The sequence below is a fragment of the Zingiber officinale genome, chromosome 4A, assembly GCF_018446385.1.
Source record: "Zingiber officinale cultivar Zhangliang chromosome 4A, Zo_v1.1, whole genome shotgun sequence".
Lineage (NCBI taxonomy): Eukaryota > Viridiplantae > Streptophyta > Magnoliopsida > Zingiberales > Zingiberaceae > Zingiber > Zingiber officinale.
The window spans coordinates 150,427,303-150,540,286 of record NC_055992.1 but is presented as its reverse complement, the minus strand read 5'-3'; the positions used below and the strand labels follow the sequence as shown (position 1 = coordinate 150,540,286).

General features: G+C 38.9%; 1 protein-coding gene and 2 non-coding genes across 12 annotated transcripts; 1 reads left to right on the top strand and 2 right to left on the bottom strand.

Moving 5' to 3' along the window:
• Window positions 1–33,363: 33,363 nt before the first annotated feature.
• Window positions 33,364–33,444, bottom strand: TRNAL-AAG. The gene has a single exon. It is a non-coding gene; the product is annotated as a tRNA-Leu (tRNA).
• Window positions 33,445–33,522: 78 nt separating this feature from the next.
• TRNAL-AAG lies at window positions 33,523–33,603 on the bottom strand. The gene has a single exon. It is a non-coding gene; the product is annotated as a tRNA-Leu (tRNA).
• An 809-nt stretch (window positions 33,604–34,412) lies between these two features.
• LOC121971669 (WASH complex subunit 5-like) lies at window positions 34,413–103,754 on the top strand. 10 transcript variants are annotated; one of them, XM_042523041.1, is made up of 30 exons: window positions 34,413–34,638; window positions 34,976–35,150; window positions 36,429–37,097; window positions 37,966–38,109; window positions 38,345–38,443; window positions 38,528–38,653; window positions 39,606–39,668; window positions 40,120–40,236; window positions 40,662–40,772; window positions 49,811–49,974; window positions 51,553–51,631; window positions 51,711–51,809; window positions 55,540–55,596; window positions 57,664–57,708; window positions 58,147–58,237; window positions 60,411–60,493; window positions 61,634–61,708; window positions 61,797–61,893; window positions 62,066–62,138; window positions 66,523–66,582; window positions 75,181–75,274; window positions 77,209–77,307; window positions 77,679–77,789; window positions 94,001–94,078; window positions 94,159–94,344; window positions 95,299–95,379; window positions 95,528–95,590; window positions 95,656–95,742; window positions 96,087–96,234; window positions 103,096–103,754. In XM_042523041.1, exons 1-29 carry the CDS (start codon window positions 34,439–34,441, stop codon window positions 96,195–96,197), a joined length of 3,537 nt encoding a protein of 1,178 aa, XP_042378975.1. In that variant the 5' UTR covers window positions 34,413–34,438; the 3' UTR covers window positions 96,198–96,234; window positions 103,096–103,754. The 10 variants fall into 10 exon arrangements, 8 of the variants coding, with proteins under 8 accessions (XP_042378975.1, XP_042378976.1, XP_042378980.1 ...); XM_042523042.1 differs by lacking the exon at window positions 103,096–103,754 and adding an exon at window positions 96,584–96,634; XM_042523046.1 differs by lacking the exon at window positions 103,096–103,754 and having other exon boundaries at window positions 40,120–40,212; window positions 96,087–96,477.
• Window positions 103,755–112,984: the final 9,230 nt, after the last annotated feature.

Below are 112,984 nucleotides of genomic sequence, written 5' to 3'. Positions count from 1 at the left end.
TCATTAGCTCTCTCTCCCCGCCCTCCTGCGAATCTAGGTTTTCCGATTCTCTTTCACTTTGGCCTCCCTCGATGCGATGAAGCTCCCTACAACGAAGCACCCCCGTGACCCCAACCCTTGTCATGCCCTCCCTCGAGCCTCCCTCACTTGCCGCAACGAAGCTAGTGTTTCCCCACGCCTCCTAGCTTCCTCCCTCGCCACGACGAAGCTCCATTAGCTCCCTCCCTCGCCACGACGAAGTTCCATTATCAGGTAAACATAAATTCAAATAGCAAAAATGTTTAAAGGACAAAACTAGCTAAATTTTGATATGCAAGTTTTATTTCCAAATTTAAACTTGCATATCAAAAAGTTGCTCCACCTGTTGATTTTCTTCACTGTGCCTTGCCCTCCCTTGCTGTGATGAAGCACCCTTGTCGATAAACACTTATGTTTTTCATTTTCTTATTAAGCATGTTTTGTTTCTATCATTCTATGTTATAATTCCTAACCGTTTGCTTTCAGTTTCTATCATTTTGTTTCCCCGCTGTGCCCTATCCTCTCCACTTTTTGCTATTTATCATTTTTAGAAATTGCATGATTACTAATCGTTTGCTTTTAGTTATATCAACTCAAGGAACCCTTAAATCTTAAGGAGAAGGAAAACACATCCACTTTTTTATCACTAATCATTATTGTTTTCATTTGATCACTATTGTTTTCAGGTGTATTCATATTTTGATTTCTTTAATAAAGTTGATGTCATAGGATGGAAAGAGTGTGATAGAGGGGGGTGAATATTATTTTTTTAAAAACACTCATATTCTTTTTAAAACAAAGTAACGCAACGAAAAATAGAGACTCGTTACGATTACTTGGTTCGAAACCTAGATTGACTCCTACTCCAAGGTCTGTGATCCTTGATCGCACCGTTGGACAATCCACTAAAACTCTTCTTTCCGAAAACCTCGGAGAGAAGCATATCGTATAATGAAATGTGTAAGATAGTAACAGCCTACTATCTTACTTGAAATAAAGTACAAAACAAGCTAATTAAAAGTATACCGACACTAGATGTATGATGAAACTTGATCGGTACATCTTGAGTTGAGCAACAACTTGTTTGATGATGAGTAGCAGACTTGTTGTACGAATAGGAGCTTTGCACAGCAATGAACACAGAACATATATACAACCTCAGACCTCGAGTTTCACTTTTATAAGAATTGTCAATGTTTGGTTGACCGATCCTTGGGTTTGGTCAACCGAACTCGCTCCCTTCCTTCTTCGCTGAGATCTGATGCTGATTCGATCTTCAGACATTAATTACATTTAATGGTTCAGTCGACCGATCCCTTTGCTCGGTCGACTGAACAGTGAATTTTCCTGTTCACCTTTAATGTGATGAACTTCCCTATGTTCGGTCGACTGATCAGGTTGGCTTCCCATGTCTGCTTCTGATCGAACTGATCTTTGCCACATCGTTAGTGTTCGATCGACTGATCCTTTTATTCAGTCGACCGATCAGGCCTTGATCGGATGTTGTTCTGCTTTGGTCTGAACTTGTCTCTGATCTGAATTAGCCTTGTTTGGTCGACCGATCCTTCTGTTCAGTCAACCAATCATGCCAGCCTTGCAAAATAGAGTTATACAGAATATTCCTGCAAAATAGAGAATAACACAATAATATACGATACATGAGAAGTATTAGACTGTAGAACTGTTTAGACTAAATATAAATCTATCCTCTAACCATATAATCCAATTCATACTTAATTCATTACCAATTGATCACTCGTCTACAATTAACCGAACCACTACATAATAACACATTCTAAAACTAATATCAATATATTTATTGATTGGATCAATGTTTACCAAGAAAACTAACCTTAATAACCCCCTTCATTTGATCCTCAGCTGAAGAAAGATCGCCATAGCAAATCAAGAACCCCAAATCCAAATTGGATTACTCCTCCATTGACTCACAGCTGAAGAGGTTCACTGCTAGAACAAGATGGTTGGAATTGTGGATTTCCAACTAATAATGCTGGCTAAATTCTACAAAACTAGCCAATCATCACATCTCCGCATCCCAAATAGAATATGAAATCAAAACCATACTATTCCAACACTTAGCATGACTTACCTTTGAACTAGATCCGTGATCTCTCTCGAAGGAAATCAGGATGATGTTGTGGTAGTGAGCAAAAAACAAAGGATAGTGATAATGTGGCGTCAACACAGTCAGCATGCGATGCCAAGTAAAGATTTGGCGCAATCAAGCAGCGATGAGGAGTGGAGGAGGAAGAGGTCGCCCAGAGCAGTACAACCTGAAGATCGGAGATGTGATAACCAGAGTCATAGAAAGGAAAGATCGATGTTAGGGCCCACCCTTACCCTCTCTTGGCTGAAGATCTGCTTGCACGGGCGATAACTCGGGAAAAAGAAAACCGGACGAACCTGGGGCGATCGGTGGAGGAAAAAGAAAGGCTCGATTGGCGATAGGCGACTAGCTGTAATGGCCGACGAAGAGGATCTAGGGCACGGCCTGGCGGTTCCTTGCTCCTGGCCATAGTCAACGTGGGTGGCTCGAGCGGAGGAGTTGGTCGGCGCTAGGGCACAAGGACGACGGCGCCGCGGTGCTCATGCGAGGAGGAGAGCAAGCGACTGTGGATCGACATCATCGGGTATCGATGAGAAAAGGAGATGGAGCAAGGGGTCGACGTGAGGTGGAGAGGAATCGGGTGGAGAAGGGAGAGGGCAAGGGGAATCGACGTGTAGGTGCAAAGAGGGGAAGAGGAGAAGGCTTCGGCGTAGAGAGCTTAGGGGAGAAGATCGGGTAAGGGGAAAGGAATAGGGAAAGATATTTATATTTAGAACTTAGGTTTCGGTAAATCAAAACCTAAGTTTATTTCTCAATCAACTTCCATATTTGGGTATTCCAAATAGGCTTTTTCCCAAGCCTACAAATTCAACCCCTTAAACTCATCATATGAGCTCCGATTAAATCTAAAAAAATTTCTAAAAATTTCAATAAGATTATTTCTCAATAATCCTATTATTTAGCGCTTATTTGAGTACCGTATTTCACCCCCAGGGAGGGAGTGGGTGAATATCACTTTTTTTAAAAAAAAACTCATTTTCTTTTTAAAACAAAGTAACGCAACAAAAAATAGAAACTCGTTACAGTTACTTGGTTTGAAGCGTAGATCAACTCCTACTTCAAGGCCCGTGATCCTTAATCGCACCATTGGGAAATCTACTAAAACTCTTCTTTCCGAAAACCTCAGAGAGAAGCAGATCGTATAATGAAATGTGTAAGATAGTGATCTCTTTAATGTGATGATCGTTCGATCAACCGATCCCTACATTCGGTCACCGATTAGGTTGGCTTCCCATGTCTGCTTCTGATCGAACTGATCTTTGCCACATCATCAGTGTTCGGTCGACCGATCCTTTGGTTCAGTCGACTAATCAGGCCTTGATCGGATGTTGCTCTGCTTTGGTCTGAACTTGTCTCTGATCTGAGTTAGCCTTGTTCGGTTGATCAATCATTCTATTCGATCAACCGATCAGACCAAACTTGTAAAATAGAGTTATACAGAATATTCCTGCAAAACAGAGATTAACACAGTAAGATATGATGCATGAGAAGTATTAGACAGTAAAACTATCTTGATCTCAACTTGGAAATTGTTCCCTGTTTCTTCGGTAGGATCAGCGACCTTAGATTGTTCCTATCAGGACTTTCTCTCGATCTTCGATCCTCCAGACCTCTCGATCTCACTGCCAAATATAGGATCCTCTCGACTCACTTGGACTTTACACATGTGTTCCACGATCTGCTAAGTCTTCCCTGCCTAGCCTCCAATGAGACTTTCCCGTTTGAGTAAATAGCCTGTATACTTGGTCAATTTGTTAGATCACAACAAAATTTAACTTGAACCTTTGACAACATCAAAACTTATGTTTGATTCTGAAGCAACATGCACCAACAATCTCCCCCTTTTTGATGTTTGGCAACTAAGGTTCAAAGTTAAGTTTAAAATATGCAAAAAATAAGTAAACATATAACTTTCCCCCTGAGTTAAATATCTCCCCATGAATTCACTATCTCTCCTTTTTTGACATACATAAAAAATAGGGGAAACAATCAAATTGTAGGAAAATTTGATTTTAAAAATTTTATGTCCTAAGGCAATAGCCTTACGGTTTTTTCTACTTATTTGATAAGTATAAATTCACTATTTGAGTGCATATTATATGTTTAATTGTCTTAAGCTCATTTACTGAATGCCCGTAATATAATTCATAGCATGAGAGAATTTGTGATTAGATCATAACTAGTGATTATCTCTACATGTGCAATTATGAATATATTGAAATTTTCCTAGTCATCGAATTGATGCATTCAGAAATCATCAATTATGTAAGACTAGCACGGGTTATACTCATTGATTTGGCCAAGCAGCTATTTTCTCTCATTCTGGAAACATTGGGATGTCGAGAGTTAAACGTAGATGTTGGTTATGGTAACTAGCTCATTGGAGTAATTCGCTATAAGACTTCATATGATTCTCTACATATATATAGATATGTTTGTGATACGATTCATAGCATGAGAGAACTTGTGATTGAATCACAACTTCTGAGTATCTCTACATGTGTAATTATAAATGTATTGGAATATTCCCTAGTCGAAGAATTGATGAGTTCAAACATCATCAATTATGATAGACTAGCACGGGTTATATTCCTTAGTCTAACCAAGCAATTGTTTTCTCATAGGCTAGAAATATTGGGATGTCGAGAGTTAAATGTGGATGTTAGTTATGATAACTAGTTCATTGAAGTGACCTACTGTAAGACTTTATATGGTTTTCTACATATATAGATATATCAATGAAGTTCTTATTGCAGCTTGAGTGCAAGTTTCCTTCGATTTGAGGTATACAAGTCACCTTGGTCATGAAGACTTATACTTTGACATCTTAAGCAAGCATCTCATTGAGGTGTGGACCCGAGATGATTGGATATAAGTCGAAGTGCCTAAAGGTGTTTGGATAACCCACAGAGGATTCACCACTCCTTGCGAGGAGACGTATATCTTATGGTCACTCGTAGAATTATTACTCAAAGTCTTTAGCCAAAACATCACATGTTAAGAGTGCAAGACTCTTATATATATGTACGAGTAATTTTAATCTATAGAATGAGGAAGTATTACTTGAGCTAGATGTGATGTAGTCAGCCTAATGGGGACAAGACACATAGACCATATCCTGAACCAAGTGGGTATAAGACGAGTGAGAGGAACGAGACACAACTCACTGTAGCTGCTGAAGGGTTTAGAATTAATTCTATGATCAACTATGATTTTCTGACTAATTGAGGGTCATGATGTACTACTAGATGTCACTCATGATTGTTTTATAATTAAGTAATTAATTATGAACGACCAAGATAAACCGAGAACCTATCGGGTCACACGTACTAATGAGTTTCTAAAAGACGTAAAACAAGTTAAAGAATATAATTCTTAGATCAAGAGATAAATATTTGGTTGGACCATACATAAGACAAATATGAAAATATTTATCACAATGGAAGCACGGATGAGTCACATCTCTTATGGAAGAGTTGGACCATATTTGGTTTAATCATAAATTAGTTATGAACCAACTTGGTTTAGTTGTGAACCAAAATCAAGGGGTTAATGAACTAATTTTGGATTAAGGGATAATGGGTTGGATCTGGGTTTTCTAATCCAACTCATTAATAAGGGTTATATATTGATATGATTGAGAGAAAATTATATACATGAGATCATTAATTGTCTTGTAAGATTTTTGGAAAACATTAACTCAATTTCTCTTCTTCTCTCCCTCTCCCTTTTCTCTCTGTTGTCGCTAACAAAGGGAAGTCCTTCCCCTTGTTGTCGTGACCACCACAAGGAAGAAATCTCTCCCTTGCATGTTTCTCTTTCTCTTCCTCTTGATCACTCTTCTTTGCTCATGGCTAGTAACCTCCGAAGGATAAGCTTGTACTCAAGGAGTTGTCTTGAGGAGCTCGGCGTGGATACGAATAGAGGCGAGATTCGACAACGTCACTACGGTTGATGCTCTTCTCGTTATAGGTCATCTGTAAGATACACCTAACATTTACTTTCTGTAAAACTTTAATTATGCGATCATGTTTGGCATGTTGTATCCTTGTATACATGTGGTGCATGTGATTTAATAATTTAAGAATTATTATTATTTTATTTTCCGTTGCGCATGTTTATGAAATGTGTTTTAGGACACACCTCATTAGGCATATCCCAACAATTCCAACCGAGCTAGAAAGTCGCACGCTCGGTAACTCGAGATTCACACAGTAAGTTGCAGCAAAGAGAGGACCGAGGGACCCGAAATCAGCTTCGGCCAGAAAGACTTAGAGGGAGTGGAGATCCCTCACGATGATGCACTGATCATCCGAGAGGTAATTGCTAATTATACTATTCACCGAGCCTTTGTTGATACAGGAAGCTCGATGAACATCATATTCAATAAGGCGTTTAATCAACTGTAAATGGATCGGAGTGAGTTGTTGCCCATGATGACCCCGCTCTACGATTTCACGGGTAATGAAGTGTTGCCGCTCGGCCAAGCTAGGTTGACTCTCTTGCTTGGGGAGGAGCCATTGAAGAGAATAAGGATCGCAAACTTTATTGTGGTAGATGCACCATCGGTCTACGACGTCATATTGGATTGGTCGACCCTCAACGAGTTTTGAGTGGTGGTGTCCACCTACTGCTAGAAGATCAAATTCCTTGTGGACGACAAGATGGGCAAGGTCAATGGAGACCAGTTGGCCGCTCGACGATGTTATGTCGAGATGGTCAAATTAGAAGCAAGAGCCGCTCGAAAAAATCCACGCTTGGAGGTGAATGTTATCACGGAGAAACCTCCAACGTTGGTTTACAAAGAAAAGGAGGAGGTTCAGATCCACTCGTGTCAATTGGAAGCAACCACTTTTATTGTCGCCGATTTGGAGAGCGCGAAGAAGGCAGAAATGGTCGACTACCTTCGATAAAATTACGATGTGTTCGCCTGGTCGACACACAAACTTCCCGTTATCTCACCGAGCGTGACTCAGCACAAGCTTCATGTCCGACCGGATGCTCGGCCGGTGAAGTAAAAGAAAAGGGACTTCAGTGCGGAGCAAAATGTGATCATTCGGGCGAAGATAGAGAAATTGCTAGAGGCTGGTTATATACGGGAAGTCCAATTCCTGAGCTAACTTGCTAACATCATGCTAGTCTCCAAGGCGGCCAACAAATGATGGGTCTGCATCAACTTCTGTGACTCGAATAAGGTGTGCCCGAAGGACTTCTATCCTCTACCATGTATAGAACAGATGGTGGACTCCACGGCGGGTTGCGAGCTGATCTGCAAACTCGACATGTACCAGGGAGGGCTACCACCAAGTGTTGCTCGCCCGAGAGGATCAATAAAACATCATCTTTATCACGGCTACGGAATGCACTGCTACAATGTCATGCCGTTCAGACTAAAGGGAGACAGTTTGTTGGTTCGACATCCCCCGTTGGCTCATCTCGGACAACGAGATGCAGTTTGTTGGTTGGAGACTCAGAGAGTGGTGCAAAAGCTATGACATCCAGTAGGCCTTCACCTTTGTGGCCTACCCCCATAGCAACGGTCGGGCAGAAATCGCCAATCGGGAGATCTTCAGAGGCCTACGAGCTCGGCTCGACCACGCAGGAGGCAGTTGGGTTGACGAGTTCCCCAGTGTTCTATGGGCCCTCCGCACGACTCCAAAGGAGGCGACCGACGTAACACCATTTCATCTGGTGTACGATGGTAAAGCGGTGGTCCCCGTGGAAGTCAGAGTAGAATCCGACCGGATGCAGCTCTACGACGAGGGGAACGCTGAGAGGAGACTCATGGAGCTTGATTTAGTGGACGAGGGGCAAGATAAGGCTACCATTCGGCTGATGGCGTATCAGCAGTGAATGAAGCAGAACTACAATCGAAGGGTGATCCCGAGGTCCTTCCAAGTCGGTGAGCTGGTGTGGAAGAGAATAAAACCAGTCGACGACATTACCAAACTCGAGGCGCCATGGGTGGAACCTTACAAGGTCACGCAGAAACTCCGCTCGGGATCCTACTACCTAGAGGATGAAGACAGAGGATGACTCGAGCGGCCATGGAGCGCGAATTTTCTCTAACCCTACAGGCCTACTGAGAGGTGCACGAGTGAATATCGATGTATCTGTATAAGTGTGTGTGTCTTCTGGACGTAGGAAAAATATAAAAAAAGCACAAGTATTCCAGACTCTTGAGCCGATTGATCAAATTAAAAGTTGAGTGGCAATGTTAAACCCTAGTCTTCATCGACTGTCGAGCGGTGACGTTAAATCCTAGTTTTCACTGACCGTCGAGCATCGACGTTAAACCTTGATCTTCACTGACCGTCGAGCGGCGACGTTAAACCTTAGTCTTCACCGACCGTCCAGTGGTGATGTTAAACCCTAGTTTTCACCGACCGTCGAGCGATAACGTTAAACACTAATCTTCACCAATCATCGAGCGGCGACGTTAAACCCTAGTCTTCGCCGACCATCGAGCGGCGGCGTTAAACCCTTGTCGTCATCAATGGTTGAGCGGCGACCTTAAACCCTTATCGTCACTGACAGTCGAGCAGCGACCTTAAACCCTTATTATCATCAACGGTCGAGCGGCGACCTTAAACCCTTGTCGTCATCAACGTTCGAGTGGCAGCCTTAAACCCTTGTCATTATCAATGCTCGAGCGACGACCTTAAATCCTCGTCTACTCATGTCAACGGTCGAGCAATGACCTTAAATTCAAGTCTGCGTCTTTAACAGCCGACTAGCAACTATAAACCCAAGACATGAAAAATGACTTATCCAAGCGAGTAGTATGACGCCGATCTATGGGCTACGGAGCCACACATTTTCTTTTATAAAATGGTAAGCAGTTCGTAATGCTAATCGATCCTGAGTGGCAACGCAGGGACAAACAAGTCGGGAAATAAAACAAGGAAGGGTCGAACGATGCAGCACGAAGGAGCGACATCAATTAAAAAGGTGCACCGAACGGGTGACCATTCATTAACGCATCTAGTTTTTACAAGGCCGGAAGGGGCAATACAAAAAAAAGATAAGATACATAGTAGGTTCACTCGAGGTAGTCGAGTACGTTGTCGGACAGTGACTTAATCATCTTGTCTCGGCTGATAACCTTGATCGTCAGGCTGGTCGGGATATGGCCACCGCTCTTCAGTTGGTCGAGCCTCCCGTCAATGGCAAGGTTGAAAAGACGGAGCGGTCGATCGATAACTTGGTCATTAAAGGCGTCCGAGTGGAGGTAAGCCTTTTTCTGCACCTCAAACCAGCTGGACTCCGTGCTCTGGTAAACTTCTAGTGCCGACCGAGATGCCTCCAACTCCGCCTTCAACTTGGCCAACTCCTCATCCTTGGCATCGAGCTGGGCTTTCGCTGCAGACTGATCGGTCAACCTGCCTTCTCGATCGGCATTCAGTGAGGCCTCCACCTCTTTTAGGTTCTGTACCAATACCCGAAACTCTTTGTTTTTGATTTCTAAGTCTTCGATGACCCGGAGCTTCCTGGTGTTGGCTGAGTGGATCTTGGACTCGAAGGTGCTAGCCTGTTTATTAAGCCGAGCCAGGTGCGTAGCCTGCTCGACGCCCTTGCCCCTTTCCACCTCCAGCAGCTCGGAGCTCTTATTCAGATCGGCCTTTGGTTGAGCCATCTCGGTGTTGATCTGCTCCAAGTGCTCCTGCGAAGCTGTTGCTTGGTCGCTCAGGGCACCAACTGCTGGACTTCGTGTTCTAAAAACGTGAGCCTTTGGCATATGGTCAGACTCTCTATTCAATACTACTGATCCTGTCCGAACCAGGGGTCAACGAACATTGGGGACGTGGCGCTCCCTATTAGATCCTCAGGTGCTCCGGCGAACCTGCAACAAAACCGAGCCGGGAGGGGTGTCCCGGCGACGACCCTCCGACGCTCAAGTCAGGCGAGGAAATATCAAAGAAGTGGCTTTTAAGTAGAAGACTCGTGTACCTCCGGTGAAGAAATGGAGACCTTATATAGACCTCTCAAAGAAGCCTGGGCGCGCCAATTAAAGCAACCACCTGCTTTTGACCATGCCCAGGTATGGGTCTGTCAGAAGGGCCATGCCCAGATATGGATCTGTCAGGAAGACGTCCATGAGGCCATACTGCTACTGTATCAACCTTTCCATGATGTGACGGCAAGATCCTCCATCGTGCGATCTTGTGTACGGCCTAATCATCAGACATGCTTCTGCTGATATCCCATATCCCGAGCCGATCGCATAGGCCGCTCGGCCACCTTCGTACCCTCGCCCTTATCTGGACCGAACGGACAACCCGCTCGGCCCTTTGGTCTCAGCCGAGCGGATTTTCGCTCGGCCCTTCGATCTTCCTGCCTTGGCGTCGGAAACCCAAGCCCATGGATGGGTTATTTCTAGCTCCGCTCGGACCATTACCCGCTTGACCAGCCTTCCATCCGTCCTTAGGCTGGGACCCTTCAGAGGGTGGGCCCCCGATCATTACAGCCGGATCACTTGCCTTCCCTTCAAGTCTAGTCGAAGGAGGCAGCGAGTCCGACTGACTGGACTATATGTCCGAGCGGGCGGTCGTCGCCTTCCAGTCGCTGATAATATCCCTGGGGTCGTTCGGCCCTTCTGCCAAATTCAGCCGCTCGGCTCTTAGTTATGGTTGTCTTGTCGCTCAACGCAGATGTTTGCTTGTCTAAATCTTCTCGAAAATCACGCAAATCCTCTTCATTAAGGCAAAGCGTGCGCGGTATGGGCGCATTAATTGCGCTTGGTGACAGAGCGCCACGTGGCTCCTCTTACGTGGCGGTGATGATCCGTACGATGGGACGCCGATTGCTTTGAAATGGACGGTTAGATGAGGACCTTGTCTTCCGTGACCTGCATCCGACGGCGGAGGCCGACCGACCTCAGCCGTATAAAGCCTCCGTCTTCTTCCTTCGCCGCATATTCGCTCGTGCGTTGCCTTCTGCCTCTTCCTCTGCCGTGACCTCCGACGATCCAGTTCTTGTTTTTCGGCGGCTACCATCTCACCGGTGATCCTTTCCGTCCGTTTCCTTCTCAATGAGTCTTCTCCCTTCGTTTACAAGGTCTTCCAACTTGTTTTGCCTCTTTTGCTCCCATTCCTTCGATTCCTCGCTATCTTTTCGCTTCTTCGAGATGGCAAGCTCCTCCGAACACGCTGTTGGTGTTCATGGCCCTTGGTACCTGACCATGGAGAGTCGGTTTGATGAGGAGGGTGCTCGGCGCCTTGTTCGGACATATGGGATTCCCGATAACTATGAAATAGTTGTAGCCAACCCGACTGACCGGCCCCATGACCCCCCGATCGGCACCATTTATTTTTTTCTAGACCAATTCCAGGGCGGCCTTAGATTTCCCACCCATCCCTTTATTTTAGAGGTTTGTAACTATTTTCGCATCCCGCTCGGCCAACTTGTGCCGAATTCCTTTAGGCTGCTGAGCGGGGTGGTCGTCCTCTTTAAGCTGCACAGTATCCCTCTTGACCCCAAAATATTCCACTTCTTTTTCTACCCTAAACAATCCGAGCTGGGCACTTTTATCTTCCAAAGTAGAATAGGCTTTAGATTTTTTGATAATATGCCGACCTCCAACAAACACTGGAAGGAGTTTTTCTTCTACATGCGACTTCCCGAGCGGCCAGCATTCCGAACCAAATGGCAGACCGCTGTGCCGACTCAGCCGGAGCTCGGCAAGTTCAGAAGCAACCCAGCCTATCTTCATGCGGCGAACTGGTTATCCGGTCAGCGGTACAAGATCGACCAGTTGCTTCTCAAGGGGGTGTTGTATATTTTTGGGTTATCTCCCGTTCGGGCCAATCTTCCCTACCGCATGGGTAAGAGATTCTTTACTCCCTTCACCTTTTTTATCTAACTGATTTTAATTTCTTCCATTGCAGCTGAAATCATGTGGCGCTCCAAGGCTACCGCTCATTTGAAATTGACGTCGAGCGGGGTCTCATCCCCAGCCGCCCGGCAGATGCAGGAGAGGGGGGGGGCGCAGTCCGCCCTTGAAACAGAAGCTGCCCCATCCGCTTCAACGGAGATTGAGGCGGATCCTGTTTCCTCAGCCCCCGCCGAGCTGGGCGTCCCCCAGGTCGGAGATCCACCATTGGAGGTTCGGCGGAAACGTCGAAGAGACTCCAGCCTTCCGCCGACCCAAGAGGGGGCACCACAGGCGCTGATCGGCGTAACTTCGCCTGCTCGCACGCCATCACAGATCGGGACTCCAGCGGCCTCGCCTACCGCACAACCTTCCGGCTCTCCTTCCCGGACTCGTCGCCGCTTACGTCGGTTGGGCGAGACGTCCACCATAGGGGAGTCCTCACATCAGGCGGCCGCGACTGAAGAAGCGTCGGCCGGCCACCCTTCCATCAAGACTACCCTCCGATTCTCATCGGAGGAATATTTACTGTCCGTCGATCGGCTTTCGAGCCCCGTTCACGAAATAACCCTGACTGGTTCGCTCGCCAAGCTCTTCGAGGACGCCCAGATTCAGGTGGCCCTCATGACACCCAAGCAGCTCGGCGATAACAACATGCAGCAAGCCACACAGGTAAATTCATCTTTCTTCATGTGCCATGCTATTGTTTGATTCCTGATTTTATTATTTCCTTACAGCGTTGGGCTGAGCAAATCGCCACCAGCCACCGGCTGGCCGAGTTGGAGGATCTCCTGGAAAAACTCCAAGTATCAGGGGGTCCATCGGCCGAGCGGGAGAAACAGACCCTCGAGGCCGAACAGAAGAAGGCTGCTGATCTGGCTGCAGAGGTGGCCCGACTCGAAGACTTGGTGAAGAAGCGGGACGGGGAGGTGAAGCGCGCCAGTGGCCGGAAGAGGCGGGCGATTGCTGATCTGGATAAAATGAAAGTTGAAGTCAGGGCCTTAGATCAGCAATCTAAAAAGCTAGAGGCCGAGCGGGAGGTCCGTTCGGCCGAACGCACCAAAGCAGAGATGGACTTGAAGGCAGTCCAAGATACCTTGACCGCCTCCCGAGCGGTACTTAAAAAATATAAGGAGGGAGAGCCGAGTCGCTTAGCCGCCGCGCGCCAAGAATATCTTCATTCGGAGCGGTTCGGCGCAAAATTCGGCGACAATGTCTCTTCTACTTTCGCCGAAGCGGTCAGGGTAACCATGGCGTACCTGAAGAAGGGTGGCCACCTTCCCGAGGGAATGCATATTCCCGCCTCCGACCTGGCGGCCATGATTGATGACATCCCGGACGTCTTTTTTAATTTTGAAGACCCGGAGTGAGGCGAGTTCTTTCAAGTGCTTTTTGTATTTCATCCGCTCGGCGGATGCAAAAAACTTTATTGTACGTGCCGTTCGGCCCCCTTATGTTCCTTGTATTTTTTGTTTGCCTTTCATTGCCCCTTTTTAATGCGTTGCTGCTTATTCGTATAATCTGTTGGGCTCCCCGGGTTTCCTACGAAACGACCGATCGGGTTAATCAATTGACTCGTTTCCTCAAAATCACTTAGCGCTTAACCATACTGTTTGCATTCAGTGCACGCGAAGTATTGGCAAACCGTCGGTCGACCGGCATTAATCAATCTGGTACTTGTGAACGATCATGAGCTCGTCGGCGCGGATGTTTATAGCCGATCGGTGCGGCTCTCGATCTTTAACGACGGTGCTCGTCGGCGCGGATGTTTATAGCCGATCGGCGCGGCTCTCGATCTTTAACGACGGTGCTCGTCGGCGCGGATGTTTATAGCCGATCGGCGTGGCTCTCGATCTTTAACGACGATGCTCGTCGGCGCGGATGTTTATAGCCGATCGGCGCGGCTCTTGATCTTTAACGACGGTGCTCGTCGGCGCGGATGTTTATAGTCGATCGGCCCGGCTCTCGATCTTTAACGACGGTGCTCGTCGGCCTTCGAGGCTAACTCCTTACCAGGTCGAGCGACCTTGGCCTTCATATCCCGCGCTTGAACAATATTTATGCCCGGCCGAACAGCACGGGTCATTCGCTTGCGAATCTGATCGGCTGGGAGGCTTTCACTATTCGGGTGCTTGGCTCGGATAATCCATATGCCCCTTTTACCCAGCTTGGAGAACGTACTCCTGGCCGAACGGCTCAGGGTCTGCTTCGAGCATTTTGGCTCGGATAATTTATCTCCGTCCGGAAGGTACTGGGTCTTCGATCCTCGAGCGCTTGGCTCGACCCATTTACCTCCGGCTAAACGGCGCGGGGCCTTCGTTTCTTGCCAATGCCTTATATTTGTTCTCTTGATTCTTCATTTCTGCATTTCCAATATTAGTCGAAAAAAGTACACAGGATGATTTACAGTGATACACCTTTCATCCCGCCCGGTAAGGCTGGAGGTGGTTCGCGCTCCACGGCCTATCTAGCTGCCGACCGTCCTCATCCTCCAAATAATACGCACCCGAGCGGAGCTTTTCGATGATTTTAAAGGGACCTGCCCACGGAGCTTCAAGCTTGCCGACGTCGCCGACCGGCTTGACTTTCTTCCAGACAAGGTCGCCGACCTGGAATGATCGGGGATGATGCGCCGGTTGTAGTTTTGCTTCATCCGTTGACGGTACGCCATCAGCCGAACGGATGCCTTGGCACGCTCTTCATCGACCAAATCCACTCCATATTCCTCCGCTCGGCGTTGCCTTCATCATAACATTGGACCCGGATGGATTCAACGCCGACCTCAACCGGAATGACCGCTTCACCGCCGTACACCGATGAAAAGGTGTAACGCCTGTTCCTTCCTTAGGAGTTGTTCGGATGGCCCATAAAATGCTCGGCACTTCATCCGGCCAATTTCCTCCCAAATGGTCGAGCCGAGCGCGCAGAATACGGAGAATTTCCCGGTTGGCCACTTCAGCTTGACCGTTGCTCTGAGGATAGACCACGGATGTGAAATGCTGCTCAATGCCGTAGCTCTTGCACCAATCCTCTAACATCTTCCCTGTGAACTGCCGCCCGTTGTCGGACACTAGTCGGCGAGGGATGCCGAACCGACAAATGATGTGTTGCCAGATGAATTTTTTAACCATTTGTTCAGTGATCTTTGCCAGCGGCTCGGCCTCCACCCATTTGGAGAAATAGTCGACCGCCACTAGTAAAAATTTCCTCTGTCCGGACGCCATCGGAAACGGACCGACAATATCCATTCCCCATTGGTCGAACGGGCATGAAACGCTTGACGCCTTCATTTCTTCGGCCGGTCGGTGGGAGAAGTTGTGATACTTCTGGCATGAAAGGCAGGTAGATACTGTCCGAGCGGCGTCTGTTTGTAAAGTTGGCCAAAAGTATCCGGCCAAGAGGATCTTCTTGGCCAATGAGCGCCCGCCCGGATGACCCCCGCATGATCCTTGATGTACTTCTTGGAGGATGTAAGCTGAGTCCTCCAAGCTTACACATTTCAGCAACGGGCGCGAGAATGCTTTCTTGTAAAGCTGATCTCCGATGAGTGTAAACCGACCGGCCCTTCTTCTGAGGAGCCGGGCTGCATATTCATCGGAGGGTGTGGTGCCCGAACGGAGAAATTCTATAAGAGGTGTCCTCCAGTCGCTTGGAAACGTGAGGCCTTGCATCCGATCGACGTGCGCCACCAGCAGTACTTTTTCAATTGGTTGCTGAATGGCAACTGGTGTTATTGAACTCGCGAGTTTGGCTAACTCGTCTGCTGCCTGGTTCTCCGTTCGGGGGATCTTCTGTATAAGAACCTCTCGGAAAGTAGCTTTGAGTTTTTCAAAGGCCTCAACGTAGAGTTTAAGCCGAACACTGTTGATTTCAAAGGTGCCAGAAAGTTGTTGAGCGGCCAACTGTGAATCCGAATAGGACACCCACATGCCGGGCCGCCTGCAATCCGGCTATGAGGGCCTCATACTCTGCTTCGTTGTTGGTAGCTTTATAATCCAGCCGGACGGATAGGTGCATCTTCTCTTCTTGAGGTGAGAACAGCAATATTCCAATCCCACTTCCGAGCCGAGTGGAGGACTCATCCACATATATTCTCCATATAGCTTCCGGTTCTGGCCTTTGCACTTCGGTCACAAAATCAGCCAAGGATTGGGCTTTGATCGCCGAGCGGGGTTGATATTGGATGTCAAATTCACTCAATTCTGTCGTCCACTTGATGAGCCATCCGGACGCTTCTGGATTCAACAGTACTCTTCCGAGTGGACTGTTCGTCCGGACAATGATGGTGTGAGCCAAGAAATACGGTCGAAGGCGCCGAGCAGCTAGAACCAAAGCAAAGGCCAACTTCTCGAGCCCGGTGTAACGAGATTCAGCATCTTTTAAAATGTGGCTTAGAAAATACACCGGTTGCTCTTCGCCGCTCGCCCTCACAAGTGCTGAGCCTACAACATGTTCAGTTAACGACAAATACATATAAAGTGACTCACCCCCGATCGGCTTGGTAAGTACAGGCAGAGAATTTAGATATGTTTCCAATTCTTCAAATGCTCGGTCACATTCTTCATCCCACTGAAACTTCGTAGCCCTGTGCAGGATCTTGAAGAATGGAAGGCTCCGGTCGGCGGTTTTGGAGATGAATATGGACAAAGCAGTTATCCGACCGGTCAACCGCTGCACTTCCCTTGTATCTCTTGGAGGCGGCATGTCTTGCAGAGCTTTCACTTTGTTGGGATTGGCTTCGATTCCCCGCTCGGTCACTATGTACCCCAAGAAACGCCCTCCTTTTGCTCCGAAGAGGCACTTTTGGGGATTTAGCTTGACTCTATATTTGCGAAGCGTTCGGAAGGTTTCTTCCATGTCCTTGAAGAGATCGGCCGCTCGGACGGATTTGATAAGAATGTCGTCCACATAGACTTTCAGATTACGCCCGATCTGCTCCTTGAACACCTTGTTCATCAAGCGTTGATAGGTGACCCCAGCATTCTTCAATCCGAACGGCATTACATTGTAGCAATATGTGTCGAAGCTTACTTTTCTTGATCTTCCTTGGCGGCACTTGATGATATCCTTGATAGGCGTCAAGCATGCAAATTAATTCACAGCCGGCCGTAGAGTCCATCTATCCGGGCAGAGGATAGAAGTCCTTGGGGCATGCTTTGTTTAAGTCACGAAAGTCGATGCAGACCACTTGTGCCCGGCTTGGAGACTAATACTACGTTAGCCACCAGCTACTTCTCGTATGTGGCCGGCCTCGAAGTTTCTCTACTTCACATACGATGATGGCATTACGCTCGCACCGAAATCCCTTTTCTCCGCTTCATCGGAGGCGTCCGGTCGGACATGCAATTCATGTTGTGCTATGCTCAACGAGATTGTGTCGACCAGACGAATACATCATGGTTTCGTCGGAGGCATTGGATCAGCTCCTCCTTCTGCTTCTCCTCCAGATCAGAGGCAACAAAAGTCGTGGCCTCCGATCGGGTCGGATGAATCTGCACCTCTTCTTTTTCCTCATAAATTAAGGCGGGTGGCTTTTCAGTGATAGTATTTACCTCGATTCGAGGCACCTTCCGAGCGGAGTTGGATTCTGCTCGGACCATCTCGATGTAGCATCGCCGAGCTGCTAACTGGTCTCCCCGTACTTCTCCCACCTTGTCTTCGACGGGGAACTTCATCTTCTGGTGGAAGGTTGAGACGACCGCTCGGAATTCGCCGAGCGCCGGTCGTCCCAAAATGACGTTGTAGGACGAGGGAGAGTCAACCACCACGAAATTTATTGTCCTGGTCCTCCTGAGCGGCTCCTCTCCCAGCGAGGTAGCCAACCGGATCTGTCCGACCGGCTGAACTTCATTGCCCGTAAATCCGTAGAGGGGGGTCGTCATGGGCTGCAGCTCGGCTCGATCAATTTGCAGCTGATCGAAAGCCTTCTTGAATATGATGTTGACCGAGCTCCCTGTGTCAACAAATATGCGGTGAATAGTGTAATTTGCTATTACCGCTTTAATGAGCAGCGCGTCGTCGTGGGGCACTTCAACTCCTTCTAAGTCTCCGGGCCCGAAAGTGATTTCCGGTCCACTTGCCCGCTCTTGGCTACAGCCGACTGCGTGGATCTGCAGCTGCCGGACGCCCGCCTTTCTGGCTCGGTTGGAGTCTCCTCCGGTCGGCCCGCCTGCAATAACGTTGATCTCGCCCCGGGAAGTATTGCTTCTGTTTTCTTCTTCTCGAGTGGACGGTCGGGACCGTTCTCTGGACGCCCGTCGATTCTCCTGTCTTGGAGATCGGTGCCGATCGGGCGTCTGTTGATGACGCCTCTCGGTGCGTGTCCGATCGGCTTCATAGGTCCTTTGTCTCCTATCGATGGGAGGTGACCGTCGTTCGGCTTTCCTGGGAACGGGATTGGCCACGAAGGGAAGACTTCGACAATCCTTCGTGTTGTGCGTATTCGTCTGGTGGAAGGAGCAGAACATAGGGGTCCACCTCTTCTTTGGCTTTGGCCGAGCGGCAGCCACTTCTTGTACGTGTGACCTGGCGTGGGGGGATCGGACTGCTTCGGCTCTTGGTCCTCTAGGTGGCTGCTGAGCGGCGTGCTGTTTCCGCTCGGCATGAATAGGTGCCCGCTCGGTAGGAGTTTCCTTTTTCCGGGCTGCTTGTGCTTCTTCCACGTTTATGTATTCGTTAGCCCGATGTAGCATATGATCATAATCTCGGGGCGGCTTTCGGATGAGCGACCGGAAGAAGTCCCCATCCACAAGGCCCTGCGTGAAGGCATTCATCATCGTCTCCGATGTGGCCGTCGGGATATCCATCGCCACTTGGTTGAATCGCTGGATGTAAGCTCGAAGCGATTCTCTTGGCTCTTGCTTGATGGCAAACAAGCTGACACTTGTCTTCTGATAACGCCGACTGCTGGCGAAGTGGTGGAGGAAGGCCGTTCGGAAGTCCTTGAAGCTAGTGATGGATCCGTCCGGCAGCCTCCGAAATCACCGTTGAGCCGATCCCGAGAGAGTTGTAAGGAAGACGCGGCACTTTACTCCATCTGTATATTGATGGAGTGTAGCTGTGTTATCAAACTTACCCAGATGATCATCTGGGTCCGTTGTTCCGTTGTACTCGCCGATTGTCGGAGGCACGTAGTGCTTGGGTAAAGGGTCTCGTAGAATAGCCTCCGAGAATTGGCGATTGATCCGCTCGGGAGATGAGTCCGCCCGGGGAGCTTTCCCTTTTCTGTCATCCCGCCTTGGCATTTCGTCTGAAGAAGAGCCTCTATCTCTTCGAGCTGGTGCGGCTTCAGGGGTGCGAAATAAGGCCCGATGGAATGCGACGGTGGCTTGAGGTGCTTCCGCTCGGCCACCAGACGCAGATGTTGCTTGTTGCTCCGGCCGTTCGGCTGATGCTTTTTGTTTTTGCTCCACAAGTTTGGCGGCCCTCATCTCGACCAGAGCGTCCAACTCTTCTTGTGAGAGTGCCACATTGTGTATTCTTCCAGCCTCGTCCATTGTCTCTGTTCAGATGCAGGAGCGTTCCCACAGACGGCGCCAAATTGATCCTGTCCGAACCAGGGGTCAACGAACGCTGGGGACGTGGCGCTCCCTACTAGATCCTCAGGTGCTCCGGTGAACCTGCAACAAAACCGAGCCGGGAGGGGTGTCCCGGCGACGGCCCTCCGACGCTCAAGTCAGGCGAGGAAATAGCAAAGAAGTGGCTTTTAAGTAGAAGACTCGTGTACCTCCGGTGAAGAAATGGAGACCTTATATAGACCTCTCAAAGAAGCCTGGGCGCGCCAATCAAAGCAACCACCTGCTTTTGACCATGCCCAGGTATGGGTCTGTCAGAAGGGCCATGCCCAGATATGGATCTGTCAGGAAGACGTCCATGAGGCCATACTGCTACTGTATCAACCTTTCCATGATGTGACGGCAAGATCCTCCATCGTGCAATCTTGTGTACGGCCTAATCATCAGACATGCTTCTGCTGATATCCCATATCCCGAGCCGATCGCATAGGCCGCTCGGCCACCTTCGTACCCTCGCCCTTATCTGGGCCGAACGGACAACCCGCTCGGCCCTTTGGTCTCAGCCGAGCGGATTCCCGCTCGGCCCTTCGATCTTCCTGCCTTGGAGTCGGAAACCCAAGCCCATGGATGGGTTATTTCTAGCTCCGCTCGGACCATTACCCGCTTGACCAGCCTTCCATCCGTCCTTAGGCTGGGACCCTTCAGAGGGTGGGCCCCCGATCCTTACAGCCGGATCAACTGCAATGAATATGGAAATTATAAAGGTCGAGTGAAAAGAAATAGATACACAGAAAATACTTACCCCAATGGACATATGTGTTGGTGCAATATCCCTCAGGTCAAGGGTGACCTGGTTAACCAAGCTGAGTCTTGGTTAGGGTTTAGATGTTTGACAATAAGATATTGATTGAAGAAGAGTCAAGTAGGTCAAGGGAGTGACTGGATACTTGACTGGAAAGTCCTAGTGAGTGAAGCTAGGCAGAAGGAAATCCTGGTGAGTGAAGCCAGGCGAAAGTCCTAGTGAGTGAAGCTAGGCAGAAGGAAATCCTGGTGAGTGAAGCCAGGTGAAAATCCTGGTGAGTGAAGCCAGGTGAAAGTCCTAGTGAGTGAAGCTAGGCAGATGGAAAGTCCTAGTGAGTGAAGCTAGGCAGATGGAAAACCCTAGTGAGTGAAGCTAGGTGAAAGTCACGGTGAGTGAAGCCAGGCGAGGAAGGAAATCCAGATGGATCAAGGATGATCGGACATCCGGTGTTGGGAAGTCAAGTAGGTCAAAGGATTGTTGGATTACTAGGAAGGAAAACCAGATGGATCGAGGATGATCGGACATTTGGTGTTGGGAAGTCCAAGTAGGTCAAAGGATTGTTGGATATTTGGCAAGGAAGGAAGTCCGGATGGGTCGAGGTTGACCGACATCAGTGGAAGTCAAGTAGGTCAATGGGTGGATGCTTGCACGACGAGTAAAAGTCAAGTGGGTCAAAGGGATTGACCGGACACTTGGTGGGGAGTCTGGCGGTCAAGGGTGACCGGATGCGAGGCATGATGTACCAGCAGTCAAGGTTGACCGGATGTTGGTTAGGGAGGTTTGGGACTTGGTTTTGGGCAAAACCAAGTCTTTGGATCGATCCGTGGATCGATCCGATCGTGGATCGATCGGTGGATCGATCCGAGATTTCAATCGAGCCACGGATCGATCCGTGGATCGATCGAGGTCCCGATCGATCGGCCGATCGATCGGAGCGATTGTCGCGATAAGCGCCGGATCGATCCGTGGATCGATCCAGCGCTTCTTGAACGCGCTCAGATCGATCCGTGGATCGATTCAAACCCCCATCGATTCGGAACATTCGAATCGATCGGGATCCGACCGTTGCGTCGGGTTTAAAGCCGCAGGCGAGCGTGGTCTTCGGCATCTCTTCACGAGCTCTTCTCAGATTCATTCCAGCTCCTCCACAGCTCTCTACAAGCACGTGATCGCCAGTTCTTGAAGGTTCTTGGAGGCTTTCCAAGTCAAGAGGCGGATCTATTGCAAGAGGAAGAAGTTAGGGTTAGGGTTTTTACGGCATATCTTGTAAGCTTTTGCTTAACTTGTATTTCCCTTTCTTCTTCTTGTATTGAGAGTGTTGTAGGGCTTCTCCGCCTTTGGTAGTTACCATAAAGGAGTGTTATTCATAGTGGAGGGTGTGTGCGTTGGTGTGGATCCTTGGATTAGTCACCTCTTGTGAGGTGGATACCAAGTAAAATCCTAGTGTTAGCGTGTTTGTGTTTGTTTCTGTATTTTCCGCTGCACATCCAACAAGAAACAACCAACACCGAGCAACGAGCACGCGACGAGCTATTCACCCCCCCCCTCTAGCTACTTTTGGTCCTAACAAGTGGTATCAGAGCAAGGTTGCTCTTCACCGGAATCATCGCCGGAAGGGTCAAGCATATCAAGAAAAGCTAGAGGGTGAAGAAGTTGGAGCAAATTCATCAAAGTCAAAGAATTCAAGAAGCTCAACTTCAAGATGCAATTCCAAGATGGACTTGGATTTGATACAAGGGTGGCTCCACCATACACTTCTACAAGTTTCGATTCTTGGAAATCAAGAATCGAAAATTTTCTTATGATGGAAATAGAGCAATGGTTTGCTCTAATGGAAGGCTTCAAAGCTCCAACAAACTCCAAGGGCAAGTTTCTAAAGAAAAGCAGATGGAGCTCAGAGCAAATTCAAAGGGGCGAGGCAAATGACAAAGTGACCAAGCTTCTGGTCAACTTATTGCCTAGCCACATCTTGGCTCGAGTTGGAGAGTTCGAAGATGCCAAGGAGCTTTGGAGCAAATTGGCCAAGCTTCATGAAGAGATCCCCTCCACTGTACAAGATCATGAAGAATCCAAAGAGGGTGACTCTTTGGAGCAAGACCAAGAGGAGGACCCCGAGGTTGAGAGATACTCAACCTCCGAAGAAGAGGAAATCCAAGAAGCTTCATCCTCAAGGGAATGCACCGAAGGGAACAAGGAGGGAGCATACTCCTTGTTTCACATTCAAGATGATTAAGCCTCCACCTCTAGGATTGAGGGGGAGCAATCCTTGGTGACACCGGATCAAGATGAAGAAGAAGTTTCTACATCCGGGTCAAGAGATCAAGAGGAGGAAGAAGCTTCTACCTCCACAAGTCAAGAAAAATCAAAGGGAGGAGAATCAAGGTCCGATCAAGAGGAAGCTTCTACCTCCGGATCCAAAGAAAAAGATGCCACCCCTACAAGCAAAGGTATAAATATTTCAATTAATAATAAAAATCATATAATATGTTTTGAGTGTAGGGAACATGGGCACTATAAGAGCAAGTGTCCAAACTTGGCCAAGAAGAAGGGCCAAGTGGCACAAAAGGGCAAGGAGAAGCCCAAGGTGACCACCCCCGGGACAAAGAAGAGCAAGGAGCACATTGTGTGCTTCTTGTGTCAACAAAAAGGGCATTATCGAAGTCAATGCCCCAAGGGGAAGAAAGTGGTCAAGGCTCAAGGAGGCACTAGTCAAGGGGGAGCCTCCAAGGTAAAAAGGAAGGTAACTTTCGTTGAGCCTATTTCCTTGCAAAATGGTAAAAAGCATGCTAGGTCAAATTTTTATCATTTTAATGCGATTTACCATAAGAATAGGAAGCATGAGGGTTTTAAGGAAAAGCATGTGGCCCTACATGCCAAAACTACTATCCCTAAGGCTAGGAATGTAGGTAAAAACCTAGGCGATAACTCTAAGGATGTAAGATACAAGCCTAGAAACCAAAATGCTCATGAACTTAATGGAAAACCAAAAACTAAGGACTTAGTGATGGAAAATCAAGTCTTGAGGTCAAGACTTGATAAAATTGAAAAGACCCTAAAAAGGATGGAAAATATCCTATTAGGGCAAAATGAGCATAACCTAGGTTTAGGGGTACAAAAGCCATCCAATGGCCATAGAGGTTTGGGATACAAACCAAAGGCTAAGAAGGATGTGCCCTCTTACCATAGAGTTCCATATAGTTATGGAACAAACCCTAGGTCTAGTGGTCAAGCCAAGAATACTAGGGAAGTCATCCCTAAGAGTATTTTTGCAATAAATGTGACTAAGACTTCTAAGAAGTCTAAGAAAGTCACAAACAAGGTCACAAGGGAGGTTATCCCTAGAGTTGACCTAGAAAATGTGACCAAGGCTTCTAAGAGGCCCAACAAGGTCACTAGGAAGGTATCTAGGGAAGTTATCCCTAGTAAGTACCTAGAGCATCCAAGGAGCACCAATAGGTGTTGGGTTCCTAGGAGCATCTTCTCTACCCCATAGATGGGTTAGAGAGTGTCAACTCCGATTAGAAGGGTGGTTAACCCAACTTTGAGGAAATTGACACTCAAGGAGCATTTTCAAGGTTTTTGTTAACCTTTGAAAATGAAATGAAATTATTACTTACTCCTTGAAAGAGTAAAATGTGCCTAATGATGGAAGAATTGATTTTAATCTTAAATGGCACATATTGGGAAATTCATAAGAACTATCAAGTTGGGATTTTGGTATGTTCTTAGGCAATTTAAGGCAATCCGGGCCTTAAATTTAAAAGTGCTACTCTTGAGGAAAAATGGAATATGCCAACATTTGAGGACATGTTTATTTTAATTGGCATAAATTAATCAAGGGAATAAGAAATGCAAACTTAGGTTTTGGCACTTTCTTGAAGCGTTTTGGGCAATCTAGGGTTTAAGTTTTAGGATTAGCTAAGATTAATGATACTTAGATAAGTAATCTAGGTATATTCTATTTATGCTAAACCATGCCATGATTGTTTGCTCATAATATGCCATGACATCATATTTTATCTTATTTGTATTTTGCATTCATGACTTACCATGAAAAATACAAAAATACCATGTCATGCCATACATACATCATGTAGTTATAGGAATCTTTCTTTTGAAAGCTATTTTATTTTGATGTATGCCACAACATTATCATGCATTATGTTTATTTCCTTAAAAATTAAGGATATATGGCATTAGTTAAACAAGTGGCATCTGTTTACAACAAGTGGAATAAACAAGTGACATTTGTTTAACAAGTAAATCAACAAGTAACATCCTCTGTGGATGTCTACCTCTCAAAATGCCTAGATAGATATGCATGATCCCTAGAATAGGGCAAAACCAAAATCCTACATCTCACAAAGACTATAAGGTGACTTGTATGTGTTTTAGTGCACATTAGATACAAGTGAGATGTTAGGATGATGAACAAAACTCAAGATGTTGATTTAGTGCATTAGTTTTAGATTCATCAAAACACATAGTTATGTGTGTTCCCATCATTGGGAAAGCTAATGTACAAGTCATGTGCATTAAGCCCAAGGAACATGATGGGATATTGGTTTTGAAAATATTTTTAAAATGTTTTTGGAAAACCTTGGTGAAGACTATCTTTTGATAGTAATCACCATTGAATAGTTAGACACAAACTTGAAGAAAAACACTAAAGTTTTTGCAAGTTTTCAAGTTTATGTCAATCTTTGAAAATATGATGTATTTTCATAGAAAGCTATTTTTCCATGATTAAGTATGCCCTAAATAATGTCTACACAAAATTTCATAATTTTTGAATTTTTGTAGAATTTTCTAGGGGTTTCTGAAGTTGACTGAAAAGGAATTTCAGCAACTATCAGAGCTCCGATCGATCCATGGATCGATTGGAGTTCCATGAATCGATCCATGGATCGATTCAAACGGCAATTCCCGCGAGCAGAAGCTCGCTGGATCGATCGGCCGATTGATCCAGGGAGTCTGGATCGATCAGTGGATCGATTCAGAAAGGTTCAATCGATTGGAACCCAACTTCAATCGATCCAAGTTGCTGATTTTGGCTGGGAAGGCCTGACTTCAGCATCTTTGAACCATGGTTAGTCTATGTAACCATTCCAAACCCTTAAAATACATTTGTATACATAAAAAGGGTGTTTTCGTGTTGAAAACAAGGATGGAATGGTTAAGGAAGACTTCATTGAAGTTTAGGTCGAGGTTTGTGTCAAATTTTAAACATTTGAACCTCAAAACTTCTAAATCTGGGTTTCCTAAAGGTTTAGGGATTCCAAGTCATTGTTGGTGCAATGACAGAAGTTACCACCATGTCTTTAGGGGGAGGGACTCTTTAAAGGCATGAAAATTATTTTTCATGAACCTTGGAAGGTGGTTAACCTTCTTTAAAGAAAATGCTCATGGTTGAGCATTTAAACTTGAAATGGGGATAAATGGGGAGTGGATATCCTCATCATTTCAAGTGGCAACTCAAGTGGTTGAAAATGCTCAAGGTTGGGTATTTATCAACATTGAGGGAGAAGTTTAAGGATAATGAAGGGTATGGGACCTTCAATATTGAGTTGATCACAATGAGTGAAATTGTGATCACGATGAGCAACTCTTCAGGGGGAGAGTCTTCAACAAATGGATTTGTTGAAGTGTGCCCAAAATTGGAGCATAGGTTGATGTGTGTCCAAAGACGGGTTGATGTGTTTTATTAGTAGGGGGTTGATGTGTGCCAATAGGGGGAGAATGAAAGGAAGTAAGTTAGGTTTTCATTACCTAGAGGGAGTTTGCCCTCTTAGGGGGAGAATGAAAAGCTTAATTTATGGGTTCATTACCTAGTGGCATGAAGAAGAAGGCTATAGGATTAGCCTAACTTACATGTGGGATTGTAAGTGTTATTGTGGTATTGTCAAACATCAAAAAGGGGGAGATTGTTGGTGCAATATCCCTCAGGTCAAGGTTGACCTGGGTAACCAAGCTGAGTCTTGGTTAGGGTTTAGATGTTTGACAATAAGATATTGATTGAAGAAGAGTCAAGTAGGTCAAGGGAGTGACTGGATACTTGACTGGAAAGTCCTAGTGAGTGAAGCTAGGCAGAAGGAAATCCTGGTGAGTGAAGCCAGGCGAAAGTCCTAGTGAGTGAAGCTAGGCAGAAGGAAATCCTGGTGAGTGAAGCCAGGTGAAAATCCTGGTGAGTGAAGCCAGGTGAAAGTCCTAGTGAGTGAAGCTAGGCAGATGGAAAGTCCTAGTGAGTGAAGCTAGGCAGATGGAAAACCCTAGTGAGTGAAGCTAGGTGAAAAGTCCTGGTGAGTGAAGCCAGGCAAGGAAGGAAATCCAGATGGATCAAGGATGATCGGACATCTGGTGTTGGGAAGTCCAAGTAGGTCAAAGGATTGACTGGATACTTGGCAAGGAAGGAAAACCAGATGGATCAAGGATGATCGGACATTTGGTGTTGGGAAGTCCAAGTAGGTCAAAGGATTGACTGGATATTTGGCAAGGAAGGAAGTCCAGATGGGTCAAGGTTGACCAGACATCTGGTGGAAGTCCAAGTAGGTCAATGGAGTGACCGGATACTTGGCACGACGAGTAAAAGTCCAAGTGGGTCAAAGGGATTGACCGGACACTTGGTGGGGAGTCTCGGTCAAGGGAGTGACCAGATGCGAGGCATGATGTACCAACAGTCAAGGTTGACCGGATGTTGGTTAGGGAGGTTTGGGACTTGGTTTGGGCAAAAACCAAGTCGGATCGATCCGTGGATCGATCCGATCGTGGATCGATCGGTGGATCGATCCGCATCTTCAATCAGAAACTCGGATCGATCCGTGGATCGATCGGAGGTCCGATCGATCACCGATCGATCGGACGATCGTCCCGCGTGATAAGCGCCGGATCGATCCGTGGATCGATCCAGCGCTTCTCGTGCGCCAGATCGATCCGTGGATCGATTCAGCCTCCGATCGATTCGAACATTGATCGGGATCCGACCGTTGCGTCGGGTTTAGAGCCGCAGGCGGGCGTGGTCTTCGGCATCTCTTCACGAGCTCTTCTCAGATTCATTCCAGCTCCTCCACAGCTCTCTACAAGCACGTGATCGCCAGTTCTTGAAGGTTCTTGGAGGCTTTCCAAGTCAAGAGGCGGATCTATTGCAAGAGGAAGAAGTTAGGGTTAGGGTTTTTACGGCATATCTTGTAAGCTTTTGCTTAACTTGTATTTCCCTTTCTTCTTCTTGTATTGAGAGTGTTGTAGGGCTTCTCCGCCTTTGGTAGTTACCATAAAGGAGTGTTATTCATAGTGGAGGGTGTGTGCGTTGGTGTGGATCCTTGGATTAGTCACCTCTTGTGAGGTGGATACCAAGTAAAATCCTAGTGTTAGCGTGTTTGTGTTTGTTTCTGTATTTTCCGCTGCACATCCAACAAGAAACAACCAACACCGAGCAACGAGCACGCGACGAGCTATTCACCCCCCCTCTAGCTACTTTTGGTCCTAACAATATGGGTATAATTGTCGGTGAGTGCTCCTGGAGGCATGACCGTCGCAGGGGCCCGGGCGTCAGCCCATATCCGTGCGAGCGACCCTTGAATAATTATTTAGTGCTCAGGGGTCTGTGATGTAGTGTTGTTCGGGTTGCGTCATTCGTCTGTCGGCAAATGGATAATTGTTGTTACCTGGCATTGGTCACTCGGAGTAGATGGGGCGGAGGTTGCTCTGCCGGTCAACTGGGTTGCTGATGTCAGTCGGACGCGAGATTTTCTGGCAGTCGGCAGAGATGTAGGTGGCAGAAAGGTGATCGGTGGTGCACAGAGGGTTCCTTAGGGTAGCCCGGACAACGACGACATTTGGTCAGAGGAAAGGGACATATGGGGGTGGTCGTCGCTTGTTCAGGAGGAGCGAGTGTCGAAGTTTCGCCCCGTTCGGATGGAAGGTGTGAGCCGGCTCGATTAGGGGTCTGCATAGTGGAGGTGGTGGATTGGGAGGTAACTTATGTGTGGTGTCTCTTTCAGCTTATCAGAGGCTCCCCATAAGAGGCCGACTTGGAGGCCACCACAATCGGAAGTACCGGGGGTCGCTCTGGTGGAAGGTCGGTTGCACCAGCTGCTCCACTGCCAGCCATCCGGTTAGGTCTTGCTTCTCTCCCTTGCGCTGGCACTTCCTCACTTTCGCTGAGTGGATCCTAGTGGGAACCGACCGGCTACAAGCCATGACCCTCTAGTTTGGCCACGACGTTGATCTCTATGTCCGCGATCTTGCACTTGTCGGTCAGACGTGTCGCAACATGATTTGAGCTACACAAAAGGAGGAAAAATTAGTTAGATTCAAAGACTAGGACAAGAAAGAGCATACCTAGGCTGGACGAAAGATTCGTGCGGATCATACTCAAGCCGAACACAAAGAGGATGCCCTCCAGCAGCAACTTATGGATATGGTACTTCTGACCGACCAAGTTGGAGGCTGCATGGAGATAGTCCGATCAACTTTGTACTTCTTGAGCTCCGGAGGGTTCGACACTTCTAGCTGCCAGCTGGTCGGGAAATTTGGCAGCTCGGGAAAGTGAACGAAGAAGTAGTAGTCTATTCAATGTTTGTTGGAGAATGACATCTTATTAAAGGAGACTAAGCCCACTCGGGCTTGGAAGAGAAAAGTCTCTGGCTCGGATAATTTCGAATAATAGAAATAATGGAAGAGTTGATGAGTTAGAGGAATGTCGTGCAGGCGGAATAAGACGACGACCCCGCACAGTAGCCGAAAAGAGTTCGACACTAATTGGTTAAGGGAAATACGAAAATATTTATAGACCATGAAGAAAAAAGGGTGGACAGGGAACCGCAGACCGACAGTGATGTGGTCCCTAAAGAAATAGGAAAAACCTGGTAGTGGTTTATGCAGCCGGTCGAAAGCAGAAGGAAGAACAATTTGATAGTCAGATGAAAATTCGTAAGCAGATTTCAAACTCTCAGCATCATTCTCATCGGACCTGGACTCGATGGAAGTGTACTAGAGCCCAGTGACGGAGGCAGGGGGTTGTGAGGAGCTTGCAATAAAAAACAAGGAGGATGACGAAGAATAATGAAAAGATTTGACTGAAAAAATGAAGAGGCTTATAGGAAGGATCGTCGAAGAAGTAGAAGAAGCGAAACGTCGCCGAGAAGATCGAAGACAAAGGCATGCGAAGTGAAGAAGACGACGACGCATGCGAGGTTTTTAAACATCGCGACCGTTCGACCTAAGTCATCCGATCCAAGGTTGCGAAAAACTAGGAGAAGATCTAGTCATTGAATTTGAAAAGACGTCTATCACATCGCCAGCGGATATCTATCTATCACGTCAAACGTGCGGCGGTAGAAAGAATAACACATGACACTCAACCACCGGACGACATTAATGAGGTTTAATTAAAAGGTATAGTCGCGTGCTCAATCATAATGATTAGATATTTACATCGTCTTTGAGAAATATAGCTGACGTTAGGGCGCTCGGCCGAGGAGTGCAAGAATAGGAAAAGAAAGTTTTTCGCCAACTGTTGCCACCCATTTTCCAAGTGGCACGTATAAGTGATTATCACACAGTTAAACGGTCGAGACACATTTTACTTCGAAAGGCTTGGGTCGAGCGACAGTTATATACCAAGTTTAACAATGCGAAGCCGAACGGTAAAGGCGTGGGAGTCATCGAAGACTCTACTAGTACAGTCAGTTTGTCTTGCAGCCTCCTTCGACTAGACTTAAGGGGAAGACTTGTGATGCGGCGATAGGGGGAGGCCTCACGGGGCCAATTGCTAAAATGGAGGTCAAAGTTAAGGTGGTCAACATCCGGGTGCCAGAGGTCCGAATGGAGGACCATGGCAATGGTCGGTCAGGCAGTCAGGGCCCGACCTGCGTGTGACATGTTCAAGCAAACCAACTGTCCAACTCGAGATGAGACGTAAGATAGTTGGCACTCAATACGGAGTAGCAGGACGTCGAGGGAGACTGAATAGCTAGTCCGTATGGGAGAAGACATGTTACTACACAGTCACCGCATGGAAGAGCCACCCGAGATTGTCAGAGTGGAGAGGTCCCGGCCGAGCGGCTACCCCCCTCGGCCAAGCAGCGGGACTTGGCCGCAGATGGAGCGGAGTCCCGGCTAAGCTGTTACCTCGCTCGGCCCAGCAACGAGACCACTGTAGTATCTCTCGATATTCTTTTGGGAGGTAGTGTCATAGACACGAGGCATGGTCGACAGACAGATTGTACGACGGAAGCTTCTACTGTCTTGTTAGGGATATGCATCCCTATTAAGATATGGTGTTAGAGGTACTTTCCTGACAGGTCCTTTCATAGGACATATTAGAGAGTGTGTCCATGCTTTGGGAAGCATGTACATCGCCCACTAGAGCTCTATATAAAAGGGAGGTCCATCATCAGCGGAGGTACGCATTATTCTTGAGTTCTACTGTTGCTACTGTTGCTCCATTTTTCTCCACATTCTGGTGTCTAACTTGAGTGTTGGAGGGCTAATGCCGAGAATCCCTTCCCTAGTCCGGCACTGACATATTTGTTTTTGCAGAGCGGAGCGAAGTCCACGTTCGGTCAGCGAAGCCACCACCTCCCAGCTTTCCAGCTTCACGCTTTCGGGCAAGATCACATAATAAAAAGATTCATTATCATTATCTTAGTCATAAAATTTAAAACGAGCTAATATCTATTCTAGCCTCCAAAGTTAATAATGCAATAATTAAAAGAAGTAAAAGACGCAAAATATTTTTCAGTAATTCTTGATTGTACACTGGATGCAAGTCACAAAGAACAAAAGACTCTCATATTAAGATGTGTAGATATTTCAGAGATTTCAATTAAAATATAAGAGTACTTTTTAAAATTTGTAAATGTAGAAAATACAACTAATTTAGGTTTTTTCAATGAATTGCAAGTTGTTTTATAATCTTTAAAACTTGATATTGATAATGAGAGAGGGCAAAGTTATGATAATAGATCTAATATGAAAGGTAAAAATCAAGGTGTACAAAGAAGATTGCTTGATATTAATCCTAGAACATTTTATATGTCATGTGGTTCTCATTCTCTTAACTTAGTTGTTTGTGACATGACAAATTTTTGTGCTAAAATGAAATTATTTTTTGAGCATTTCAATGTATGTATACTGTGTTTTATAATTCAATAAAAAGATGGAATATTTTGCATGAATATATTAATAGATTGACTTTAAAATCATTGTCAACTACAAGATGGGAAAGTCATATTGAAACAGTCAAAGCAATACTATCTTAAACTTCCCAAATCAGATAAACTTTTTTCAAATTAGTAGAAATAAGTGAAGACAACAAATTAAGTAGAGATGTTGAAACTTTAGTATTCGGTGAACTTTCAAGTTTTGAATTTATATTGAACTTTATTATTTGCATGATATTTTGAATAAAATTAACTTAGTTAACAAAAAATGACAGTCATAAGATATGCATCTTGATGTTGTTGTAAAATAATTGTTTGGTTTTGTTTCCCTTTTTTAAAAGTATAGAGAAAATTGTTTTGCTTCTACTATGGTTGATGCAAAAAAATATCATCTAATATGAAAATTAAATTTGTATTTCCTACAAAACATAAAATGTGTAGGAAGAGATATTTTGATGAGATTGCTAACACTAAAAGGGAAAATAAATCACCGGAAAAATCTTTTTAAATAGATTATTTTATCTTAGTGGTTGATATTGCTCTTGTACAATTGAAGAGTAGATTTGAACATTTGCAATATTTATCTATATCTGAGTTCTTGTATGATGTTGTAAAATTAATTTCATTGGATGATGATGAATTGATGAGTTATTGTATGAATTTTGAAAATACTTTAAGAATGATGATACTTCTAATATTGATGTGAACTATATGTTTTCAGAACTATAAGTTTTACAACTAATGTTACTAAGTGAATCTTATGAAACAAATAAAAAATTATCTTTTATTCAAAAATTATAATTTTTAAAAATAATGAATATGTTTCCAAATGTGATGATTGTTTATAAGATATTATTAATAATATTTGTGATAGTGGCATATGTCGAACGAAGTTTCCAAAATTAAAATTAACATAATCTTATTTACGTCCCACAATAATTCAAGATAGACTAAATGGATTAGCATTTTTTATGTATTGATAATAATATTTTATAAAACATTGAATATGATAATATTATTCACATTTTTACTTTTAAAAGCGTATCACGAAGACACTTTAAATAAGTTACCTCTGTGTGTTTTTTTATAGGTGTATATATTCTATAATGGATACTGTTTTTTTTTGAAAGAAGTAGTGCTCGGAAGATAAAATTGGGGCATAATTTATAGTTTCACCTAGAGCCTTTAGACAATAAGGATTGACCTTGCTAACCCGTGCAAAGGACCCAATACAAGTCTCCCGTGATTTATCTCCCTTTAAGATTGTATGAGATAGTTTTGGAGGGGTTCAGGGTGAGAATTATCACCTTTTTCTGTAACTATTAGATCTTCCCACCTGAGCTATGATGTAGCGACAAAATATTTATGCAATCTCCTAAGTACTTATAAATTTGATTTCTAGCTATGATAAATTGTAGGATATTTTAGTCAAGTTAGATGACAAACCTAAGATATTGGGTTACTGGATCGCCCATTATGCACACTTCTTGATTTATTTTTATAATCGATGGGAATTTTTTATGAAGTTGGATCGATCATCTCATCATGATTCCATAATTAATGGATCCAACAAGTTAAATATATGGTGCTAGTTAAAAAAAAAATGTTAGATCTTCCTTATGTTAGCCTATATTCAAAAGTAGATTTCTAAACTATTTATTTTATTTAAAATTTAAACCCTAATTCAATTTTAGTTCGTATTTATTAGGTATTAATCTGCATGGCAGTGTTCCATTTATACATAAATTTCTCTAGATTCTCGTCGTAAAACGATTACTCCAATTTGATAGAGTTCACGGAAGCCAGATTTAACTGGTCTAAGCCCGTTTATAAATGGGCCTTAACATTTTCAAAAAGGAAAACTGTGTTGTTGAGAGTGGGATTTGAACCCACGCCCTTTCGGACCAGAACCTTAATCTGGCGCCTTAGACCAACTCGGCCATCTCAACAATGTTATGGTAGGCCAGATTTAACTGATCTAAATCAGTTTATAAATGGGCCTTAAAAACATTTTCAAAAAGAAAAATTGTTGAGAGTGGGATTTGAACCCACGCCCTTTCGGACCAGAACCTTAATCTGGCGCCTTAGACCAACTCGGCCATCTCAACAATGTTATCTTGGGGCGGTTTTTGTTATTAATGAATATATTAGTTCTGCATGACTAGTGGGTGCAAAATGCCTTGTCGGGTGCTTGACCTCCTATACCTCCTATACATAGACCATGCGTTAGAACAAAATATCCACCATGATTTATTTATATGTATTTTATTGTGTAGCTGTAGGGGAGCGATATCAACTTTTTTTTCCCAATAACTGAAATTAATATTCGAGTTTGTTTGATTTTCACTAGATTGACTTAAAGTTCGGTTTAATTTAAAGTCCAACAGGGTGCTAAAAAATCCATTTTTTTTAGTTTAGTTATTGTACACCAAGCCAATTTGTTTTTCAAATTAGTATATGCTATAATTTACTTAATTTATTCTATTATATTTACATGTATATGCTATAATTTACTCTGTAAAATTTATAATTAGTGAATCTATCTAAACCAAACAAATGGTTCAATTGGTTTACTGGTTTTTTAAGATTGCTAAGATCTTAGAAAAATAATATGGAAAATGTTGATTTAATCTAATTTAATTTGAGTTGAATGCACACTCTTTTAATTTTAAAATGATAATGCTTGGTGTCTCAAATGATTGTTATTAACTTTTGAAGAATTAATTTCAACAAATTACATCAATTTATCTAATTAAATTAAAAAGCTTAATAATAAAATTAAGATTTAATTTATATAAGATTGGAGGTATAACAAAAATTAGTATTATTTTAATCCCCTGAGGCGAAGTCAAATTTCTTATAAATTTTGGAGGCAAAGTGAAAGTTGTCTTTCATTTTTTTTTGCCCTTTAGTTTTTTTTGGAGCCTGTGAACGGACACAAGCATGGCGTCGTCATCCGATTCGTCCCAGCCCAATAGAGGCGACGGCGACGGCGATGGCGATGGAAGCAGTCCCTTACACCCAGAGCTGCTCCAGTTCTGCAGTAGAGCTCAAACTCTGATTTCCGAGCTCTTCCTTCTCTCGGATCGAATACCCTCCGAGTTCCTCGATCGTCGCTTCGATCCCGTCCTTTTCGATCTCAGGTGCGCCGGTCGTGACCTAGTGTACCAGATTATTGTAGCTGAAATTTATTTTTGTAGTTGGTCAGGAAAATGTATGGCGTTGTTGGGTTGGTGTTGGATTTGAGTTCATAATTCTTCTTTGTTTGCGATCTATTTATACTGGATAAATCGTCCCATCTACCTTCGATTTCTTTATCGACTTCTTGTAGACGTATAATCATATTTAACTTATCTTCCGAATAAGCATTTGTTTTGATCATTTTGAGTCCTATTTCTTTTTGACTAAGCTTCACCATGCTCCAGTATGATTGATATATATGTCCAGCTGCTTCGTAGTTGTTATACTATCTGTTTTCAGGTACTTGGACTCTCCTGGTGCATTCGAGTCAAGGATTGAGGGAAATGCTGCACTAGAAGCACTCGAAGACCAAGTTCGTGAATCCTGTTCAGAATTCTTGAAAAGGTTCTTTCTTTTGGCAAATGGCGCGGTCCTGTATTATTTGGAGCTCCTTAGGTACCTGGATTCCATGCAGGTAAGGTCAATAGTGCTAATCCGATAATGCCAAAGCTCATGTACTTCTCTCTCTCGTCATTTTCTCCCCACTGTCTGTTACCCTAAGTCGACTGTAGTTTTTGACAATGTAAAATCTTCCTGTAAGACAATGTTTTATGTGTTATGGAGACATATTCTGACGTTTCAGTTTCACATTACTGATGACTTTGTTATTGCTGGCCCTTTTTTAGTTTTTAGTTGTTCTAAATTTATCCTGTTACAAATTATGATAAGCATGATTTTTTTAGAACTAGTGGCAGCAATACCCACCAGATTCAGTGTAAGTAGAAAAAGAGTGCTAAAATAAAAAGGGAAAAGGACATGTGGATTGCAGGTGGAAAGGAAATAGATGAGTAGTGCAAAAAGTCAACATGGGAAATAACAGTAAGAAGCAACCTAATTCATAGTACAGTTTTAATTGACGATGCTTTTGCATCCTTTAGCTGCTTACCTAATGATGCTTTTGCAACCCAATGATTGTGAACAACTAATTTGTTTAGAATAAACTTAGCGATTATGTCATTGTTTTCTAGGGTAGACAATTTAGTTTATCTGCTTGCCAAGCGATTCCAAACTGAATTGAACTTTTAAGCCTTTAGGTAGTCTTGAACCAAAACACATTATTCCAAATCAACTAATCAGTTTGGTTTAATTTAAACAGAAAAATAAAATAACTTCTTTTTAACTTCTAATACTTAATAATCCATCAAATAATAAATTCAAATTTATTAACTTGATAAGTATATCTATACACATGTATATGTATGTGCATATATAGATACATTAGAACATAGCCTTACTGGTTTGGTTTTATGGATTTACTATGCTCCAAATGCAAACCCAAACTGAACTGAAACTGAATTATTTTGCTAATATCCAACTGAAACAGAACTGATGCACATAAACTTTTTTCAGTTTGATTTTTGTTTGGTTTGAATTTTTTTTGGTTTTTGTTTGTGGATGGCCACCCCTATTGTTTGCTGAACTACACTTTGCAGAATAAGATTTCTGTAGAAGATCACAAACTCAACTGGACCATTTTATCGTAGCTCAGTTCTTATGACCACTCAGTGTATTTTCTGCATAAAATCCAAGATACACTGCCTTATCACTTTAGCTGCTATTTTGCTTCATGGTCTTTTTTCTAAATAGGTTTTGTTGAAGTAAACGGATAAGAACACAGTTTTTTTTTTTATAATTTTCTGAGTTTTACTTCTCTGTTCTTCCCCAAGGCTGCTAAGAATGGTGTTTTGCACAGGAAGGGTTATCTTTGCAGTGTACTCTAGATAGTGTGCTCGATGATGAATGTAGCAGACAGCTATTAACAGAATCCATACAACTCTTTGGATGCTTTCTACTATTGGTGGAACACCGAATTGGTGGTTTATTAAGGGAGAAACTTCTGGTCACTCATTTACGCTTCAGTCGCTGCTTCAATTCTCCTAACATAAAGCACATATGCTCATTTTGCCGTATGCATCGAGCTGCTTCTGACATGAAGTATGATGTTAATCCATTTTCTTTAAGGTCAACAACGATTTACATAGAGAATCCTGAAGATATTTTGGCAAGATTTCCTTTTCCTAAGTTAGTGGTTGATGCTATCATCTGTGCTCTACGGAATGCTGACCTATACGATCAAATACGCCACTATCCGGATCCACAACATCGTTCGATGGCACTGTCATTGCAGAGCAGATGCATGTATGTTCTACTGTTTTATTCACCTGAGTTTTTGCATGATGGTTTTATCATGCGAGAAATTGTTGATCGGTTTTTCAAAGACCATTGGGTGGTTCCTTTGTTTTTGCACCACGCGGTGGATCTGTTTGTTTCATGGGATGCCTTTAAAGAAGCAAAGTCATCATTATCCTCTTGTCATTCTCCCACATTAGTACGTGACTGCTGCCAAAATCACTGTAAGAAGGTTGGACTCTGTACTTTTATCTCTTAGAAGTTTGAGACCTAGTTGTTTGCTACATTTCTGATCAAGGAACATATATTTGTCTATCCTTCATTTTTAATGCCTGTATTTTTTTCCTTAGAGCAGCTATTATAGATGATCCAAATTTTGATGGTAGAGGTATTTGTTCATTAACGTATAGTAAAGTAGATTGGAGTCATTTTACCATCTCTGTACGATAAGTGAATTCGATATTACCACCTTAACCTGAATTGCTTGCTTGCATGTTGTTTATAGCTTCAATTGATGCTTTCTATCAGTTATCTGTTAGGTCAATGTTAATCTCCTTTTGTTTATGCAGCTTATCAGTGAAGATGTGCTTTTCTTCTTTTTAATTTGCTGGCCGGGTACTCTAAAACCCAAGTTAGCATAATTTGGTTGGTTCTTATCCTCGGCGGTAACATTATTGTGCTGTTTAAGCAATGGTTTCAGGATACCTGAGTAAAAGTGCATGTTTATATGTTTCTTACCAGAGTAAATGGGCCATTTAGTGGACGATGATGAATTATATAAATCTTTCTTTATTTCATATGAGGAAACACTAGTTTCTATTCTCTTTCAATCTGTACACTGGAGAATGCTTTTTGGTTGCCCTTGTGTATTACGAATTACTTTCTCTCCATCTATCTCAGATTTTAAACCTTCAGGAATCTCTGTATCTCTTACTGATAACTACCCTATTGGTTATTAGTTCTCTTTATTACCATATTAGGACAGAGGAATATGTCATATCTGCCCTTACGCCTGTAACTCACTGTAATTTAGTCATTAATCTCCCTTTTATTTCTTGTTTCATGTTGGTTGTATAAAAATACTTCTACTTATTTTGCAGGTTAGACACCTATCATCTGAGATAGAGTTGATTCTCTCTAATGGGGTTTTGACCAAAGATTACGTGTTGGATAGATTTCAGAACCTATTTTCACTGGTCAGAGACTGCAATGTTGCTTTGCGCTGGCTTTTGCTTCATAGAATTGTGAGCTCTGAGTTAAATTATACATTCACTTTTCCTTATTCTTAGCAGTTGACTTTGACTGCATCTACATTTTGATGATCTTGAAAGGAGAATTTTTTAATACTTATAAACACATGACAACTATTCAAATGATATTTGTTTCTAGCTTCTATTTCACTTGCCAATTTCCATAATCTTAATTGACTGATTTTTCTACAAATCTTCTTACCTATTCTGATATTTGTTTAACTTGTAGTGCATTGATAGGAAATTAAGGGAGATCGTTACTTCTGTAGGGATTGCAGAACAAGTTGATGAAGACTGCCTGTTAGCGTTTCTATTGAGGACCTCCCAAGTAACATTCTTTCACTAAGACATCTCATTAGTGAAATTCATTCTTATAAAGTACAGAAAGTTATTCATGTTTTTTTTAAAACAGCTTGAATTTCAGTTGAAACAACTATTTGTAGAGCTTTTGGAAAACAAGGAATCTTTTTGGCATGAAAAGAAACATTGTGTTTCTAGATGCATTGAAGAACTATCTGGCTACCTGTCCAGATCTTGGGTAAATACTTGTAGTTTGATGCAATTTAATAGTTTGCCGAGTTATCTTTTAATTCTTTGTTAACGATAGTTTTTGAAAGGATTTTGTATAAGTGAGATCTGGTGTGCAATTCTATTCAAGGAAAAACTAAAAAGAAAAGGATAATATTCCTGATAGTTACTCATCCTTTTTCTCAACATTCAGGCAGAGGAGAGATATAGGTGTTTCCTTAGCTACAAGCTTAACTTTGCCAATGATACTGCACACTATTTGTTTCAATCTATGCTGTGTGCTTCTCCATGATGCTTTTCATGAGATTATGAGAATTGCTGTTCAATATCTAGTAGCGTATGGTTTAGTAGTGTTTTGATAGTCATTTGTTTATAGTGTTTTGGCTTATTAAAATCCAATATAACCTAAAATGAATAAATATGATAAGTATGAAGATTTGTTCAAAGACGACCACCATAATTTATATTAGACAAGTTGAATTGAGCATAGTTGAATGCTTGAGGGGATAAAAAACTCTGGTTAACATAAGTAAATACAAGTGATTTAAGAGATCTGATCTCCCTGGGTGTTTTCTCGGACTTGATACTTCGTTAGACATGAGGAACTCCTAAAGACTGGTTTTTGTACTCTGATTCGTGCTATAGAATTTTACTTATAAAAAGAAAAGTGATTTAAGAGATCTAGATATTACTAATCATATAGCCTTAAGGACACAATCCATGTGGCTGCCCCAAATAGCAGGGACTGATGCAGCTAATTGATGTTGATTTCTGGTTGCCAGAATTTGTTATTTTTATTGCCAAATATCTAATGCTGTAGAGTTTTGTGTTGCCGTATGCATCACATCATTTTGAAACATCTGATTTATCAAATAAATATAATGGAGCTTTCATCTAGTTTACTTAACTACCTCTAAGCTTTGGCATCTTTCTAACCATAATCAATTTCTTATCTGTTTTAGGCTTCATCCTGCAAGATTAAGAATGAGAACTTGAAGGATTGGTTCGAAAAGCTGTCTGTGGAGGTTTGCGATTGCACTATCTCTATTATTTTCTTGTATATTTGTCGGAAACATCATGAAAGAAGAGCAAAAGTTTAACACAAGCTTTGCTATTGACTAGTTTGCTGTTTCTAATAAATCCAGAGAATTTTTTCCTTTGTGTATCAATATTGAAGTAGGATATATCTAAGTAGTACATTGCCTGACCTAACTGTTAGTCCTGAGAATAGTTGTCCTACTTCTTGAGGCAGGTGCTAGTTGACATCTATTCAGTGGTTATAGGTAGATTGTGAATCTATGGATAAATTAGTGGGAATGATCAATCTATGATTATGTTAATATGCATTTAAAATTTTAACATGCCACTAAACATGGAGTCACTGATACAGTCTGCATGCCATCTATTCATCCATCTATTCATCTCATGGTAATCTTATGTTTTCTTGATGATCTAATGTACATTTTCTTTCAACAGGTTTACTCATTGGACCATAAACAACCTGGAATTTCAGGCAGGATAGTTTATCGTATTATATCTGCATTAAAGGACATTTTGAAGTTGCACCAAGTGAGATCTTTGTCACCATTGATGGTGATATGTTTACTGATTAAGAATATACTTATTATACTGTTTTTGCAAAAAAAAAAAAGAAAAAAACTTAATACACTGTTTGTGCCAAGGGGACAATAGACAGGTTGGAACTTCAGGCAGGATAGGTTATTGTAAGTAATATACTTAATATACTGTGTACACCAATTGGTATAAGCATATAAATTGAGTAGTAGGACTTTATAGAGAGTATTCTGTACTTTGCCATTTAATATAATTAATGTTTCTTTTATGATGCTTAAAGGAGTTGAATAGTCTTGTATCTTGCAATAATTAGCTGTAAAATTAACATAAATATATGTACTATTAATTTTTCAGTTGTTCTTTTGAGTATTGGTTTTTAGCAGAATTAAGTTGGTCTTGCAATTATTGAGTTTTTTTTTTCTTTTCTTTGTTCTACATTTCAGATTGAAGAAAACCTACAAGTAAAGAAATCTTTATTGGAGATGGAAAAACATCTGCAAGATATGATCAAAGCTAACAGTTTAAGCAATGATTCTCTCTTGACATTTTCTGTGGTACTGCAACATTCTTTCGGCTTACCATTCATCATTCTAAAATCACAAAATATTTTGTATGTTGTTGTAGATGTTTTTTTCTTTTGGTTACTAACAAGAAAAACAATCACCGGAGTTAGAACTACAATAATAACATTAAGGAGTGTTAGGACACTTATGAGTTAGAGGGGGTGAATACCTCACTTTGCTCTTTGAACTTGATTGGTAGCGGAAACTTAAAGCGAAGATTCAACAATGCTAACATTTGGATTTACTTGGTATCTACCACCTTGAGATGACTAATCCAAGGCCCACTCCTTCTCGGAAGCTTTTTGGAGATGGAGAAGCCTTGTACAAACTCGAGCACGAGAATACAACAGGAAGAGCAAAAGCAAATACAAAGGAAATTGAAAAAGATTTACAATAATGAAATCTTGCTTAGCTTGCTATCTTGGAAATGCTTCTTGATTGGTTGGAAATGCAGCATCAACAGTTTGCTTCAAACTTCTCAAGAATTGGCAACTCCTTCTCTTCGCGACACTCCCTTTTTTAGGGTTTCTTTCATATTGAAAAATGCCTCTTAATTGATTAGTCTTGCCCCTAATCGATTACCGCGTTAGATCGACTATTCAAAAAAAACAACTCTTTTTCGTTCGTCTAATCGAATGATGAGCCGAAGGGGAGCCTTGGCGCAACGGTAAAGTTGTTGCTCTGTGACCAAAAGGTCATGGGTTCGAATCCTGTTTCCAGGGTAAGGCTGCATACAATAGATCCTTCCTCGGGACCCCGCATAGCGGGAGCTTCGTGCACCGGGCTGCCTTTTTTTTAATCGAATGATGAGCCATACCAATCGACTACCAACTTCTAATTAATTAACCAATCGATTCTGAAGCTTTCTGTTGTTAGTGATCCGACCCTCACTTGTGCTCTCACGAAAACACTCCAATCGACCCAATCGATTGACCAATCGATTCCAACCCTCATTGTGCTCTCGCAAAAAAGTACCAATCGATTAGCCTAATCAATTTCGACCATCACTGAGCTCTTGCGAAAAAGCTCCCAATTGATTAACCTAATCGATTGGCCTTGGGCTAATCGATTGAGCTAATCGATTGCCCAATCCTTAACTTTGAACCCAAGATTAGGGTTCCCAACCTTAAAGTCATCCGTGACTTGTTGGGACTTCCCGTTGCCTACATCGGGCTAACCTTGACTTGTGGACTTTCAATCATTAAGTGTCTGGTCACCCTTTGACCCACTTAGACTTTTCCTTGCTAATTTCCCGTTGGATTTTCAATCATCAAGTGTTCCGTCAACCTTTGACCCACTTGGACTTTACCCTTGCCAACCTTCCCGTTGGACTTTCTCTTGCCTAACCTTGAGTTATGTCTAGTCACTCGATAGACTTCTCACCTGCCTAACTTCTCGTCAGAACTTCCCGTTGCCTAACTTCTAGTTAAGACTTCCTGACGTCTAACCTCTGATTAGGGATTTCCCAGATAAGTATCCGATCCTCCCTTGACCTACTTGACTGTTCTCTTACACATTGTCAAACATCGAAATTCAAGCTCGGACTAAGTCAACCTTGACTCGAGAACAATTGCACTAATAATCTCCCCTTTTTGATGTTTAACAATAAGATTAAGTTAGGCTAATCCATATTAGCCCAACTTCCTTCTTTATCCTATGTCAAAGCATAAATGAGAGTTTCCTAACTTAAATCCTACATTTTTCCCCTTTGACACATCAAAATCTTCTCCAAGATTCATTCCTCTTATTATAATGAAGGTTCCCAACCTTCAATTGTTTTCAATACTTAACCTTAGCATACATCCATCTACAAATCTCCTTTCATTTCCAAATCATGCCTTTAAGGGTTACCTCCCCTTAAAGTATGCTTCAACTTCTATCATTGCATCAACAATGATTTTGGAGTTCCTAAACCTTTAGAAAATCCCAAAATTGAAGTTATGAGGTTAAAAATTCAACCTTTAATCTAAACCTCCTCTTTGACTCTAAATTTGTCCCCTTTAACCATTCTTTTCTTATTTTCATCAAGAAAATTACCCTTAAACTGTCCACACATTTTATAGGGTTAGGGATAAATAAATTAGCTAAACATGGCTTAATCGACCATCGAAATCAGCAACTCCCAATCAATTGATATCAGTTACCAATGGATTCTGGTTTGTGCTAATCGATTGGCAGCTCTGTCAATCGATTATAGCACATACCAATCAATTGACAATGGTGCCCTGATTTCTGATTGAAATTCAGAAATACATAAATAATTCTATGATATTTGAAAAATCACAAAATTTCACGTAGACATTACTTATGCCATATATTATCAGGGAAAAATAGTTTTTTATGAAAGTATACCCTTTTTTTAAAGAATGATTCAAAATTGGAAACTATTAAAAACTTCAATGTTTCACTCGAACTTTGTATCTAACTAATCAATAGTGATTCCTATCAACAAATAAACTTCTCCAAGATTTTCCAAAATGATTTTCAAAAATAATTTTCAACCACGATCTTTGGGCTAAATACACATGACTTGCACATTTACTTCACAAATCTATGTGTTTTGATGAAACTAAAACACTAAATCAACATAGGTTTGTTCATTCTCTTAACATCTCTCTTGTATCTAATGTTTCAATGCACATACAAGTCATCTAGTCTTGTGAGATGTAAACATTGGTTTTCCCTAAACTAATGGATCATACATCGCTAACTAGACATTTTAACTTTGACCATTCTATCTAAAATGTCAATTAATGCAATTGTCCTTAATTACTAAGAATTAAAAACAATGCATGACAATGACTATAGCATACATCATAATGCATACTTTTAAAAGAAAGATCATCATAAATAATGATATATGTATGACATGACATGTAGTATTTTTCATAATAATATGAATATAATATATGATGTTGTGACATGTGATAGGGCACACAATCATGGTATTTATGGCTCATAAGAAAACTACTTAGATTTTCTATCTAAGTATTATCAATTGATTGTTAAGCCAAAATAGGCATAAGCTGCCCTGTCTCCCTAGAAAATACTACAAATCCCAACTTGACATTCCTTTGAATTTTATCATATTTGTGCCAATTTGATTATGCTCAAAACTTCAAGTTTCTTATTGGCACATTTCAAACTCCTTAAGAGTAAAGATTAACTTCTCATTTTCAAGATGTCATAATGCCCTAAAATGCCCTAAAATGCTAACTTCATCGTGGTTGTGTTAACTACCCTTCAAATTAGAGTTGACACACTCTAAACCTATTTAGTGTGAAACAATCACACTCTTAGAAATCCAATACCTATTGGTGCTTCTTTGGTGTACTAGATACCAGATAACTTCCATACCTTCCTAATGACTTTCTAGGCTTCTTAGAAGCCTTAGTCATACTAGTCTCCTCAAGGTCAACTCTAGGGATAACTTCCCTTATAACCTTGCCTTGACTCCTAGACCTAGGGTTAGTTTCATAGCTATATAGAACTCTATGGTATGAGGACACATTGTCTTTGGACTTAGGTTTGTATCCCAAACCTTTCTTGTCCATAAATGACTCTTGTCTTCCTAACCTTAAGTTTTGCTTCTCAGACCCTTTGACATTATTTATCATTTTCTTTAGGATCTTCTTCATTTTTTCAAGTCTTGACCTCAAGATATGATTTTCAAACCTTAAGTCCTCAAACTTTGATTTTTCATTTTTCTTTTGGACATATTTTTTTCTTGGCATGAGTCTAACTTCTTTATGGTTTTTGCCTATATTGTTTTCTAGTATGATACGATTTATAATTCTCCTTAGAAATATTATGCTTCCTATTTTCATGATAAAATGCACTAAAATCATAAAATTTAAGTCTAGCATGCTTATTATTTTGAAATAGAGAAACCATTAACTAGTGGTATCTTAGATTTGTTCTTAGAAGCCCCCTTTGGCTTTAAGCTTCCTCCCTTGTTTCTTCTTTGATGTCTCGTTGGACGTTGATTTTAATAATCCCCCTTTTGATTGCACAAGAAACACACTATATGCTCCTTGCCCCTTCGTATCAAGGTTCTAGCATCCCTTGATTTTTCCTAGACTTGGGGTGCCACTTGAACCTTCTTCTCGGTCAATTTTGGACACTTGTTTTTATAGTGCCCTTTCTCCTTACACTCGAAACAAATGATGTGATCTTTATTCTTAGCAATTGAAATTATTATATCTTTGTTTGTAAGGGCGGCACATGATCCTTCATTGGTTCTGGACGTTGAGGGTTCTTCTTGTTCTAGTGTCAATGATCTCTCCCCCTCAATCCTTGAGGTTGTTGCTTCTTCAATATCCTCGGATGTTGAACGCCTCTCAACCTCCGAATCCTCGTGTTCTTAAATCAAAAAGTTCCCCTCGTTGAATTTTTTTTTTTTCACTTTATGTTGAGGATGAATCTTCATGAAGCTTGGTTAATTTTCTCTGTAACTCACTTGCATCCTCATAGCTACCTATTTTGCACAAAATATTGTTAGGTAATAAATTAACTAAAATTTTGGTTACCTAATCATTTACCTCGGATCTCTTCACTTGCACCTCAGTCCATTTGCTCTTCTTAAGGAGTTTCCCTTTGCTATCCACGGGGGCTTCAAATATCTCCATTAAAACACATCATTCCTCTATGTTCATCATGAAGAAGTTCTCAATCCTAACTTTCCATTGGTCGAATCATCCCAATTCGAAAGGTGGAGGTGCCCAAATGTCATATCCGAACCCATTTCGAGAATCCATTTTCGAACTTGAGCTCCTTTGATGTTAAGTCTTTGACTTGTTGAAATTTAGGGCTCTTCTTCTTTTTCCTCTAGCTCTTTGCTCCTTCCAACGATTAGTCCAGTGAAGAGCGACTTTGCTCTAATACCACTTTTTAGGACACTTATGAGCAGTATTGTAAATGGCGACAGGCGGTGATGGGGCAGTCAGTGACCGCCTACCGCCTCGGCCGCCTAAGCGGTTTAAATTTTTTACTTTTTTTTATAAATAATCATTATTCTTTATAATGTTTACTTCTAATCAAATATATTAATTAAAACTTAAATATTTAAAAATAAAAAAAATACAATTATATATATATATATATATATATATATATATATAATTAAGATGATAATTTTATTAGGTTTTAATTAAGTCTATTTAAATTATTCCAATCATAATTATGATTAAAATTGAAGGGGAGCCTTGACGCAACGGTAAAATGGTTGCTTTGTGACCACAAAGTCACGGGTTCGAATCCTGGAAACAGCCTCTTGCAAAAAGTAGGGTAAGGCTACGTACAATGGATCCTTCCCCGGGATCCCGCATAGGGAGAGCTTCGTGCACCGGACTGCCTTTTTTTTTTTATAGTTATGATTAAAATTGTTAAAATAAAATAATTTAATTAAACCCTAACTTACAACTTACTCGCGTACTCTATTTCAGTCGGGCGACGAGTTTGACACATCGTCGGGACCGCGCGATGAGTTTAGACGCATCATTGGCCTGAGCAACGTGTCGAGACCTATTGTTGGGCCCGAGTGATGCTTCCAGGATTGTCGCCAAGCTCGGACGACGCGTCCGGGCTTGCATGACGTGTTCGGACGCGTCGTAGGGCCAGACGCCATGTCCAGGCTTGCGCGACGCATCCAAACTCATCGTCGGGCCCAAGCCATGTATTCGGACGTGTCGTGATGGCGAAATGGCAGCAGCAGCGACTCCAGGCGTGGTTGTGGCAGAAGAAGGTGAGTTACCGCCTAATGCACCGCCTCAGCTTGAGGTGGTGCGGTTGATGCCCGTTTCCAGCCTAAGCGGTGCCTAAGCGGCCGCCTCGACCGCTATTTAGAACACTGCTTATGAGCTAGAAAGGGGGGGGGGGGGTTAATAGCTCACTTCGCTCTTTGAACTTGATCGACTGCGGAAACTTAAAGCAAAGATTCACCAATGCTAACACTTGGATTTACTTGGTATCCACCTCGTGAGGTGACTAATCCAAGGGTCTACTCACACACAACATCCACTATGAACACCTCCTCGGAAACTTTTCTGAGGCGGAGAAGCCTCATACAAATTCGAACACGAGAATACAACAAGAAGAGCAAAAGCAAATACAAAGGAAATCAAAATCGGCTTTACAATAATGAAATCAAGCTTAGCTTGCTATTTTGTTGCTTGGAAATGCCACTTGATTGGTTGGAAATACAGTAACACTTTGCTTCAAACTTCTCAAGAACCGAGAGCTCGTTTTCTTCGCGACATCCCCTTTTATAGGGTTTCTTTCAGTTGGAAAACGCTGCCGTACCCCTAATTGATTGCCACGTCAGATCGATCGTTCAAAAAATGTTTTTTTTTTCCCCCGTCTAATTGATTTATGAGCCATACTAATCGATTACTAGCTTCTAATCGATTCTGAAACTTTTCGTTGTTTATGAAAACACTCTAATCGATTGCCTCAATCGATTGACGATTGACCAATCGATTGGCCATTGACCAATCGATTTCAACCAAAACACTCTAATCGATAAGCCCAATCGATTGGCTAAAAAATTGATTCCGACCCTCACTGTGCTCTTGTGAAAAAGCTATCAATTGATTAGCCTAATCGATTGGACTAAGCCCAATCGATTTCGTCCTGCTCTTGCGAAAAGACTCCCAATTGATTAGCCTAATCGATTAGCCTTGGGCTAATAATTGAGCTAATCAATTGCCAACCCTAAACTCTAAACTCTGAACCCGAGTTTAGGGTTCCTTTGTCCAACCCCAAAGTCATCCGTGATTATTTCGGACTTCCCGTTGCCTAGTATCCAATCAACCTTGACCTGTCAGGCCTTTTTCACCAAGTGTCCCTTGACCCACATAAGACTTTTTCTTGTCAATTTTCTGTTAGACTTTCGATCACCCTTTGATCCACTTGAACTTTTTCTTGCTAACTTTCTGTTGGACTTCTAATCACCAAGTGTCTTGTCACCCTTTGACCACTTCGACTTTCCTTGCCAGCTTCCCGTTGAACTTCTGATCACGGTCAACCTTTGATCCACTTAGACTTTTCCTTGATTAACTTCCAGTTAGGACTAGCCATTCAGCAGACTTCTCCCTTGCCTAACCTCCGATTAGGACTTCCCGTTGTCTAACCTTCAGTTAAGACTTTCTGTTACCTAACCTCGGGCTTTTTCAATCAAGTATCTGGTCCTCCCATGATAAGCTCGGACCAACCCGAGTTTAGTCAAATTGGTCAGCTTTGACTCGAGGACGATTGCACCAACAAAGAGGACTTCTGGTTAGCTGCTTAGTCTCTAACTGACCGCGCAAAGTAAGAAAAATGAGAAATAAGATGAAGTTGCACATTCTATGGCACAATGGAAGTCCACTTGGAATCTCACCTTCTAATTGCCACCTGAAATGGACATTGTTGTTGCGGTAACCTAAACTCTTGGAGATGCATATAAGGTGGTATGAAAATATACTTAGACAATCAATAAATGTTCCATATAGGCGATGTGAAACAAATACGCACATTAAATGAGGAATAGGAAGACCAAAGAAGACTTGGTTAGTAAGGATAAAACAAAATAAACTTTATTTAAATATAGATGATGATAGAATCCAATAGCGTAGAAGAATCCATATAGCCGGTCTCATCTAGTGGACATTTGTATTTCTTCAAATCAATTTATGGGCGCTCAACCAATTTAGGGAATATTTTTCATGTTTTAGAAGAAGTTCATAAATGTAATAAGGACTATAGCTAAGAAAAGATTGAATACATTTAAATTCATCTCGACATGCCAAAACATCGAGTGTCAACACCACATGGTGCTGAGCTTGTATTATTTGAGTCAGAGATTAAAACTCTAGCATGGAATGATAGTTTAAAACTTGACCCAAGTATGTACCCTAACATGCCTGAGTTCGCTTCTTTCTTTTCTTCTTAATCATCTTCCTCCATCATCAATTTGCCACCCATAGTATTTGTTGGCACTTTGGCATGGTACTGAAATTGTTACATTCCAGTTACACACCGAAACTCTAGGATGACCTGAGATCTTAAACCCATAGTATTCGTTGGCACTTCGGCATGGTATTGAAATTGTTACATTCCAGTTACACACCGAAACTCTAGGATGACCTGAGATTTTAAACCTTGATATCAACTAATCAAATTTCTTTCCATAATCAAACAAAATGCATGTGACAATTGTACTTTGATATCGTTTGTAAGTATCTCTCTATACAACATCAGGTGGCTTTACACTCCAAGGTGCTACTTCCATCCTTCATCCATACTGTCACTTCTCTTATCATTCTCCTTGTTCCCACCATTGACTAACCATCAACAAAAAAAAAAAAATCTCATTTTTATCATCACGATGTCTATTTTTATTGAAATGTTTTCCTTTGCAAAATCTTTCCATGAAACAAAGAGCCCTAACTAAGTGTATATCACTTGTGTGTGAAATTATCTTTGCACCTAACAAGTACAGTATCACATCATATAACTAAAAGCCAATTGTCCCATGCATGGATGGGATCTTTGGTACATAGTACTATTTTTTTTTCTTGGGACCAGGGTGTAGTTTGGCTCGGAATTTTTGGTGGAAAATCAATTTTGATGGGCCCCAAATATCTAGTAAAACTTTTGGAGAAGGCACTGGGAGAGTAGATATAGATATTTTTGTAGCGAGACTAACTATTTTTCGAGTTGGGGTTGAACTGCAACTGTAATACTATCTTATAAAGTATGGGGTGTCTTTTGTGAAAAATCTGTCATGATTTGATATCGACATTTAAATGTGACTTTGCAGCACCTTTCAAGCATCCTGGTTAACCAAAGTGGACATTCACATGGTTTTCAACATTTCCAATTTTGAGCTGTTATTTAACAATTAACAACTGTGTATTCCACTATGAAAATGATTCAGTGACCTGCTGCATTCAACTTTGCATTTGCAGATTACTTCATATTATATTTAATCTTAACCTTCAATTTGCTGTTTTTTATTATCCTTTTGCATGGACATTTTTATGTTGCAGATTACAGATGCCACATATGCATGGGGGTATGTTTCAAGGTTAGGTGGACTTCTTGGCAGGATGATTGAGGGAGATCCTTCAGTTATGCGAATTTTGCACATGTTCTTCCTTAAATTTAAGAAATGGATGGATGTGCCACTTTCACGCATTGCCCAGAGTCAAAGGTTTCCATGCATCTTTCAGTTCCTCAAACTATTGTGGTTCTCTTTCTCATTCAACTTGAATGGTTTTTTGTTTGGACCTGTTCCACTATGGCACGTGTTCATATTTCTTGATATGTCATGTGGGTAGGTTGCCTTTGTCATGACCTTTCCATATCCCCTTGAGTTGGGTGCCTCATGCCTAGGTGCCTATTTTCAATTTGAAATGCAACTCTTATTGAAGTGAAACACTGCTAATCTTTTTTTAAAGTTGCATTGTTTCCCTAGAAAGTTCCACCCATTGGTATTTTCTAACATTTGTTTGTTCTTATTCTTGCATGAGTGTATTATAGATCTAACTATATGCACATTTTAGAAGGTGCAATTTAGAACATAAGTCAAATCAGTTCTGGTAGTTAAAGAAGCGCTTCGTAGTATTGTTTTCATTTTCTTTCATGTGCAACTTGCTAGTGAAGAGTGAGCACACAAACTCCTTTAAACTTAAATAGTAATTGATGACTCCTTTTGTAGCAAAATACTTCAGGAAATGTTCCAAAGCTTATATCTGTTGTTTGCACATAACAAGAAGGTATGATTATTCCCTCCATAGTTTTATTGTAGTTGAAGTTGTGGACTCAGTTCATGCTCTATGCAGACTGATGTGCTGCCTGGAGTTTCTGAGTTTGACTTGACCTGGACCCATGCGAACCCAACCTGTGCTAACTATGCTGGTCTTATGTCATGCCAACTCAGGTCTAACATTGACATGTGATCAACCAATCCTGGTCCTAGTAGGTAGACCTGACCTAAGTTATTGACCCCAATTTTTAGAACCTTGTGCATCTGTGCGTTGGTCTTTATATGGGGCATGACTTGATATTTATGTGGTCTAGTAAATATGAGTTCTGATATGTACATATTGTGGAAAGAATATTGTAGACAATCTGATGTGCATTTTGTGGTGACATATAGGAATTTTCTTTGAAGGGGAGCCTTGGCGCAACAGTAAAGTTGTTGCCATGTGACTAAAAGGTCACGGGTTCGAATCCTGTAAACAACCTCTTGCAACAAAGTAGGGTAAGGCTGTGTACAATGGATCCTTCCCTAGACCCCGCATGGCGGGAGCTTCGTGCACCGGGCTGTCCTTTTATATAAGAATTTTCTTTGTGCAGCCATGAAGTAGGTGAACTTGTTGAACCACATAAAATTTGTCTTCTGTTCAATTTCTTTTTCTTCATTTTTTAAAAATCGTATTTAGGTTCCTTGATTTTGCTCTTGCTCTTGTTTTTATGTTCCTCGAGTTTCTCTTACTCTTCTCTGTGTTCTTTGTCTTTCTTGCTTTCGTTACATGGTGGTGGTTGTATTTTAACATCCAAGAACAAGAACATGGAACTTTTATCACACTTAGTATCCAAGTAGTACCATGATCCTATCAATTGTCTTGTAATTATTTCATTTCACCCCTTAAATTATACTTGGTCTTGATGTTTATATGATTTATTGTAATTACTATTACATTTTATAGTTATAATTCTTTCCAAGTCATTTGTTTGTACTGGCTACTACATTTGTCATAATAACTTGTTATCTCTGAACTCTCAGTGCAGATCTCCAGTGCACCTCAAATTATTATTTCTCACAATTTGCAGCTCAGATATGTTCGACATTAGATATTGTACCTGTTAGTTCTTTTGATAGTATTCTTCTTAATTTTCAGCATTTAGCAAGTAGTGTAGACAATATCATATACTTATGTGTAGGGTTTACTGCTTGGATTATTTAAGGAAGATGGAATACATGATCGGTCTTTTTATTTAGCAAACCGAGTGGACAAAGAGAAGCTTCAAGAATTTATGCAGGTATTCTTACTATGATATTAGACTATGCTATTTTCTTTTTGGCTCGTTGTGCCAGGCAACATGGACAAAATTTATTATTCTAGTAATTGTAAATTACTGATAGGCATAAAGAATCTCACCTATGTCGCTTGTGCCAAATGTGTTGATGAGGATTATGCAGTGCCGACACCTAATACATTTTAGTAATGTTTGTTATCTTTATGTTTTTTTTTTTTCAAAATTTTAATTCAATCTATTATGTAAATACAAGTAAAAAAGTTAGGTCAAAGAAGATTATGAGTAGAACTTGTATGTATGCTTTTGCAAGCAAGAGGACTTGGATTAGCTTCATCTCTATGACAACTCATAACCTGACCTAAGTTATTGACCCCAATTTTTAGAACCTTGTGCATCTGTGCGTTGGTCTTTATATGGGGCATGACTTGATATTTATGTGGTCTAGTAAATATGAGTTCTGATATGTACATATTGCGGAAAGAATATTGTAGACAATCTGATGTGCATTTTGTGGTGACATATAGGAATTTTCTTTGAAGGGAGCCTTGGCGCAACAGTAAAGTTGTTGCCATGTGACCAAAAGGTCATGGGTTCGAATCCTGGAAACAGCCTCTTGCAACAAAGTAGGGTAAGACTGCGTACAATGGATCTTTCCCTAGGACCCCGCATGGCGGGAGCTTCGTGCACCGGGCTATCCTTTTATATAGGAATTTTCTTTGTGCAACCATGAAGTAGGTGAACTTGTTGAACCACATAAAATTTGTCTTCTGTTCAATTTCTTTTTCTTCATTTTTTAAAAATCTTATTTAGGTTCCTTGATTTTGCTCTTGCTCTTGTTTTTATGTTCCCCGAGTTTCTCTTACTCTTCTCTGTGTTCTTTGTCTTTCTTGCTTTCGTTACATGGTGGTGGTTCTATTTTAACATCCAAGAACAAGAACATGGAACTTTTATCACACTTAGTATCCAAGTAGTACCATGATCCTATCAATTGTCTTGTAATTATTTCATTTCACCCCTTAAATTATACTTGGTCTTGATGTTTATATGATTTATTGTAATTACTATTACATTTTATAGTTATAATTCTTTCCAAGTCATTTGTTTGTACTGGCTACTACATAGTGTCATAATAACTTGTTATCTCTGAACTCTCAGTGCAGATCTCCAGTGCACCTCAAATTATTATTTCTCACAATTTGCAGCTCAGATATGTTCGACATTAGATATTGTACCTGTTAGTTCTTTTGATAGTATTCTTCTTAATTTTCAGCATTTAGCAAGTAGTGTAGACAATATCATATACTTATGTGTAGGGTTTACTGCTTGGATTATTTAAGGAAGATGGAATACATGATCGGTCTTTTTATTTAGCAAACCGAGTGGACAAAGAGAAGCTTCAAGAATTTATGCAGGTATTCTTACTATGATATTAGACTATGTTATTTTCTTTTTGGCTCGTTGTGCCAGGCAACATGGACAAAATTTATTATTCTAGTAATTGTAAATTACTGATAGGCATAAAGAATCTCACCTATGTCGCTTGTGCCAAATGTGTTGATGAGGATTATGCAGTGCCGACACCTAATACATTTTAGTAATGTTTGTTATCTTTATGTTTTTTTTTCAAAATTTTAATTCAATCTATTATGTAAATACAAGTAAAAAAGTTAGGTCAAAGAAGATTATGAGTAGAACTTGTATGTATGCTTTTGCAAGCAAGAGGACTTGAATTAGCTTCATCTCTATGACAACTCATAACAATTCTGCATAACTTGCAAACATGTTATACTAGTTAAGAAGCTTCTTCAAGCTTCAATATAGCTCTGCAAGTATCACAATTACTTGTGAAACAGCTTCACCATAACCTCGCTACCTGTGATATAGCTTTGCAAGAGTTTCTTTAGCTCACATACAACCATGACGATCATGAGCTTAGTGAGTGTTTTCTTTGGCTTGTGAACAACTCCAGAAAGGCCGAAGTCTTGAATAGCTTTCACCAATTGTGGAAGAAGTCATCGAATAGCCTCATTTTCTTTTTCTTTTTCTTCTTTGTATTCTTCCTCTACCATTAATTAGCCACTGGCACAATGTTAAGACATTTTGGCATATGATATTAAAAGCATAATTTGAAATCTCATACTATGCTAAGTCACACGGTTAAAACATATCGCTCCCATAAATTCACTTGAGGCGCCTTGGCATACTAAAACAAAGGTCAAGATGATAATGTGTTTATTTTTTGTAACTTGTGTCATTATAAGATAATGTCAAAAGTGTGCCATTTCAGATGTAACACAAAGTCCAAACCTAACTATTTAGTAATCTTATATTTTCCTTTTTTTTTTTATCTCCATCTTCCTTCCATCTTGAATTTGTCACCAACATTGTACATCGGAACATTGGCATGATACTGAAATAACATCATTCCTTAGGCACAACTTGAGATTTTGAACCATGATTAAAATTGTACTATAATTGTGGAGGCGCACAAGCACAATCCACTTTGGAATACTAGCAATCATCGCTATTACTTGATGTTGGGCTTCGCTAGGGCAGATGACGGCCATTGTGGAGGCCAACTCATTTATCATTGTAGGAAAAGTAGCGTCGAGTAGAGTTGGAGGGAATTCACAAGGCAATGACGCTGTGAAGGAGGGACACTCGGCCCAATAGTGGCTAGCGGAAGAGGAACTCATACAAGGAGGGCTTTTGTTCCTTAAGGAGGAGGGTGGTGCCATAGTCAATAAAGGTGGCTTCTCTTTCTTTTGGAGTAGGAGGGGTAGAGAGCACGAGGAGTAGTCGGGGAAAAAGGTGGGTATAAGGTGCCTTGCTTTGTGCTAGGGGTGCTAGTGCATGTGGAGAAGGAAGAGATGCCACCCACACAAGGAATCGTGATTGAGGAATTTTCACAAGGGAGTTATGGGATTGGTATCACTCACGAACAAACGAATAAAGGAACTTCAGTACTAATTGATGCAACATCAAAATTGCGACAAAATTAATAAAGCAAACAAAAATAAGCATTAACCTCTTTGATAGATGTTAAATTTTTATTAATTGAAAATTGTCCATGGAATCCTAACCTCTCCTTTATGGATTAGCAATAAGACTAATTTTTGCAAAATAATGATTCAATTTTCCCAATATACTTTTTTTTTTAAAAAAATAGACAATTTTTAAAAAATCTCCAACAAGTCTTTCAGAAATATAATAAAATATAAATTTTAAAAGACTAAACAACTTTGACATTGTCCTAATAAGTTTAGATAGGAATCCTCACTGCACTAACGACACTATTTGCATCAAGGATGTATGCGGAGTCACAATAATGTTTGTGGTAGACATGAATAGTTCTACCAAACTTGAGAAAATATAGAATGAAGGAAGTGAGAAACAAAAAAATGGGTCAATTTCTGTCACATACATTTTGTGACAGAATTTGTAACTTTTATTTGTAGACTAATCTCAGTAATTGTCATCAGATATTTACTCTGAACATTTTTGTTCTATACATATAGTTAACATTTATGTATTATGAATTGATCTTTATGTCCATTTGTGTAAGTTTGATATGTAGAAGATTTGCTAGTAATTATATTTCCAAATGATACTATTATCTTGAAGAAATGCAAATATTACAATAACCAAAGATGATCAGTTGCAACATATAATAATTTGTTTATTGTTTCTTATCTGATAAAATTTATTTGCTATTTTGTTATTGGCATCACAGATGGATCTTCTGCTAAAGTCAGGAAGGGCTGCCAACAAGATATGTGTCATCTCACAGGTCAGTTGTGCAATTTTCTCAAATATATTTGTAAAACTTGTGTTGACTTGAGTTGAAGATGTGAGAGTTAGAGGGAAACTAAGAAATAACATAATTAAAAAATAATTTAATATATCTGAACATTACCAGTTAATCTTTCATATAGCATAGTAAAAGGACTAGATCCATTTAGTTGAGTCTGAGTAGTTGGGAGTGGGACTAACATAATTTGTTTTTGATATGGGTATATTTTTTGATAAACAAAAAGCAAATTGCTTATTGAGGGCTCATGGAGAGTTAGATTGAATTTTTTTAAATATAGATGAACTAGACATGTTTTTCAGTGAAGCTGCAGTTTTAAACTAATGCATGCTAAAAATACGGACCACATTTCATGGTTAATTATCGCAACACGATTTCATGGTTATTTACTCTGAACTTGAAGCATCTTGTTTGGCATCAATCCTTCTCAATCCATCCATTTCTAGGTAAACAATGTTTAATTTTGGGTTTCCAATGGAAGATACATCTGATCTCCTAGTTCTGTGAAATTCTGACTACCCTTGTGGTGTATGACATGTGATACTGATGGGGTTATGCTGTTCTACATTACCTATAAAGAAGTAGAATATTTTGGTCTTACTAATTACTAAAATCAAGTCATCATTGTCATGATCGTTCTTCTTATAAGACACTCAACATATTCAACATGGAAATGGCTAAAATCAACTACAAGTTTGGACAATGTGGAGTTGTGGGAAATAAACTATTTTGGAATGATTGTGCTGAAAAATTATCTCCATTATCTGCTTATATCTTTTAGGCCTTGACAACAACATTTAGTGAAAATAATGTCAACAACATGAGTATGGATCTTAATATAGTGAGATGAGAATCATCTAGTGACCAAATAGTTGGTGCTCCCATCTTCTGTTGTAGAAAAAGGATGTGACCCATTTACACTGTGCTCATATTACGATTACTGCATGAGCCATGAGGTACCATATAATCAATCTAATTACTTAATTCCACATGCACATACTATGCTAATTTTGGTGCAATTAGTACATGGTAGCATAGAGCTAGATGAGAATTTCATTGCTTTTAATTTGGCTAGTTATGCTACTGAAAGTGCTTAGTCTGAGAAGACAAAGACAGTTTAGTTTCATCCCAATATATGACTTAGGTATCACATGGTCTTATCTTGCTATCAGGGGCACAGGATTAGAGGTGGGATCAGAGGTACAAAATGGATGAAAAGAAGTAATGGGAGGATTTGTAAAGGCCTCCAAATTGTTTATAAATTGACTATTGCACTAAACTTTTGTTGGATGATTTAAGGAATACATGATCTCTTCCTGTTTGTTTTTACTGGTTATCAACCACCACCTGTATCCCTTTCAATACATACATATATATCTGTAAAGTAATTTTTGGCCTGGGTTGGTTCAAAAAATACTTTCAGCTTTGTGAGTGTTTATATTGTGGCAATTCTAGTATCAACTAGATGGCTCTTCCATTTGGTTCAAGAAAAGTTGGAGGAACAAGACAATTTTCTGTTATTTGACAAAGTTGAGGTCACATCCATATTTAGAGTCTTTTGTGAAGAAAATTAAATGACAAATATCACTTTCTCAAGAAAATTAGATCATCCTACTTCCAATTCAAACCACCACTACAACTTTTAAGGAGCTAGAAACCAAGGAGTCTATATCTGTTTTTCAAAAAGTCTGAATGGGCTTCAGTTTTTCGAGTCAAAATTTCTCAATTTCCAATAGAGACAAGATTTTATTATTTTTTGTTAATAAATATTAACAAATCAAACTATAGCATAAGCATAACTGCAGAAATTGCCACTGCTTTTGATGAGATTGATTTTTGGAAACTCTTGTTGGGGTATTGATTGGATGATTCTTCAAAATATTTATGTTAACAATTATTTTCAAGCATATTCAGAATATGGCAAGAGATGTTCTTTTATTGCTTCATAGCTTAGACTGGAATTCTATGGAAATTGATAATGTATTGCCTTATAGTATGATGTGGTTTAAGAAATTTTGCTACAAAGTTAATCTAATATCGTTGCAGGGAATAATGGTTATCTCGAGGAATTTCCTTGGCCTTATCAACATGGTACATTCTAATCACACTGCTCTTAGATTAATCAAATCTTTGTAGCGTTATAAGTTAAAATGTAGCATTGAGCACTTTCAAGTTGGTGTAACTTTGGAAACTATTACATGAGATATTTTAATGGTATCTTAACTAGTAAAGTGGTGTCTATAGTTTTACTAGTGAAAAGTGTGCCTTAACTAGACCTCAAAACTGGCATTTTTACCTCTAGAATTCCATTTTCAAGCTTATATTAGGAGAAATAATGGATGCATGGAAACATGGGCCCTCTGTGAGAATTTGTGAAATCAGGTTGCTCTCATGTAATATGAGGTTTTTCTGGCTAACTCATCCAACTATGTTAATACTGACATTGCATGTTTCTCTCATGCTTCCTTTTTCTTTGAGAATTTACAGATATTGTCAGGCAATTTGTATATTTGACTATTTGTCTTTTAGGACCTCAAAGACTGGTTAGTGGAGCAGATAATAAAAGGACTGAAGATGCAAATTCAAAATAAACTGAATTCTTTTTTCCTCTCATCTAGTGGTATGGAGCTCTTTCCGCTTAGAAATACAATTGTAAATACTTTGGGATTGCTAATTGGCTCTCAAAACCTTCAGGGTATAACAAAAGCTGTCTCTGTTTCCCTTGGCACATAAATTCTCTGCAAGCTGTAGATGTTTATGTTCTCCTGGACCTTTACGTGCAAATTCAGTTCTTCTATTTTTCCTAAGATTGAGTTGAAACCAATTATCTTCTTTTTCATAAATTATCCTTTGATTTAATTGTGCACATATGGAAACCCACTTTTGTTCTTGGAGGAACAAACAAATCTTACCTGGATTGTTGAGTTGTTAAACAGTTTCATGCTTCTTCAAAATTGAACTTCAAAAGATTTCTCTTTCCCAAGAATTAGCATATGTTATAACTAGGTCCTGGACACCCTTATCATTCTCAATGCACCTTAGTGAACATATGTCTGTGACTTTTAGATAACTGTTAATTCCAATCCTAAGTCCAGATGAAAACATTGAGAGTGCTGGTAGCCCCAAAGAAGTAGTGCTAAAATTGCATAATTTACTTTTTGTCCATGATTTCAAGTGCTGATTATTATCTGTCTACATGACCAAGGCGTATGGTTTCGGTTGACGACTGATATTGTGTCAGCTTGGGTAAATGTCATTGTGTTGCTTGCTCTAACATGCTTGTCTCGGCCTGGTATTGTGTGATTCTGACCAAGATAGGAAGATTTTCTCCCATGTTTTATACTTCAATTTCGTTTGTTGGCACTAGTCAAAAGAGGGAGGAGAAGATAAGTACCTATTAGTTGTACTCACCTAAATATCTTCTCTTCCCATGATTCATCTCTCAATTCTATCATCTGGTCACATGGAGAGGATGAAACACCAAAAAAAGAGGCAAGGATAGAGGAGATGCACTAGTGGAGTATCAACAATAGCAAAGAGGGGCGATGCCGAAGGCAAAGAAATCATGATATATCCATAACTTATGCTTGTTTCAATTTCATTAATGTCAATCCAAGTCTAATTTATAGTGGCTAACTGTAGCGATTAACAAAGATATACTTATGGTTGTGTGTCCTTTGAGTACTATATTAGAAATTAATTTTAGTAGGATACACCAAAACCAATTCTTCCATTAAAGTCAATTTATAATTTCTACATGCTTATAATTGGAGCAAGCTAAGTGAATGGAGGTTATAGAACTAAAATTCATTGAGTTAATCTATGAATGATTTAAAGGGTGTTGAGTGTTAGAATAGTACATGACCAAAATTCCTTCGTTTCAGTTGGAGATTGAAACTTTGTTGTTAGTGACATAGCCTTCTTGCACAGTGGATATGATTTATGTATTCACCTTTTGATAGCTCTCTATTTATTCCTTGAAATCCCCACATCTTGTGTCCTTTTAGATTCTCATACTATCTCATTTTCTCAACATCTCAAATGCAGTGATTAAAGTTTCAACAAAGAGGATTACTAGAAACTTACTCAAGATTTCATTTCAATTTTAGTGAAACTAAGAGAGTGATGGTTTCAGAGTTATTTACCCACTTTAAAGCTCTCCCAATTTCTCTCGGTCAATGGGAAAGAACTCTAGGTGCTTCCTTGTGGTACTTTAATGCTCCTCTATCTGCTCACGGCTCCCTTTTGCCAAAGAGAGACAAATAACTCTCATACCCTCTCTAATGGTCTATTAATACTAATTTTATCTTAAACTTATGGAGTCCCTGATGGATTAGGCTAGACATGGTTTGAAGTCAATGTAAACCCAATTCTCTCTATCAAAATCTCAAAGTAGCCTAAAATTAGAATTTCAAGATTCAGGGGGAAAAAATGACATCCATACCCATATATACTTGGCCACTATCAAATTATCGAACCAATATTGTTTCTTTTCTAAATAGTTTTGAATTGTTCTTGCATATCTCATAAAAGGCTGTAACTGCACAAGCACTTGCCTAGAGATTAGCCTACAGACTCAATGCTGTTTCAACAATTATGATTAGGGGGAGTGAATATCTGAAAATTGTTTATAGAATCTGCTGAACTATTTTATTATTATAATTTTTTGTTTCGCATGGACTTTTAGGGACTTATTTATTGTGGATACGAACATAGTTTAAGGTAACACAAAAACTTTGACCATATGAGATATAACATAATAACTTGCTAAAGTTTTTTGTTCAATCTTGCAGTTTCTCGTGGAACTCTAGAAATCGATATGAGGATGCTATCCACTTATATTCAATCACAAATGCAGATGATGGAGATCCTTCAGGTGAATGCTGAATGTCTTCAGATTCAATATTTCAGTTTTAGATACTTGGTTCGACTTTAGTCCATGTAGTATTAACTTTTAGAATTATATTTATTAGTCAAGGTTTTTCTATTATCATCATCAAACTATGGCTATGGGTTAGTCATTTTCTTGTTAATACTTTTCATAATTCCGAAAAAGGTTTATAAAAGACGAACTAATATTAAAAGGGAAGATATTGAATGATGAAAGAATTTTAAGTTCCAAAGGTGCTTAGGAAGAGGTATAGTGGGGATCAGACTCTTGGAAGATAGAGAATATGGTTTGAATCAATGAATCAAAGTCTTAGTGAAAGAGCAACAATTTGGCACCATGTCATGAACTAGCAATTTCATTGTTGCGTCCTGTTCCAATTTCAATTTCAAGTTCTGATTTGGATGATAGCATTGTTGATAACAATGAGAATGGAGGATCACACTGATGTCTCTATAGCTTGGGCTTGTTAACACAGATAGGAGATTTTTCTAGTGAACCTGTTGATTAGCTTGGCCCAGCTGTGTTGACCATTTTTTTTTTTGAACCACAGGATAAGTTCAATATTAACGGATGATTATCTCCTTAAAATGATAATGAGAATTTTGTGGCGTCTAAAATTTCAATGTGACTTTAAGCTTCCTGAGATTGGCAGTTATCTGCTGTTTGATATATTGTTTTATAATCAGGAAGAGAAGTATGGAAACAGATAAGTGAAGAAAGTGGAATATTGCTATTTAGCCTTGATAGCCAGTATGATCGAACAAGAACTGGAGCTAAGTTGGTGCTTCATCAAAGCACATGATTGTTAGATAGATGTGCAATTTTTCCTGATGTTTGTGTATAAGTTGGTGTTTCATATCACTTTCAATTTAAGACAAAGCAACGAGTTATTACGTGGGGGACTATTATATCTCTGCTCATAATTCATACAGCAAGCACTAAAGTATTAACTAAGTTTCCAACTTCAAACAGCCATGCATCACTTTTGGCATGAAGCAATTGGAATCATTTTAACTAAAGAAGCTCTAGTGGAACTTGAGTATTTCTCCAAAATGAAATTATGTTCTTTGATCAAATTTTATGGCTAGTTAGAATAGTATTAACCATGCTTGTAAATAAATGCAGGATTTACTTCATATAAATGGGAGATCCATTTGGGAAGAAGTTTTAGCCAATTTCTTGAAAGAATCTGCTCGGAATGTATGTACAAGTAGTTTGTTCTCATACGCTCTTTTCCCCCCGTTAATTAGCTTTGAAGATAGCATATATTAATCATGTCTCTTTTTAGTTTTTACAGGAACACAGTGAACTTATAAAACAGAAGAGAGATGTGGAATTTTCATCTGCTTTATTGAATAGTATTTCTAAGTCAAAGACCTTTTTTGGTATGGCCAATCAGATAGGCATTTTCTATATGCCAATCAAATTAAAGCATTTTCACTATAGCTACAAAATCAAAATCCAATATTTGACAAAGTATATTAGTGGTATCAAGTGTATGACAGTATTTATAATTGTTATTATTGCTCTTTTTTCTCTTCTTTATTTATTCTCCAGGAAATTTGTTGATCCAAGTACTGCAGTTAACTGATCCATCTCGTTCAATGTTCATAGAGCCTATGAGTGGTTGGTTAGCACAAGTTTTATCTCCTGTTTTCTTTGGCAATTTAATTTGTCAACTTATTATAGCATGTTGTTCTAACTATCATCCTGGAGATGCTACCATGTCTTTGGAGGTGTTATTTGATTCCAAAAAGGGGTGATATTTAAATCTAGCCAGAAGTTGAGTGAGCTAAAAGTCAAGCTGTAACTAATTTTCTAATAGTAACAATTAATCTCACTTTAATTTCTTGATTTGGCTTGCTGACTTGGTATTCAATGATAGTAAAAAACACATCACATTCTTGTTGCCTAGGAGTCAAACAGCCTAGATGAAGACCTCCAACAACTCCATTATTGGTGGGTAAGGGTCTCAAGATGTGGCTCCTTTGCCGCTTCAAGGTTCATGATCACACCAACTCTTGGCTCACTCACAACCCTAGTAGCCAAACAAATGTTGCAATGAAGAGTACAAAGAACTGCACATTATAATAGATGTAGAAGATCTCCTATGTCGCCTCTATTGCTCTCACTTTGCAGAGGAGCCTGAGGAATATTAGGACTAGGGATGACAATGAGATGGGGCAGGACAAGGTTTTCAATTCTCATCCCCACCTTTTATAGGAAGCGGAGTGGAGCAAGGGAAGGATTTCTCTTCCCCATCCCTGCCCTGCTTTGCTTCTTATGTGGATTGGGTTCAAGGCAGAGAAATAGTAAAATAAAATGAATATATATAATGTGCATAAAATAGATCGTATAAATTAAATTTACGAGAGGCAAGTGAGAGGGATGGAGCAAGGCATAACAATTCTATCATATACCCACCCCGCATATGCGAATTAGTTCATTTCGTCTTGCCTTGTTTGTGTTTCAAGGAAGGCAGGCGACCTTAATCAGGTCAGGTTAGGGTAACTCTTGATCAGGGTGGGCCATATTGCTATTTCTAGCTAGAGTCATGCTAACAACATAGTGAGGAAGGGAAGAAGATGAACTAGAATAAGAAAAGGCAGAGGAACAATGATGCAAATGACTTCTCATTGTAGTTGTCCATTGTGAGTGAAGAGGAAGCAGACATAGGATGAGCATTGGGGCAAAGACCTTGCCATCCAGCCATGTTTCACACAATGATGAGTTGGAGGAGGGAGAAGTGGATGTAGTAGCTAAATTTGAGTGATAAAATTTAATATAAGTTGGAGGTTAGGTGAAAGCAAAGGAGGATGCTAAGTGGGACAGAGGGGATAGGAAGAGTCGGTAAACGATCAAGCTACTTAGCCGTAATGGTTAAAGTGTTATTCTATGCTGAAGCTTTAATCATCAATTAGAATGGAATGATTTAATTTATCATTGTGATACTTGGTTACTTTGACACACTTTAATGCTCATCGCAATGTTTAAAGCATGATTAAAATTTTATTCCATGTTGGTCGGGATACGAAACATGTTCTGTTGATCAACTAACACATGAAACAAGTTTGAGATGTCACAATTGTAGGATCGAAAAGTGCTAGAGGGGGTGAATAACGCTTGTGGTTTTTTTACGTTTTTCGTAAATCAATAGTATACGCAGCGGAAAGAAAGAATTCAAAAAGAAGAATCAACAGAGACAAAGCTAACATTTTGTTTTTTACTTGGTTCGGAGCTTGTGGCGACTCCTACTCCAAGACTCGAGATCGTTGATAATTTTCGTTAGACAATTCACTAATAATTCCGAATAAGTACAAGTACAAAGTGATAATAGTTTAATTGCTATAAATGAAATTATACCGACAACTAAAGATTCGGAGATTCGTGCTTTCAGTTGTCAGAGCAGCGTTATAGCGTCGTCGAGTCGTCTTTGGAGCAACGTGAAAGAGAGTAAATCGTTAGAGTTGTTTTCTTTGAGGTGCTGGTCGAAGTCCATTTTATAGTCCAACTCCGGGCACCTGGACCGGTTTTGGGTGCCCCCACGTGACATCCTATTGTCGAAACTCTATCTAGCAACTTTTATCCTTACCCAGGCGCTTGGACATTGACGTGTGCCGACCAATCAGAACTCGCCAACTCATTTGTACGCACGGTTGAGTTTGGGCCAGTCTGGGCGCCTTGACCTAGTCTAGGCGCCTGGGCGCCTGACCCAGTCCGGGCGCTTGAACCCAATCCGGGCACCTGGATGCCCATTTTTTCGGCCAATCTTTCAACTTCGATTTTCTGCACTACAGAGTTAGCACAACAAGCAAAATATATCATTTTGAATGAATTTGACAATCTTGGGACTACCCGGTTCTGACTTTCAGATTTTCGTGAAATCCTATGTCAAATCGATGCCTACTGTTCCCTCAATGAGGAACGTGTCCTCACCTACTCCTTTCGGGAGAGTTTACTTGATGCCAAACCGGTCTTCTATACCGTTTGGACTTTTGCTCAGCATCCGAGACTTCAGGACTTTTTGTTGGACGTTTGATCTCCGACCCGTCCAGTCTTCCGCTTGGTGTCCGCAACCTCCAGGACTTTCACTTACTGTCCTCTCGACCAGTAAGATTTTCTGCTTGATGCCCTCGACCTGTTAAGACTTCTGCCCAGTGCCTCAGACCAGGACTTTTTTACCTAGCCACAACTAGGGCTTTCACCTGTCTAGTATTAACTAGGATTTTTACCTTGCTTAAACTCACTTAGGAACCACAATAACTCTTAACTTTGAACCCTTTGCCATTATCAAAACTTGGATTCGATCATTTGGTGCTTCCCGCACCAACGACAATGACTACGGCGAAATATAGCAACAACTTCGTGAGGCTTTTGTGAGGTTCTAATGCAATAATGATTTTGCACAAGTCCATGATAATTTTGTGTGAGGTCTACAATGTCTTCACACGTAAATACATAAGGATTTTGCAATATCCCAAATTAGATTAAAGTCTTGAGCTCTGTTGCTATCTGTTGACTAACACAAAAGATGACTTTGATATCAACTTGTAGTCAAGTGTTCTTCTTGCTTTCCCAAGTAGTATTGACGCAATGGAAATAAAGAGACAAGAGGGAAAGAGAAGGGTTGTTGGAGGAGAGGGAAAAAGCGAATTAGGGATCTCCGGTGAATGTCATGTGCAATGAATAGTTAGCGGCGCGTGATGGGAGGTTGGCATTGGGCGAGGTAAGGGAATTTATGGAGGACATAGGAATGAGGAGAGTACGCGGAGGGAGAGGCAAGGAATGCAAATAATTCCTAATGTCTCAAAAATCTATAACCTAATTAAACTTAATTAAACTAGACTATGACTGAATAAGTCTAAATTGAGCTCTCGATTTTGCTAATCAATATATCTACTTGATGAGTTCTATCTAACCCTAAATTTAGTATTGATCAATCCAAAACTTAAAATTTTAATTTGGTTTAGCTTAATTAGTCATCTAAAAATAATAATTTAAGATATAAAACTTAAATAACATAAAATTCGATGCACCGGTAAGGATTATTTTTGTGTTTAGACTTTGAAACCAAAAGAGATTGCATGAACAAGGGATGCGATGCTTTATTAGATTAAGTTGAGAAAATAATTAATTTTTCACCATTTTAAATTTATTTCATTGGAATATATCCATCGGTTCAATTTAAAGCTGTATATATATATATTTCAAATTCAAATTTGATTTCATTGAAAAGAATTTGTATCTAAAATTTTTAAATTTTGATTGAGTTGAGTTTCTTATTTATTTATTATGGATTTTATATTGATAAATTATATAAAATTTAGATACAAAATTCAAAATTTAATTTAAACCTAAAATATAATATTTTATATATTTCGGTTTGTACCATCAAAACTGTGGTAGCACAGGTATAGGGATATTTACTAGCGCAGACATTGTATTGACATCAATTGCATCCTAAATGATACATTTTGGCCAAGAGGATGTATAATGATCCACACTTGAAACCATGGCTCATCCTAGGCTTGATGCCATCTTAACTAGAAGTGAACATGGCATGGATCCGAAGCAAGCATCCTGTATGTTGAAAGCAGAGTGGTGTTGACACTGACACACTGTAGCAAGCACTGATGATGTGGGAAATAACATAGATGATGGTGATATGAAGATGAAGCTGTTCAGGAAGATGGTGGCAATTCTCTTCTACTCTGATATACCACGCTCTATGAGGTTGGTAGCCAAGTTGTAGTCCAGGACTTACACATGGCCAATCCAGAGATAAGCCGCATCAAAAAGTTAACAACAAGACAGATTGATGACTTTACATAGTTTTTGCCTTTGGCTTTGGTTTTGGTTGGACAATGGATATATTAATTTCAAATTAAATAATTCCCGTATAAAATAGTTATATAATGTCTTTTGGCTAAATCTGTCTTAACTAAATTTAACTATTTCAAAATAAATGAACCCTTCATGGTAGGGTTTCCTGACATTAAGGATCTTTATTTCAGGTTTGATGCTGAAGGGAATGAATTACTGGGGTTGCTTTTCTTTGATGTACTTGATTCATGGTTTGCAGACTTTGCTTGGCACCTCTTAAGTTTGCCATCTCTGAAATCTTAACATTGCGAATGAATGCTAATTTTATAGGGCCAATCTTTTATAATTTTCTATTGAACTCATAGTTGGATGCTAATTTTGCACATAGACAGTCTTTTGTGGCTTGCTGTTGACTTCAAAATTACTTTTATAATCTGTTCTTTTCTTTTTCCATCTGAAATCAACAATAATTGGCTGAATTATTCAAAGTAGTTTGCCTTGTAATTTATCCCATCTGTAATAGTTCAGTGAGAGAACTACCTTTTTGCAAATCACAGGGCTGGTAGGTTTGGAGTTCCCAAATAGAGAAATGCAACCTTTAGAGTAACATATTTCTGGAAATATAACTCTTGATGTATCTGCTTGCAGATTTCTTCAACAATGACATTCCCTGAACAATATGCTTACTATACTGACACTAGAATGATGAACAAGTGATATAACTTCATCATCATTGTTTCATGGTTAATATTACGAACTGTACAAACTGTTGACTGCAAAGTATTATTTGATGTACCACTTGCTTCCATCTAACACTATCTTTTAGATATTACTAGAATATGCCACAGTCCTTTGATGATTTTTCAACCAATTCTATGTAAATTAGCTATTTCCTTCCAGCTTTAAAAATTTTTGCTAGAAAATTAAACAAATTTCTTATTTTGAAATTGCATTCCAAGTTACATACTCCAATATAATTTTATTATTATTATTTCTAGTCTTGACAAAAAAAAAGACTTGGTTAGCAACAATGAAATAAGATAAAATTTATTTAAATATAGATGATATAGTAGGAGATAGAGTCCAAGGACATAGAAGGATCCATATAGCTCACCCCATTTGGTGGGATAAGGTTGTTGTTGTATTTCTAGTCTTGACCATGAGATACCCACATACCACATTGGATGTGAGATTATTTCCCATTCTTAGAACAATAAGATTACAATTTTCCCAACAGCATTATTAGACTTCGAATCTAGCTCTCATACCACTAAACCAAACAATTGTTGGTAGAACAATCTTTTTAGATGCTGCCGTAATGGATGATGAATGGTTTTTAGATCAACAACAACAACAACCAAACCTTTTCCCATTAGGTGGGGTTGGCTGTATGAATCCTTTTACGCCATTGAGCCCTATCTCCTATTATATCATCATCTATATTTAAATAAATTTTATCTTGTTTTATTGTTGCTAACCAAGTCTTTTTTTGTCGTCCTCTTCCTCGTTTGATATGCATGTTTATCATAGTTTCACATCGTCTAACTAGAGCATTTATTGGTCGTCTAAGTACATGTCCGTACCATCTTAAACGTGTCTCTCGGAGTTTGTCCTCAATAGATGCAACTCCGACTTTCTCTCTAATGCTCTCATTCCTTATTTTGTCCATCTTCGTATGTCCACACATCCACCTTAATATTCTAATCTCTGCAACTCTCATCTTCGAGTCGTAGCCCAACATTCGACTCCATATAACATAGCAGGTCTAATGGGTTTTATAGAACTTACCTTTAAGTTTAAGAGGTACTTTACGGTCGCATAAAACACCCTACGCTTTCTATCATCCTGCTTGTATTACATGTAAGACATCTCTCGATCCCTCCATCATTTGTAAAAATGATCCTAAATATTTAAATCTCTCGGTTCGAGCAACTCGTCCTCTCCTATCTTAACAATTGTTTCATTACTTCTAATATTGCTAAATTTAAATTCCATATATTCTATCTTTAATCTACTAAGCTTAAAACCTTTCCCTTAGTGTTTCCTCCAAGATTCTAGCTTAGCATTTACTCCTTCACGTGTCTCATCTACGAAAATAATATCATCTCAAAACAACACGCACTACAGATCGGTGGTCTTGAATGTCATGAGTTCCATAATTAGTGTAAAAGATAGGGACTTAGGGTTGATCCCGATGTAACCCTATCTTTATTGGAAATGCTTGATTACTCTGTCCGAAGTCTTTACTCGTTACATCCTCATACATATCCTTAATTAGTTCATATATATGTTACGCTAACACCTCTTTTTCTAAAATTTCTATATAATTTCTCTTGGGACTCTATCATGCTTTTCTAAGTCAATGAATACACATATAGATCTTGTTTTTGCTCCCAATATTTTTCAATTAATTGTCTAAGGAGATGTATAGCTTTTATTGTCGACCTTCCAGGCATGAACCCAAATTTTTTTGGTCTCCTTCCTTAATCTTTTTTATTAGTTTTCCCAAAGTTTCATAGTATGACTCATTAGTTTAATACCCTTATAGTTTGCACAATTTTGTATGTCTCCCTTGTTCTTATATAAGGGAACTAGTGTACTTATCCTCCATTGATCAGACATTCTTTTCGTTTTCAATATCATGTTAAATAATTTTGTAAGCCATTCAATACCTTGTTTCCTTAAGCACTTCCATACCTCTATCGGAATATCATCTGGTCCAACGGCTTTTTCATTGTGCATCTCATTTAAAGTTTGTTTTAATTCTGAAGTTTGAATTCTACGATAAAAATTAAAATTTCTGTGCTCATTTGACCTAATTAAATTACCTAAGTTAAGTTGGTCACCTAAACCTTCATTAAAAAGTTGATGAAAATACCTCTTCCACCGCTCTTTTATTTCTCTATCATTTACTAATACCCTATTACATTCATCTTTAATACATTTTATTTGGCTAAGATCTCTTGTTTTCCTTTCTCTCACTTTAGCTATTCTATAAATATCTCTTTCCCCTTCTTTTATATCCAATTTTTGATATAACCGTTCAAAAGTTTCATTTTTTGCTTCACTCGCTACTTTCTTAGCTTCTTTCTTGGCTATTGTATATTTTTTTAAGTTTTCCTCGTTCTTACAAATATATAATTCCTTATAAGCTATTCGTTTTTCCTTCACTTTCTCTTGTACTTTCTCATTCCACCACCAAGATTCTTTACTTAGTGGTGCATGTCCCTTTGACTCACCGAGTACACTCTGAGCTACTATTTTCAACTTTGATACCATCTTTTCCCATGTTGTATTAGAGTCATCGTATATTTCACCTAATGCTTGTACTTCTACCTTCTCCTTAAATATATTTTGTTTCCCATCCTTTAACTTCCATTAACTTCCACCACTTAATTTTAGGAATTATATATATTTTCTTTCTATTGATACTATGTTTGAGGCGTATATCCAACACTACTATCCTATGTTGGGTAGTTAAGCTTTCTCCTGGGATGACTTTGCAATCTTTACAAATCTTTCTATCCTTCTTCCTAACCATAAGAAAGTCAATTTGCGATTTATTATTCTCACTTTTGAATGCGACTAAGTGTTCTTCTCTTTTCTTAAAAAACGAATTAGCTAATATAAGGTCATATGCTATCGCAAAATCCAATATACTTTTCCCTTCCTCATTTCTCGTTCCAAACTCATAACTCCCATATACTCTCTCATATTCCTCATTTTTCACTCCGACATGCCCATTTAGATCACCTCTTTTTAAAATCATTTCATTTGGTGGAATATTTTGTAATATTTCATCTAAGTCCTCCCAAAACCTTGATTTGGTAGCTTCATCTAATCCTACTTGTGGTGCATATACGCTAATTATGTTCATAGTTTCTTTCGCCACTATTATCTTAAGGCAATAATTCTATCCCCTTTTCTAACTACTCCTACAACTTCATCCTTTAACAAACTATCTACAATGATACCCACTCCATTTCTTGCTTTACTCTTTCCAGTATACCATAACTTAAAACCCGAGTTCTCTATCATCTTTGCCTTCTCGCCTATCCATTTTGTCTCTTGTACACACAAAATACTAATTTTTCTCCTAATCATCATATCTACTACCTCCATTGATTTACCAGTGAGAGTTCCTATATTCCATGTTCCAAATCTTAGATTATTAGTTTTCCTATCATATTTGTTCTTATCTAACCTATGGTATGAGAACTTTTGCCTATTTAACACTACACTCAAGTTCTCATGCTCTTGCATATTTATCACTACACCCAAGTTCTGGAGATGTAGCGGTCCTTGCCGAGACGTTACAGTTGGGCCCTACAACGTGTTCCTTCCGGGGAACAACCTAGCATTAGCACAATAGTTTAATGGATTCATTCATTGAATATTTGCCATAGTTTGACACTGGCTGGCAACCTAACGCAACCCTCCTCCTTTATCCGGACTTGGGACCGGCCATGACCGGTCATCATGGGCGGAGATATTGCTAGAAAACTAAATCTTTGCATTTATCTTTAAAATGGTGGAAGAACAAAGCCATGCTCATTTTATGTGATGAGGCGTTTGGTTGTATCTACAACTTATTTCTCTCATTGTCATATACAACCTAGTTGACCTATGGATTCAACGTGAAGAGAATTATGTTAATTTTGCTCTCAACTAATTGTTAAAAATGTAATTATTAAGAACACACAACCATGAAGGCAGATCTCTACATTATAGTTAGAATTTTCAAGTCATGCAATAGAATGACACAAAGCCAGTAACATTTACTTTCGGTTACTAAGTTTTCTATTAGCCCCAATTTATATGACAAATTATGAAGCTGAAATAGTTGAAGTCTTTCATAAAAGCATGGATCTCAGTCTTTCTGATTTTGAGAAAGAATGAAAAGGGTTAAAGACTTTAATCAGTGCTTTATTCATTAGGGTTAAAATAAAATACATGAATGCTGTTCAGGTTAGGAGACTGTATCGACAGACAGTTTCCTTAGGAAGAACATAAGGAGATTATGCATGGGCAATATTAAGCAATAACTAATCCCCCAAATCAAGAGAAATATTCCCAGCTTGGATATATGATTCAAATCCTGGAGCACACATAGCTTCAGTGAAAACTTCTATCTATTCTCACATGCTTCATTTAGTCCCGGTGATTTGGGTGGTTCACAATGTTGATCACAAACTCGCAGTCACTGCAAAACACTATGGCTCTGTTTTTCTAAAGCTGAAAATGCTGGGATGGAAAAGGTATATATTTTCTCTTGATTCCTTAAGAGGGAAAAGTGCAAGGCAAAGATTTCAACTGGGAACCAAATCCCTCCAAAATTGTCAAAACCTGTCTGGCAAAACAACCAGAAAGAAACCACACTTGTGAACCTCAAGAAGTCTCACAAGTTCCCAACCCTAGACTGATGCCTATTCTCTCTGTGTGTGATCTTCTCCACAACAACCATTCTCTACTTGTGTTCTTCTTGGCAGAAGTAGCAAGTAAAAACTACTCTCTTCTCAACATCTTTCTCCTCTTGTGTCATTCCTGATCAGAGAGTAATTTAATCTAATTACTCAAAACTGCATGAAGAGGAAACTTTGCTTCGCCAACATCTATGCCTTCACTAACTCTGCACGGTAACTGCGCTGATCGAATCGCTGAAGAAAGAATCTCTCAAATCACCTTTGCCAACGCCTCCGCATACTTCTCTGACAACAGTCTTCGGACTAGGGTTATGGAGAGACCAAGGGCAGTTTGGGAAAAATTGATGGAAAAATTTGATTTTCCATCTTGCATAGGAAACATGTGAATTGTTTCCAGGTCAGTTGTTCCCTTTAAAGGAAACACAAGGAAGAGAAAGATTTCAGCTGTTTTCTGCAACATTTATTTGCTGTTACCACTATTTTTTTTTCTAGCTTATTTTCCTTCACCACTAGGAAGCAAAGCCTTAGGATGCACCACTAGGATCTGAAGATCTTTCATCAATCTTTCCATTCATATTAGCTCCCAAATTACATGTGTGTTAGCTTAGAATTTTGCCTCTAGACTACTATTAGATATAATAGATTATTTCATACTCTTTGATGTAATCAAGATACCCTAAAGCTTGCTGCAATATCCAAAGTAGAGATGTTGTCAGTGATGGAGCTTGCTCAATTTGCATCAGCAAAGCTTTCTGTCATTTGTTTTGCACTCCAAAATATCAGCTCCTTTCCAACAGTTCCTCTTAGATAGACTAGGATGTGGGATGCAGCATCTAACTGATGTTTTCATGGTAAGTGCACAAAATTGACTTATCACACTCACTGCATTAGTGATATATAATTGAGTTCTTCCAGTCTGCCACTAGGACCTATTTCTTTTGACTAGAAAATCTACCTCCATTCCCAATAGGAACTTCATGGGGCTGAGATCATCGACTTAAAACTCAGTCCTCATTACATATACCCTACAATTTCCTTCATGTCATCACTTACTACTTTGACATAATCAAAATACACACTTAAATAGCCTTCTTATCACTTGTTTGTTTAGTGAGTAAGGTATGATCAGTTTGGCCTTATACCTGAAGTCTTTTAGGGTCCCATTACTTGGATGAAAGATATGAGTGATCGGAGGCAAAGAATCACAAAATTACATAGGGAGCTCCAACATTTGTACGCTTTTTGTTTTATCACTTTCCCTCTTTTCCTTTGTGTCTTCCATCAAAGTAATCGAACCCTTAGTGTATAGCTGAATCTTGTGAAAAAAATCCCTAGAGACTGTCAAACCCTAAAGGGGTTTTCTCTATCTGCACAACATTCCAACTCTTGCTTCTGTTTCAAAACCAGGAAGACTTTTCATGTAGATTTCCTGCTCTAGGTCCCAATTGAGGAGAGCATATTTATTATCTAGCTGAAAGAGTTCCCAGCCAAGAGTAGCTAGAAATAACAATGAAACTTATCAAATTTAGTTTTCTATAAGTGCAAATATTTCTTTATAATGCATCCTATAATTTGATCTAAAATCTTGAGCTATTCAAATTTCTTTTTATTTGTAAATTCTCCTATTTGACTTGTATTTCATACTAAATATACATTTGCATCTTATTACTTTCTTGCACCCAATATATCCCACATATGATTCCTGATTAAGGCTTCATCACCTCCATGACTGTGACCTTCCACTTTGTGTCCTCTAAGGCTTTGAATGTTTGTTGGAATCTAGCCTTCATCAAGTAGTGTGGTGAAGCCTCAGCTTAGGGTATGTTAAAAAATTAGAGATGGAATGTTTGGTGTAGGATCTTACCTCTGTTAGAGCAACAACACATTCATTTTCCACACCTAGCATTTCCCTTGCAGTCAGATCTTTGGTTTAAGCAATTGATTTGGCTGAGGAACAGCTTTCTGGAATACACATCCACAGGTTTTTCAGGCTGTGGTTGTAACTCTCCCCCTTGATTAGTAATGGATGTTTAATCATTTTTATCCAAACTCTCTGCCAGCCTAAATAGGACAAAAGCATTATCATCTTTATCCCATTTTCTCCTTATTGTATTGGATACATTGTTTGAAAGGTCTATACAGTCCTTGGAATGTATACAGTCCCTAAACAGAATGAAAAGAAATAGAAATTTAACTAATATATCAATCCTTGGAATGATAAACAAGTATTTATACATTTGTTTCTAGAAAGGAGTAATCCTCCCATTGCATATTAGTATTTATCGGGTATAGAATAGATCTACTTTTCTTTGTTCATACCAACTTGGAAACCACTACTAAAGACTTCATTTTCCCAAAGACGAGATGTTACCAAAATAAACATTTGAAAATTTAAAACTTTTAAAACTTCAATTCCTTATTTGCATTAGATTAGAATTGTCTGTATTGACTATTGATGTCAACTTTCAATTATAGTTGCATTCCCAATATCTCTAACACTAGTAACAATTTATGTGCACATATTTTTATCACATGATTACATTGATTAGATCTTCATGTCTTTTCCAAAATCCAACATAATTGTTATCTAAGGACTATAATAAGTTTTTTTTTCTTCTAAATTGATAAAAATCATATACAAAACTTGATGGATTTTCTATACTTCCTTTTTTGTATCTTATTAAATAAATAACATATATGATTGATTCAGAGATGAATTAAATTGATTTTCATTAATGATTGTCTTATTATTATTATTATTATTATTATTATTATTATTTTACCCCATCTAGTGGGATAAGACTTGGTTATTGTTGTATTGTCTTATTATTATTATTTTCTATATTTAATATTTTTTTTAAGTTTCATTATGCAATTCATCAGCTTGATACATCTATAATTAGAATTAGGGTTGTAAATGAACTAAGCGTTCGTGAATAAGCTTGGTGTTCGGCTTGGTAAGAGCTTGTTTATGTTCGTTCAATATACATAAGATTAATTAAACAAACAAAGCTTGAACAACTTGTTAAGTTAAACAAACAAGCTTGAACACATATGTGTTCAGCTCATTAACGTTCGTGAACAATGTTCGTACAATTTCTTACTGTATATATGTTATTTTCCAAATCCTAATATCTATGTTGCTTCTGTACCTTCAAGCCCCTTTTTTAGCATTATAAAATACATGGCTTTCATAAACTCTTTACCTTCATATTTTCCTACCCCTTTAAGCCAATTTGCATAACCACCCATTTTTTATCCTATGCTGCTATGTTTATAATATCTACACTAACCATGTTATGGTTTGCATTTTGTACATGTTCTTGAATATGCAATTGTAACATTCTTATTTTTCTAGATGTTCAGTGCATCTACTTATGACTGCAAAATTTTTAGTTAATAATATAGTTGATTTTTTCCCTCCAGTATAGGGCAGGCTGGTTTGTGCATCTTGGATTCACTACTATGTATATTGGTCAAAAACAGTTTGGAGCATGCATTGAGTTGTCTTAACAGTAGGGTGAGATCCACATTGCTTTATTTGTCTGCTGTCTTTTCCTTCAATTTTCTGAAGCTATTGATGCTAAGTTGGACAGAGAATGCCTTCTTATAAGGCCAATAGACATTCAGCTTGTATTGTATATGCAAGAAATTGAAAGGGTTATTGAGAGAGAGAATAATAGATGAAACAAATATTTCTTAGAATTTATTTATTTCATGCCTATGAGATGAACTATATATTTACTTGATAAGATATAATTAATGAAAGAACTAAGAAAAAGAAAGAAAAAATAATATATGATTTTTATTACTTAAATAGATGCTTATGTTAGAGATCCTAGGTAATTATTATGCTTTGGATTTAGCAAACAAAGGTGTATCTTGTAGTGCCCCTCTAGTTGTTAATCCATCAAATGATAGATATTACCTGAAAATGCTTGTCATTTGTGATATTAGTTTTTGAAATACTAACTCCAAGTGTTAAAACAATTTATAATAAAACATAACACCTCTATCAATAGAATGTAATGATAAATCTACTAGGAAAACACAAAATAGTTATTGTGCTGTACAAGTAAATAGGGAAATTCTTATAAAGTTTTAAGGTATATTTCATGGTTTAAAATCTTGAACCGTGCCGAGGTTTCAGTCTCGGATTGAAACGATATAATTTTGGTACCGTATCGTGCTGTGTTGATATAGTTTTGATATTTTTGTAACTAAAATAAAAAATTTAATCTAAATATTTAAAAATTAAATATATATATATATATATATATATATATTAAATTAATTGGATAATTTTATTAGGTTTTAATAAAGTTTATCTAAATTATTCTAATCATAGTTAGGAGTTGATTAAAATTATTAATCTAATAAACCTAAGTTAAAATTGACATCATGTTCCACGCCACCATCGCGTGACCGTGGGGCCACGCCACTCGAGGTTAGCGTGATGAGTCTAGACACATCGACAGGCTATTGCGACGTGTCCGGGGGCCTCGAGGTGTGCAAGCACTAGAGGCGTGCCTGTGCTAGTGCCGATCTGCAGGTAGAACAAAATGTTTCGCCTGTATCAGGCGAAACGGCTCAAGATTTTAAATTTTACTATATTTTATATATATTGCACAATCATTCTTAAGATGTACCACACATATGATTACCTAAAATTTCCTTTGGATGACTTAAAGGTTTCACGAGAGCATAGTGGGCGATCATAGACCCTCTACCTTTATTATGAATAGGGAATATTACAAACCCTTACTCATAATATATTTACACAAATCCATAACACATAATGTGAAAGAGGAGGGTCCATTCAATTAGTTAATCAACCGCTCCATGACCATGAATATGGCTCTGCTTCTCATATTGAGGTGGCCAAGTTCCAAAGAGACAGTCATGCTTCCCTCTGCCTTTGGTTATGAGAACAGACTGAACAATTTTCGGATGTTTCTTTGTTCAGTGTATGTTGGGATCTGCAAAGAATGGTTTTTAAAGAATAAAGTTGGAGGCTTGGCAGAAGGTTCGCTGTCGGTGTGATAGAGGTATCAGGGGAGTCATACCACGTTTCTTGTTATGCCAGAAAGATTGTTTTGGGCTCTGGTAATGTGAAACAAGGATCAGATATGGAGAATAATCCATGCATCATTCTGTTAAATTCAAGTTAATTTGTTCTAAAATAACAAAGATTGTGACAAATCCTCATAATGATGGGAGAATACAATAGGTAAAAAATAGCTTCTAAGAACAAAAAATTGCAGTCCCATTAATCCAGGATTTCTTCTATCAGCTTTCCAAGAAGACTTAGATTTTTTGGCATATAATCACACGATAGTGCTTGAAATATGGTAATTATTTGGCAAATGAAATTCAACATAACTAATAGATGTTTTTCTTTCTGGTTGTGTTTTATTATCTAATTATTTATGTAGTGTAATTTCTTTTCTCCAGTTGGATTGTAGAATTTTGGAAGAACTACGTAAAATGGATGGTAATTTGGGTCCTGCACCATCTCTACCTTTGCTAGGTTGGACGTCGTATAAGAGCATGGTATGAGTAGTTGGAGTTCTCTGATAATTTACCTTTTGCTACAAAATTTTATACATAGAACTGGTTTGGCTTTAGCTTCTAAGAATCTCATAAGCATTGATCCAAATGTTAATAATCCAAGGCCATTGACAATATTGTCTTTAGCTTAATTAAGATAATGTCTTGGTGCTTTAGCTATGTTGCCTCTTGGCAATTCAAATTATGAATACCTAGTTTTGCTGCAGACCCTCCCATGGCAGGAGTTGCCATGCTCTCCACAATCCTTCTGTGTTTATGCAATTATTTATCATTCTAAAATTTTGTCTTTTCATGAAAAAATGTTTTTGTTGTATTATTATTATTATTATTATTATTATTTATTTGTATTACAGATCAAGATGGGCAATGAATCAATGGATCCACTAGTTTCATGTTTTGCAACTACTGGACAGCTACAGTTGTTGCGGTGCTTTGTTGCCTTTAAACTTCGGTCATCATCTAAGGTAATTGATTCAAAATAATGAAAATTATTGAAGTGACCATTTACGCAGCCTGTGTCAAAGAAGTCTGTCATATTACCGTATATATGCATAAATTTACTATTCATCATGTTTCTATGAGTAGGCTTGCAACATAACACGAAATCTCTGATCTAAGCACACCTTACTTAGCCACTAATCAAGCTCCTCATAGCATGATATAGTTCAACTGATAGGTTGCTTCATCCTCACCAATCTCTTGTAAACAAAGACATTTAACAAACACCTACTCATACAGTTGACCACTGCTTCAATCCACACTAAACAAATTAACAGTACCACATATAACCATACAAAAATCAGAATACATCAGACCTAACCAATCACTATTGTCACCTTTATGACCGACTTAATCTCCTCAGATGCTAGGAACTTGGAATTTGAAAAAACCCCTACTCAACCCCAAATTAAACCCAAAGAGATGGTGAAGATTCTGTTGAATTTAATATCTCTTAAGGTGGGTTCACATGTGATTTAAGAGACTTGCGATACCGAAACCCGATAAGTGATCTAATTTAAGGTTATTGGGTTTTGGATTATTGGATGTGGGTTCAATGTGTAGAACTCTTTAGCCTAATCCATTATTATCTATGTGCTGATAACGGATTGAATTCCTATATAAAGGGGAGGTCCCCAAGGTTTAGGGTAATCTTGACAGAGCTTTTGGTTCCCTATTAACCAAGAGTTTTTCGGTGCTGTCATCCCCTAATCCCCTTGGAAGACCTTTTTTTCCGCCGCATCTTTTTCCACGGGGATCAAACCGATGACGCTAAAGACAAGGACAATCCTTGTCTGTTATGCTTTCTTATGTGTTGCCATGTTTACGACATAACTAGATCTCGATTAGGTTTATTGTTATCTCATTAGATTTCTTTATTTGTTCTTAGAAATCATGTGGTTAAGGAAAACAATTAACTCTATCAATTGGTATCAGAGCCAAGACTCTATTTTATTGTTTTCATGATAGTAAAGATTGAGTTTTGTGTCGATCTTTATTTTTGTATGCTAGATCATGTTTTCCTAGTATAACACAATTTTTTAATCGTCGAAAAACATGTAAGAAAGAACTAGGATATGCTTATTTTTCAAAACTTATGTTTTTGTGAAGAACATGAAGAAGGTTAGAAGAATCGTAACATTTAACCTAATTTAAATTAGGTCAAGTCGTGATGGCTTAATCGATTGGCTTAGTCAGCCAATCGATTACCAAACCTAAAATTGCAAACAGAATCATCGGGATCAATCAGCCAATCAATTAAAACTTCCCTAACCGATTGAGAATTTTTTTCAATTGATTAAAAACCTTGGGTCACGATAAAATTTTGGTATTAATTGATTAAGAATTTTTCCTAATCGATTAACATGCTAAAATCATGACAGACTCGATTGAAATCGATCAACTAATCGATTAGAATCGATCAACTAATCGATTAGAATCGATCAACTAATCGATTAGAATCGATCAACTAATCGATTGGTGCTTTCAATCGATTAGGATTGAAATCCAATCGATTAACAATCTTAATTTTCGATAATAGCGATTATCAATCGATTAAGAGCATTTGGTAGTGGATTAAAAGCATTATTAATCGATTAAATGATTTCTAATAGATTAGAATATTTCTTTTTCGGTTCATTTTATTTCTAATCGATTAAACATTGTTTTTGGGTGAAACAGTGTTTCATGCAATAAAAAAAAAAAAAGACCACGATGAACACGGTTTCAATGTGTAACAGTGCAAAGAAAAAAAATATTATTTTTTTATTAATGCATGAATGATTAAAGAGCATTAAATAATGTTATTTAATTATAAAACTTAAAGGAAGCTTTACCTTCTTAAGTGTTGGTTCTATATATAATCAGGTAGTCGCATACAATATATTTTCAAATCGATTGAGATAATCGATTGGATCATATTAATTGATTAATATGAAACGACCCTAACTCTTACTTTACTTAAATTATACTGGTATTTTTTTTATAATATCTATGGCCGAAACCTATACTTGTAAAATCAATATTTAAAATTATTTTACTAATATTTTTGAAATAAAATCTCAACTGCATTAAAATCCAAATTTGTAAGTCACACAAATATAAGTCTAAGCAAACTATCTAAAACCATTCAAAACACAGTCTTCAAATAAAAATTCAACATTTTAACTTTCTGTTGGATCGAAGCGTTTGATAGGGGGGCTGAATATCGATTAAAAATATTCGAGTGAGTAAATACGCAGCGGAAAAAGTAAAACAAAAAAGAATGACACAAGTAATTTTTTACTTAGTTCGGAGCCTGTGTCGACTCCTACTCCAAGGCCCGCATACAAGTGTGCTTTCGATGGGCAATCACTAATAATTCGAAATATGGATTACAAAAGAAGTACAGGAATTACTAGAAAATAAAACAACCGACAATAAAAGAAAAACAAACAAGTTAGCACTTTGTCGGAGAGCTTTCGCAGCGTCGCAGGAGCACAGAAGAGCAGATCGTGAGTTGTTGTTGGAGCTTCAGCCTTTACCCTCCTTATATAGGAGGTTTGGGGTGCCTGGAACCTCCAGGGCGCCCTGAATATGACGTAGCCGAGCCAACCAGGGCGCTCCACGTGGCGAAGTGACGTTGCGGATAAAAGTTCACCTCCGGGCGCCCGGAACCATCCCGGGCGCCCGGACCCTCATTTTCCAGCAGATTCCTTCCTGCAAGAAAACGTTAGTCCGGAGGCAAATAGAAGATATATATCCTGCAAAACAGAGTATTAGCACAGTTAAAAATCAAACAGAATATTAATTAGATTCTGTCTCCTCAAGACTGGAATCTAGTCACGATCTCGACATAGATATCCGAAATGGGTCTAAGTCGGATCGACGCCTAATGTCCCCTTCCCGGGAATGCGTCTTCACAGTCACTCCCCTCTAGTGACTTACCTTCGCTTACCTGCTAGATGTCCGGTCAGCCCTTCGACCTGTCTGGGCTTCGTGCCAGCTATCCGGTCAGTCCGTCGACCTAGCTAGACTTCGTGCCAAACGTCCGGTCAGCCTGTCGACTCGTTTGGACTTCGTGCCAGACATCAGGTCAGTTCGTCGACTTGTCTGGGCCTCTCCTGCACACTCGGTCAGAGTGTTAGATAACAACAAAACTAATTTAACCTATTTGTCATTTATCAAAACTTGAGTTAGACCAACAATCTTCCCCTTTTTGATGCAATGACAATCTGGTTAAGTTAGTGAAAAAATATGCAAGTAAAAACAAGCATAAGGTTGTTAAGTTAGAGCTTTTTAAATTTTGTTATTTTTGCTGTTTGTTTAACTAACTTAACCACCTAACCCTCCCCTTTGGCATTCATCAAAAGATTAACATAGGACAACTTGTAATTGAAAAATGCAAAGTAAAAACAATCTAGAAATGTAAGTCAGATTATCTTGAGGGAGTATAACACAGAAAAATAATTTAAGCTTTTAACTTTATCTTTTTAAAAAAGTAGTTACGTTTAAATTTAGAAAGATAATTGTAATTTTAACTTAATCTTGCAATTTGGAAACATAATTTGCAAAGATAGTAAAACAATATTAGGGTTAAGTTCAATTTACAAGTCAAGATTTTGAAACCAAGTAAAATCAAGTTTTAGTTTGTAAAACTTTAACGAAGTAAAATTTATTTTTAAATCTGACTTTGCATCCTTTTAGATAAATTTCCAAAAATACGTTTTGAAACCCAAGTAGAATCCAATTTCCAAAAATATCATAATTTACAAACTGACATAATTTTCAAACTGAAGAATCCAATTTTCAAAACCGACTTTTTACCTAAGTTTGGAGGATTTAAATCAAAAACTAAGTTTAGAAGTTGTTATTTTCAAAATTGAATTTGAAAAGTTTAAAATTTGAAAATAAAGCTAAGTTTTAAAAATGATCGGATGTCTGGCACGAAGTCTAGCTAGGTTGACGGGCTGACCTGATACTGGCACAAAGTCTAGACGGGTCGACGGGTTGACCGGACGTCTGATAGGTAAGTTAAGGTAAGTCACTGGAGGAGAGTGACTGTGAGGACGCGTTCCCGGGAAGGGAACTTAGGCGCCGATCCAACTTAGAACCATTTTGAAAATCTAAGTTGAGGTCTTGACTAGATTCCGGTCTCGGTGAGACGGAATCTAATTACTACTCTTCTATTGTGCTAACTTTTGTTTTGCAGGGTAGTTTAAACTATTATTTTTGCCTCGGACTAACTCTTTCTTGCAGGAGAAGGACATTCTGGAGAAAGGTGGTCCGAGCTCCAGGAACTGGTCCGGGCGGTCGGAAAGCAAATCTCATCCTGACGCAGTCGTCGCACATGGAGCTCACTGGTTGGTTGGGCTACGTCATGGTCCAGGCGCCCGAAAGGGATCCAGGCGCCCGGAGCATCCTATATAAGGAGGGTGAGACCTGAAGCAACTTACAACAACGACATCTGCTCTACTGTGTTGTGATTCTGCGACGCTGCTTCCCCGACAACCTACGGCTCAAGTTCTCTTTATTGTTGTCGGTGTTGTTTGTTTTTTTATAGTTCTTGTACTCAACTTTGTAAACTTTTTTAACGAACTATTAGTGATTGCCCAACGAAAGCACTCGAAGAGTGCGGGCCTTGGAGTAGGAGTCGACCAAGGCTCCGAACCAAGTAAATTGGTTTGTGTTAGCATTGTTTTATTTTCATTTTTCCGCTGTGTACTCGCTTAAAATTTCTCAATCGATATTCACCCCCCTACTCTATCGACTTTCACGATCCAACATCAAGTGGCAGGAGTTCGGACACTACAAGAACCGCTGCCGACAAGGAAAATTTTGAAAAAGGTTAGTAATTTTATATTTCATACAAATTCGATTTTTTTTAATCGTAGTACATTAAAAAATAGGTCAATAAATTTGCATGAAGATATTGTTTCTGAAATTACCCCTATGCACGATAATTTAGAGAATAATTTTTGCAATAAATTAGATAATGCTATGCATGATAAATTAGATTTGAAAATTTTAAATAATTATGATAATTTAAAATTTAATTTAATTAATAAAAATATTTACGTGAAAAATTTAAATTCCTATAATTGTGATAATTCAAAATTATATTTAATTAATAAAAATATAAACATCAAAAATACAAATCTAGTTAATCAACATAATTTTAAAAATAATTTGACTAATTCAAATATTAATAATCATCAAAATAAAATTAATTTAAATAATGATCAAGATAAACTTAATAACTTAAATTTGAATTTTAAAAATTTTAATCCTAAAAATTCAAAATTAAATCTTAAAAATTCAGAAATAATTAAAATTATTAAAAACTCAATTAATGAAAATGACCGAGTCAATATGGATGAAATTGATAAAATACTTAATAAAATATTTAATTCAATAAATCTAAAGAAATATTAAAAAAATTAATCTAAAAAATTCAAATATAAATAATAAATTTAATTCAAATTTAATTAAAAATTTAAATAAGAATGATGAAGATAATTCTAGCTTGAAAATTCAAATAGCTTAATTAATAATCATATTAAATATTTATGAAGATTCCCTTGATTGTTGAGATTATGATTGAGTTGGATTTTCTTGATTATTGGGATTGAGATTGATCTTGATTGTATTCCCTTGACTGTAGGGCTTGAGATTGATTTTCTTTTCTCTCCTTATGTATATAAATACCTACATGTAAATATATTAATGATAATATAGAGAGATCTTTTCCTAACGCCTCTCGTTTCTCTTTTTCACATGGTATCACAGCAAGGTTGAAAGACAAACCCTATTTTTTGCTGCGTCGCTGTTCCTTGTGTCGCAGCATCACGCATGCCTCTTCGCACGCATATCGCAGCTCCTTTTCGACAACCGTCCGATGCTGCTGCCCTCCTCTCCTCTTCGCTCACTCACGTCGGCGTTTTTCCAGCTTCGTGAGCACACCGTCCTTCATCTTGTCTTGTAGTCCGACGATAGAGAGAAGCTCGGGAGATCAGCAGTTTGGCGACGGTAGGGATTATTCTTCCTGCAGTTCCATCGTCTTCACCTATCTTCTTGCATTGCTTGAGCCTTTCTTCGTTGTGTGCCCTCTTTCACCGAGCTGATTAATGGCTATCTCCGGTACTCCAAAGCCGGATATTTCGATTTTTACCAACCACTTCAGTGCATTACTCTTTTCCGAGCAGTTGGATGGTAAGAACTACTCTTCTTGCGCCTCTCATATTAAGCTTTGGCTTGTTGGACAGGGTTATAAGACACATCTCACTCATACTGAAGAGGATGTTCAAATTGCCGATCGTCCTCTATGGAAAAAGGTTGACGCCCAGTTGCGTTGCATTATTCGAACCACCATCCATCCATCCCTTAGGGATGTCTTCCGCACTCACAAAACCTATAAAGATGTTTGGTTACAGGCGCAACAACTCTTTACAAACATCTCTCGGTGACTCTATCAGGTTTGTGAAGATCTCATGACCATCCTCAGTCCTCATTAGGTAAGGATTCAATGTCTACCTATCTAGGTTCAGTCTCTAGCTTTCTTTGTGACTTCAATGAACTACTTCCACCCGCGGCCACTCCTGTTGCGGAGCTTGAAAATCAGAAGAAATTTTTTATGCCTCTGGCTTTATATGGTCTATCCACAGATTATTCTCATGTTCGCGATCAGATCCTGGGTAGTCCCACAGAAGCTACCATGGACAGTACCTAACAACTCTCCTCCGTGTCCCTGCGAAAGTCTTAACATTGCCTCCTTCCATTCCTGTTGACTCATTGGCTTTGGTCTCTCGAAACAATAACAGACCTCCTCCTCGTAAGGGTGGCAAAAGACGCCCTTGGTGTGATCACTGCCATCGACCAAGACATACGATTGATAAGTGTTGGAGTCTCCATGGTCAACCTCCTCACGTTGCTCAGATCGCTCAAAGTGTTGTCGCTTCTTCAGCTTTCGCTGCACAATTGCCACCGGATTTGACCCCACCACCTTCTTACGATGACTTTCTGAAATGGTACGAGGATCGTCAGGCTTCAGATTCCACTGTTGCTGTTGCACACGCTGGTAATTCCTTTGCTGGCATTTCTCGCTCTTCGGGTCCTTGAGTTTTTAACTCTAGGGCCACCGATTATATCACTGACAATAAATCCCTTTTTTCTTCTCTCTCTACTTCCGGTTATTTATCCTTTGTCACCATGACCAATGATTCCTAAACTCAGTCCCTGGGTGTTGGTATTGTTCATCCTTTCCCATCTCTTTCTATTCATAATGTTCTTTATGTCCCCAGAGCTCCCTTTAATTTATTGTCAATAAGTCAACTTACTCGGGTCTTTGATTGTGTCATCTCTTTTACTAAAACTTTTGTTTCCTTATAGGACCGGAGTACGGGGAGGATGATTGGCTTCGGATGTGAGTCTCATGGCCTATACAGGCTTCAACAACCCTCTCTTGTTGGTTCGGCGGCGACATCCAGGTCTGGGTAAGTTGAAACAATTACGTCCTATTCTTTCACTTAGAGTCTTTGTCTTGTGAGTCGTGTCAATTAGGAAAGCATGTTTTCTTTTTCTCCTCCTACCGTGAGTCGGACTACGTCCCCTTTTGCTTTGGTTCATTCTAATGTTTGGGGTTCTAGTGGTATTTCTTCTACATTGGGATCACGATATTTTATTACTTTTATAGACAATTTTTCCCATTGTACTTGGTTATATTTGATGAACGATCGTTCAGAATTGTTTCCTATTTTTCAATCTTTTTTCCATGAAATCAAAACTCAATTTGGTATTTCTCTTCGAACTTTATAAAGTGATAATGCATGCGAGTATCTATCTACTCAGTTTTGTACCTTCTTGGCATCTCACAGTGTGTTGCATCGCACATCTTTCCCTCATATCTCTCAACAGAATGGGATTGCAGAACGTAAGAATCGTCATCTCCTCGAGACCACTCGGACTCTTCTCCACTCTCACGTTCCTCATCAGTTTTAGATCGACGTTGTACTTATTGTGTGTTCTCATCAATCGCATGCCTTCCTCAACTCTCCAGGGTAAAATACTTCATCATGTAATTTATCCTCATCAGTCTCTTCATCCTTTACCACCTAGGGTCTTTGGTTCTATATGTTTTGCTCATGCTCTTGATCCTGGCATTGACAAACTCTCTCCTCGGTCTCATAAGTGTGTCTTCCTTGGATACCCCAGTATCAGAAAGGGTATAAGTGTTATTCCCCTACCCTCTATCGATACTTTATCTCTACTGATGTCACATTCTTTGATTCAGTTCCCTTTTTTGGGCCTCACGCATCTCCATCCGAGTTCTCTCATTCTCTGCCTGCACCAGTGACTGTCTTTTATCTTCCGGGGCATCTCCATCACCTCCAGCCCCATCTCCTCCTTTGCAGGTTTATCGACGTCATCCTCGCCCTGCTTTGCCTCCGCCCATCACTGACTGCCATGGACACATCTTTAGAGCTGAGTCCTTCGCCTCTTCCCCTGGTCCCGTCTCCTGAGTCTGATATTTCCATTGCACTTCGGAAAGGTATGCGTTCCACTCGTAATCCTTCTTCTCATTATATTTCCTTGAGTTATTATCGTCTTTCTCCTTCCTACTTTTCTTCTCTTTCTTCCTTGTCGTCTGTCTTTCTTCCAAAGACTGCAGGTGATGCCTTTGCCCATCTAGGATGGAAACGGGCTATGCTCGATGAAATGTGTGCCTTGCAGCGCAGTGGGACTTGGGACCTTGTTCCTCTATCATCTAGGAAGTCAGTTGTTGGTTGTCAATGGGTGTATACAGTGAAAGTTGGTCCAGACGGTACGGTTGATCAGCTTATGGCTCGCCTCGTTGCTAAAGGCTATACTCAGATCTTTGGATTGGATTATGGGGACACTTTATTTCTTGTTGCCAAGATGTTTTCTATGCGTCTTTTCCTGTCCATTGCTGTGATTTGACATTGGCCTCTTTATAAGTTGAATATCAAAAATGCATTCTTACACGGTGACTTGCTCAAGGAGGTCTACATGGAGCAACCTCCGTATTTTGTTGCTCAGGGGGAGTCTTTTGGTCTTGTATGTCGCATGCGGAAATCTTTATATGAACACGGAGGTGTTAGCGTAACATATATTGAACTAATTAAGAATATGTATGAGGATGTAACGACCAGAGTAAAGACTTCAGGCGGAGTAACTGAAGCATTTCCAATAAAGATAGGGTTACATCAGGGATCAACCCTAAGTCCCTATCTTTTTACACTAATTATGGACGAACTCACTGCGCACATTCAAGACACAGTATCGTGGTGCATGTTGTTTGCAGATGATATTATTTTGGTAGATGAGACACGTGAAGGAGTAAATGCTAAGCTAGAATCTTGGAGGGAACACTAGAAGGGAAAGGTTTTAAGCTTAGTAGATTAAAGACAGAATATATGGAATTTAAATTTAGCAATATTAGAAGTAATGAAACAATTGTTAAGATAGGAGAGGACGAGTTGCCTGGAACCGAGAGATTTAAATATTTAGGATCATTTTTACAAAATGATGGAGGGATTGAGAGAGATGTCTTACATAGAATACAAGCAGAATGGGTGAAATGGAGGGGAGCGTCAGGTGTTTTATGTGACCGTAAAGTACCTCTTAAACTTAAAGGTAAGTTCTATAAAACCGCTGTTAGACCTGCTATGTTATATGGAGCTGAATGTTGGGCTATGACTCGAGCACATGAGCATAAGATGAGAGTTGCAGAGATTAGGATATTAAGGTGGATGTGTGGACATACGAAGATGGACAAAATAAGGAATGAGAGCATTAGAGAGAAAGTCGGAGTTGTATCTATTGAGGACAAACTCCGAGAGACACGTTTAAGATGGTACGGACATGTACTTAGACGACCAATAAATGCTCTAGTTAGACGATGTGAAACTATGATAAACATGCATATCAAACGAGGAAGAGGACGACAAAAAAAGACTTGGTTAGCAACAATAAAACAAGATAAAATTTATTTAAATATAGATGATGATATAATAGGAGATAGGGCTCAATGGCGTAAAAGGATTCATACAGCCGACCCCACCTAATGGGAAAAGGTTTGGTTGTTGTTATTTGATAGACTATAAGATGAGTTTCTCCGCTTCCGGAAAGTTTTTGGAAAGGAGACCACTATTGGACTCGCGCTTGAGTGCGTAGGCCTTGGACGTACTGACCCTGAGGGTTGGGGATAAAGTAAATCCCGTAATTATTATTTTTCCCGTACTTTATTTTATATTCCGCTGTTACTAACCACTTTGATAGGAAGAACCGACGAAATCGAAAAGAAAGCGACAAGTCGAGATTCACCCCCCTCTTTCCTGGACCAATTGGTAGACCGATTCACCTCAAATGAAAAGGTCGAGACTATCACACTTCTTACGAAGTTAGTAACTATACGATACAGTAGTAACAGAAACATCTCATTATGGAGATGTCCAATATAGCGATAAGTCTGAAAACACTAAAACTCGATATGTCTGAGGGTATGTTAGTCCATTTTGTCTTGATGTCTCTGCATGCGCGGTTCACTCCTTTTAAAATATCGTATAATATTGAAAAGGAAAAGTGGACATTGAATGAACTCATTGCTCAATGCGTACAAGAGGAGGGGAGATTAAAGATTGAGACATCTGAGAGTGCTTACTTAGCATTTGATTCTCAAAGTGTGAGCAAGAAGCGAAAGAGGGTCAATAACAAAGGAAAAGGAAAACAAACTGTAGATTCGGGTGACAATGGCCATAAAGAGCAGAAGATGCAGGATAAGGAATCCATTTATTTCTTTTGTAAGAAGAAAGACCATATGAAGAAAGACTGCTTAAAGCACGCCAACTGCGTGTAAAGAAAGGTAAACTTCTCAACTTTGTTAGTTCGGAAGTCAATTTAGTTATCGGTGTTACTGTTCACATAAGCGTCACTATACTGGGTTGTCTCAGGAGTTGACTTTTGCTTGATTGTGAAAGATATATCTATATGAGAAATTAAAAGAAAGCTAAAGTCGAGTCAATTGATGTTTTTAGACTTTGTTTAGGAATTAATGTCCTTTTGGATTTAGAAAATATATTTATTGTACCATCTTTTCGATGGAATTTAATTTCAATTTTTTGTTTTGACAAATCAGGTTATTCTTGTTCATGTAGAAATGGAATTTGCAGTATTTTATTAAATTCAATGTTGGTTGGTAATAGTTCCTTGGTTGATAAGCTTTATAAATTGAACATCTTACTTCTACGGTTAACAACGTAATAATGCATAGTATAGGTACGAAACGCAAATTGATCGACGAGAATTTTTCTATGTTGTGGCATAGACGTTTAGGACATATATCCAAACAACACTTAGAATGATTAATGTCACATGGAATTCTCCATTTCCTTGACATGTCAGACTTTGATGTTTGCATAAAGTGTGTTAAGGGAAAGACCATTAACAAAAATAAGGGGGCTAGCCATTGTGGTGATGTTTTGGAGCTAATACATATGAATATTTATGGACCATTCCCTAAGGCATCTTGGAATGAGCACATATCTTTTATTAGGTTTATAAATAACTATTTCAGATTTGGATATTTGTACCATATTTATGAGAAGTCGCAATCTTTGGATATGTTCAAAATTTTCAAAGCCGAAGTTGAACTTCAACTAGGTAAAAAAATTAAAGTCGTCTGATCCGACTGTAAATGTGAATATTATGGTATGGATTAAGTGAACAACGTCCAAGACCTTTTGCAAATTACCTTGTTTAGTGTGAGATTGTGCCTCAGTATACCATGCCTCGTACTCTCCGTCAGAATGATATAGTTGATGGTCGTAATCATACCCTAAAAGATATGGTAAGAAGTATGATGACTTTCGCTTCTCTATCGGAGTCTTTATGGGGTGAAGCACTCAAGACTGTAGTTTACTTATTCAATAGAGTACCTAGTAAGACAGTAACTAAAACCCCATTCGAGACAACAACAAGACGAGCCTAGCATTAGGCATTTACACGTCTGGGGTTGTCCAGCTGAAGCTAGGCCTTACAGGTCTAATGAAAAGAAACTAGATTCAAGAATAGTTAGCTGCAATTTTGTAGGTTACTCTGAGAAGTCAAAGGGGCTATAAATTTTATGATCCCTTTAATAGATCCTTCTTCGAATTGGGAAATACTAAATTCATTAAGCATAGTGGGAGTGATAAGGTCAAGGAAGTATCTTTTGAGGAATGTGTTGGCAATCCTCTGTGGTCACTACTAGTGTGATTAGTAGCGGTGTGGTTACCATACCACACATTATGAGTATCACATATCCAGTGAGCATAGTGAATTAAGATATTTTCATGACATCTCCAATGTAATTGGAAGACCTTACCACTGAACTTGAAGTATTGCCTCTACTGATGAGCAAGTACCTCAACCACCTTTAAGGCGATCCACAAGGGAATGAAGAACCACAAATTCTCGTGATTACGTTTATCTCCAAGAGCATGATTTTGAGGTTGGAAAGTGATCCTACATCTTTCAAGAAGTCAAACAATGTTCTAACCCTGAAAGGTGGATTAACGCCATGCAAGAAGAGTTGAAGTCTATGACAGACAATGACGTTTGGAAACTTGCCAAATTGTAAGAAACCCGTTGGTTGTAAATGGATATTTAAAACCAAGCGGGATTTAAGGGGCAATGTCGAAAAATATAAGGCTCGTCTTGTTGCCAAGGGATTCACTCAGAAAGAAGACATTGATTACAAGGAGACTTTCTCACCTGTGTCGACGAAAGATTCACTTAGGGTAATTATGACACTACTAGCTCATTATGATTTGGAGCTACATCAAATGGACATAAAGACTATATTCCTCAATGGAGATATAGAGGAATCTATATATATGATGCAACCAGAGAACTTTGACTCTAAGGACTCAAAACACCTAATATGCAGATTAAAGAAGTCCATTTATGGTTTGAAATAGGCGTCCCGTCAATGGTACCAGAAATTTGATCAAGTGATTATCTCATTTGGATTTAAGAGAACCCCGTTGATCAGTGCATATATGTTAAGTTCAGTGGGAGCAAGTTTGTTATACTTATTTTGTACGTAAACGATATATTGCTTGCGAGCAATAATAAGGGTTTGCTGCATGAAACCAAGTCATTTCTATTTGGTAATTTTGAAATGAAAGATCTTGGTAAAACATCCTTTGATTTAAGCATACAGATCTATCGTGATCGTTTAAGAGACATTCTTGGACTTTCACAACAGGACTATATTGAAAAGATGCTTATAAGGTATGACATCCAGAACTGTATACCTGGTGACACACCTGTGTTAAGAGGTGACAAGCTCAACTTACAGCAGTGTCCACGACTTGAACTTGAAATAAAGGAGATGGAACAATTTCTATATGCATCAGTAGTGGGAAGTCTCATGCATGCATAAGTTTGTACTCGACTAGATATAACATTTATAGTCGGGATGTTAGGCAGATATGTTAGTAACCTAGGACCGTCACACGGAAAGCGGTAAAGAGAGTGATGCGGTATTTGCAAAGAACTAAAGGACACATGCTCACGTATCGGAGATAAGATCATTTAAAGGTGATTGGATATTCAGACTTCGATTTTGCTGACTGTTTGGATAGCAGGTTTATATATTTTCATACTTGCTGGAGTGGCTATATTTTGGAAGAGTGTCAAACATATGCTAGTAGCCACTTCTACTATGAAGGCAGAGTTGGTAGCATGCTATGAAACATCCAATCACTTGATTTGGCTGTGGAACTTCATCACAGCATTATAGATCGTTGATGGCATTGACAGGAGGATCTATTAAGATAATAAAGTCGCAGAACTTTATGCCAAGAACAATAGTAGTTCGTTGAAGTCCAAGCACTTCGATATTAAGTTTCTAGCTGTTAAAGAAAGAGTTCAGAGTTGTCAAATCATGGTAGAGCACATCAGCACATATTTCATGTTGGTCGATCCACTCACCAAAGGCTTGATGTCTAAGATCTCTCATATATATATTGTGAATATGAGAGTCTTTATGGAAGAAGAACTCATCTAACGGGAGTATGTATTTATTTTATTGCTTTATATTTGATTAAAAAAAAAAAGGGCAGCCCGGTGCATGAAGCTCCCGCTATGCGGGGTCCCGGGGAAGGATCCATTGTACGCAACCGTACCTTGCTTTTTGCAAGAGGCTGTTTCCAGGATTCGAACCCATGACCTTTTGGTCACATGACAGCAACTTTACCGTTGCGCCAAGGCTCCCCTTCATTGCTCTATATTTGATAATAAAGATAAACATTTTATTTTGATTATTGTACGTACTTAAAGTTCAAAACATTCATGAAATTTTATTTGTTTGTTGCACACTCTAAAATACAATATTATGATTTACTGTTGCTATTTAACATTTGGTGTTTGTATATGATATAGATTCCATTTAGGAATCATAAGGTTTAGATCATGATTTGTTATTGCAGTTTAGCATATGGTCTTTGTAAATATGATCAGACCCTTTTGGGTCACTTAAGATCAGTTGGAAATTGATATATATTGATCATATTTCATGTAATTTCCACTCTACACATCCACATCTTGATCTATGTCATTAATGACATTGGTATTGTGATTACTGTTGGGACTTGTTACGATCATATATAATAACTATGACATCTTTAGTCCTATACCAATGAGTTAATTGACCAGATTGTTTACAGGGTATCTTGTACCCATAAAGTATGATATCAACTAAAGTTGCATTCGCGTGTTGTCTATAATCACATATAGTCCAAGTGGAAAATTGTTGAATTTAATATCCCTTAAGGTGGGCTCACGTGTGATTTAAGAGACTTGCGATACTGAAACTCGTTAAGTGATCTAACTTAAGGTTATTGGATGTGGGTTCAATTTGTAGAACCCTTTAGCCCGTAATTATCTATGAGCTGATAACGGATTGTATTCTTATATAAAGGGAGGTCCCCAAAGGTTTAGGGTAATCTTGACAGAGCTTTTGGTTCCTCTTTGACCTAGAGTTTTTCGGCGCCGTCATTTCTTAAGCCTCTTGGAAGACCTTCTTTCCGCTGCATCTTCTTCAATAGGGATCAAGCCGACGACGCTAAAGATAAGGACATGATTCTTCAATTAGGTTCCTTGTTTATTATGCTTTCTTATGTGTTGCTATGTTTACGACATAACTAGATCTCGATTAGGTTTATTGTTTATCTCATTGGATTTCTTTATTTGTTCTTAAAAATCATGAGGTTAAGGAAAACAATTTAACTCTATCAGATTCTACTTCCAAATCACTCTCTGAGCACCTTCATGGTCGACTCATCTTATGCTAGGGATTCAAAAACACTACACAACCCCAAATTAAATGCAAAGGAGACAGTGAACATTCTACTTCAAAATCACTCTTTGAACACCTTCATAATCAACTTGATCTCATCAGATGCTTGGGACTCAAAACTCCCTTACACAACCCATTGCCACGAACCATTCTTGATCTGGACTGCCACTACCAGATTTATTCATATTACCTCTGGATCAGCCCTTGTGAAACACACACTCACAAGTTAACCAAAGGGCATAGTGAAGATTCTACTTCAAAACCAGCTAATAGAAAGATGGCGTGATGACAAGATGATAGTCTTCAGATTTCTGATTTTGTAACAAGCTTGCCTTGATATGTCCTAGTGAATTTTGCAAGCTTTTGTGGCGTATCAATGTATATGTTACTGAAATACGATAATCCTTTCATGTTTTATCCCGTTCATTGTCTTGCTTTGTTTGCTAAACTTTTTACAATAGCTGTAAACAGAGAGGAAACTTTTTATGGTGCATTTGGTTCACGGAATGAAATTGATAGAGTAAATAGTTATTCCAAGGGAATAGAATAACAACCTGCCTTGGAATAGAATAAGCGTATTTATTAGTTAGTTTGGTGCATGAAATGAAATCGACATCCTTGGACAATGCAAGAGTAGCAATATGTTTTTTTTGGAATTATGTAAGGAATAGGGTAACAAGGGTGACAAGGGAATAACAATTCCATGGTAATTGGCATATTAGGTTCAGTTTTGGAACCAAACGTAGAAATTATTATTCGACGGGTATTCATAAGGAAAATAATTGCAATTCCTATTAACCAAACTCATATTGGTGATTTGTTACTCTGTAAATTTGGCAGATTAAGGTAGGTTCTATTTATTCGGCTGTTGAAGGTCTGAATGCCTCAATTTACGTCAATAGGGATAAAACAATTGAGGTTAGTGGATCATTCCTTCTGATTTTTGCATAATAGTTCCTTGTTTACTCTAACTTTATTGTGGAGTTATTATACGTCAGGCATTATTTTCCAAACAAGAAAACACAGATCAAAAAATGGAGGATAATCCATTTGTGGGACTTCTTCAAGCACTCAACAGAATGCAGAAGTTTTGTGGTATTCTTTCTCCTCTTCAAACAAATTATATTCTGAAAGAGCCTCCTACTTTAGTTGCAAGATCTGCATCCATTTTGTCAATATCACAGGTAGTGTATTTTTTCCCCCATTGGACATTTTTTTATGTCTTTTATGGTCCGAGTCTAGTTATGTTAAATTATATTTCTTGCCTTTTCAAATGGTAAAACGGTCTTTAAGTGTTTGGTTACTGTGATAAAATAAATTGGTCAATATTAGAAGATAAAATCGCTCCATTTATATGTTCAAAGTCTTTCTCTATATATTTTTTTATTTCTGCCAGATTTACTATCAGTATTAGAAGTTAATCAAAATATTGCATTTTAATTGATACCAATTTCTTGAAATTCCATAATACTCACAATCCTCTTAACTTGAATTTGATATTTGTCTTTTGCCTATTAGGTCTTTGATTACTTTTGTTAACATGTGATCTACCTAGTTTCATGTAACAAAATAATTAAAAATTTGCAATTCAACAAAATTAATCTTGTTTTAACAGCCATGAAAGTGTGGTGCAGAAGTATATTTTTTATTTCACCTGCAATGCTGCTTGCTTATTAAAAGATTCAAACAATATGCAGATTCATAGAGCAACTTTCCTTGATATTTTTCCTGTCTATATTTTGTAGCTTCATAACACATCTATCTCATTCCTCCAGTCGTGTCTAATTTTGGTATTTGTGATAAAGACTGTACGGTAGTTTGATTATGCAGTATGAGTAATTAAACTTGCTTTGAAGAGCCTCATTGAAGAGAACGTATGACCAATGCTACTGAGTTAAATGTGGGAGTGAGCATTGTGTCATAAATCCTTTCATCATTTGTTTTTATGGATTGAATAAATTCAGATCATGGCAATGTGGTTGAATCTTTTGAATGGCTTAGTGATTGTTCCCCAAGAAGTTGTACCATCCATACAATGTTAATAACAAATCTCTGCTGGTTCTGAGCTTTATAGCTGAGCCATTTGGGAGAAACAAGATTTTACTACTGCTTAAATTGGTTTTATTCTTTCCATGCAGTTGTCACGTTATGTACTTGATACTCACTTGGGCACTTTGACCAGTAAAACGAACAAATCCATCACAGATTTTTCTCCTGTCGTAAGTTTCTCTTTCATCAAGTTTTAAATTATGCTAATTGAAAGATTAGATAGACCGAGACATTTGAATTTTTAGCATACAGTAATTGTTCTGATCACCAATCCTTGCTTCAATCTAATAGCATCTCTGGTATGGATCTTATGTTTAGGTCATAGGACTTGGAACATTTCTTAAGCAGTTCCATCCTTCTCATGCAACCCAATATATACAGGTACATCACATAATTATCTTTGCTAATTTATGTGAGATCTTTCTTACTTGATTCGTCTCATGCAGTACATGGGTCAGTATGTTAGGATAACTGCAGAATTAGCATATGGAGTCTATGATCCCCAGATATTGCTTGATGACCCAGCATCTGAGGTTTGTAGTACTCATTGATTTCTCAGTAAAAAATTTATAATCTTTTAAGCAGTGTTTTGGTAGGTCCTTCACATTCCTTTCTATAAGATAAACTTGTTATCTATGGAGTCTATGAACCCCAGATACTGCCTGTTCAACAGTTGCTCTTCCTGTGTACCTGTCAACAATCTCAAGAACCATTTTTTCCTTGCTTCCTATTTGTTCTTAATTAATTAAAGTCTTCAGTTCCAACATCCATACGTGGATGTGGACTTGCATATGTTTTCATTCCAACATGGATTCCGCAATATGAATATGATGAAAAAAACAAACGGTTTGCTTAACACCTATCTTTGTTGTGTCAGGTTTTGAAGTCAGCATTCTGGTTGATGTATTTCTGTAGATTCATGGGTGCCCCCAAAAGTTTAGTTGACTCATGCCTGCCGCCCTCTCTTGTGGCTATGTTACAAATGTGAAGTTTCAATTTGGATAAAGCATCAAGCTTCTTTTGAGGTGGGCCGCCGAACACTTGATGATATGCATAGCCTTAGTTTATTTTCATCACCTAAACCATGCTATCTCTGTTGGGAAGAATGATCTGTGGAACACGGAAGAACAATTGGCACATGAGTCATGGTTGATAGCATGATTCATCCTCCTAGATGAGGTCCATATGCATGAGAGAACATAGTATATACATGAATGCAATCATTTTTATACCAGTTTTTTGTTCTCTAATGCTATTTCACAAAATCAGTTTTTTTATAAGATAGATTTGTAAGTACCCTGTGATAATTTTGATGTGATCAATCAAGTTAAGTTAGGTCCTGTTATGGTTTGATCCTTGTGTCTAAGTGTGCAGGAACTTAGAAGCACAAGAAGTCGAGCGAAACACGCAGGTAGCGAGAAGGATGATACGGAAGAGAGTCGACGGGTTCGGTGCGTTCGAGGAATGAGGCGCTGTGGAAGAGTACGCTGGAGGATGAGAAGGAAGCGCTGTTTTTCGGAGGGACGAGAAGTCGGAGCGGAAGGTTGCTCGAGAAGGTCGGATAATGAGTTTGGGTGAGCTCTATATCGGATGGTCGAAATCACCCAAACGAGCGGAGCCGGAACGGAAGACCCAGATGGAAAGTCAACATGAAGTTGACTGTGGTTTGGGCGCCTAGAGCTATTCCAAGCGCCCGAACATGTTTGGTCCAACCGGGGGTGCTTTGGCGAGGCGCCCATGTGCGAAGGCGGTTCGGGCGCCTGGAGTTGTTCCAGGCGCTCGGACTAGATAAAATATTATCTTTCGCCCGTTGTGTAGTTGTTGCGACGTGGATAAAATTTTATCTACACCCAGGCGTCCGGAGCCCTTCCAGGCGCTTGGACCGTGCCACGTTAATAACGATCAGTGGACTATAAATAGAGCCATTGTCTTCTCATTTCAAAACAACATATTTGGTACTTCAAGTTTTATTTAGTTCTTCATTTCTGAACGTCACTTTCGTGTACAAGGCTTTTCCGCCTTCGATGTTTTGTACGAGAAGGAGATTTTTCTATCGAGCCTACTTTCCTTGGAGTAGGAATCCTCTGATTGCCAACCAAGTAATTCGTTGCTTGTTTCGTACTTATTTTTCTTTTATTCTGTTTAATTAAGTGTGCAATTATGTTGAGCCCGATCGAGTTGAGAAAAGTGTTTGTTTTAAATTGTGCAGGGTAATTCATCCCCCTCTTGCCGGTCGCAAGGGACCTACAAGTGATATTAGAGCCCAACCGTTTCAAAAGGACTAACCACCGACCGAATTATAGAAAATGATAGCTGGATTGAGCAAGTGTGTCACGCTCCGGGAAAGTCCATGTCCGAAGAAATTTCGGCAGCACCTCCCCTGTACGGGTGACAATCTGAAACATTTCTATAGACATAATATATATCAGCCACATGCGGCTGGAATATATACACAACCACGCAGTTAATAATCTCAGCCTACACGGCTGGACAACTATAACAACAACCACGCAGTTATATATTTTTATCAACCCACTCGGCTGAAATCAAAACTAATACAGCGGAAAAACATAAATACAAGTCCATACAAAACAAAACAAAACACTGCTAGCCGGCTAGGCTTACACCACACAACAACATAACATTCCGGAAACAAAACTGAAACACAAGCTAGATACACAAATACCAAAGTACAAATAGACAACAACGAAGACAGATCTTCTGATGTGACATGGGGACCAGCAGGCAGGATACTCCAAGCGACTCTATAAACAACCTGGTACCTGAAAAAGATAGTGTCCATGGGGGTGAGTTCAACAACTCAGCGAATACCAATAGACATGTCTAGTAAGATATATCTAACAGCAATAAACATGGAATACAACTTCCTAATCATATATAGGGGAATGCAAAACTGAAAGGTAATTGAGGAAGCTGTACTCACCAGGAACTCCTATCCAGAACAAAAGGGTCGTCAAAACTGAGTGTCATAAATCTTGTATGCATGTCAAACATATGCCTCCAACCAAATGCAGCAAATAAATGCAGCAAGCACAAGCAATAAATGCATCAATGCGTATAATGCCAATGACATGTCCTGGTCACCCCTACTCTCCAGTCAGCCGTCTCACACATGATGGTGAGACCGAGTGGGTAGGGCTGTGACAACCGTGCACTCTGCCATCACTACTCCTGATGAGTGACCGAGTGGACGGGATGCTGTCGGAGTACACATATCCTCCTTACCCTAAATCATAAATGGGGGAGCTCAATGCTCTCATCTCCCGGTACATGATGACGGGGAGGGGTACCTGCCCTGCTACAACGTTGCGTCACACTAACCCATGAGTGGACCAATGGAGCCCTTGACAGAGCACCTGTTGCAACACACCATGCCTGAATATACCACTAACCCATGAGTGGTCGTGTGTGTAGATACATGTAACTGGCGATGTGCTCAACAATAATGGAGCCGACAATCGCACAGCATGCAATCATGCGAATGATGCATGACACTAAGCCTGACAATATCCTGTACCAATCCATATGTATAAAATGTGTACCCTAGAATAAATTGACCTAATCAATGGTCTAGGTACACCGGTCAGATAAGGAATCAAAAACCCTAGATCCTGAATATATCCACATCCATAAAATATGTACCATCAATATACATGGATTAAAGAAAAATGGTCTAGGTACACAGATCTGATATGACATAAAAATATAAGTACACATGCCAGATAATAAAAATCCAGAATCTAGTCTTAAACTCAGTAAAGCATGGTGTGCCACTTACTCTAGGAACTAAGGTACTCATGTCAATAATCACGAGGTATAAACATGGATACATAACCAGCGACAAACAGAACATGCTATGGGTATCAAACAGTGACATACTAAAGACAAACATGATCATTGCTTGTAGCTATAAAATACTATGCATATCCAATTGACAATATCATAAAAGATAAGTCAAGAGGTACCCGCCTCCAATGTAGATCGAGCTAATCAACCTTTATGTCGAAGTGCTCGTCCCGAATCAACGTCCTACAAATCACATGATTATAATTTAGCTAATTACATATGCAACAATTAACTAAATCTCAACTCAACCTAATTAGGGAAAATTCAAATCAAACCATTCATGAATCCTTTAATCTTTCCAAAACACTCCACATTTTATAATCAATCCAATGATTATATCATTTATAAACTCTTCTATTTATCACGATGTCAATTTAATTAACAATCCATCATAACAAATCATGATACTAATCCCATAATCTTATAAATGATCATGTGACCTTCTACATCAATCAATCAATAAGATTTCCATCATAAATCCACAACAACCAAATATCATCGTCTACAACTAACCGAACCACCACATCTGATAATCCAACCAACAATCATTCATCCTATCCACATCACACAACTCACATCCAAATGTAGACAAGAATAAAACTTCAAAACTCACCTAAAACCAGATGAATTGCTGTTGACCCACAATTGAATAGATGAACCTGTATGCTGCTGGAAACTCAGCCAAAACCATAGTAAACCGGCTGCACCTTTCCATTCAAACATTCCAAATCAATATCCATAGAATCACAACCAAGAATTCAACTCTAATTCTTGATTCATAACATTTAACTAACAACTTACCTCCTTTGAATCCTCAGCTGATGATACGCTGCTGGAGAAGGTTGCTGCCGGAAAAGATGACTTGTATGAACTCTAGCAGCAATCCTCGGCCCCATACGAATTGCCACAACTAACAATCTGCAACCCAACACCCCTAGATCAAAATCAACGCTTCCGTAACTGTGCATAAAATCAAATCCTCAACCCTTACCTTTAAGTCACATTGCCGGATAAATCTGCTTGATCAGAAACTTCATGTCGGACCAAGGATCAAGTCTAGCACCAATCTTGAATTTAGGTTGGCGATTGAAGGTAGGGATCTGCTGGTCAGCGGTGCCAAATCGGGGCTAGGGCACGAAATATGGGAGATTGGGAGAGGGCTCGGCTGTGCCAAGAGGTGTCGGGCGGTGCTAAGCGGCTACGACACAGGCGCTAGGACACGGGATACTTGCCGACGGCCGACGCTCGAGAGAGGAAGAGGAGGGTTCGAGAAGGTGGCTCAACCGGCGGGGCCTGGATCGGTGTCGGCGCGCAGAGGAGAAGAGAAGTGGCGCCGGTTTGTGGAGCAGTTAGGGCAGGCTTGGTGTCGGGGAATGGCTCGGAGAGGAATGGCTAGGACACGCGTGAGGGGAGGAGAGGAAACCGCCTACTTGCGGGATTCGCCGCGAGGGGGAGAAGGCGCGAGGAAGAAGAAGACTCGGGCAAAAACAGCTTCGGCTGAGGAAATAAATAAAATAAAAATAAAAGTAAAAGAGAATAAGAAAGGAAAAGAAAAATAACTTTTCCTCGTTTAAATGGGGTAGCCTAAACAGGCTTTCCCGGGGCCCAATTTTCATCCCCGTAAACTCGTCCATACGGTTTCCGAAAAATTTCAAAAAAATTTCTAAAAATTCTGAAAAATTCCCTTATCATTATTCGACATTTTTTCAGTATTTTACAAAGTGAGCATTTGCCCGCCTAAGTTTGAGGGAGAGCTCGTGATTTGGAAAAAGAGGATGAAGGTATTTTTCAAAATTGACGTTGAATTAATAATAATGATGAAAGTATGTTTTTGTAGCATCGAAGGATCCGCAAGAAAAAGACAAAGAAGAACATCAATGGATGAAAAAGTAGCAAGCCGACTTTGTGGCAAACAGAAATGCAGAATTTCATCTGTTGAGTGTTTTATCGCCACAAGAAGTCAACCGGATCGGATCCTACGAGTTAACCAAAGAGCTTTGGGATAAATTCTCGGAACTACACAAAAGGACCTCGAAGGCAAAACTCACGAGACGGGACCTGCTCTGGAACTAGATCAACAATCTCCGGTTGGAAGAAGGCGAAACCGTCGCACATCTACACTCGAGACTCAAAGAACTCATCACTGGACTCACGAATCTTGGAGAAAAGGTAACAACCAAGATTCGCTAAGGTATGCGCTTAACGCTTTCCTAGAATTCCTAAATGGTCAACTCTAGTAGATGCATATTAATTTCTAGAGATTTAGAGGTGAGTAATTTAAAAGAGTTATTTTCTATTTTTGAAATGCATGAGTCGAGATGTGCAGATCTAAAGGAGTCGAAGCACAACATTGCCTTGAAGGCAAAAATGGAATAACCAAAATCTGAAATTTCTTTTGATGATGACGAAATGACATTCATGGTAAGAAAGTTCGAAAGTTTGTTTTTTAAACTAATAAGTTTAATCAAGGGTAGACCAAAAGAAGAAAAAGAAAAGTAAGATATTATCATTACAATAAAGAAGGACATGCCAAAGACAATTGTCCAAAACTAAAGAACAAGGACAAGGAAAAGGACAAAAGAGCGACCCAGAAGAAGCACAAGAATCTAAAGGCGATATGAGATGAAATATCGTCATCAAATTCGGATGTTGTAGCCTATGCCGGACTTATATTGATGGCAAATTACCAAGAAGACGACGGAGCAAGTATATCGGAGATGAGTATTGAGAGCATCGATGAAGGGGGAGCAACGTTAAATGAAAGCAGCTCCACAGAAGTAACATCAGATAGATCTCTACTTCCTGATAAGTAATTTAAATTTATAACAATGTTGTCAAAAAAATTCTTGTAAATAATAAATTGAAAATGAAAATTTTCAAAAGGAAAATGTGGAATTAAAAATAACCATAGCAACATCTTGTCGATTAAAAAATTTTGACAAAAAAAAAATTCGAAATGAAAAATTGAAAGAAGAAATAGAAAATTTGAGAAATTATGCATGCTCACATGTTCAACAAATTAAAAATTATTTAGGACTTAATTTATATTTTAGATGTCATAAGGTCCAAATTAGAAAATTATTATGTTTAGAATTATCTAAATAAATTATTTCATATAATTTCGATTTAAAATTAATTAGATATTATTTTTTTTTTTTGAAAAAGAGGATTTTATTTCTTATTTTTTACCATTGTATTAATTATTATGAATTTTTTTAAAAAAAATTATATTCTTCAATTTAAAAATATCTATTTTTTTGTAAAAGTTATTTTTCTGTCAAAATTTATCATATTCTCTATCAAGCAAATATTTTTAATTTTTTTTAACAGTTATTAAATTTTTTATGAATTATTTATTTAAATATTAATTTTTAATATTAAAAATTCTTGAAGATTGAATATTTGAAACTTTATTTTTTTTGTAAAATTTTTTATTTTATTACATTCTCAGAAAATTTTTCATGATTTTTTGAGTTTAAAAATTACTTTTAAATATTTTTTAAAAAAATATAACTCTATGTAGAAACTATTATATTTCTATTTAAATTAATTTCATAATTTCGTGAAAATTTTATCAGAACTTTGATTATGTTTGTTTAGAAGTTATAAAATTTTTTAGAATTTTTGCACCATTAGAAATGACTTTAAAATTGTTTTTCTCATAATTTGTAAAAATTATCATTTTTCAAAATTTAAAATTTTTAAATATTTGTCCTTTTTTTCATTAAATGTTAATTCAGATTTATTTCTAAATTGTTTTTCAATATTTTTTTCAATTTTAATGTGTTTAAAGGGGAATAATTAGAGATTAAGTTTAGGGGAGAGTATTAACAATTATTAGTTGAAAATGCTGTACTTGATGTTTTTTATTGTTATTTGTTTTTTCATTTACTCTAATTTAACTTGGTTTGCTCACATAAAAAAGGAGGAGATTATAAGTATTCCGTGATAGTTTTTATGCGATCAACTAATTCAAGTTAGGTTCTGTTGTGGTTTGATCCTTGTGTCTAAGTGTGCAGGAACCTTGGAGCACAAGAAGTGGAGCGAAACACGCAGCTAGTGAGAAAGATGATACAAGAGAGGGTCGACGAGCTCGGTGCGTTCGAGGGATGAGGTGCTGAGGAAGAGTACGTTGATGGACGAGAAGGAAGCACACAGCGTTTTCGAGGGACGAGAAGCCAGAGTGGAAGGTTGTTCGAGAAAGTCAGAAAATGGATTCAGGTGAGCCACATTTCGATGACTGAAATCACCCAACTGAGTCAAGCCAGAGTGGAAGACCCGGATGAAAAATCAACATGAAGTTGATTGTGGTCTGGGCGCCTAGAACTATTTCGGGCGCTCGGACCGGTTTGGTCCAATCAGGGGTGCCTTGGCGAGCCGCCCCTATGCAAAGGCAGTCCAGGCGCCCGGAGCTGTTCCAGGCACTCAGATCAGATAAAATATTATCTTTCGCCCGTTGCGTAGCCGTTACGACATGAATAATGTTTTATCCATACCTAGGTGCTCAAAGCCCTTCTAGGTGCTCGGACCTTGCCACAATTTCGACCAGTGGATTATAAATAGAGCTATGATCTTCTCCTTTCAAAACAACGTATTAGGTACTTCAAGTTCTATTCAATTCTTCATTTCTGGGTGTCACTTTCGTGTATGAGACGTATCCGCCTTCGACGTTTTGTCGAGAAGGAAATTTTTCTATTGAGCTTATTTTTCTTGAAGTAGCAATCCTCTGATTGCCAACCAAATAATTCGTTGCTTGTCTCGTACTTATTTTTCTTTCATTTTATTTAATTAAGTGTGTAATTATGTTGAGTTTGATCGAGTTGAGAAAGATGTTTATTTTAAGTTGTACAGGGTAATTCACCCGAGTCGCAAGGAACTTACAAGATTATGCTATTTATTTTTTGAAGATTAATATGAAAAATGTAGTTACCTTATCGTTTGCCATTATAATCTTCAAGTTATATTAGTCTTAATTATTTAAAGTTGGCTGCATGGATATTGTTTATTTATTGATTAGATGCTATAGCACTGGTACTAGTAGAGCTCAAAATCTTCAATTGTATTCAATTCATTTCGTCTTACTATAATTTTATAAATTTTCTTTGAATATGACCAAGTCATATTAAATTATTTATTTTATAAGATCATTTCTCTTTATTTTAATATTTATTTTTATTTTGTTTTAGAACTAACACATCCATTTTAGTATTGCTTTTAACATCAATAACATTGTTAGAGCTTTCTTTGCCTTCGTAGACTGATTAATCTTTATTGAGCTTTAGAGTATATGTTCTTTAGCATGCCGCTTCTGTAAAATATGTACATTTGGAACGTGCATTTGTTAATTTTGGTTTGATTTGTCTTTTAGTAACTATATAAAAAAATAAATTGAGTAATTAGTTTTAAACATAGTTGATGCTGACAATTAATTAACTCCCTATTACAAGCACTCATTGATTCTCCTCAGCACGTTACGTTTTTGGCAGCAGGAAAAAAATTCTAGAAACAAGTTAGAATTAAATGCTCAATAAATTCAAATTAAGTTTGAATAATAATTCAACACTTTAATTCATTTTAGACTTGATTCTATTAATTTTTACAATATAAAGTTGGATGCTCTATCTATTTGATAACTTTATAAATATATGATACCTTTTAAATCTGTTGCTTAGTATTTGAGTCACCTTGGTAGTAGGTCAAAAAGTCCACTCTTATGGTTTAACATTCAAACCGGCAACATGTGTATTCAATTATAAGGAGTAGTTCATGAGCAATTAAATACCATGTTTTGGCAACTAGTCCAACTTGCCATAAATGGAATTAACACTGAATTAATGAAACATATTAATCTACCTTGAAGACGTGGAATGCTAAAATAAGTAAATGTGTATGTGTCACGGCGATACTTACTAATATTTCATTAATTACTTATTAATTCTTTGTTAAATATTGTGACGTTGGATTCGTCACCAAATACGATAAGAACCATTGTGTAATATTGTAAGAGAGTTTGACCGCAAGTAACTTCTCGAAAGCTATTAATAATTTCATGCATAAATTAATCAAGATGTAGTGTTTGACCAAACTCTTCATTAGCATTGATAAGGCCTTATTTATATGCATAAGATTAATTAAATAATAAACGACAGTTCAATGCATAAAATTTTCATTAGCGTAGATCCAAAAGAAGAGTTAACTCATATTGAGTCTATTATATATAATTTTACTCTATATTTGTAGGAGGTTATTTCAGTGATTAGAATTCGTGATAGTAGTTTGTAGAATCATAATTTTACACTAGATTGATTTGGGATGATCGAATCAATGAAGATCAAATAGGTAGGATCGTATATTAATTTCGTTGATTTGTATATAAATGTGAAAATTAATTTTTTAAAGGTCTATTAATTCAGTAAAATATCACATCTAAAATTTTATAATTTATGAAAGAAAAAAATATTCATGATTAATAACAATTGTCAAATATCAACTAAATTTTAAATAGCCTCACAAAATTCTAAGAGCATCGACATCATTTATCCTATTCAAAAATTTTACTTTAAATTTTGGAACCTCGACTTTTAAATAATACTTTTTTATAAACTCAGTTAGTCTCATTGATTATCTCTGGGATGATCGGCCTATCCTATGAAATTTTTCTACCGACCAATAAGATAAATCGGGAAGTGTACGCGGTGACTAGCCCAGACAGCTAACATCCTTGGATTGCATGTTTGGAGAAATTTTTTTACAAATATGTTATAATTGGGGATCGAACTGTGTATGTCGGAGGTGACAACGTGGATATACTATCGTAGCACCATGCCCTAGGAACTTTAAATAATATTTTTTAGATTTAAGACTGAGCGATGATATGTTATACTTTTATTAAATATAGATCTTTTAAATAATTTTAATTTAATATATTATACCTTTTATGATTCAAATATGAGTTAAAGTTATGATTTTTTAAAATTATAGAAATGTATCGATCCTATTGATCATGTATGATCCCAATTGTCCCTTCGGATGAGTCTAGTGACTAGCGTATGAGGTATTGTTATTATGAGGTTTGAGGCTTAAATTTCGATAAAGTCGAGATAAATATTTTTCTTATGTGCTAGTTACTATTTCAAAAATTAGTAGTCATCCATAATTTACCTCCTCTGTATTGACTCTGAGACAAATTGACAAAAATACGAACAAAATTTTAAATCATATTTAATCTTATATGGAAACTACATTCAATCCGGTCTAAAATTACAGATAATACTCTAAATATAATTACTTGATAATTGATTAGTAGAAGACTTCTTATTTCACTGAAAAATTTCCTTTCAATCTTGTATACATGGAGATGAGCCAATAAAATATCAGTATCTAGAAATTAGGGAGAGTCTCTGGCGAAAATCTTCCGATGCTCAAGTCAGTGCAAGTCTGAACAGATGAACGAAGAATAGTAGAGAAAGTGTGTGAGAATAGGTTGCAAATTGTTGCGCAAAGAGAGGGCAATACCTCTCAACCTCTAAAACGCGGAAGAAGAGGAAGAGAGAAAAGAAATCGCATGGAGCAACAAAACAAAGACGCACAAAAAGGAGAGCAAACACGAGGAAGGAGAAGAAGAGTTATCGTAGTTTGGCGGTGTGCCTACTCCACAAAACGGTCAAAGTTTTATTAGAATTCTCTTTATACAAGAGAATCACATATAATGATTCTTGTGTTTGTTATTGTACAATATGTTTATAATGATCTCTATAAATAATGCTAAACCCCAGATCTGGTAAAATTGTAACAGAATTTTATCATGAAAAATCACAACAAAATTCTATTATATAAAATCTTAATAGAATTTTATTACGAAAAACCTTAACAGATTTTTTTTCATAACATCCCTCATATTAACCTTCATCCAAATATGAGCCACCTGTCAACAATCTCCACCTTGATGAATATTCACCCCTTCGAAGAACATGAATATCTGAACAAAACTCCATCTGGATCTCTGGGTCTGGGCTTCATTCCTCTAGTATCTAGAGATATGGATCAAGTTCAAACAATGCTTAAACTTCTCTGTGGTCACTATCTTTGTTAGCATATTTGCAGCATTGTCTGTAGTGTGAACCTTCTCAAGTTGAGTTTTCCTGGAAGTATTCAACTCTCTGATCTTGTGAAACCTCACATCAATGTGCTTGGTTCTCGCATGATACACTTGATTCTTCGTTAAATAGATAGCACTCTGACTATCACATAACAACTTGACTCCATCTTGCTGAACACCCAGTTCTCTGACCAACCCTGTAAGTCATAAAGTTTCTTCGCTGCTTCAGCTGCTGCCATATACTCGGACTCCGTAGTAGACAAAGAAACAATAGATTGTATCATAGATTTTCAACAAATAGGTCCTCCTGTCACAGTGAATACGTATCTTTTAGTAGACCTCCTGTTATCTAAATCTCTTGCATAGTCTGTATCCACATACATAGCAACTGAAGGATCTTCCAGTTGTCTACTGAACATGATACCATAATCAATTGTATTTATTAAGTATCTGAAAATCTATTTCACTGCATCCCAATGTGATCGACCAAGATTTAAGAGAAACTTGCTCACCATACTAACTGCTTTCGTCAAATCTGGTCTCGTGCAAACCATGACATACATCAGACAACCAATTGCACTGGCATAAGGAACTTTTGACATCTCTTGAATCTCATTATCCGTCTTTGGACACTGTGTACTGGATAACATGAAGTGATGCACTAGGGGTGTGCTCATCGACTTTGCATTCTTCATGTTGAACCTATCCAACACCTTTTCCACATAGCTACGTTGAGACAACCATAATCTCCCTGCAGCTCTATCCCTGTGAATCTCCATCCCAAAAATCTTCTTGGCCTCTCCCAAATCTTTCATGTCAAATTTCTTGCTCAGTAGTCTCTTCAATTTGTCAACCTCTTTCATCTTCTTCGCAACAATGAGCATGTCATCTACGTATAGTAGTAAGAAAACTAGTGATTCTCTTCAAGGCTCTTCGCATATATGCAACAGTTATACTCATATCTTCTATATCCGTTTTGAATCATGTATGAATCAAAACGTTTGTACCATTGCCTAAGAGATTATTTCAATCCATAGAGCGATTTCTTCAACTTGCAAACCAACTGCTCTTGTCCGGGCTGACTAAATCTCTCAGGTTGTGACATAAAAATTTGCTCCTCCAAATTTCCATGAAGAAATGGCGTCTTCACTTCTATTTGCTCAAGCTACAAATCGTGATGTGCTACTAAAGCCAACACCGCTCTAATTGACGTATTTCTTACCACCGGAGAGAAAATTTCTTCATAGTCAATCCTCCTTCTCTATGAATACCCCTTTGCTATCAACTGAGCCTTGAACTTCACTTCTTCTCCTTCTGACATTGCTTCTTTCTTCTTGAATATCCACTTGCACCCTATAGCTTTCTCTCCTTTAGGAAGTTCCACTAGATCCCACGTTGAGTTCTTATGCAGCGACTCCATCTCCTTTGCCATAGCACCCGTCCACCTGTCCTTCTCAGAACTGTGTATTGCCTCCTGAAAAGATGTAGGGTCTCCGCTACTAGTGATAAGCGCATAAGATACCAAGTCTTCGAATCCGTATCTGGTGGGTCGTTTTACGACTCATCTCGTTCTGCCACCAGCTATAATGTGATGCTCTGTGTGATTTGAGCTAGAATCATCGGAGTCATGAGTCTCTAGCTCAACCTACATAACATCTTTCTCCATGTTGCTTTGTGGTATTTTCTTTCCTTCTTCCTGAGTACGTTGTAACATAGCTTTCTCGTCAAACACCACATCTCTGATAGTCAGCATCTTGTTTGCCTTAGGATCCCAAAGCTTGAAGCCTTTAACTCCTTTCTGATACCCTAGAAAAATGCATTGCTTTGACTTCGCATCTAGCTTTGATCTTTCCTCACTAGATATGCGCATATAGGCTGGACATCCAAAAACTTGAAGATGAGAGTAATCTACTTGATTCCCTGTCCATACTTCCTCTGATACTTTGTCTTCTAGTGCTGTCCTTGGTGATCTATTAATGAGATAACATACCATGTTAACTGTTTCTGCCCAGAAATTCTTTGCAAGCCCTCATTCAGCCTAAGATGTCTTGCCTTCTCAATTATTATCCTGTTCAACCTTTCCGCGACCCTGTTCTGTTGAGGTGTTCTGCGAACCAAGAAATGCCTCATTATCCCATGATGCTCATAAAATTTCTGAAACTTTGAATCTGTGTATTCAATCCCATTGTCTAACCTAAGGCATTTGATCTTTCTTCCGGTCTGGTTCTCTACTTCAGTTTTCCACAATTTAAATTTTGTAAAAGTTTCTGACTTGTGACACATAAAGTATACTCAGACCTTTTGTGAGAAATCATCAGTAAAACTCACAAAATACAAGTGCCCTTCACGTGATGCTACACTAGCTGGTCTCCAGAGATCCGTATGTACGTAGTCCAGAATCCCCTCCGTCTTGTTTGCTGCCGTCTTGAATTGTTGTTCTGTTTCCTAAGAACATATAATTTGTAGAATTCAAATTTGCACGTCTTGACACCCTTCAACAAATCTTTCTTGTGAAGTTCTAGCATCCTATGTTCACTCATATGCCCTAGCCGCATATGTCAAAAGACAATACTGTCTGATTCAGACTCCACTGAGGCGGCTCCACCTACAACTGTAGTTCCTATCAACTTATAGATGTTTCCTACTACCTTTTGTTCTTTCATTACCGTCAGAGCTCCCTTGCTGATCTTCATCACCCCGCTCACTGATTTGTAATGACAAACAATACTATCCAGTGTGCCTAGTGAGGTCAAGTTCTTTCTTAGCTCTGGTATATATCTAACATCACATAAAGTTCTGATTACACCATCAAACATCTTGATTCTAACGTTCCCTATACCGATAACTGATAGCATGATGCATCGTTTCCCATCAACACTGAACCAGAATCCACTGCCCTATAGGTGTCAAACCACTCCTTGTTTGGAGTCATGTGATATGAACATGCAGAGTCTAAGATCCATGCATCTGTCAGCTGCTTCGAACTCGACATAACTGATAGCATATCTCCATCACCAATCTCTGAATTTTCTTCTTCAACTATGTTTGCAGACTTTGCCGAACTACCTTTGTTTTCTGCAACATATTTCTTTATCTCTGGACAATCTCTCTTGATATAACCTTTGCCTCCACATTTGTAGCACGTGATTACCTTCTTTCTCGATTTAGAATGAGTCTTGTTGTTGTTACCGATCCATGTTGAGATTTACTCCTACCACGCTCTTGGTTGCTATTTACCACAAGTCCTTCTCCCTGAAAAACTTCATCGCTTGTTTTCTTCCTTTGGTGAAAACCTAGCAACGCACTTGTGATCTCTTCCAATTTGAGAGTTTCCTTACCCTACATCAAAGTAGTAACCAAATTCTCGTACATAGAAAATTAAGGTAGAGAATTCAACAACATCAGTGCCTCTTCCTCGTCTTCGATCTTCACATCAACTCGCTTCAGATCGCTCACAATCTGATTGAATACATTGATGTGCTGGCTCAGATCGGTTCCTTCTGTCATCTTCAACCCGAATAATTTCTGCTTAAGATACAGTTTGTTTGTTAATGACTTTGATATGTATCGGCTTTCCAGCTTTTGTCAAACTGCCATCGGTGACTCGTCGTCCATGACATGGTACATCACGTTATCCGTAAGACAAAGCCTAATTGTTGCTACTGCTTTCGCATGAAGTTCTTCCCAATCTGATCTCTCCATGCTTTTCGGTTTTTTTCTCCTAGTACCTTCATCATGCCTTGTTGCACCAACAAGTCCTTGACATTTCTCTGCCATAATCCAAAGTTTCTGGTTTCATCAAACTTCACCATATCAAACTTCACAGAAGTTGTCCTCGACATGTTGAAGAAATCCGTCAAAAATCTATAGCTATGATATCAATTGTTGCACAAAGAGAGGGCAATACCTCTCAACCTCTAAAACGCGGAAGAAGAGGAAGAGAGAAAAGAGATCGCGCGAAGCAACAAAACAAAGACACACAAAAAGGAGAGCAAACACGAGGAAGGAGAAGAAGAGAAAGAAGAAGAGTTACCATGGTTCGGCGGTGTGCCTACTCCACAAAATGCCCGAAGTTTTATTAGAATTCTCTCTACATAAGAGAATCACATCTAATGATTCTTGTGTTTATTGTTGTACAATAGGTTTACGATGATCCCTATAAATAATGCTAAACCCCAGATCCAGTAAAATTGTAACAAAATTTTGTCATGAAAAAACACAACAAAATTCTATTATATAAAATCTTAACGGAATTTTATTACGAAAAATCTTAACAGAATTATATTACGAAAAATCTTAACAGATTTTTCTTTCATAACATCCCTCATATTAATGTTTATCCAAATATGAGCCACCCGTCAACACAGATGTTCTGAGAATATATCTTTGCCATGGAGAGGACTCCCCCTTCATATACTACCTCACATAACCTTCGTAATCATGAGGTGGCGAAGTGTATCAGAGTTTGTTAGGTAAAGAAAAATGTACAACCTAGGCAATGTCTAATAATTATCCAAGAAATCTTCTCCTTACGCACATGTATAGCTCTTTTGTCATCTATAGCTGAGATTGTTGAAGGAATATGCTGTTATAAATGGTCTGCTGATAGGAGACACGATGACCCTTGAAGAAGTTTCCAGAAGAATATTCTCTGGCACAGTTGTTATTATGAAAGGTTGTTGGGATTCTTTGCTCATGCTATCGGCTGAGTATATCTCGGTCGGCTTATAAGGTCGGTCGTCTTCGTGTTTGTTCTTGAATTAAGTCACTTTGTTATGTATAGAAATTCGCTCGAGAAATAATATAATGCCTTAGATATGTTGGGAATTTGTTTGAAAAATAATATGATAACCTGTGCGTGCGGGAAATCCATCTGATGACATGTGCGTGTTATAGATCCGTTCGAACAGTAATATGAAGATAAGTTTCTTAAGCCTGGTCGATTTTTGTCCGGGCGGGCGTATAATGAGCTTCTGGAGAAATGAAACTATGTTCTAACTAGTTTGGTCGATATTTTGAACCAAAGTGCCTTAGGCCCGGTCGGACCCTTGTCCAGCCGGACGTATAATAACTTGTGGGTAAAGTGCACTTGACATTCTGATCGAATTTATAAAACTATCTTACACTTAGACATAAAAGAGATGGGTATGGAGTCCTATAGATCCGTTTGGTTCTATTATTGAACGAATATCTATAGTGCTGACCAACAATCAGGGTGACCGGGCGTATGTAGTGAGGCTCATACAGAGTAAGGAGTTCGACCCTCCCTTTCGACCAGGTCTATGGCTGGTCAAATGCAGGGTGAGTCGGTCATTCCGGTCACCCTGTAAGGACGACCGTCCCTAAACTCGATCGATTTTTAAGTGATCGGACATGTTATCTTTCCAATCTAAGAGTAAAGTTCGCTCGACTTAAGGGTAGGTTGGTTCTCTTTTGCCTGACTTATAATCGAGCTAGGCAAGGTTAGAGAGCTTTAGTGCTGAACGATGAAACCAAGTGGGAAATGTTCTCTTTCCTTAATTTTAACCATCATGTCATATTTACTTCGACTGCCATATTATGGCCTGAATAATCTATATCAATATTCATCTACCCAACTCTTATTAAATTTATAAAAAAAATAAAGCAAACAAACTTATGATATTAAATTTACTAACCAATTAAACATGTTATAAAAGATTTAAATAATAAAATAAGTTTGTAAAAAATCATTTTGCTCTTTGAAAAGTCTAAATTTGCTATCTTAATGTATGTATAGACACAGAGAATTATTTTTTTTATTGCCTAACAGATCATCAACTTACCAATAA

Coding starts and splice junctions, on each gene's coding strand:
- LOC121971669 (XM_042523041.1), top strand. CDS start 34,439: ATGGCGTCGTCATCCGATTCGTCCCAGCCCAATAGAGGCGACGGCGAC. Junction 38,654..39,605: donor GCTACCTGTCCAGATCTTGG/GTAAATACTTGT, acceptor TATCTGTTTTAG/GCTTCATCCTGCAAGATTAA. Junction 75,275..77,208: donor TGAGTTGTCTTAACAGTAGG/GTGAGATCCACA, acceptor TCTTTTCTCCAG/TTGGATTGTAGAATTTTGGA.